This window comes from Bombus impatiens, unplaced genomic scaffold (assembly GCF_000188095.3).
Source record: "Bombus impatiens unplaced genomic scaffold, BIMP_2.2 scf_3007, whole genome shotgun sequence".
In the NCBI taxonomy this organism is placed as follows: domain Eukaryota; kingdom Metazoa; phylum Arthropoda; class Insecta; order Hymenoptera; family Apidae; genus Bombus; species Bombus impatiens.
Genome location: NT_179426.1, coordinates 349,099 through 475,247, shown reverse-complemented (window position 1 = coordinate 475,247; position 126,149 = coordinate 349,099). Strand labels below are relative to the sequence as shown.

The window sequence follows — 126,149 nt, the reverse complement described above, 5'->3', positions numbered from 1 at the left end:
CCGGTGCTCGATGCTCCGCGACGCGACGGCCCAGCCGTACGAGGACTCTTCAAATTTTATGCTACATTTAACCTCTGATCGATTTTCCTCGGCGAGATCGTGGAGAAAAGAAACCGCGAAGGGAGGGTTGGTTGGACGAGCGAGGCCGGAAAAACGATGTTAACACGTGACGCTGCTCACGGCCGAAAATGAAGTTCCAGTTTTTGCGCGCGGTTACGAGCGACGATCATTCTTCCATCTCGGTCTTATCTTGTCCCGACTGAATATTCAAAAGGCTGCAGCCAGGATAGCCATTATCGCCTGGCTTTCGAAGTTTCACGACGACGAAATGAAGTCCTCGATGATGGCCTACGAAGGATTAGTGTCTGCAGGGAAAACTAAGATCAGGGAAGTTAAAGTGGCAGATCTGTGAACTATTTCCTAAATCATTGTAATATCAAAATGGCTTTGTCAAGCTTTATAAACTTTCGTTTTTCTTAATTCAGGAAAATATATAGTTTAACGCGATAAGCTAAAGTTATTGAGTCAGAGGGATACTCGAGTTAATTTGCCTTGCAATTTGCTCAGTTCGGTTATGAACAATTCTTAGATGATCTACAAAACTGAAAACAGATTATTTAACTCTTCGTTATATAAAATTATTATATATATCGAAATTGGATATATTATGTACTTTCGTTAATTGCTCGACAGCGATGATTTTCTACGAAGATGCAACTTCTGTTCATCAAAATATAATTTGTTCGACTAATTTCAATATTCTCGTTCTTGATGTCAGATCAATGGTGCTTTATAACATACAAAAATTCAAGAGTAAATCTTAAAATGTTGAAACTTAGATGACTGAAATAAAAAGTCTAGCTCGCTATATGTATATTTTTACTCGTTTATTTTCATCATTTAAATATAATACCATACAGTTGCGCGTCTCATATTTCCTGGTGATGAGAAACATTAAATATGCAGATAAAATGTTCGGAATGTAGAACGAGTTGCGGTAAAAATTACAATAACGATATGAACTGCAACGATGAGAAATAGAACGAATCACGGTATTTTTTGTTAACTGAATGTGTGATACAGCCATAAAGCCAGCTGGGTAACAAGTAGCTCGTGATTAATGTTTTTGCAGGAGCTCGTTCATGGGGATGAGCCCATAGGGAGCTTTCACTGTTTTGTACTAGCTATTTGCCACTCGGTTCCATACCGTACATTGCGACAGGCAGGGTGTCCGCATCGGAATCCGTTGCTCTGGATATCAGGCTGATTTAACTGAAGTATCTTGGGTTAAATCGTATTTTTAACAGCTATCGTAAGAGAACCGAATTGGAATAAAAGAAAGACCCGAAATAGCCAGGATTTTAGCGTTTATCTTTCAAAGTATTAACTGCAGATTACTATCATTTCAATCAGTTAATGTAATGTAATACCGAAGGGAATTAACGCGTGAATGGGCTGTTCAGAAGGATTGAATTATTTTCTATTATATCAATTTCACCTAGATTTCTTTGGAAAAGTAGTACACTACAAAATTTGCGGCGTTCGTTTACATTCTGTTTTCTTAGTTATGTTCATAAAAATATCAATTTGCACGAATATCCGTAGTCCAGGTATAACGTAATATTACTTACATTTCTACGTGATATACTTCTTTCGTTTCATAGTCGGCAAAAGTATCTTTTTACCAGGAATATCATCGCGAAGGGAATATTTAACACGTATATTACGTGAACGGCAAGCTACACTTTGCCTAGCATTCTACAAAGTTTCAGCAATGAACAATCATAATGCACGCATACGAGACCGGTGTTAAACTGTTTTATCTGTTTCGATGTGCGAACATGAAACGCAACATCGGACTTGGTGTTTATTCGTAATCGTAAAGTTTCATTCGCGTTCATGGATCTACGACGTTGAAAGTTGTTGGCGATGCTAATTGGAAGTGGTTAGCTCGCCAGCCAGCCCTATTTCGCACTGTGCCACCCCCAAGTTTTCTGAGATTTATGGGTTCATGGTGAAACGGCACGAGTAAGCTTAAGTCGAGACCAGAGACAGAAGACACACAAGATTCTGAATTAAACGTCAACCACACGACAAGACACCAAACTAACGCCATGTACACAAACACCAGCATCCTTGACTTTGTTGATGATTTGCACCGCCCATCTGCATAATAATTCACAGAGAAATATTCTGTGCGTAACTTCTAAGATCGTTATATGCCTTTATCACTTTAACATCGTTCTTTAGTCGACCACACAGAGCGTCGTTTTACGTGAACTCGTATTCCTATGGAAATAAGCAATTTTGAATGTACGTGATACTAGGAATTATACGTTGCGAATAATTCAAAATTGTCGTCTCTTTCGAAAGATTGAATTATGTACGTTCGTGACTGCGTAAATGGAAAATAAAATATTGGTAATTGTTACTTACCTGAAATATAATACAAGAAACTAAATAGAGAAAAATACCACTGAATTTCGTTTAACGTAAAGTAGAACGAATTATTTAAAAAAGTTTTACGTTTTGTATTTACTTCACCTTGGCTAGAAATTTCATCAAATTATTGAATTTTTGGTATTTAGATTTATTTAAATAATTACACAAAAATAATTATACGGAATTCTAAAAGAGAGCTTGATGAAATAGATTTCTACCGCGAGGATTCTCAGAAGTTGCTAAGTATAGAGAAATTCTATCGATGCTAATGGTCCCTTCTTTATTGCGATAACGCCATATTATGTCTAAACCATAGGGGCTGTTGGGGATAAGTTGTAAGAACTCCATGAATGATCAATCACTCCATAATATTAGTCGTAATAAAGAATGATAGTCTTCTAGCAGTTGCTGGTCTTATTTTAATTGTAACAAATTCTAATTTTATGATCTTTGTATTATTAAATTGCAATTTACGAGCACATTATATTTCGTACACATAATACATACGTTGTCAAATCTTTACATAAACTCTAACGATTATCTTCATTTTGTTGGAGTCACATAACTAACTATTTATTCAACTGATATTACAAAATACGCGCAACAATAACAAGCTGTATTATAGTAGGAGACGATCGACTCGCTAACCACGAATAATACAACGTTATACAGGCAAAGAATCTTTTCTTCCAACCTTAACGTCGACGATGGAACCAGAATTACGATCTTTAAAATTCCGTTTCGCTAAGGTTAGAATTCATACTGCCGATCACAGCCATTGAAACGAAGAAAAATCAAACGTATACACGCAGAGACAGTAGATACAGAATCGTGCCATCACGTTGTGCAGAATCTCCGAAACAATGTCACCATAAAGCGGAGAAAAGAATTCGTTAGTGGGTGGGAGTTGGATAGTAGTCGTTGGACCACCGGCGGACCATCGCCGAGCAGAAATTCACGTTTCACCGGGCCGAATCTCTGCTCGGAGACAAAACCACTCACGTTCACCGTTGGACGTCAAGACGACGACGGGGGAAAGGGCCGATAATTTCGGCACAAAAAAAGGTAGCGCGGCACGGCAGTGCAGTTTTCACGTTTCTCGGTTCTCCGCGAAAAGCGACGAGACCGTTTTACAAATTCACGGCGGTGCATCGCATTTTTCGCCGGAGCTTTCACGCTCGAACGCGCTTCTAGTCCGCTGGGGTGCACATGCAAGCCCGTCGTCCCCGGGTTAAGCTGCGTCGGCCAAATATTTCGTGGAACGCGGAGGATAGAGAGAAGAGGGAAACCGGTCGGTCGGTCGGTCGGTGGATAGGTATGGGTATGGAAGAGCCTGTTAGGTTGTAACTGGTCTATTACTGGCTTTATTGAGATTGGGAATCAGCCGACGATTACCCTGGTAGAGGCAGCAGTCGGGATCGGAATCGGAATCGGCATCGGCATCGGCATCGGCGACCGAATATGCACTATACACCGAGCTATCGGTCCGACACGATTTCCATGGCCGGAAAAACAGCCGCGAAAGAGTCGTTATTACTCTGACACGAGGGCAATGTGTACCCATTAGAGAAGCGGCAAGCAATGCGTTCGCGTGGTCGTTAACGTAATAGCTGGTAACACCGAATTTTCCCATTTCTACAGTTAATACCGGGGCGGCTAGTGTCTGAGGGAAGAACTGAAATACAGGTGCGAACTGTCCGAGATTACAGATATCGATCATCGGCTTGCGTGGCTGGATCTCATGATGGACTGACTGTTGGTCCACCTCTTTCTCCGTTCCTCGAGAGACAGGGCAAACACTGGGGGCCAGGAAAAAGAAAAAAGACACGCGTAATAGCTTTGTCTGTCTGTCGTATGCTTGCTTCGCTATATTCCACGGATCTTTATCAATCGTAAAATACGACTGTTTTGTATTGTCTTCGAAATGAATTTTTGTATAACAGCGTCGTCGGAATGGTTACGGTGTAACTGTCGACTATATCAACCCGGAAAAAAGTAGAATAGCTTCCGTTCTATCTCCTGCTGGACTATCGCCAATAGCGAAATATCGTCCCGTGTATTATTTTCCTCTATGACTTTGCTTCCCACTTTCGTTTTTGTCCAACATATTCTTCCTCTTTTCCTTCCTCACGCCGAGATATTTCAATATTTGGCCGTTAATCGGTCGGCCGCGCGTCTGCCTTGTAAACGACGCATGATCGCGTTAAAACTGATCGTTCCGTACGGACACGGTAAATACTACGTGGTCAGATAAATGTGTTCGCTGCTGTGCTACGCAACGAGATTTACTGGTACTGTTAGCCTTGCTGTTAAAACGATAACAATCCTACACGGTGTACAGTGTATCCTCACTAATGCAATGGTACTTAGCAACGCTACATTACACCTCCAACCGCTATTGCCCTGGTAATTTAGCATCGACGCCGCTGCGTTAACAAACGAAAAGACACTTCTGTAACTGGTGTATGTTTTCAAGCAACGACATCCGCCCGTAAAATCCGCCCAAGCATCTCGTTCAACTTTTTACACCGCCCCGTTTTTCGCCTTGCTCTTCTTTGCTCTCCCTCTCTCTCTCTCTCTCTCTCTCTCTCTCTCTCCTTATCTCTCTTTCTCTTTCTCTCTCTCTCTCTCTCTCTCTGACTCTCAACACGAAGTAAGAGCCGTGCTTGAATATTCACAGTCGTTTGAATGTTAAATGAAAATTTTAGTGTATATAGGAAGAAGTTGGGTTTTATGAGTAGCATAAAAGAGAGGATGATAGAAAACAGCCAATTTTAGGTCGTTCTGCAGATGATAAAAATTCTTTTGAGTCGTGTGTCTAGTGGTTTTGAGAATTTTTAAAACTATAGTAGAGTATATTATCGATATTTGATGAGAAGACCTAGAAGCTCTGTGACGAGGCTTTTTCCTGACAAGAATAGGTTCCACCGTGGATAGTCTCTAGGTTTCTGCACATTATGTGCATTCTGTATATTATTTTAGATTTTATATAAACGCATAAACATCCGTGGTCTAACTATTAAAAATATTAACCTTAATTGACCCAGATGTGCCTATCATTTCTTTAGTAAATAATTGCAGATATCTAATTTTACTTTGCAGGTGAAAAGCTTTGCGATAATAACACCTATGGACCTGTAATATATGCTAGATGTATCGAGATATCGAATATATTTTCTAGTCAAATAGTTGATTACTATGAAATTTATGTTTATTTTATAAGCATAGAAAGAACAAAGCTTTAAATAGTTATTACAATTATGAATAAAAATATAGCTAATGTTACACAAAAATATAATCAAAGCTCCAAAATTTTTAAATTACCTAATTATTTTATCAATTTATTTACCGATTTGATGACTCATTTATGTAGCAGGAGATTTGTGGAGTTTGTTATTGGATATTTGAACCTTTTTGTCTTTATTACCGATTGAGTAGATTGGTATTTAAATAATTCTGTAAACTTACAATTTCCTGTTTCAGTGGAAACGTCGATATTTCAATAATTAATTACGCCGATATTTTCTTTTACTGCACATTTCGCTCTTTGTTTTCGTAGTTTACTTACGGCTAAATGCTAAAAAGCCGTATCATGTTTTCCACCATACCATTCAGTATCTTCAATTTTTGCACGTGGATTAAGTATCGTGTTTTCAGTCTTTTGGTTCACTTTGAGCAAACTGTAAAAATCCAATGAACTTTCGAGAATTTCAGATTTTTTAATAATAATATATGTGTCTGTTTGTCGCGTATTTTTTAAATTTAGCATATTATTGTTCGACATTTAAAATATTGTCCAGGTATCGTTGCTTATCGTGCAATTTATATTATTGCAATGTACTGTAATAATTTCATCGCAGTCTGTAGCATTTTTATAAAAAAGTCTCTCTGATTGCTTACATGTACAAAGCTTTAGATTATTAGTAGCCGTAACTTACATTTAAAGGTTAAGTGAGTGGTAATGGTGGATATATCTGTTCGTCCCTTCGTACAGATAACTTATGGTATAAGATATATTCGCCCCTTTAGTACCATTTAGTATTTCGTGGAGTGCTCTCCAATATTCGATCTCGTGAAATCGAGTATCTTGTTTCTGTTTATAGGAACATTCAAGTTTTGATTTGTTTCTTTGTATCCTACACAAATCGAAACATATTGTTTATCTTATTTTTATTCTTACTTTCCTGATGACAAAGTCTTTTTTAATATATTATTCTTGTGACATTAACACTTAGACTATTCTGGTTAAATCATTAGAATTATAACATTTCAAATTAATTTAATTTAAAGATTTTAACGAAGGCGGAATATCGATAATTCCACAAAAAGATTCTTTAGATAATTCAAATATTATTAACAACTATCACTTAGAGGCAAAATGTAAACTCTAAAGCACTGTGATTGTTACCACCTTTATCGGTACTTGTATCAGGTAAATTAAAAGCCAATAACGGGAAATGTGCAGACAGTTAGCTAAAAATCTATGATCTCATCTGAAAACTAATTTTTAACTTGCTCTTAATTGTCAGTTCCGTTGTTGTGACAGTCGATAAGAAGCATGCAACAACTCTATAAAAGCATTCTATTTTCCTCAACACAAGTCCACAAAAACCTAAAAAGTATCAAAATGCTAACAAAGACGATAACTATAATCCTGTTTAACCAATCGTACATAAAAGATTCTATTTCTTGAAGACTACGTTTTCAATTTGTAAAACCAAAATACGTGAAATGAGACAGAATTAGGATAGTGAAGTTCTATATTTAAGTGTTAAATTTAAAGACGAATTTCCCAATTGGTCACTCGTGTTCCCTCAAATGCTCTCATTCGCGTAATACTCGTTTTCTCGGACCGTTCGAAATCGGAATTTCCCACGTGTCGACCGTGCAGAAGGTTTCACGCGTTAAATGATATATTTTTATCTGGTTCCGATAGCGTCGGAACCGACGGTCTTTCCGATGTAATCCTGCGGTGTAACTTTTCACCCCTGACTGTTCGAACGACTGACACGCGCGCGGCACACTCTACGTGGAATACTTAATAAAACGCCCTGCAGAGAGATGTTTTTCCAGGAGATTGTGTACCATAAACTGAACAGCATACGGATAAACCTCTCCGGATACATATCGTGCATATTAATACAACAACACACGTTTCTTCCAATTCCCTTGCACGTGTTATCTTCGATCTCGATTATTTTCCAGCACATGATAAATCATCCTTGGCTGTACGATGTCTGGTTGTTTTTCTCCAGCCGTGCAGCAAAATTCTATTTCAATTTCTGTCACACGAAAGATTTTCCAAACGATGTTAATTATCCATGAGATCAAATTTGCCGCTGATTATATTAGGTCGTTCGAAAAGTTTCTTTCGTTTTATGAGGAAATAATGGATGCACAACATTTTCCGTTTTATATTATTTTATCGAATTACGTATGATCCATTTTGTTCTATCAAAGTAAAGATTACAACGTTCGACAGATTAGGTTTCACGTTTGTATAAAGATGCATCGTTGTAAAAGATGGATCTGTAAAAGAAAGACGCTTTTCGGACAACCTAATAAATATAGGTTTCATGTTAGGGTTGTAATTGGAGCTTAATTATGATTTCTAAGCAGCGATTTTATTAATATCGTAGAGGAAAGTTATTTAGGAATAAACCGATCGTATTAACGCGTTTTTCAAACTTGTTGAAATTTTCACCAATGGAGTGTACTTAACAAAATTCAATTAGCTATACTCATTGATGTTAATTCAAGATTTCTATAGTAAAAAGATATTTCTTTTGGATTTAGACATTTCTATTTTTGATCTTCGTTGTATTTTCATATATATACACATATACGAGCACATAATTTCACTGTTTAATCTTCAGATTTTAAATTTACTTCCTCAGGAAAAATGGCAAATATCTTTCTTTCTTCTTGAAATTAATATTTTCTGATGAATTGTATTACATTTTTTATAACTCTGTTCGCTACAATTGGCATTAAGCGCGACATTAAACGAAATCCTTATTGCCCTCCAAGGTAACAATTCATAATGGGCAGTTCTGCGAGTTTCTCTTCAACGGCCTTCATAAAATATTCACCCTAAGTCGCGTAGTTGATGGACACGCATATTTCACAAACTTAATACACCGTATTTATTTTATCGGATGTGTCGACTCAACAGATGGTGGAATCTCATAAAATACACAAGCCAGGATGACGTTCTAAAGTCCATCCCGATTAAACGTTGCCACATATTGTTCCCTAGGGGTGACCATTTTATAATACAAGAAAAGTGGCCGTTTTAGGTTTTCTTGTTCGATGCTTTCGCGCCACCAGAGCTCCGTTAGTTGGAGAAAGATTCAAAAACCTATGGTGAAAATAAGTATATATAGAAAAGCATAACGTTCAGAAGGGATATTTATGCCATAATGTATATCTTGTACGATAATTTCCTTTAGCTAATTGTTTACAGCCACAGCGATCACTATAATAGGTTATTAAAGACACAAGCAAAATCATAAAATTTTTATCATTTGTGGAAAAGAAAAACTTTAACGGTTGTAATGTTCGGTTAACATTTTTTCCTGAAATTTTCTTTTACAGACGAGAGCTTAATATTAAAATTTATCGCAATGTAGGATGAAGCGGTCCATAATAATTTTTGTTTAATATTGTGATATTTATGACAATTTTATTCTATGCAATTTACTGATTATTCGAAATCAAATTTATTGCAACAGGCAAACCATATTTTGGGCCGATCGTGTAGTCAATAATTCGGATATGAATCTTGGCATTAAACGTCAAATTTAATTATTGTCTTTACTGTTTAACGTGCTGTGACACAAATTTCACAAAATTTATTTATATGTATTATCAACTATTGGCATTGTTTCAATTTTGTGTATCTTTTACGATATCTTTCTTTCATCTTTCACGATTTAACTATCAATAAAATAAATACTTTAATTTTTCGTATAGTTTCAGTAAAATAAAAATTATATGTTCTTGTATAAAATAAAAAATTGAATGAATAACTTTAAAGTAACTTTATATTCAAAGAATTTTCGTAAAAGTTATTATTTCTTTTATATACATCTTTTATTTGCGTTTTTATATAGAACCATCTTCTTCGTGTTTGTATCACAATTCAGATAACGTTTTAAACAACATTCCGAATGAAAAATATTCTGCCAGCAGAAATATGTACATCCAGCGCGAAATTAAAAGTCGATATTCGATACACATTCTTTAATACATTTTTAAAGCAAGTATTGAACAAGGAAATATACACAACATATGTACAATTTTTAAAGTGAAGGATAATCACTTACCAACAAAAAACAAAGAAAATAATACCATTTTATAGTAATTTTTTACAAAATTTTTCAACGACTAACTAAAAGACATATACCACATGCTTGTAACACTTTTCCTGTATGTATTACCTATGTTATACTATGTTACACGTTGTATAACGAATTTTTCTAGAATTCTATCGATGAAGCTTGAAACAAATCCTATTTACATAAAACTATTTATACGGTCGATTATCTGCAATGTTAACACGTTTTAATATTATTTAATAGGAGCATCTTTGGTACTAATTATTATATTTGAGACAATTATTGATACTAATGCTGTGATAATACCTTAACAAGTATATGTTTACAATAAACATCTTGCAACTCTTACAGACACTTCGAGATTGGTTTCATATTCTACGAAATGAAATACGAAATACAGTGAAAATGTATAAAAATGAAAATGTTCGTACTTCCATAAAAAAAATCGTCTATTGTAAATTTTCCACAGTAAGTGTACAAAGATTTTCGTCTCGCGCTGTACATATTTATGTATAAACAAGTGAAAAAGAGGATCACCCTTCTCAAACTGAAATAACACTATTGTACTTTAAATTTGCTGGCAAAGGATATTAAACGATCAATCAGACGAGAAATAGATATCGTCCCACAATAGCAGTTAAGTGGTCGATCGAAAGGAGCTGAACGTTTAATAGAAAACACCCGTTGACGTTCTAAAACGCGGGGCGACGCGCGACGCGACATTAATCTCGGTGAGATCGAGGCGAAGGAATCGTGAATCACGAAGTTGTAGCTGGGAAACGTCGGAAGAAAGTCGTCGGGCCAATATCGAGCAGTCGATACCGCGGTGAGAGAGAGTCTGCAAAGAAAAGGGACAAGAGAGAGATTGCACGTCTAGATTTTGTCTTACAGCCGTTAGATATATCGAGGCAAGGCGCAAAAGAAGAGGGTAACGTCTCGTGCTACTATGCGGAGGATGCACGCGATCTAAATTCCAGGTTAAGTAGAAATTTATGTCTAACGCAAGACGAGAACCAAATAAATCGTCCGTATTTTAAGCTGGATACTGCAAGCGCGCAATAAATTTTGAATATATCGTAGATTCCGTAAAATTTTCAGGCCCGCGTTATCGCCCATTTTTGCGCATTCCCATGTTACACACGGTTTTTATTGCATCGGGGGATGTAACCGGCTGTTTTCTTTTTCTTCGTCATATATCACTGGCAATAGCGTTTCATTGATTTGATAACGTGGAATTCTCTCGTTAAAGGGTCTCGAAGAAATAAAACATAAGCAAAGACAATTTTTTAAATATCGATAAGAGAACTTTATGTTTCTGTTTTCTACTATATCGAAAATGGAAGACTAACAGAGAAGGTTTGTTAAGCTTGAAAGTTTTTTAAACGTGCTTATTAAAATAGCACGAATGTAGTAATTATATTACTACATATTAAACAAGTATTGGTTTTGCGTAACTTCAATCACTATTTTTCTTAATCAATAACTTTAACACATTATAGTGTGGCCTACTTTTCCTAAGAGAAAGAAAAGAATTACAAAAATATATTAATTAATGTATCAAAGAATATATTTTAGATTTTTTAATTTTACTTTAGGAATCTTTTTCTACCTTCAGTTCAAAGTTAAAATTTCAACGTTTTTCTGTGAAACATTTTACGGACATTAGAGCTTAATATGCTCATTTATTATCAGAAAGGAAAAATTTAATATAACAAAAATTGAAATAACGAGGTCGTGCATTATGGATATTCATTACGTTCAGAAGTGAACAGTAATGTAATCATAAAATTTTCGTTTTAATGAAACTTATGTGTCTAAAACGTTTTTAATGACTTTATAACGGTAATAAAAATACGCAACTTCCGTGCTTTATTATACCAAATATATTTGAAATTGTAATTTTCTTCTTTCTCTTTTTATTCTATTCCTATACGCGTGCATATTATAATTTTCTAAAAAGTTAAAAACTAATTCCTACATGACTAATAATACATTTCGAAGAGACGTTTTCACAACTTTGTAATGAAGTAAAGTAACAGAAGTGTAATAAAAAAAAAACTGTTGTTTATAATTGTATTTTACTATGGTTCAATGAAAACTTTAGCTGTCACAAAATAAAACTCACGAGGATTCGCAGTCGTATAGTCATTTATTTTCATACAGTTTCTTCTAATGGATCTAGACCAAAAATAAGCTGATCTATGTTTTTGTCAGTACTCGTTATTTGGAAAGATATTCGATACAATCGATCCACATTATGGAAACAATAGACTCCTATTAATTGTGAATTCATGGGACGGACGAAACAGACATTGCTTACTTTTAATAACATTTTTGAGGATGACGATAGATATTGTCAACAAAATGCTCATGTAACTAAGAGGAATTCTACTCCTTATCAAATACTTAACGAATGCTGCTAATGCATTAAAAATGCACGATTGTAACGCGAAGGTAGTTTTTTGCGAGTTTCACGGAAACTTTTATCGCGGTGAAAGTTGACAAATGCTTCTTACCGCGTACAAGGGGTGCGACAACAACGGTCGCAAGAAATAAATGAACGTTCCCACGAACGCGATTCGATGGTGGTGGTGTTACTTTTGAAGCCTCAAGGAGCACGATGCGATTACCGAACTAATCCAAAACAATCATTAATTCTCGAGAGAACAGAGAGGTCTTTCGATAGGAGCGACTCTTGGAGGGTCGGAAATCGTCATCCCCTTGGTAAGGAGAGACCCGTCATTATACCTGACTTTGGCAGTGCCAAGGAGATTGTTCTAACTAGCAAGCGTAATCTTCGGCGAGCTAATTCATCTGGCTCGTAATTCGGAGAAATCAGGCCTGTACCACCATTTCGAGAAATTAAGACAAATGCGAAAGGGCTGTCCCAGCAGCTGTCGCTTCGGGAGCCATCGGCCTTTACGGTCTCGAAAATACCTCGAAGAAGGACAGTAGAATGGATTCCATTTCCGCTAAACGTGCACGCGTGACCTGAAACCTGAATAATTTATGTCTGATTTGATCGATGCACCGCGCCAGCCAAAGCCGACCGAGCGAAAGGGGAGGATGAATTCGTCGATGCTCGTACTCTACAGGAAAACGTCATAAATTCCATGATGTTCGTATTGTTTTAAAATGTGAATTTTTAATCGAACGTTTTAAAGTCACGATCGATAACTCTGGTTACATTGTAGTTTAAATTTTCATGGCATTTCAAATCGGAATTTACGAAGATTCTGGTAACCGAGGTTTTTTTTAGCATACCGCAGATTGGTAATTCAGCACGAGGAGCAAATTAATCGCTTAAAAAATATATAAGCTTTCGAAAATAAAATTTTCTCACTATTTTACGTGTTTATAGAGTTATTAACAAAGTAAGAAATTTAGGATTTTCCTCGATTAGATGACTCATTAATTTACACCTTAATCTACACCTTTAATACCAAGTAATTTTGCCTTCTGTTTCTCTTAAATCGACAGAAATTACCGAAAAATTTCATCTTAAATCGATTAATCATAAGCTTTGGAAATTCCACTGAACCGCATAAGTCAGATATCGCAGATATTAAAAGTTATACCTATTACCAACATTAAAGTACGTTTTCTTGATACGCTAAAACTTGCGGCATTCGTTCAGAATACCGCGATACATTTATTAAACCGTTAACTCACAGCACTCATAAAATGCAATGAAATCTCTTGTATCGTCGACAATTTCTCAAACGCATATTTTTCATCTTGAATCCTAGCACCGTGTAAAATCTTATCCCGAAACTTATGCCGCTAAAACAATACTTTCTCGTCGATACGTAATACCTCCCACGATCGGCCGCCCCCATAACCATTCGTTATAGCTGTACCGCGCGAAGGTTACCTAACTGGGAGCCATATCGGCTACGTATCCGCGAATTCAAAGTTCCACGGAACGAAAAGAAGCCAGGCGGTTAGCTTTGTTCAGTCGGTTAGGACGTTGGAGCGGAATCGCGCTCGAGGCGGAACGTCTCGAAAAAAAGGCCACGTAGGAAGCGTGTAGGTGGGCTGCACGCGTGTTTGCCGAGTTCCGAGTGCGAACTTGGTACGGTCTGAAAACTCCGTCGTGCGGACTGGTTTCCTTGAGCCCTGGCGCGAGAGCACGTTTGCTCACTCCGGTCACGTACGTGAAGGCGGTTGTTTTGGGGAGGCTGGTCGCGTGGTATGGGTAGCCGTAAAATCCGTTTGGAAAGGGGACGAGCGAGCAGCGAAGGTGGGGAAGAAGGAAGCGTAGACGGGACGGTTTTGGGAAAATGGCAAAATACGAGATCCGAATTATTGGAGCGGTTCGAAGCAGCGCGATTTCCAAGTGCGACACGTATGAAAGAAGGATATATCGGGTAGACGAGAGAGTCTTTGCTATCCCGTCGCCGCTTCGAGGATCTTTGGTCGTTACGCGTGTCCTCGTGGTCGACCCTCCGAAACAGCTCGTCGAGAGGCGACCACGCCGCGCTGCCGGGGGGGAAATGCATGTCGAGGATGTAATCTTCCGGCTTTCCGAGGGTGGAAACTGAGACTCACGTCGAAACACGACGACGACTCGCGAAATGACGGATGCCGAGCGGAACGCACCTGCTACCCGCCGTCACCCGGAGGAAATCGAGGCGATCGAATTATTTTTCCAAACGTTCGATCGTTGAAAGATCGAGGGTCGGAGGGGATGAGGGAGCAAACGGAGGGAACGACGTCTTCACGAAGAGATTTGGGATTCTACTAGGGGCGAAAGGGCCTACGAAATAAAAGAAGAAACTCGCGTTACCCGGGAATCCCAGTTTAGGGCGCGGTATAAATCATTATGGATTTAACCTGCCCCTTTCTGCTTTCAACGAAGAACGCCGATTTCGGGAACTTGAAATTGCTAATCTTTATTCGAAACTAGTCCATTCTTCTAAACAGATTGTAAGGGAAACGGATTCTTTTTTATTCCTTTTGTATGACCACTGGTCGTGTTCTTTTCTCTTCGAGAACGCGGAATTTATTATATATTTAAATGTATAAATTCGGTTTGTAACTTCAGACCAGGAATTTCTTTCCAATCGTATCTTGAAAGAAACGTGGCGCTCGAGGAAATTGCAAGACTGCTTCGGAAAGTATCGGAGAATATCAGACAATTCGTATTCAATATCATAGATAAATATAACGCAAAAGTGATATCGAGATAACGATCCAAATAAGCGGTATAAAAATGGTCGTATCAATAGAATTGTTATTTAAATCATGCTCGATAAATACGCTCGATGTATACTTACAAATATAGTGGCTCACGAAGGCATTTGAACAATTAGCACAGAAAATTGTGCAACAACGCGTGATTAATACGATTAACGAGCTGTAACATACTTAGCACGGGCATGAACTTGGTAAAAAATTAGTATACAAGACGAACAGTTGTTTCAAATATATATATATAATTAGCACTTTGCTAAATATTGTAACTTGCTAATATAACGAATAATTTCCTGTCCAAATATTTCGATCTTTGCGAAATATATGTTTGTACCGAATATCTTGTAATTTTTCTAATCACAGTTCACGATAACGTTTCAAAATGTTTTCCGCAACACATGTAACATATTTGTAAAAGCTTTCCATTTATAAACGACTAAACATTCACCCAGGGTACGCTATATTCCGCGCCATTACAAATGAAGAGTCAATATTTAAAAAATTGTACATTTCGCTATATAAATAGATAAAAATCAATAAATATCTGCAAAAGAAGCATGCCAGAAAAAAATCGGTAAAACGATACGGCAATATCGTATATTAATAACTGAAAAGGAACAGGAAGCCGGCATCAATCAAAGGTAAAATTAATCGAAGCAGCAAAACCGGAATTTATTGCATCGAAAAATTCGCAAGCCTTTATATCGAAGAATCTCATCCGGTTCGTGATGCATTTAATAAAAAAACACTCGAGCCAGCGTGTTCAAAGGTGATCGATAATTTTCCAGCCGGCTGTTTTTTGCCGTGGCGTGCATCGGCAACAGCTGAAAAGTTGGCTAGGTCGTCTGTCTCTCCTATCATCGGGCCAAAAAGATCGGCTCCCCTGATCGAGGGGGTAATGCTTTTCGCGCGTAACCCAATTATCAGGCGAAACGGTGGTCCGCGCGCGGAAAGCACGCGATTCGGGGGTGCATTCTGGTGAACGCGCGCGCGCGAGCGCGTGGGAAACGAGGGGACGGAAGCTGTCAGCGAAGATACATCATTTCACACTTTAACGATAACGTATACATGCGCGTATAAATAAACTAGGCACGGGTGGTTTGAACGAGTAACACCCGAGCCAGTAAAGTATGTCCTGCTCGACGAACCACAATGAATGACATATCCACGTTTTGTGGACGAGCGAAAATTACGATGTCGACGTCGTTACGTCGACCAACGACGAAAATTCCGCGGTTTCGTTGCATTTTATTTTAATTTATGCACGAATGCGATGCTGTTTGCTAGCCTCTGAGCAGGCAGACGATAGATAGCCTGGTTAATCGGGATATAGACAGGATTTCGTCCGCGTGTCTCGAATATCTAACGGTTTGTTTTGCGTTCAGCGAGCTTTCTGTATTATTAAATTCTCTTAATGGTTAAATGAAATGTCTGTAAAAAGTATTGGCACGTATCCTTGTATTCCAAAAATCTTTGACAGTCATACGAAAGTATTACCAAACGATACGGTATATATACTCGAATCTAATTCATTATGGTATGTAAATGATATAATAAATTCAATGGTGTCCCAATAATTTTTTTAGCCACTGCATATTCGAAGATCAAAGTTTATAGTTAAATGTGATACTTTTAAGTACATGTTAAGAAAGTCCATGTGCAAAATTTTATGTTTAAATTCGACAATTAACGATGCTGTTAACCTGTTTGACGAATGCAGAGTGCGTGAAAGCGTGTTTGGATCTAATTCTCTCAAAACTGTTTTCTAAATTTCATGATATTTTCATCTCATCGAGATTAACTTCAGGTTTGATGTATAACTTCAGTTTCCTTATTTCTATATCAGAATTCGTTCAACCATCTTCGTTTTTCATTTTTTATCCGTAAAAAACACAAAAGGAAAAGAATAAGAATAATGGATAATTACACTTATAAGTATCGTCATATTCTTAATTATTATCTTCTATCTTCCATTCTGCTATCTACTATAGCGACACTTACGAAATACGTTCGAGAATTTATATTACCGAAACGTAGAAAAATATATCTGCAAGCTATCAATGACAAAACTCTTACTATAAATTTCTTTCATAAAAGAAACGAGACTGTAGAATAATGGTTAGCAATCGCGTATCATTATTTTCCTCATATTTATTTATCGCATCACGTTCTAGATTCGCGAGAATCGAGAACGAAAACGATTTACAAAGAATTCAGAAAGCGTACGATTAAATGTTAACAACGAAACGTTTGAAATACAGAACGTTTAAAATTGGCGCAACATCACGACTACTTCAATTTGCCGATCGTTTCGGCCGCATTACTTTAATTAAAAGAAAGAAGCGTCCATTCATTTGCATCAATAACATCAAAGCGACTTTTTCAAGCTCGGAGATGCGGCGACCGTGCAAATATTTTAACGATGCAGCCAGCTTCCAATCAATCGCGTTTTGCAAATCAACCGCCGGCACGCCGTGTTTCCCGTGCAAACAGACTCGATAAAATATCCTCGATAGGTCGCGCCGCTTCTGAAATAAAATTCAACTTCACTATGAGTTGAAAGCCGATCGGTCACGGTCTCGTGGATCGACGGAGGTCGTCAGGGTCGACGGGGTGGTATTGAAAATCGGCGTTTAATCTCGGATAAATCATGACGCGTGCCAATGATACGAGAGACCGAAGAGAATCGACCGACTCACAGTCTCGTGATCGTGGATGGAAAGAAGAAGAGGAACAAAACAGAGGAGTATAAAGTATCCAGTGTGTTCACCATTTCAAAAAGTCGCTAGAAGGAAGAACGATAAATTCACGGGGATGGAGCTCGACAAAATGCAAAAGCCGTGAGGCAAGTGCAATGAAAGTACCATTTGGTGCAGCACACGTGGTGCTCACCCTTAGGACTGGTGCGTGCCTCGAATATAATTTATTACTGTTAGAATTTTGTAGGGACCCGTGAACCCTCTTGGTGAGACAGAACGCGGCAACGCAACCCTTAAGTCCTGCATAGACCAACGATGTAACTTGCGCACTCTATACTCTGGTTACACGCTGTTCAACCCTTGCGTTAACACTTTACAAGCCCCTAATGGTTCGCATTTTATCGCGTTCCCGTAGGCATTCGCGCCAGGACAATGCGCTTTATTAGGCCTACCGATGGCATTTCATGGAAACGATGGCCACATCGATTCGGAAGCGAATGGTGCCAGTCGATATTTTCGTTTCAACAAACGGGGACGATGATCAATGAAATATATCGCGGCTCCTTTCGGTGCTGTGAAAAGCCAGATCGTTGGAGCGTTATTTTCATTTCATTTACTTGTACGATAATATCGCGCATGTTCTCGTTTCCTCGTCGATTTTGTGTAAACACCGTTCTTCGCGTTTCACCGAAATCGGCCAGATTCGTCAAAAAATAGAGCTTGTAGAAAATTTCCGAAATTTCACACGACACCGATATTTATAATTATTTGAAAGTCGCGCCGTGAAAAATTTGCAATTGTACTCTTCATGGAATATGCGTTTATTGACTTTCAATCGTTGATATTACATATTATATTCCATACTGTAAATCGAAAATAAATATCTACTTGTTGATTTGAATATAAATATTGTAAAAGTAGGCAGTTGTTTTACAAAAATTTAATAAAATGTCGAATGCACGCTGATAAATTTAACCAATGGGATAGATTAAAGTTTTATTAAAAATATCATATACATTATTTTTATTCCACTAAATTGAACATATACAATAAGTTTATTATCCAAAACTAGTGTATATTTATTCTGATTGGAATCTCATGACTTCGTAAAAAGCTTCGATTCTCTATCGCTCAAATAAATAAGGTCACAGAATTACACGTTCATCTGGAACAGAATCCCAATTTATTCGTCGGATTAATTTAATAAACGAGCATCATAAAAATCACTTACGTTAAGGATCGTCGTAGAGTTACGTTACGTATAAAATCATTGGCTTAACGGTTTCCTGTAATCATTATACATATATATGCACCCTGCACAAACTGGACCCTGAAACGCCTGTCACAAATAGCCATTGTAGCGTCTCCGAGGACCATGCTGGTACACCGAGGATAATCCGTATATACCGAGGGAAAAATAAATGTTTCCGAGATTCTCAGGACTGGGACACCATTACATGTCACTATTGTCGACACCACTGCGTGAGGCTGTCCTTTTATTATCGCGCAACGCTTCATAGACGACCCATTGGTCGTTGTGGTCGATTAACCCCCCGTGGCTCGCGTCATTTCAAGAAGAGCTGTACAAAGGTTTCAATAAATCACCGTTCGGGATTTTCCACGATGAACTATCGCTTTCCACGAGTCATTTCCACTCTGCTAACGAATCGATTATTTGGATCCTATTCGCTTCCTTCATCAGCGAACCATGTTGTCAAGTATCGGTAATTCGACCACATGGAATTCGTAGAAAATTGGTGAATGATTTTTGAATAGGATGTCTCTGGATCGCCATTGCCGTCATCGTGATTAATGTTCTTTTTATTGGAGGACTATGAAGTGGCTTAAAAGAGGGGCCAAGATTGTCGGGGGTGAACGTCTATTCTTCTAGCACAATGCTCCTCGAAGGATGGTTACTAGTTTCGTGCTCAAGGCAAATCATATATCATAGGTGTGTCGCCGTTAAGCCGCGAGTTTTAAGCACTCAGGGTGAAATTGAATTGTCGCGTCGGAAACTTTTTCACGTACCTGTTGCGATAAATATTTCGACCTTTCGAGAACGTGTCAATGGAACCTCCTCTTATACCGCTCTTTTGTACTTGAAACACGGTTCAACAAAAAATGCTCGTGAATCGTGTTGCTGCGGATTTCAGGTTATTCCATGATTTTTCCCCTAAAGTTATGAACGATTCCTCTCTATAAATTTTATGATGTTTTGACTTGACATTTTGGGAACGGAATTGTTCGGTTAGAAGTATTTATGATGCCTCTGAACATCAGTCGAAAAATACAGACAGCGGTATTTCCTTGATTTATGTATTTCTATTCTTAACAAACCACCGACCATCACTGAGTTTAAAATGGGAAAGATCGGTAAACTCGTGTTTTTATATCGAAGTTTAATATAGTTGTCAAATATTTCTATTGGAAAAAGTTACGTAATGTTTCGAGAGGTTTTAATTCTTGGCAATTAACAGCGCCAAAAAACATCGGCTTGTTCCGGTGAGTTCGCAATATCGTGCTCGACCAAGTTTTGCCGCAACGATTTTCACCCCCCTTCCCTCGCCTCTCTCAATTAATACCTTTTTAGTTTGTTTTCCGGCGCTCGATTTCCCGGTCGGTGCCGTTACGAATTAAACTTTCGGATCATTCCGGCTGAAAAACGAACAAAGAGATCGTTCCCTGAGCGAACGGTCCCTAATCGATTCTGCTAATCGTTCCGTCATCAGGAAAGAAAAACTCTACGGTAATCACAAACGAAAATAACAAACACACTATCTGATGGTGTGTACGGGTGTATAAAAGTTTCTCGCACTGGTAGTACCGGTGTTTGTGTGCGAATCATAAAAGGGCGGCTCGAAAATGAAATGTTTCCAGTTGGAAATCGTTGTACCTTGGCCCGAGGTTGTTGCAGATCCTTTATTTTATTCGACACGCAAACGTACCACTGTAAATCGACGTCTGGTTGGCTCGCCTCGGGTCACTATTTATTGCAAGCCGCGTACCTCAATTTTATGTCGTTGAATCGCGGTATAAACCACTATGGCCCCATCTCTCTATATCTCTCCCTATCTCTCTCTCTCTCTCTCTCTCTCTCCCATTCTTTTGTGGCAGTAAGGTAAATTCGTTGTTGGAGAAGCACTTACATTATTTTAAACCGCCCTTCGCAATACGGAACGTTTGAGTCGCGGCGAAGGAACGAGGTGGATTTTAATACCAATGTCCTGGAATCTTTTGTTTACGCCGCCATTGATCGATACTGTGATTAAATTAGTCTATCAGACCTGCTCTGACGCTTCATAACATTATGAAAATGATTTACCTTTAGTAAATTTAGTAGGATTTACATTTAGTAAAAGTAGTATATATATTTCTGACAATTAGACATTTAATCTCTTCCATTGTGATATTAAATCATATTTGGGACAGATTATGACCAGCTCATTACGAAGAAGAATCATGTTTCAGTTGAATCTTTGTCTCAATATCCCTTCCAGTTCCTAAGGTTGAAAATCATCGAATCAAATTAATTAAATATAAGTACTTTATATAAACAATGATTCTTGAAGAACGAATAGTCAAGTTCTGTGAGTTTCATTAGCTGCTAGTAACGTTATACGGATTAGCGTGATTGTATGTAATGTATATGAATGTAGTATAAACGAAGATTAAATGGTTGAGAGGACTTTCCAATTTTAAAACGAATTATCCGAACAGGAAGACAAGATTCGAAATGTTATCTCATTGATCGTAATTCGAAAATTTCTGACAATGTAGCCGATGAAATCTCGTAGATTCATGTCTGATCTTCCATAAGCAATTTGAGATATCCTGCGATGAATGAGATTGGAATTCGGTCAACTACAACTGCTATACTGGATTATGGTATATGTACACGTATGTAGTATATTTACGTTACCTGACGCTTTAATTAAATATTAGCATCTTATTGTCAATGTATAGACTTCAGTTTGTGCATTTTTGTAATTATACTTTCCTAACGTATTGACAAAGTTCGCTCGAAAAATTTAAAAATTTCCTACATATTTTATACGCACTCGGGAAATAGTAAATAACGTTCAAAATTTCAAGTGCTTTTATTCTTTGATTTAATATTTATAGACTCTTTTAAAATCATATTTGGATCGATGGTCTTTAAATATATAAACAAGCAATCATGGTTCCGCTAGAAAATTTTTGCACGACAACTTCGAATGACCCTGGAACACGAATCAAAGAGGAATTTCGAAGAACTTAACTCGACATAACTAATATTTTGATTGCCATATTTGTCTTACCTTCGAACGAGCGCCACTTTAAAAAGGTACCAGAAATATCGATTTCCTTTCGACAAAAATCTCGATGTCTCTCACAAATATACAAAAAAAATGTGTACTCCTTTTCAGCTGTAAAAATAAAAGCCAGGTTATCGTTGTTACAAGAAAAATGTTTTGAACAAAGCTGGGAACCGACTATTAATAGAGTGAAAAATACACTGGCAGCGTTTCAACCGGTCTGACAGAATTTGTTTTCCCCCCAAAAATGTATGCTGCACGGTTCTATCTACACATATATTCGTTACACATCCATCCAGCCTTTGTGACGTCAAGCAGAGAAACTCTCGATAGAATTCCCGGTCCTAATAAAATAACGATGCTAATGAACGCATAAAGTCGACCAGAAAGCAAACATACATTCGGCTTAAGATTCCTCAGCGACGAAGATTCCGTCGAACAACGAGGGGAGATCCACTTCGTCTGGCGAGAGAGAAACGGCTGTTTTTATTTTTCAAAAACGTGGCGCAAATCACCGAGACGTTGAAGTCAGGCTCGTTGATATACTTCTGCGGACTTTCCCGTTTCCACTATAGCAACTTCGCCTCCCGAAATCGTCTTAGAACAATCCGAACTCTTATCATATGTCCGTGCTCGAAACTTTTCCTTCGCGAGCACCGCGGTGAAATAAACGCCTGACGCACAAATAAACTTCATCCCCCGATGAAACTTTGGCGACGTTTCCAGCGACGACGTTTCGTATTGCGAGCGTCCCAATTCGCGAATATCACCTCGAACCAGCCAACGCAACCGTCGAACTGCCCAGTGGAAAAACAATTCCCGCGTGAATAACTTTTCTGTCATCGCGTCGTCGAAAAAGTATGGACGCGAGGATTCTCAGACCGTTTTCGGTATCTTCGAGTCGCGAATGAAAATTAACGTCTGGAACGAGCCTGGTAACGTGCTGCAAGGGACAGATTAAGAATTCTAAAGGCGCGACAGCATCTTCGCTTTAACGTGTGTTCATTTTCACAGGTTCTGGTTTAGTCAGCCAACCAGAAAATGCAGCTGGCTCACCGAAGGGATCGAACCATAGCCACGGGGATCGGATCGACGATCTCGAGGAATCTCATCTGGCGTGAATGATCGTGCAGAAGGGAATCGCGTTCACGTGCAGACCGGTGAATAAAGCACAGGGTTCCTTATTAACGACGTGGACTCACCGAGTGAGTCCGAATAATCTGTGGAAACGATCTTCATGACAACCTATAGATTGTATCTTCGGTGGTATATGTGCCAGCACCTACGTTGAACACTTAGAGTCCTAATTATACGAGGAGGCACAGAATCCGGGCTTAAAAGCTTTATATATAGAGCGGCTTGATATATCGCGGGAACGTTTAGTGGCAACCGCGTTTACAAACACTGGTCGAACCGACGCGTCGCCGAAGATAATCGCACCACATTTAGCTTCGCCAAGAATTATAGAAATCTTGAAGAATAGGTGGTGCATTTTCAGAAGGTAAATGCGAATTTGGGAATTATTTCAGCTGAAAATTATAGATTTTTAATGATTGTTTCGTGTCAATTTTTGTTGACAATATATAAATCATATTTGAAGGAACTTCAATATTCCGAACGTTTTAAAAAGTATAAAATGATATTCTTTGGTCGAATGAAATTATTTTTCTTTCAGGCATTTTTATCCGAATAATTCTAACGAGAAACATAAATGCACTAAGAAAATGCGTAAAGTATAATACTTTACCAAACTTAAAAAATTCACCGTTAAATAACGTTATTGTCGACAAAATACTTTCTTTTGTTTCTTGAAGCATCTTCTAATAGAACGCAATCACGTTTGAAAAAATGAAATCATTAAATTACATACATTTTCATGAAACACAAGTAGGTCCTTTAAGATACAATAATATTCTTAAGAAATCAAATATTCCATTATCGATTATATGTTCAAGTTAGATAGAATATATTACTTTAAATTTCAACAATGATACTAACAACAAATTGGATTATGCACTAAATGCATTTATTCTTTCAATGCATCTAGCTACAAAAAGATACCCGAAGGAAAAATAATTTTAATCAATCGATAAAAATTATTTTCTTGCTTTTGAGATAGCTATATAAATTAACGTTAATGGCACCCGTAATAGTAATAGAAAATTACAGCATCTTTTAACTTGAAAAAGATGCAAATACGAAAACTATGACAAATGTACGTACGTAGAGACATAACGAAGAAAATTAGAGAAGTCAGGATATTTAGAAAAGCCTGTAAATAATAAGCATGTAATAAATCTTGCAATTTGGCAGTAGCTAAAATATTAGTTGAATTATGATGCTGCATAGTTTCTTGTAAGCGCTTAATTTTAGAGATATATTTATTCTCATCACTCAGCCGTTCCAGCTAGTGGCATATGCTTCTATGCATCTTCGGTTTGGCATTCGTACAAAACTGCAGGGTAAGATATTAGTGGTTAGTTGTAAACCGAACGATCCATATATAACTTTGCAGTAACACGAACCTTATGCATGTAAAACATTTATTAACAGAGGATAGCGAATAATCATGAAGACTGCTATGAAAATGTATACTTATACATATGGAAAAGAAAAGGTAACTCTATTTCTATATTTACCATTTCCATGATTTTATATTATATTTCAGATAGAAAGATTAAGCTGTGGAAATTCAGTAAAATTTTTATGCTTGTAAGTTATATTAAAGCTTTTAACAGCGTTACATCTTTTAAATTGTATTTAAAATTCGTAATTTAATTTCTATCCGCCTATTTTCCATTCTCTGTGAAATCACTTCATTCTAATATTAAAGTTAGTTATTTCCTCATAACTTTAAACAAGTTAGCCAACTCGCTGCCACATTTATTTACGTAGCCTACAACATGATTTTTATACCACTAACGATACTAAAGTTTCAGGAATATTGTTTACCAGTAGCACGCAAAGTCTGATATTTTTATATGTGACCTACGTTATAAATTTAAAATTTATATACACGCAGACGAAAGAATATTAAAATTTAGTATTTTCTATACATATATGTGAAAGCAACATATTTGTTGGACATTTGTTAGTATATCGGTAAGTGCTATCTATCGTATTTTAGATTGCACGTACACTATATCTATTCATTGCTCTTTTCAAATATAACTTTGTTTTATAAAATTAAATTTCGTACCACCGTATAAATAAAACAGTTTGTCCTACTAATCTTGATTCCTTAAATATTCGCGATATTTTTTCCAACGTATAATCTTGGAGAATTTGAAAAATCTGTCAGGTATATGTCTTATAATGTAATCGTATTTGTGTCAGCCAGAGTCAACTATCAATTACATAATATCAAGCAAGATCGTCGCAATTTCACATAGCGTGTAATCCCACTCTCGTTCGTTCGTGATTCGTCCGACTATAGCAACAAGCGTTGGAACGTAGGAAAATTTCAAGCGACATTCTCTAAACCGGCTAATTGTGAAGTCGTCGGAACAGGTGCAATGCGATAACTCCCAGCGCAGAAGGATAATCGCAAGGGGACGCGATATCGTGAGGTTTGCTTGGTCGTTCAGACTCATACCAGGACCTGGGACTCCTATCGGACAGACGAGAGAGAAAGGGTATAACTGGATTCAAACTTGGATGAAACTTCCAGGAAAACTGCTCCTGCGGGACGCGTGAGTCGGGCTAATACACTCCAAGGATGTCACAAACGAAACTCGTGACAGGAGCAATCTCGAAAGGCGCCATTGTACTCGTTAATTCGGGCTAAACAAGCACAGTAAATTTCGGAAAAGATATCTCTCGACACGACGGAACACTCTTCCACCGACGGAGTTGTTGTATGAAATTTGTAGATCTTATCTCGTCCTGCCCCTCTCTGTCTCGACTGGGACGCTTTTCATTTCGGTTGATAGTGCAGCCAACGCACTAGCACGCATCTGTAATTTTTGTTTTACCAACGCCAACGTCGCATAGAATCTTTTTGTCCAACTTCTTTATATATCTGGCTGACTCTTGTATTCGTGAAATGGAACGGCGCAAGATTGTCACTGAAAATTTACCCGGACGGGGTAAAATGCGGTACAAGAGTGCAAATTAGAAAGATCGGGCTTGATTTGATAGTAGCTTCTTCTTCGTAATTGGATAAATTTACATGGCTCGTAAGATTAATACAAAACGAGGTGAAACTGTTCAGATGTAATTAGTCCGTAGTTTTTGATTCTAGAAACATCGCAGAATTTTTAATAATTAAATTGAAAGCTTCGATTATTTAATCATAATTATTTTGTAGTACTGAAGAGACGTTAAAATAATTAAGCGAGAATATCGTTATATTATGTTACTAAAATTGTATAAAAATTTCCAGAAATTTGATTGAAAAATAGGAAAGATCGTTGACACGTTGAAAGTACAAATTATAGAATTTATAAAAAAAAGAATTAGGAGTAAAAGATATTTTTTTTAACAAAAAATATTATTAGAAGCATAAAAATTATTCAAATGCCAATCTACGATATCTTATCGTATATTGCACACATCTCTGACATCAAAAGGAACTACCTCTCTCCGAGCGGTCAGATCCTAAAGGTGAGAAGATAACGCTTAATCGTGGAGAATAAGGGGAAACGAATCACTCTTAGGAGGCAGCGGAATCAATAAACGAACTTCCCTTGAATAGCAACACCAGGATGTTTTTACCGGTCGCTTATCTATTAAACGTTCAAGAGGAAAGAAATGAAGTTCCCTGTATAAGGCGTGACAGGAACATAAGGCACAATAAAACTCGGCTAATTTATAACAGCCCCAAGAAAGGTTCTGGACGTTGGCCGAGGAACATGGCTGGCTCGCTTGTCTCCGTTACAATAAGAAAGCCGGCTTAGACGGATTCCTTCGCCTTTGATCGGCGTCATAAAGAGATACACCTGATCAAAGACAGAATTCCACTAGAGATCGCGCCACGAAGAATTAATTCGATTCTTTTGACGTTTCGATCGCGGTACACGCAGCGTACGTTCGACGAACTTCGATTACGTCGCTGAGAACATCGCCACGAACATCACGACATATGTACATTTATCCGGGACGTCGAACAGTTCAGGGAACATGCGGGGATAGTGAAGGAGGCAAGAGGAAACAAAAAAAAAAAAAAAGAAAAAAAACATACTACCGAAGGTAGAATGCTATCTGATTTGTAATACCCGCGGGACCGGTATTTATCACACGTCCGAGTGCGCACGTACTTTCAAAGTGGTGAAAAACAGCCGCGATAGCGGACTCGTTGACGAAACAGGTAATTTGACACTGGTTTTAGTCATTGAAAAATTTTCTGGATCACCTATTTTCATCGTTACCAGTCCGCTCACTTCATTCTTCGAGCATTTGTTGTAGCAAGTAACGCATCTCTGAAATCCATCGGTTCTACGATGACTCAAAAGATACTTCCCTTGTCTTGGGACAATACACGAGTACGTTTGGTCGTTTCTCGAAGAGAGGGAAGGGCAGACACTCGAGAAAACGATACAACCGTGGATATCTCTTGGAGGAAAGTAAATTTGATGTGGCGTAACGGTTGGACCGGGATACCGAGGTCCTTGGAAACGACGATGCTCCAGTCGATGCGATTATCTGAAAAAGTATCTATTGCGTAATTGTTCGCAAAGTGGCAACAGGAGAGGGGCAGTGACGGTAGCGGGAAACGCATCGTACGATGAGCATGTTATCCGATTCACGGTGGGTCAAAGAACATCTTGTTGGTCCAGACGCGGGGAGTCTGATCGAGAATACACTTAGTGCACTCGGTCAAAATAAGAAAGCTGGCTGTAGATGCTTTCCTGTGTTGCTTTGATCGGGAACGTAAAAAGAGGAGCACCTGACCAAAGAGCTGTCTCACGGGAAGAAAAGCATCGTCGTAACGGAGTCTGCGTGTTACAACGACGACACTCAGGGAAACGGCGAGGGACGAAGAAGAGGATGGAGCCACGGCCTGGTGGGGGTAGATCAGAGGGAGAGGATGGTGGAAGCGAAATCTGGCCTCAGTCGTGCGCGACGCGCCATATGCGGTGGACCATTTGTCAAGGCGCTCACAAAGGCCAATAATCTCGCGTGACACGTGTGATTCCCCGATAAAAAGTGTCACGTGCTGGCTGCACACCCCTCTACGACCGGAGGCGAGTAAGCCCCCACCATCATCACCCCGCGAAACTTCACGGAAAAACTTTTTCCCTCGAAGCCGCTCGACAATTTCGTTCCAGTGTCGAACAGAGAGCGGTGTGTCTCGAAGCTCAGCCGTATTTTTTTCTCGCGATTGAATCGTCCGTAGAAAACTAATCTTTCCTCGGAGGAAACCGAAGAGCAAAAAAAGGAAACAGAACGAAGGGTGAAAGAGAGGTGAAATACCTTTGGTGCGGTGGAACAACGCTACACTTATTCGACCAGGGCCCTTTCCGAACGAACGCCGATCGAACTTCCAGAGAAAAGTTTGGACCCTTGGTGCCGGACGCAATGTCGCTGCCAAACGTAAAAGCTTAGCACTCGGACAAGATTGAAAAAGTGGCACGAGACGATCGCGTAGGACGAACAAGGGTAGGCGCCTTTTTTCCCTTCCGACATACGCGAAGTTCGATTAAACGAAAATCTATACTGGCAGTCTATCAAAGCGAAAGTGAAACGAAGATTTACGTTCGATATAATCGAAGCTCGTTCACGATGGAATCGGTGTGATCGAGCGTAACACAACACATCAGGTTGACGTTTAATGCAAATCGCTCTTTTTTTCCACGGTATCTGCTGCTACACGTTGATCGTGTGTGTAACGCGTTCCGACGCGCGATCCCTGATGGACAATCGACGAGGATCTCGTTAAGGACGACCGGTGGAAAGAAGCGAAGAAATTTATGGTGCGACGATCAGAGAAGGTAAGCCGCAAAACACCGAATATAGTTGGTAATTTTATGCTCGAAAAAACTTTATCGCGTGCTCGGTAGGCGGGCCGAGAAATTTATTCAAATTGAGTTGTCGAATTTTTCTACTCTTACGCCGGACAGGTGAAGCCAATGCAATTTCAATGCTAAAAAGACACGATCATTGATGCACTTAACTAGCGCGTATTAAGAAGCACGTGCCCCGTCGACCGGGGATATCGAGTCAGAATATCGGACTTCGGTCCAACAAGTAGATTATCCGGAATCAAGGTCGGCTTGTTGACGATTCGTTGTTATTGTCACGGGATCTAAATTTACGGGGGCAATTTATTTTCTGCCTCTCCTTTTTTTTCCCTCCTTTCTATCCCGATGCTCCTTAACGAGCCCGTGTTAGGAAACAATTGAATATATTTCCCCTCCAAGAACGCGAGATACCTCGTTGCGCATAAAAGAATAATAGGGACGGAAAAATTTCGCCGGGCTTTCATAAAAGTTTGGCGCTACACCATTGTGCAAGCTCTGGTATTAGCCCTCTACCCCTGACAATGTGCAGGCTACAATAGAACGCGGGCTTATTTAACCTAACATAGCCGTAACACGTGTAGCTAGGATGCACAAGAAAAATATACAAAGTGCGTTCCGAGAAATTCGCACACCTGTTGGTACGAGTGGTAAGAAAGACGCGATTCTTCGCGGAGCACCCATAATCCGCTTCCATGTAGCGTTGTGCTCGATGCTTTTGTGTAGATACAGCCAATGATAGTATACCGGATAAACGCGACGAAAAAGGAAAAAAGAATCTGCTCGTTCGATTCTCCATTCGATGCGCGAAATAACATTGAGGTATAAATTTGATAAAAAATAAAAAGCAAAAGGAAAACAGAGACACGAAGGATGTAACAGAGACAACGATAGAGATAACAGATAGAAAAGAGAGAAGAGGGTGGAATCTAATCGAGACACCGCGCGTTATTCATATTCACGCGATCCATCGATCACACGGATTTATCATGCGGACGGTATTTCGCATGTACATGCGCGTTTTATATTTAGCGCGGCTCATTGGCACGGCGCGTTATCGCGCTGCCTCGTATTAAGGCAGGGAATAATTAATTCGAGCTGTGCGATTCACAGATTACAGCTGGTGTTCGTTGATATTTAGAGGAGGAAGGAATTGAATCCCAATACCCATGGACTAGGTTGTTTCTCATTAAACGGACCTCCGGTGCAATTAACCATGACTAACATATTTGTAACACTCGATGAATGGGCCGAAAGCTCACGGGCCGTGACTACGCGACTCTGATTCTCTCCGTCAGGGTAAACATTGGTCCGCATATGCGAGCAGTTTAAACGTTCATACGTTATCATGACGACCGGGCCGAAACTGTACGGCCAGCGCTTCGTTCCTGGAATCGATAAATCGTGTTTTTCGTATCGGTTCTACCCAAACGGGCTCAATGGCCTAGAAAATGCCCAGTGTCGGTCTTTTCGTTCGCTCGCGAACCATCTCTGTCCGGGGCTCTTTTAACCGGGGTTAACGATCTGGAGAGTTTGGCCAGTGGCTCCGGACAACCGTTCGGGAAACTCGTAACACCACGGCTGACACGTCGCGCGATGAAATTGTAAATGGCCCCGTGAGACGACTCGTGAGACTCCGCACTTTAAGCACCAGCCGATATAGTTACCTACGAGGGAATGTTGCTCATGGTCGTGCGGCGTAGATCGAGGTAAAAATACATTCTTTAAAGCGAGTACGTCTGTGTTTCGCGGTGAAATTTTACGGGGGAAGATCGCTTGAGGACTTTTTAGGTAGAACGAATGAAACCGTTCATAATGTTTGATATGAGTTTGATACCGTGTTTTAATTGTAGTTGTAGCAGATTTGGCAACTTTATTGCGAAAGTAGCTAGCGAAAAATTTGGCGTTACTTACTCGATGGAAAGCGTACTTGAATTTTTTGATGGAGAAAGTATGAATAAATGTTCGAGTGTATATATACTTTAAATTAGTATATTCAACCGCAGTAAAACAATCGGATTATGATTATTATTTAAAGTATTTTGGCGATTCCAGCTTTTTTATGAGATACTATTATTTCTTTATGTTTGCGTTTTATTTCATATAGCTAAAAAATATAAGTATTATAGATATAGCTAATTATTCAGTGAGAATTTATTTAAATCTATAGTGAAAAGTAATTTCAAATTGGAAACTGCTATAATTCGTTAAATCTCTCGTTCTTAATAATATACAGATTCATAAATTGACGTATCAATGATTCCAAACTTTCTAACAAACGCGTAGGTACGAATCAATAATTCTATTATATGAAGATTTATAAGAGAGAGAGAGAGAGAGAGAGAAAAGTTATAAACGCAGATATATTGAAACGATCATATGATAATGTGACAACATATGTTAAAAGTATTTTAGTATTGTTTACGTACAGAGTTTGAAAAATTATTTATATGAATCGAATGTCAGATTATCTTTTATACCACGATAGTCTTCGATATAAAGTTGCGTAATGTTATGAATCTGTGCGACGAAATTATGTATGGGTCAGTTTATGTCGTACACTGTTTACGTTGGAACTATAAAACTGCGTAAGTACATATATAGAATAGCATGGGAAAGTTTTATAGTCAGAATATTTTTTATTGCCATCATCTAGCTTTATATATATCCAGAAATACTTTTAATTAAAAATTACTCACTTCGTTTGGCAATAAGCCTAATTTAACCCATTAAATAATATCCGGTTGATTAATCTTGAAATCTGCAAGTTCAATAATACATCGTCGCCGATTTCATTTAAGAGAATAGACTTTGATTTATTAAATGGATCTAATTGACCTGATCTGTAGTTTACGAATCGTTGATTTCCACTGATTTTAAATGGACAGCGCTACAAATAATAATTCACAAATGTTGTTGCGGTTAATATTTTTCGAAATTCGTGTAACATATAATGGAATTGGCAATCTGTATTTGTTTGCAAAATTGAATTTAATGTAATGTATGTATATTGCGACGTAGTTAACGTTACATGTCTAAAATGTATTAAAATCTTCGAAGCCGTTCAATAAATGGCATTAATCTGCATGTAAAATAATGCTTTAAATACCGTTTTAATATATGCATTAATCCTTCGGCTATATTCGATTATTGATTCTGACTATTGGAAATAATAAGTATAAATAATGTAATCTTACCGATACGTGTGTTAATTGCATCATTTTCAACTATAGACAGATGCTTATCAATTTTAAAGATAAAATATGTATCATTTAAACATTCAATTAAACAACTCCATCACGATATATCGAAGAATTAAACTTGTTACAAGACGTTCAAAGTTCAAAACCAATCATATCACATTAGAATACATTAAAATGTTCCACATTACGTAATAAAAGCACGCTCGTAATGCAGTACTCAATCTGAACAGAGATATAAAGAAGTTCAATTCTATGAGAAATCTTGCATACATGTTACTAAATTTTCATAAAATTACTAAAGTACTACCTTTAAAAATCGATTCTTACTTATATTGATAACTTTTACGATGGACGAAGATTATATTGATGGAAGTAATTTTTTAAAAATATTAGATAAATTATTATGCACTTAAAATTTTGCACGGGTTGGTGCGACACGACGTCGAAAAGTACATCTGAAATGAAATAGTACAGATAATTAGAAGTTACGCAAGAGGATAATTTTCAATCGAATAAAAATCTTCACAAAATTTCCTGAAGCAAGCTGTTTCAGTAAACGACTTGTTGGTAGGATACGTCAAAAGCCGTGGCCAACTAATTAGCCAATCAAACAGCTTATTAATTAGCGACCATACGTCCCATATGATGACTGAGTAGTTATTAGCAGAAGTTCGTGTTACTAATACCCGCGGGGAACACGAAATTCGACGTATTGCCGGGCTCGGATCGATTTTCTATGGATTGATGTGCGCCGAAACAGATTACTAGATTCCCTGTCAAAATACATTAGTCAGATCGATTGAAATTAACGTTTAATACTTTTATTGTGATAAATTCATTACATGAAAAGAGAATGATGTATTATCTCGCGTGTCGGGGATTAAAATAAAGTTAAATATCGTCTGTGTCATATATCGATGTACATAGTATACCTATCGCCTGTGCGTATTATTCATAATAATAATCCATAAAATAACGCGGATAGGGTGATCGATGAAATTTTCGATAAAAGGATATAAATTAACAAGAAAGCCGTCGAATTCTCTGCCTCGTTCGATAGTATATAGCCGTAACCAGCGTTTCACTGTGAAAAAAAGAGAGGAAAGAGAAGAAAAGTTCGCTCTTTCCATTCATTGTATCGGCGTTCTTTTCAACTTAAATGAAAATACTTTCAAGCTTTGTTGTATGCTTCTATCATTTTTTGCTTTTCCCTTTTTTCTTTAGTTTTTTTGATTTGTTTAAATTCAATTAATCGCAATTGAATGGCTCTTACATATTTATCGCACAGACGAGTTTCATTCGATTTAAAAAGCCATTAGCCGATGTATATTATGGAGAATAAATTCTGCTTTCTAAATTCGCAATTTAGGTCGCATTAGGTTGGAAACAGCGCTTAACACCGTGCGTCTGTTACGGTCGAACTGAAATACTTAACTTACAATTAGAAGCCTAATTACGTGCTATTAAGTAAACGAAACGTGGCTCATTTACGTATTAATGCTAATCCGATATAGACAAAAAAGCGGAACTTCTTCAACATTCTAAAGAAAGAGACAGAAATATTTAAAGTAAAACGAAGAACAAATTAATATTACTTTTACGTGAAAGTGACGATTACTGTATTTAATGAACTCATTATATTCAATGCTTAAAAACTATCTCGTATTTAACGCTATGATAGAATTACGACTCTCGGTATTTGAAAAATTGTATTAGAAAAGTTAGTGGTTGCTTAGAAGAGTTAACATATTTGATTGAACAGTTTAAAAAGTCGCATCTATAATTTATTGAATTTACGTCAATAGTTCTTCGATCTAACGAATAAAATTTAGTTTTTAGAACAAATAACGAAGAAAAATTATAGTATAGAATAAGCGTTTAACATTAAAACTATCAAATCCGCGAAAGTAACAGGTTTCAGTCTCGTGTTTGTATAATTACTAAAGATATATAGATAATTTGGATGAAATCAATGTTAGCTTTTATCGAGATCAAAATACAATTATCTTACATATACGGTATTCCTATTTCGTGTTCGACGTACAATTGCTTAAATGCACGTTAAATATTTAGACTCTTCCAAGATCCTACTACTTAGAAGCAGAAATTGATATACTCCACATAGTACAATTTAATACAAAAATAGTATTCATTACGTATGAAACAATAAGCAACGAACTTCACTAATCCTTCGATATACCAGAAACGTATAGTGACAACTATTCCTGTACGAACATTCTTCTCAGTTGACCAAAATCCCTCTGATCGATCCATTCAAAACCATATCGTATCACATTGAAAAACACATTACGTAAGAGTAAACTATCAAAGACGCGACATAGCTACGTTGCACCAGTTCTTGGCCTCGTCTGTAACGAACCGTTCTATGACGGTCTAATATAAAATTCGTTCACACGAGCCAGAAACCAGCGACAAAGGTGCAAGGTCTTGGTATCTGAGATGGCTCGTCGAGGGTGTCGCGCCGGCTCGCCAAGGGTAGCTCGTCGAGAAAGACGCGAGGAGAACGAGGGGAAGAGCTGGAAAAGGGCTATGTAGGGGTCAGAACGCGCGAAATAATCTCTCCTTTCCGCGAATAAAGTGGATGCGAAGGTGGGCCCTCGTTAGTTTCCGCTTGCCGTAACTCTTCGTGGCAAGATGCACGAGCCGGTATTATTCTTGGCCGGAATAGTGGATCGTTAGGTTTAATCGTGCGGGCGTTTTCGTCGCGACGAACGGCACAATCAGCCGCGAGTAATCCCGCGCTCGACCGAACCTTGCCCTCTCACCCTCGTTTTCTCTTTTTTACCTAGACGGTAAGAGGGGAAAAAAGTGATCAACGCGGTGGGGATAAAAGCGAGGAAAAATGCTTCTCGCCGCCATTCGCGTCTAATATACAAAGAGGCTGATACAACGGACCACTTTTCTGCAATTTCGGGGGCCAAGGAGATTGCAACCGGCTGGCACACAATACAATCTTCGCGTCTTCTTTCTACATCCTACTGCTCCACATAATTTGCCGCACTCTCTATCATGTCAAGACGAACGTTCTATCACGAAGCGAGGGGATGATCCGGTCTGTGAACGTTTTTCGTATCGCGTGATGGTATTGATATACAGGGCGATTCCGAAATTGAGATATAAAAAAGTAGGTCGGAAATACAACATTGAGATCCTTTTTTGTCTCGTTTGACTATCTAATGGTATGGTAGACAATCTGGTTTGTCGTATCTACTTTTGTTCGCGTGTATAAATTTATAAAGACGGTGGACGCTCAACAGTCTACGGTATAATTATATGCAATGTGCGGTAAGTTTCAGTAATTGATTTATGTTAATAATATTGTAACTATCGTCGTTGATTTCACAAATACGTTCTTGCTTTACGGAACTGAGTAACCGCAACCTGGTAACGATTGATGTTTGAGATCTTCGTCTTTTCGAACTTGGTATTGTCTATTAATTAACAGTTATTTTTAGTGTGGACTGTTTCTATGATGTAAGAGTAACACCAAGAGCAATAAAACCGACCAACATCATAAACTATAGTATTATTGAGATCATTTTCAGTATTCTGTGAATTGTTACAATAATTCAATTATTGAATTTATTATGTCGTTTAGAATCATATTAAATAGCGACGTTTTTTGCAAACACAAATAGGAATATCTGTAATTGGTCAGATCGAATGAACGTGTTATTTTTAACAATAAATATTACAGGTAAACGGAAAGAAATTTTCGAACTCGATTTTCTAAAAAACGAACGCACGTATAAAACAGTTTTGTTCGATATTTTTAGCTCACCTTTACGTTATGAAATCAACTATTTTTTGAATATATCGCGATTTCAGAATCACCCTGTATGAATTGGCCGTTACGTTCGCTTGCGATCGTCGTTAAAACAAGGTACACGGACGATGTGGCTCGATGATAAATCTAGAGTTTCTCGTGTTTTCATTAGACGCGATAAGTCGCGGTAAAAGTGCACTACGCCTGCAACCCTTGTGTTTATGCGGATTAACGATAATGGAACGTCGCGTTCTACGGTTTCGTGAGAAATACACTGAAAATTGTAACTTAAACTTTTACGCGTTGTTCGTTGCTGGAGTTACAGGTCTGTGCGCCGCTTTTCCCTTTGACTGCTTCGTTTTTCCGGCGTGGAAAACGTTCTGGAAATGTTGAAACAACTGACCGCTTTTCCTTTTTTCCCACTTTTCGTTCGAGACATCGTTGGGACATGGAACCAACTGACTTTTTTTTCTATTTAATACAATAGCAAGTTACATTGCAATTATTTCTCATTAATTTCCTTCAAACTTTTAAGGCTATTCAATAAATCGGACGGAAAAGTGTGTGACGTATTTACTTATGGATATTAAATACAAAATTTACTAAATAAATGAATAAATTTTACTAGATTTTCGCAAACATTTAAGATATACTTCCTCAGCGTTAAAGATCATAATATTTAACAAGTAATATCATATTTATATTCAATTTTTTTAGTTGAAATTAGTTGAAACTATTTTTCTTTAGCAGTACTCCAAAATATTAAAATGTAAAAGAAATTGGTATTACCTTTTTTTTAATATTACCACGATCGTAGAAAAAGTAAGAATTATAAAACAAAAATTACAATTACGAAAATATCGAAAGTGGAGAATTCGTTTCTGTATGAAACATTTTATTCGATACAATCTCCTAAGTAATGTCTGAAATTCTCGCTTGCGCTTGTTCTGAAACGCATGTTATGAATAATAAATATTTTGTGAAACACGAGGAGAACGGTGTTCGTCCATTTAGAATAATAGATTGCATTTGTTACGAGCAATTGTGATAGAATGTCTGTAGATTTCTTTATTAAACTTTAAAGCACCTTTAGTGGATGGAATTACACCTCTTCAACTTGCTTCCTTCGATCAAGTTTCCTTCTCGCGTAGGAAGTCTCGTAAAGTTAAAAGTTGTATAACTCGTCTTCCTTGCCGTGAATACTATTTTAAACATCATCTGAATTATTTAACATTATTTTTCTCATGCATGGATTAACCTCATTACGACGTATCGGAGAAGAACCCGTTTCCCATAAAATGCGACAAAATCGCAGTTAATTATTGACACTTCCCCTATTAAGTACTAAAAAAGGGAATCTCCATGAACTCATTAAACTTTTATGATCATCGGATAGAGTTACACTTTTCTAACACGATTCTTCATACAAGTTTCCTTCTTCGCATAGGAAACTTTCGTAAAGAAGTTCAACCATCTCTCTCAATAGTAATTGAACGTTATTTTTAAGCACTGCATAAATGCTAGGTTCTCTCTCTTTATTGCTAGTAATTACAGTATGCTTTTCTCCTATATCCTTTTTACATTATTCGATCGAACGATACCTCTTCAAGCTGATATCGATATCGATTTTAATCTCAGAATATTTATTACTATATAAAATTCAATCATCCATGTTTTACGTCTTAGTAAGAAATCTTTTAAAATTCAGTTAAATCTAGTTTTTAATTTGTTAAAAGGTGTGTCGTTTATTAAACATATCTTATACGATACATCTACCTTATCAACACTTCGCAATCGAATTGACAATTTAATTAAATACCATTACAGTTTTTCAATTTTAATCACGTATTTCTTTCAAACTTTGCTTCCATCTTCTTTCTTTTATTCAAAAAAAAAAAAAAACTAAAGATTCGATAATTAAATTCGATAATATGTTTCACATCAGAGAAGACAATTTTCCTGTATTTAAAGTAATGGAACAAACTGGTTACCAATATTAATATTAAAACTCATACCCTTTTCTATCTTCATCCTTAATTGTCTTTCAATTTTTCCAATTATCCTCTTTCGACATCGAAAATTAAGGGACGCTGTTATTGTAAGATTACACCTAACGAAATTCAAAATTCTACGAAAATGATATCATGTCACGTGTTAAAAGAAGAAATTTTCTTTCACTTAAAATAACAAATTACATTTTGAGTGTCAAATGGAAAACTACATTTCTGCAATTTGATCCATCGTTTGCCCGCAATCTTCTCTTTCTCCTCGTGTTATTTGAAATAAAAAATAACTCGATAGTTTTCAATTGGACGATCAAATCGTGTCAGAGTTACTGGTATGCTGTTTTCAGACACTGTTCCGAATCGAGCACATCATGATACTGCACGTCCCACAGATCGGTTTTTCCTCTATCGGGGCCGACGTATTGCGGTTAAAAAATGATCTGCCTGTTATCAGCAATTGACGCGCACCCTTTGATTCGCTCGCAGACGATGAAACTATTGTTCGTTCTTTGCACTTTGTGGAGAGCAAACGTGGCACGAGATACAGAATCGTATCGCATCCGTTCAGTCGTGTGTCCCAATTCGTGAATCGTCAAACGTATTTTAGCGGAATTTGATGGAGCCTGGCTTCGCTCGGTCAATACGTTTTCGCCGCGTAATTAAAAGTTACTCCGTTTTATAAAAGTATCCCGCTGTAGGACTGTGTAAATTAAATCGCGCGGAGATACAACATCGAGGACGAACAGACACGCGGCGCGCAACAATTTTACATTTAAATTCTGGAAACAATTCTTTTTCTTTTTCGTCCTCATTTCCTGGAACATCGTTGGCCAGGAACAAATTGAAAGAACGAAATTTTACAAAACGCGATCTCTTCGCTTGAGAAAGTGGAGGGTAAATTTCGTCGCGGCTGGAAATTTTTAAGCTGCCGACCGACTTTGTAAAATATACACGCAGGCTGCAATTTTTGTAATTTGAGAAACGGCGAAGGGTAATTTCGTTTGCAATTTCCTGTCGAAAATGTGGGGTGCGATGTTCCTCGGCTACGTAGTTTTTCCACAGAGTTGATGTTGAACATTTTGAACACGTTCGTGTTTAGCAATTGCAATATTATGTAGTAACGCTAATATTTAGACGCTACTATTTGAACTTAATGAATTGATGAATATATAATTGCGTACTTGGTAATTCAGGAAGCCACGAATTCAAATATTCTCTATAATATTCTATATAACAATTATAATAATATAAAAGTAACGATATGTATATAAATATAATAAAAAACGTAATAAATATTTGTTTCCTCTATAGTTTCATATTACTCTGTTTGATGCATGTATAAATTATTCAACAACGATTTCTGCGTACTAGCGATTTATTGATTAGCAATTATACGTACACGTTCCTAAACCTTTGAAATCTTTACCTATGTTAGGTCAATAGAAAGAAAAATGTAATGGGCCTAATAAGGTCAATGACCTATCCCGATTGTAGTTACCGTCAAATCCCCTCCAAAAAAAGCATAATTACATTTAAACCATTAAAGTTATAATTACAATTACAATCAATTGTTCTTTCATAACATTAACAGAATTGATTTAAGAATTCGCCATTATAAACATTTTGCCCAAGTATGTATTAAAAAGTTATAATATTCTTGACATATATATATATATGGAATGTATATACGTACGTGTAATATCCATAAATAAGTATAAAATATAAAATACTTGTATTACATGCAAATTGTTCTTCGTGTTGGAAGATTCTCGTGTTAAAAGGTAACTTTGATCAAAGTATAGATTTTATGCGTCACTAAATCCCCACGAGGCGTACGGTAAAAAAAAAAAGAAAAAAAACACTTTACGACTCGACTGCATTTCCGTATCTCGGCGACTCTGTCTAAAAAAGTTTCGTAACAAAATTTCTAACGGGCCAGGAAGTTTATCGCGACGAGCGTCGTCAGCGTCAGTTCATTTCGATTATCAGCCGGACCTTTTTTCTATTAAACCTTAACTTCTTATCGAGTTACGCAAATGGACCATAACAGAATATATTAAATCGTTATTATAAGAAAAGGCAGGACGTCTCGGTTATTCAATTAAATATCGTACAGTTTCCCAGGGAAAGTTTAAATTGACGCGTGCCACGTTCGACGATTAACATCGTGGATTAAATGAAGAGGTTTAATAGAAGAGATATTTTTAAAACGAAACCTTTAACGCGGAGAAAAAAGATTCATCGTGATATTCGGCACGATGAGTTACGCAATAAATGTGTCTCAATATTTTGATAATAAACTATGCATCAGGTGTAGGAGAAGAGTCCGTGCTTCTAGTTTTATACCTTTTGTATTTTCATTCTTAGAAATTGAAATATTCTTCGCAATCATTTATAACCGAATCACGTATAACTGGATCATTTATCGGGACGTGGAATGGTTGGAAAATGGAACGTTAATTGTAGATATCTGGAGAATGAAATTGAAAAGTCTAGGAACGGCTGAATTGCTTAATTTATCTTTCGAGAGATGCGTATAAATAAATAAAAGAATAATAATATAATATCAGGCATTGCATAATATTTAAGTTATCGGTCCGTAGTTGAACTCTTGAATATAAAGAAAGCATCGTATCATCTTCAAGGAAGACTTGTCATACAGATATAGTAATCGTATAAAATAAAAGATAAGTGGAAATGGCTTTATGCGTTCAATATTAGAAAATATACAGTCTCGGGATTTCCTCTTCGGCAACAAATTATCGAATTATTACAAGAAGATCCAATTAATTTAAGAAACTATTACGTGATATCGAACGTATAAAGAATCATCCGCGATTACAATTTAACAAAGCCATGAAAAATGAGTAACTGTTACTTTCAATACTCGGCAAAAATGTGAACAAAAGTGTTTCAAGAACAAATGGAACATACGTTTCCGATCCTAAACGCATCAAAAGTTACGCAATCGTTCAAGAGTCCATCGGTTTATCACCAGCCAACCCCAAACGTATCAACAAAACAGCCACCCAACCCTAGTCTCTCTTCTCTTCTCGCATTCATTCATCCCCGAAAGGTTTCCGCGAAGGCTATAAAACGATCGATCGAGTAGAGGCGAGACTGCGTTTATACGTGCGAGAAACAAGCCTGCCAATAAATATCCCGAAATCCAAGTTAACGACCGTTCGCGCGCGCTACAAACAGGGCAAAATTCCTGGAGGACCCGTGTCACCGTTGCCACTATCGTAGACGCTTCGTGGCAAAAACGGGGAGGAAAAGGACGACAGGGAGCAGGTTTCGCGTGGACTACAGCCGGGCCACGTCTAATTACGCCCGTTGATTTATCTGCCGCGAAGTGGTCCCGAACTTGAACGTAAGGGTGAGCTGCCAAAACGCGCGATAAACGACAACGAGGAGACAAACGGGCAACGATGGCGTAAGCCGAGCAGGAGCGACGAAGAGGGCGAGAAAAGATCCACCGGTCGGTACCGTGCAAACCATCACTGAATCATGGGTGTTTGAGACGGGAGTATGTAAACGCGTCTTCGTGGTAGCCGGCACGGCACTTAACAATTGCTTAAAATAACCAGAACTGCACGGACCGTTCGGTGGAAATCGTTTTGCGTCTCGTTTTCTCGAGCCGTGGCCGCGGATTGTCGTCGGATCGAGAGGAAGGAAGGGAGAAGATAAAGAAAGAAGGGAAGTCCGGAATGGATGGAATCGCGTTTTAAAGGGAGGAGAAAAAAGAAAGGAGGAGGGCGAGGGGCTGGAGGAGGATAAATAAACGCGAAACACAGACCGATACCGAAAGAGAAATGAGCTGAGAGCTAGAGGGAGGGTTCCGAGGCGAACCAGGGTAAATGACGGAGGGAAATCGAGAGGGAAGAAAGAGGAATGGATAGGAGAGCATAGTGAGTAGTGGTGGCGCATAACGTAGGACCCGCAGCTGCGGGAGGTCTGCGCTCATTTTAGGCAGCCCCTTACGAGAAGGAAAACAGTGTTACACGATATCACGTGAATATATTATTTCGACGCCGGTCCGTGTGTCTTCTTCTCTTCGACTCTGCAGCCCATCCGGCTGTAATATATTAAAAGAAAACAGGCGTATTTAGTTTCGGGATAGTTGTAGTGGGCGAACGGCATTGTTTTGCTTTCTAACGCGTGCCGCTAAAAGCCGATGTTGCGTGCAACGACTAGAAAGTCCATCGTTTTTTTAACGTAGCCACAAAAAAGAAAAAGGGAGAAAGAAATAACAGAGAAAGAGAAAGAGTGAGAGAGAGGCAAAAAGAAATTTGAGTTCGTTTTTGGAACTGGATGTACAGATATAACGTAGCATTTGTTCGTAAAGCAAATACTTAACTAAAAATAAACGAGTGTTATGAAATACCTTTGAGGTAGTAAGAGCATTGTATAAAAAAAAAAAAAAAGAAAAATAGGAGGAACAGCTCGAACAACGATCTTATGGATGCTACTCTCATTCTCTGGCAACTGTATCGTGTCTGCGTTGCTCCTCTGAAATTGCATTAATTTATTTCTTCCGTCCGCTTTTTCTCTTTCGCCAACCGGTAAAATATTAGCCACACGACAACCTGACAATGCAACTTACCTGATAATATTTCTCGCCTTGCCTCACAACGAGATACCGTGTAATATCACGAAATTGCTGTGTCGAATGGACGAATCAATCACGAGAATTAATTACATTCAGTTGGTCGGTGTTGTTCGCCGTTGATTACTCCAAGGTTAATGACGCTTCTGTGTATGCGTGAGTATGCGCTATCACGATAGATACGCCAAGTTATTGTTGTTTGCCATAACAACTATGTCCATTTAATTATTCTAATTTAATTATCATCACTCGGTTAGGAATATTCCTTCCCTTCACCACCCCCCACCTCATCCACCTCTTCATCCTTTGAGTAGAAGGGTAGGGCAATGTCATGCGATCCTGTAGGATTACATTGCACAGAGCGGGTAGTACTGGCTTGCATTTTCATGGAAACAGGATTACAGCTGAAAGTTATTTAACTTTTCAGTAGCGACAGGAAATTTAACTTGCTTCGAAGTGCCCCCTTAATATAGTCGCTGTGTTCTGGCGAGGTATAGCGACGATGATGAACCACATTTTACGAGCGAAATCAATTCGAGAAAGGAATTAAAACGGTGAATTGGGCAAGTAACGGGAGAAGAAATAATTTTATGAATTTCTAATTTCTGCTTATTTAGTACAAGCGCTTTTCCATCACATACTCATTCGTATAGTTATTTGATAGATTCATTCATCGCTTATTATACTTATTGGGTAAGACTTAAAATATAACGAGAGTTCAAAGATGTGTTCGTATCGTCAAATTCCACAAAATGAGAAATCTGGAGCACGTGCAAAATTTTTAACCCTAACACTATCGACGACTAAATTATAGAACTAGTACCAGGAGAATCAAAATGAAATATGAACGCCGTAGAAGAGAAACGTGATAAGCCACATTTATCAAATGTTAAATAAAGCAGTTTCAAAATCCAATCCTATATTACTAAATATTGTTCGAAATCAAATATGTATTTTCGTCACCCTTCTAAGTATTTCAAAACGTTATTTGCTACGTAATAAAATATACAGTGTTTTTACAATATTTCGTGTATTCATATAACAGATTAATGCTATTTTGATTTCATACTAAAATAATTTTCTTCAACCACCAATTGATATAAATTGATACAAATACCAATTGATATTAATAAAGATCAGAAAATTAGGAAAAATAGACTTATCTTCCCCACCTAGTTTTTATATAACGTAAAAAGGATCAAGATTTCATCTATAAGCTTTACAAAAACTCACTGAAATCCCTCGAAATGTACCTCAAAAATTATAAATCCATAAAACTGCTCTAAGAAGAAAAGTACGAATTGTTCGTCGAAACCTCCGTGGAAACACGGGAATCGTAATTTATCGGCAGCGATACTTTACGGTCACAGCGTAAAGTAGCTGGTGACGCGCCATAGATCGTTACGCACTTTCTCTAGCATGACTAAACTACGTTGCGTAGCCAAACTGGCAAACCTGAAGCACTATTTACGTCGGGAATGCACGAAAGTACTGTTTTCCGGTGACTTCGTTTCGGATCATTATTTTTATACCGCGTTTTCGTCAGTTCCTCGCGTCCTGCTGCTTTTCTCTCTTCTTCGTCCAGTATTATGGGATCTCCGCGGGGAATCACTCGACCCGTTTCTCTTGTTCGTCGTGCATATTAAACGTCCGTTAAAGAATTGGTTACGCGACAGTATAACGAGGATTTCAGTAACCCCCGCGACTATTACTGGTTTCTTGCGGCTCTGTGGGCTTTTTAGCCGCTTTAAAGTGTCCCCCGTGAGAGGCAAAGCCGCCCTACACGATAGTACAGGATTACGCGGCACAAAAGCGAACGCCTCGCCATGCATTTTCATGAAAACAGGATTACAGGCGAACTTATTTAACTTTTCAGTAATCGCGCGCCCGCTAGCTCCGGCAAGCCTCTCCTTTAAGGGAGTATTCTCTTGTTTGGACGGTTAAAGAAATTGATTTGTTTTTCGCGAAGCTCTTTTTTCTACAGCTTAACGTTAGAAGGACGTGATTTTAAATTTATACGTAGCAAGTCGGATGAAAGGAAAGAATTAAAGTTGTTTAAGAGAAAGGAAAATGTCGCTAGATGTTCCGGGATTTGGATAAGTCGGCGCCTTTCGTGTAATATATGTTTCGTATAATATATGAGAGAAGAGGAGGAAGAAAAAAACTTAACGCCTGAAATTGGAACGTTAGGTGGAAAGATTTAATATTGCGCGAAGATATTCGAGCACGTTCTTCTTGGAAACGTATCGTGCGAATTCGCTCCCCCGCTATGTCGATGTCTGCAATAATTTTTCCTAATTGCTTATAAAAGACGACGAGAAAGAAACGAAATCAATGTATTTCTCTTACAAAGGTATATCTCGTATCAAAATTTACTACTCTGTTTTTTATTTTCATATTAGTATCAAAACACCAGGATAGCAATTTTTGAAATAATTTATTAGTTGATAAACTACATTTCGTTCTGATTCATCGAAATATAATTAAAGCTTCATTTCGATTTAAAAGAATAAGATTACTTTACGATTTTTGTATTGTAAATTACAGTCAAAATAAAAAGATATACAGAAATATACTCTACATAGTAAAGATTCGATAGTGAGAGTGAAAGTAATTTTTCAAAACTTTCTACAAATATATCGAAAACAATCTTTTCAAAATTTAAAACAATCTAATCCTTAATTCAGTCTGAAACATAGACATTGTGTAGAAAGTGACACTGGAAATAAAAGTATCGATTTTAGCAATCAACTGCTGGAAACTGGAATGCGAGCTATGGAATTGCATAGCACTTTAGTCGAAGCTACGACTATTTTTCGGCGTATTTTCAGATAAACAGTTATCGGGGCTCAGGATCGCGTGATAAACCAACGACGCGGGCTATTTACGATGAAAGTATAATTGGAAAAAGAGATGTTTAATCTGGTTAGTGGTGGCTTATGGGGAAGGGTAATAGGGCAGGCTAATTCGGACTAATATTTTGTCAAACTCTATTGTGAACTCTATTGTTGCAGAGAGCGCGGTTTCGAGTAACTGGAGCAAACGATGTTGCTCGAGTAACGAGATTTTTTTAAGACACTTTTCTTTTTTCTTGTAACACGGGCAAAGTTTAAGTAGCTTGTAATGGGTGAAAGGAAGAAAACAGAAGAGCCATGTAGATGTTTCCGTAGTTGAATCGGAGTTTCCTTGGAATTTTCTGAAAAGTAGAGCATAAAAGAGAAGAATGATATTCATTTGTTACTTTGTGGAATTTTCTCGAATGTTTTTCGTAGATAATAGTAAGGTTAAGGCGAGGGATTTAAATTTACACAGTAAAAAAAAAAAAAAAATTGGAACTTTCACGTAAATTACACGCGTGTACCTACTAAATATTATTTATTATTATTTCTTAAAAATATTTATCCAATAAAGAGGATTGGTACATATATATATGCGTAGAGAGAAAACAATTTATCTATATAAAATACAAATTTAAGTGATTTGCGTAAACTTTTTGATTATAGATATTATAGAGAAGGATTCAGAATGTTTTTTTTAATTCAATAAATTAAGTAATATTCGTAAAACGAAATTCAACGTTGGAAAGAGAAATTAAGTATTAAAATCTATGAATTTAAATCTTTTCGCGACTTGCTTAAAAACATTCATTTTAGTAATCAAGGAAAACTTGACTAGCTATCCAAATTTTTCAATGTACTGTAAGCATAGAAAGTTTGCTTGACGCGTAACGAAGGAAGGAAGGGAAATGCAAGAAGTAGGTTCGTCGAAAGTTTCATCAAACTCCTTCGTAACTTTTGAAGTTTGCTCGAGTGATTGAAAGAAATTCTACTTGTTAATTAATCAGTATTTTTAAGCGTCTTTTAAAAATCACCCAGATCAACTCTACCGTTTTAAATCGATCCATTTAACAGGATTCTCGACTCTTTCGTTAAAATGAACGTAGCACATAAAACGCCCTTAGTAAAACCAATCTCCATAACAAAGATATAATAATTTCTACTTTCATTTGTTACATCACAATTAGTGAGAAACTCAATCTGCTATAAAAGAAATTATAAATAAAAGAACTTTCTCTCTCTCTCTCTCTCAATTTCTTTGATCTCTTTGTACAACTCTGTACGAGTTTGTATAACTTTTTATATCAGTATTTTATCCACGCCTTAATAACGCTCAGAACCCTTTTTTTAAAAAAAAGGAACAAATATTGGCGGTAATGTTGGTGACCGGCTTAAAAATAAGAAATCATCGAATAGTTTCCATTTCGACTATTTTACTCATCCAACACAAAAAAAGCTAAATATGTTCTTAATTAAAATGAGCGTCTAGAACAGGTAGCAGAATAAGAGAACGAAGTCAATAATTAATCGATTTACCTTATCATTTTCTCTATGTACTTTTAGTTAATTAAAACAATAAAAATATATATATTGAATTACTTTTGCCAAAGGTTATGAAACTAAATGAACCTAATATTTAAGGTCAATTAAATTAGGATATTATAGAAACAATGAGAAAAATAGTTTCCAAAAACGATTGTTTTTGGAAAATTGCATTCAAACGTCCTTTTTATAGCTTCGTTAATTACAGAAATTTAGACGTAGAACTTTGTGCATATTTCCATATATCTTAATTTATATCCTTTACAAAAATACAAAGAGAAACATAGATACGCAGAAGGCAAAGCTATGTCTGTATACTAATATTGTAGGAATACTGTCAATTCCAAGGATATTAATGAGAAAGAGTAAAAAATTTACAAAGAAGAATTCTCTAGCGAGACCACTGTCGCAAAAAATACTTGTATGCAAACGTCTCATAAATTCATGAAATATTTACATGCAAGTCATAAATGGTTTTGTGATGCTCAATGCTCATTCAGATGTTACAAGTTGCAAAAGAGTCCGCCAACGCGTATGTATGTCATAAAAGTATCTTTGTCGTCTCATTGCCATTTTTATGCTTACGAATCGTGCCAAAGTGTCGCGATAAAGCTAAAAAATACAAATGAGATTCGCAACGTCTCGGTACATAAGAACGTTGCCTTCTTCATTGTACCGTGGCAGTAACAGCTTTCGGCCCAACGACACCGCCTCCGATGAAACCTTCTTCCTTCAATCTGCAGTGACGATTTCATCTTATACTCCTTCTATTCAAGTTTTATCACGACTATGGTAGAAAAGTCATCTGCGGTAGAATCGAGTGCAAGTAGATTCTCGGGCAAATAGAATGTCGTAGACATGTAACGACTAAGATCTTTGAGATCCGTGGGCACACGGTTCTGAACTTGCAAGCATAACTTTAAGAAGTTGTATAATTCAAAAAGAATCGACTGATTTCTCCATTCTATCGTTTAACACAGGTATATTTTTTAGATAATGATAGGAAATAATACATCTCAAAAATTATAGAAATTTTTAAACTGAAAATATACCATAAAAGCTCTTTTACCTAGAAAACTATTATTTGAGACAGCAAACAAAATTACAATAACGTGCAAGAGTATCTTTTAAATTTTATATCCAATTTAATAGAGATCAGCAATTAGAAGATTATAGTAATAACATACATAGGATGAATTACTACGAAGAAATAATTCTTCGGTTATGTAAAATTAAACGATAAACTAGATAATTATAATACGCTTATCAATTACGTTCTCCGATGCACATATCCCGTGTCACGGAAAAGAGAAAAAATCAGAGTATCCCAATCATTTGAAAACATAAGCCATCAATAATACCAATGTAATTCGATTACGATCTCTTCTCCGCCCTTCCCTCCATTTTCGTCTCGTCGAAAAGGGAACATCAATCTTGACCGTTCAATTTTCCCTCCCATTGTCACATTAGAATCGATAATTCATTTCAAAGCTTCCGATATTCCAATGATATCACACGACCATCGTTCGCGTCGAACGATATTAGACCGCAAGTTGACGACACTCGATGAATAAAAGAGAAAGAAACAACGCGGAAAAGAGGAAAGCAGGAAAGGAAGAAGGAAAGAGTGCGTACATGTAAGAAGAAAGAGAAAGGTAGAGAAGAAGGAAGGAAAAAGACTCGATGATCGAAATGTTGGAGGAGAAAAGTTATTGCCGTGGCGGTAATGAAGCCAGAGGCACGGAAGACAAGCGGTCGGTGTCTGTTTGGAAAGAAAACACTTATTAGCAGGGTGGATCGTGGTTCTGGCGAGGGCTGAATTTAAATCGGTACACGTGGCACGGTGACGGTAGCAAAACGTAGAAAAGGAAACGAGCGACAGCGCGCGACAAACGTTGGAGAAAACCGGTGAGGAAACGACAGACAACGCGAATCTTGCGTTCAGCAGCGCAAATCCAAGCGGGCCCAGGGGATCTATTTTAATTATGCCCGGAGAAAATTTGCAAGAAAAATATATATCGTGGCCCCGTGTGCGTATTTGCTCCACGCAGGGAAATAAACGGATGACTCATAATGTTAATAAAGACGACGGAAGAGGGAACTTTGAAAATCGAGCCGTCTGCCCGGGCACTCGATGTACTCGCGATACTCTTCCGTTTTAGTATTTCGTTCCTTAAATGACAATCGAGTTAAACGTTAACTCGATCATGTTCGTGCTGCAGAGAATCTATTTGAACTGTGCGGGACAGATAGAGAAAGAAAAAGGGGAAGAGAGAGTTCGACGGAAAATATCGTTATCCTTCTTGTTCGTGTCAGAGAGAACGTGAGACTGTTCTTTTTCGTTTTGGTTCTAGAACGATGAATTTCTGTATGCAGAACTGTCTGTTTTCTTTAAAGGGTTGTCTTGCTTCTATCGATGTCGGTATTAGAGGCATATGCGGATGAAATTGTTAGTATAAGGGGGAAAGTTTGACGTCGAGGAATACTCTTTGTAACGTTACGTGTTTTATGTAAATCCGAAATGAAGATTTGCAAACATTATTAAAAATATCTTTGAAATATATGAAGATCGTGTTCAAAACATGACAAGATATCAGGAATGATCTGGTAAACATGTTTTGCATATGTTTTATTGACTACAGATGTTTTAGGCTGAAGTATGCAAGAGATAATAAAAATTTTTCTCTTTTATTTGGATGAATTTTACAATCAATTCTCATTGAGAATTATAAGTAAATTTTTTTGGCGTTGTACAATGTCGTATTTAATAAGTGTTTATCGTGTGTTTAATTCTAATTGAATCTAGTGCTTAAATCTAAAGGGCAATGTCAGATAATAGAAATGTAACAATATATATTTCGAAAAAAGTTATCGTTTTTAAATAGTGCCAAATAGATCTTTTCCTACACCAGAGACAGGAACAGAAATAAAACACGTTCACAAGCAATGTTATTCAGAAAATCATTTGGTAAATCAAGGCATATCGAAGAAACGAACTAGAATTCTAGGTTGATCTTCAGTGAAAAATACTTCAATTTTGGGTTTAAATATTGCGTACCAGCATGATACAAATATAATTAATAAATATATAAACGTGATTGTTCGAATTCTTTATTTCTATCAATATATTCATTGGCTCTAGCTTCGATGTAATATATTTCCTTTTTATTGTTATGAACATAATTGAGATGATTGTAGTTCCTGTTGTGTAAGTTTTACGTGCATACCAGGTCGATGAAATTCAATACGATGCTGAAATCAATATTATATTTGCTGTAGAACAGAGTAATGTTGGCATACCGTAGTAATGACGTGCCATGCCGATACGAATTTCAGAGCTGAAATTTTTCAGCTGTTGTAAATTCTGTTCCGGATTAAATTCCCTTGTTACCGTTAGCAAATCTTAACAAACGCGTTATAGTAAAAATATTCCGTTTTAAATTGTTATGTCTTTTGACAGGTTCCAATTAACGTGAAAATAATGTTGTTTTATTCCAATCTCGTTTGTTTCTACAATCATTTCTGCTTTATTTTAAATCGACGAAATAGAAAAAGAAGCATGCGAATTTTTTAAGAAAGGATACAATTAATCTTTTGAAATGTTGAATCGTTGTATAAGTTTAATTTAATATACCTTCGTTTAAATCTAAAGTAAAGACAATATTGCTCATTCGCATAACCGTAACTTGTTCTTTACATACACTATATTTCTATATTCGTTAATATAGAATTCACTAGATATGACAAAACGTAATCTCGCTATTAGAATAAAAGTCACATTTCTTACAAAAAATTTCGTTTCTATAAGGAAAGAAAAACAATTTCTTTGTAAATGTGCCGAGAGTTCGTTTCGTTGACATTTCCAGCATACACGTATGAAAATACATACAAAACAACTGCTACAAATTCTACGAACAGAGCCGTGGGTTGCATGTTTAGCATAAACATGATGAATGCGAGACAAATGGATGAGAAACAAGATATCCGTTTCAGTTTGAAGGAGCAGAAAGAGTTCGGCATTATCCATTAATCAAGGGCAGATAATTAAATTGGGATAGCTTAAGATTTCGGTGCTTCTAAAGGATTCCCATAGGAGCAACCAGAACTGGCTTGGAGAATTCGATAAGAGGAGCCCACAGGATTTCGGAGAGGGTGCACAATAGTGAAGGACGCTCTCGACTGTAAAATAATTAAGCTTCACGAAGCCCCAAATCGTTCCTGATCTTCTTCCGACGAGTCGATTGCCGTTCATTCGATTAATTGTGAAGAATTCAATTGTCCAGGCTGAAACTTTTCTGCTTAGGTACGGGCTATACGCGCTCATGACGCGACTAGGCTTACACAGTTTTAAGGATTCCTGATTAAAACATTTCTGTTGGACCGATGGACATCAAAGTGAAATCTGCATATTATATAAATCCTCTGATTTTTGACAAAAATTTATACGCTTGATGAATAGCTATGTTACTCGAGTCTCGTTCGAGTATAAATTTCCAGAGATATTCAGTATCGTTGATATATTTGAATTATGTGATGCTGTCTGTTTCAACAGACTTGAGCAATATTTTTAATTTTTTTTTTCGCGCGGTTTAGATTTATAGTTTGGACGTGACTATCCGTTACTTCTGAAACGGAAAATCTGCTTTTTTGCATTTCTGTCCGTACCATCTTTGAGTTTAGTTATGTATGAACAGCAGAGCTTTAAATTACACCCAGGACTTTGGAGAATTTATGATTAAAGGTGAAAAACGGAATTTTCTCTCTTTCTGTCGAGATTTATACGATATAGTAAAATATATAATGGAAATTATAATAAAAAATATAATAAGAAAATTTATTAAAGATTGTAATGGGAAACATAAAATATAAACGTTTCTGCTATCAACGTTGAAAGTATCGATCGATATTTTTCATGCTATCGGAAAAATGATGTTCGCGAGAAAATTATTTCCTTGGTAACAGTCCACCGTGAAATAATAACATCAATGCACAAGAGTCGTGACACTCATAGCGCGACAGCTTTCGGTAATTAAAGTTCATTACAGGCTCTCCTGGTCGAAAGACAATCTGTCATAACGGTTAACGTGGCAAACGTCAAAAGGGAAGTTTCGATCCTCTACCCTTCCCCTTCCCCTTCTGGCTTGGCTCCGCTCGCGCAGCCCTCCATCTCCGAGAACACGTTAAGCCCGCGAACTCGAAGGTTTTTGCGAGACACTCTTCAATTTATTATTACCCAGCAGAGAGCCATGCCACCTTCTTTCCCGGGGACTACTTTCGAGATCCTCCTCGGCTTCTCCTCAGCTTCCCGGATACACTACCGACTCCCTTGTTACTTCCATTTTATCGTTATTCCCTGTTCGCAAGCTGCGCCGACCCGATGCCAGATGATGCGAGGGTGGAGAGTAATTCCTCGCGGAATCGACCGAAGGGTGATTCTTTCTACAAACTTTGCGCAAATACAGTCATGAAATAAATTTTTTAAACCGACGATTTGATGTTTTTCCATCGTGCGTCAACTTGATTTAGGAGTTTTAAGGTAAAGATAAATATCGCTTGGATTTCGTAGAACGTTCAGGATGTCCGAGACGTACGAAATGTTCATATACACAAAACAAAATATATGAAAGATATTCAAATAAGCGAAGGTAATTGCACCTTTATCTGTATTTGTACGAACGAATACGAATTAGTACAAAGTACTTGTGTCTGTATAATAAAAATTCATTTTATCATATTTTAACTTGCAAACATGCTGAATGTGCAAGAAGACATCGTGCCGTTACGTTGTAAGGATATAGATGATTAGAATAAAGTGGACTTTTATTCTATCGGTAAATACAGATAAAGGTACATGTTTTATTTCGTTGACAGCCAAAATAGAATCGAAAAGTGGGCGTCTCAATAATGAAACAATATCACATGTCGATCGAATAAAGTCATGAAAACTTTCTTACTTTTCGATAGCTAGATTTTTGTAGTCATAGATCCAAAAGTAGAGATAAATCTCGGTACACGTGAAACGCTCTATAAGTTAAATCAATTTCCTGTTTAAATACAAAATCTTATTCCAATGAAACGAAGGTTCGAAAATTTTCCATCAATTTATTATTCCCATCTTACTTACTAAGATTCACATAAATAGACTGAAATTATATTTAATATTTATGATCTACAGCCAATTTATTTACATACTTCACAACGAGACTCGTTTTAGTCTTCATTTCCGGCTTATCTTTGTACGCGAAATAATTCATTTCTCGTTCTTACCATCGAGTCGTGTTCCATTCTATACACCTGCAGGATTTCCAGAGCTTCCGTTCTCGTTTATGTGCCACCCTTTATCCACTTTGTTCTCCAGACTGGTACGGGCACATCGTTTCCTCGTCGGTTCCCTTCAATCCGATTTCTCCTCCTTCCGTGGACAATTTTTCGGCGTGATCAAGAGAGATTCTCCACCCACTGGTTCGAAGGATTTTTTCCTGCACGAATTAGCAAAGATTCGCTGCTCGAATTCCTGGACATCCGGCCAGGCCTCTTCCGGTCCCGTTGTTGCCACATTGTTTGATCGTCCTTCTTTATGCTCTTTTGTGCCCTGGTACGATACAAAAGACCGCGTTTAGATGGTCGGAGAAGAGAGAAAAATGTCCCTCGATTCGTTTAATTGTGACGTCTAGCGAGATAAGGAACCCGATAATGGTGATTGATGCCGCGCCACGATTCTCCAAGCCCTTTTCTCTCTTTCCAACAGGAGAGAGCTTGCGAAACGCTACCGGCTCTCCACTCACTCGTACAATTTTCTCCGTCTGTATATATTTTTTTTCCTCCCCCACCTCAGCCTTCCGTTTCTCTGCTCTTTATTCCCTTTTTCACCCGTTTTACGAAACGTCGAATCGAAATATTTTCGAACGATAGGGGTTGGAACGACCGTGCGAGAACTACGCGCCCCGACGGACGATATATTTTCTTGCGCGCCAACGTTTCTAAATAAATATACGCGAGGAGACTATGCAAATACAAATATCGGCGAAGCGATAAATTCAGCGTAAAGCTTTGGCCGGCGTTTCGACGGGGTGCCGTTCGATCCTCGCCAATCGCGAAAATATTGTCCGAGCGAATTCTCCATCGAGTTCCTTCGGAATCGGTCAGCCGAACCGTAAGAACGTAACGTTTCTATCTTTTTCGCCGGGCTTTCTCTTCCTCTGTCTATCGGCCCATTCTATTCGTCGTTTAATTGATTCCATTATTTTCGATCGGACGTCGAATGAATTTTACAAAAGCCACCACCAGCTGTATCACGTCACAATCGAAAGCAAGAGTTCTTTGGCCGTGCGTTTACCGCGATTCGATTAATTGATTTGCCCAGCCTGCGATACACTTGACTTTCAAAGCAGCCTTAATATTCATTCCTCGTTAGAATGCGGGCGAAATCCGATAACAATGGGGCCAACAAAGAATATTGTTTAATAGATTCGATTGAAACTACTTTCCCTCTCAGGGAAACGTACTTCTCGATATTTTTGCAACAATAGAGATTTGTTCGCGTAATTGGGAAGAGTCGTACGTTTCTTTCTTTTGCTTTCTTCTTATTTTTCTATCTTTTTTTTTCTTTCTTTTCAACGAAACTGTAATTCGTCCTTTGTCGAATCGAACGGGAAAAGAAAGGCTTCCTGCAATATAGATAATTACAGATTTTTTCCGGCATAACGAGCATCGCTTTTCGCATGGTTTGCTCGCATTCATTAAAAATATTAATTATTTCGGTTATAATACCTTCTCTAATAGGCAAAGAAAGTTCGTAGATATATTTTTTTATAGCAAGACTGAAAATGCAAATTCTGTAGCAAATTTTGTTCTCTGTTATAACGCCCGATATATGGTTCATCCTTTGCGGAATTTCCTATTTCTGCGAGTAATAAATCGTCGATACAGCTCTATTATGAATTTTCCTGAAGCTTAATCATAGTTCGGATTAGATTTAATAGCAATCTCAGCTTGTAATTTGCCGCCAGCTATCGCTAACATACAATTTAATTAATCGATAATTTCGTACATTATACAGTTATGCATGTTCTACTGCGATAAACATATAGTAATAATAACGATTAATACGATGATGAAAGTTACGCTTCTACCGTTTGCTCAGAATTATTCAACAATTTTCAGGAATTTCTTACGTTAATATCAGCGAACGATATCGCTGCAAAGAAATTCGTCAGTAAGTTAACAAATTCCGGGAAAGCAGACCTAGCTTAGCTGACAGGCGAATTGCCTGTACTCTCTCAAAGCGTTCTCTCCGTTTAAAGAACAGCGCTAGCAGTCACGCTACACGTGTCACGTAAAGCCAAACAAAACGCGTTCAAAATCGAGGCGCGTATTCATTCATTCCGAGAACAGAATGGAGAGAACCTCTTAGCTCGATGCTTTCATATCCATAAGTGAATGGAAATGATTCCGGTGTCGAACGGAGAACCGAAATAACAGAACTGCACGGAAAGGAGAACCAGGTAGGGAAGTGTCGCGTCAGTAAATCGCGAGACAATATAATCGACTCTCGTTGTGTAGCACCGTTGGGAGGCTAAGAGCAACAAAAGATCCCGGACAAAGGGAGACAACGGAAAGGTGACGTCGACTCCGGAGAGGCAGAGCAAGAAGTCGGCGTGAACGTATAAAGGCAAGGAACGTTGGCGGACGACGTGAAGGAATCGCGAGGGATACGAAATTGGACAAACTGCTGGATATAAAGAGGGCCCGCATATCTGCTCGAGTCATCGAAGAATTTGGCTTGGCTGCAGCCAGTTCCATGGTCGACAAACAGCCAGTTTGGCGAACGCTTTACTTGCCGTTCCGGATATTCGTTCGTTATTTACGGGATACGGTTAAATTGTCGAGCCAAGGAACTCGCGGCAATTTCCCCTTCCCGGCTCGAACAGCTCTTCGTTACGCTTGTTCTATTTCGATAAATCGTCGGAGAACGAGCTTTTCCAGCGAGCTCCGAGGGGTATCCGGGCTAATTCGAAATAACGACGGACGTCCACCGTCGCGTCCCGTGCAAGAATACGCAATCAACCGTGATTGGAGCGACGAGGAGATCTCTGGACACGAACCGGTGCCGGTGCATCGTGGAAAGGTCGACAGGAAATCCTAGTACGTCGTTGTCGATGGGAAATTATAATACTTGTAGGTTGCGTCGAACGTGGATCAGTTACGAGGTTACACGATACATCGACGGTATACGAGGTCGTAAAAATGTATATTTTAACGCGGATAGTTGAGAAATCGAAGGTATTCTATAGACATAAAGCGAGGTTGGAAAGTTGCAGTTCCAATGTAATATAATGGATTTTCGCCCGACTAAACCGGAAATTCGCGGCACAGATTAGGTCAGATCGAACGCAATCTCGTCGCAATCAGATCAGGTGGCTCATCAGGATCAGTGGAATTCGATTCTCCGGGACGATTTAACGTTTTTCACATTAAATTGATAAATCGGCGAGACAACGAACTCGATTTTCCTTCGGTTAAATACAGCGGCAAGCGGAAAAACATTGGATTAAAACAGGTAGACCCGGGGTGCCACTTTAACGAAGCGGAATTTCCGCCCGGTCATGGCTATATTAACAGAATTCTGTCGTTCATTACGCTAATGAATACAAAATCGATTGATACGTGTATATCCATAATTTACCGAAACCAACTCAATTTCGAAGTTGGTCCGTCGCGGGGACGGACTCATTCAATTATCGACAGGCCATAAATTCGCGCGAACCCTATCGGTGTGTGCACACCGTAATTCTATAAATTTGATAATTACAAAGTACTGCTGATACGGCAAATCACGCGACCAGGATCGAAACAAGCAGTGCCGCGTATTACGAAAACGCGAGAAAACGCGTGGTGGAATTGAGAAGAAGAGAAACTCAGCACTGACGATCGAAGGCGCGAAAGAAAAGAAACGAAGAAAGTGGCGCGTCGTGTGTTTACATGACTGATAACGAAACTAACGAGCCTAATCCAATTTGAAGGGGACCCTCCATGACTTGGCCCTGGGTTAGATAAAAGGAAGAAAGCTCGCTTTTGGCCCCAACATTTTCTCACTGCAGTCGAATTTCATTCGGTAGCTTTTCTAATTCACAGGGAACGGCCCTTGTTTTCCAGCGAGCGTGTCGTCTCTTTTACGACGTCTAAGGTCGTTTTCGTCTATTCAACTTCCAATTGGATGCGGTAATTGCCGCTAAAATTATCCTCTAGCCCGTCTCTGACTCGTTCGCCTTCGCCGTTCCTTCGGCTAGTTCCTCGAACAGATCGATTCCGCACCTGAAATCTGCTTTCCCTCTCTCTCTCTCTCTTTTTCTATATATATACATGTGTGTCTCTTGGTTCTCTATTTTTAATCGACTCTCGCTTCTCTAGGTTAGGCTATTCGAAAATGCGTATTTCAATCTCGGTTTAACAGAGAAAGTTCATCGCTTCAATAGAATTAACAGATTGAGTGCAGTGCCTTATTTCTTGTTAACCTCGTTCCAGACCTTGTACCACGAATCTAACAAGTTTCGTCCAAGTTTATTAAATGAAATCGTGTTATACGGAGTTGAAATTTTGCTTTAGTGAATTAGGAAATTGAAGATGTTTATAAAGTATTACTAAAATACTGTGTTATCATAAATGTAATTTATACTACAAGTTTTATATCGTGCGATTTCTTTGTCATACGGAAATATTGTTTAAAACTTCCGTGTCATGCGTCGTTGTTAATAAATTTTCGCTATACAAAGCCCAGTGTCTTGGTGATGTAATAAATGAGATGCAATACGACATTAAACGTTCGCTATGCGATTATTTGTAGAATGCAGAAACAAGATTCGTTAAACACGTAGTATCGATGACGCTTAAAATCGACATTAATATTTTCAAAAGTCAACTTTTCTTTCTCGTAGTCGATTTATTTTAACAAAAACGAAAGTGTCTCTATATTAACCTGTAAATACATAATTTTCATCAAATTTCTATACTACAACACAATAGAAAGAAAAATATAACTTTTAAATTCAATAGAATCAAATGACCTGTATTTTATAAAATTTATTTACGAAATTTCTCTAATTATATATTAGTTCAGCTGCGTAAGAGTAGCAAGATGAATACATTCAAATATATCACATAATATTAGGTCGTCCGAAAAGTTGCTTTCGTTTTATAAGGAAATAATGGATGCAGAATATTTTCCGTTTTATCTTATTCTATCGAATTACGTATGATCCATTTTGTTCTATCAAGATAAAGATCACAACGTTCGATAGATTAGGTTTCATGTTCGTATAAAGATGCGTCGTTGTAAAAGACGTGTCTGTAAAAGAAAGACACTTTTCGGACAACCTAATAATTTGTCTGTCCCGCTACAAAATACAAGTATCTTGTTCCAAATAGAATTATGATATGCGTTTAAAACATCGAGAGATTAAAATAGCCATAACATAAATTTCATCTCTTCTTTATCATTTCTTCGATCGTGACTCGATATTCTCGCTACGATTGCTTCGTCAAGTTCTCCAGCCTTCCCTAGATTTAATTCTACCTTGGAACTCGAAGTCGGCCACGGAAGAAATCAAGCGAACGAACGGTCGAACGAAGAACGAGGAAAGTTAGGCCAAGTCGATCAAACGTGGCTGCAATTAGAAACAGCTAATTGTAAGTAAGCGACGAAAAGCAGCGTGGCCGAACGACTTCGATCCTTCCCGTTGGCCGGCAACCGTGTACACAGGCAATAAAGTAGTTAAACTAAGTAACTTGTTGGACCGAGGCCGGGAGTATCTCAAACTATCCAATTACCGTTCAAAGATTCAAATTACGCGCACTTGTACGGAAACGGAAATTTGTTCAACTGGGCGAGCTTCGTTTCGTCCCCGGCGCGGTTCGGTCAGATGGAGTGTGCTCTTCTATTTGTTAGGCCCCTATTGACTCGAAAGTATGTACACGTCGGGAAGTTCAAGGGTAGACAGGAATCCGTATACGTGTGATTGAAACAAATACCATAATGAATATTAGGTATACGTGGTTGTTAAATATGTGGGAAATAGTATAAATTAAATTAAATATACAGGGTGGTTGGTAACTGGTGGTACAAGCGGAAAGGGGGTGATTCTACGCGAAAAAAGAAGTAGAAAATATAGAATAAAAATTTTTCGTTTGAAGCTTTGTTTTCGAGAAAATCGACTTTGAATTTTCGCTCGGTACGCGTGCACTTTATATAACGAATCTCACTGTAGATCGTTGTCTCGATTGACGTTATTTTTTTAATTTTTTAAATTTTTAAATTTTTAAATTTTTAAATTTTCAAATTTTTAAATTTTCAAATTTTTAAATTTTCAAATTTTTAAATTTTCAAATTTTTAAATTTTCAAATTTTTAAATTTTCAAATTTTTAAATTTTCAAATTTTTAAATTTTCAAATTTTTAAATTTTCAAATTTTTAAATTTTCAAATTTTTAAATTTTCAAATTTTTAAATTTTCAAATTTTTAAATTTTCAAATTTTTAAATTTTCAAATTTTTAAATTTTCAAATTTTTAAATTTTCAAATTTTTAAATTTTCAAATTTTTAAATTTTCAAATTTTTAAATTTTCAAATTTTTAAATTTTCAAATTTTTAAATTTTCAAATTTTTAAATTTTCAAATTTTTAAATTTTCAAATTTTTAAATTTTCAAATTTTTAAATTTTCAAATTTTTAAATTTTCAAATTTTTAAATTTTCAAATTTTTAAATTTTCAAATTTTTAAATTTTCAAATTTTCAAATTTTTAAATTTTTTAATTTTCAAATTTTTAAATTTTTAAATTTTTATTCTATATTTTCGACTTCTTTTTTCGCGTAGAATCACCCCCTTTCCGCTTGTACCACCAGTTACCAACCACCCTGTATATCGAGGGTTTTTTGACATTCGCGTTAGCATCGAACATGAAAGAGATAGAGGTTTCTGATATTTTGAATATTTTCACTAATTCCCGTACAATGTGCAGTAGATCGTGCGCTAATAAAATTGCGTTGATGGTTTAATTTTGTTATCATTGATAGAGAATGGCTCTTAACATTTTATCGATGGGCTTTTACTGCAGAATCGATAGAAGAATAATCCGTTACTGAAGATATTTTCAAAAAATTGGCAAGACAGATTGATCGTTTTTTGTGAAATTGTTTCTCGAGAATCGAAGTGTGCTCAATATATACGCATGAAAGTATAGTTACGATTGAAAATACGAATTATCGCCCATTTATAAAAAAAATCTTTCGAATGATCGAACGACAAAAATGATTGCATAAATGAATTTTGTAAATTACAATTAATGACATTGTAACGATTGAAAATCTACAACCTACAATTTTACGCAAGAAGATTTTTTTATCTAAATAATATACTTTATCTTGTATCACACAATACGTACTTTGAAAGTTAAATAATTTCATTTCATATATGATCTTTTGATAATGTTCGCCTTGAACGATAGATGCTTCAAAAGCTTTATTTGTATACCATCTACAATTTTCACAGAAGACACTATGTCGTTTATTTTTAGGCAATTAAACGTATCGTATGGAGTAATTGAAACATAAATCGGAATGGGGATATAAAATTGTACGTAAGGTTGTAAATGTAGATGGTGAAATGGCAAATTAATATCTTGGTCCATAAATTAAATTGTATTTAATGTACTAGCAGTAGACGATGTAGCGGTTAATAAATATAATGGGCGCAATCAACAAACTGTCAGCAGTGCATTATTAAGTGCACACGTGCGTTTAATTGTTTTTGCAGTCACGGAATTTAATAAAGAAGTAATCAGAATGAATAAACAGTCGGAACAATTTTCACCCGTAGATTGATCAAAAAGTTTCAACTAACATTCTTCGTTAATAACCTGATCAAATGAAAGCTAGATATTGGAAATGTTTCCATGTTGAATATGTACCTAATTTCTGGTAAATCAATAATACATGATACGAGGTGACATCATCGAGATGGGCAAACCAGACCACGTTTCCAACAATCAAACATTAAATGAATCGCTTCGTCTTATAATTTGAAAACCCAGCTATCGCATTAACATATGTTTTCTCTATCTTTGCTGCTTTGTTTATTCTTTCGATTCCCTCGGTAGCTAAAAGCTACAATTCTCTTTCAATAAAAATCTTTTTATCGAGCAATTCCAATCTAACTTGTGTGTCTATTGGATAAGGATATTACATAGAAAAGTATAGAAAAGTCAATGTTCAGTTTTCAAGTCCATCTTTGTTACAAACGTTTATCGGTTCCCATCGAATCAGACCCTCTTCCATTGATATTGTTTTCGGAGTTTATACGATTATTGGCGCGTGTGAGAGAAATCTTACCAACCAAACGGCATGAAACCGCTGGTCGTAACACTGACCGTTCCAACTTCTACCGTGGTGGATTCGATCGCAAGTTCGATCATTACGGTTGAAGTGATCTCGAGCTCGAAGTTCGAGATCCGATCGTCATTAAGGAGCGGAACTTTCGAAGCGGCTACTTACTTAGGCTACGATAACATCGTGTATAGGTATTGGCATTGTTTCTGGATACGCGCGTCGCTGGTTTCCTTCTTCGGGAACATAAATTTCACGGCAGACGAAACAGCTCCTTCGGAATAGAACGGGCGAGAATATGACGTTGCACGAAAATAACTTATGGAGGAATTCTATATCGGGTTAGATAAACTAGGAATTTTTTATAAACTCTGGGATTTTTATCGTTGTGCTTTAAAATTAAAAATTACCATCAGGTGAGGATTATAAAAATATTTTGGTATTTATCATGAAAATGTCTAATCGCATATTACTAATACCATATCGGACGAAATAAAAGAATATAATTGACTTGTCGATTCTTTAAACTTGACATGGATAGATTTTCATCTGTTCTATTGTTTTATGACGGTAATGTGCCGCTGAAAATTGGAAAAAGTAATAGATGTCGAATTGGTATAGAGAAATGTTGCGAGCAAATATTCTGTTTTCTATTTTTAACAATTTTACGGAAGAGGAATTAGAAAATTGCAAAAAAATATAGTTCTAAGAAACAATGGATAATAAATTTGTTTATTAATAAATTTCATAGATCTCATTTTTAGGCATTTTATATCAAAATTATATATCGTCAGATTTTTCTTCTTTTGTAGAAAACCAGCTTCCTGATTTTTTAAGTAAATCAATTTTCTGAAAAAGCTACTTTTCTCATTTTAGGAAATAGTTCGTGTTCAAAATTAATTCCCGCGTGTATCTCAAAATTAAAGAATGTTTCATCTCTTCTAGTAAATTGGCAAAATGAGGCGCAAAAAAACCAAACTAATCCACGTCATTCAGATTAATCGTTTAATTTCTGAAGAATTAAACACTGTTTTGAGTAACTTTCAGGATATAAAGTTGATCAGCTTGGTTTATCAGTGATTTACATGTATATAAACATGATATTACCTGAGCAATGATTACTACAAGCTAAATACTACTAACTAAATACTAACATATAACTACTAAATACTAAATACTACAAGCAATGATACGTAATATGGGAAGAAGATAAAGCGATACTATGTAGGTTAGTAAATAGGAAAACTATTGAAAGTTGTAAGAGAATAGAAAGTTTTCTCTTGTAAATTGATATTTAAACACGTAGACATTCAAGAATTATAAAAAATTAAAGCTTTCTGTTCTTTTATGAACGAAACTGTTCTCACTGTTATATTCAGAACACGGTCTTACGGCACGATGTCGAGAATTTGCCGAATAGTTGAACTGTTAAGGTCGCGTGCTGAATATAGGAGTGTAAAAAGCTTCTGTTAAAGGTGTGCTTACGTCCGTTAATAACGTGTCCTGAATACAAAATACCCAGTCCTTGTTCTTAGCATTTCCTTTGTGCGTGAAACTTTCCTTTAAAATCGCGAGATGTGAATACGACAATTACGTTGTACGAACGAACAGTAATAGCAAGATTCTCATCGGTGTTTCCATCGAGAACACGTTCTAATCGTTAAAAACCCACTAAAAAGATTAGAAAGCTAGAGATGAAAGTGAATATAATTCGAAAGAAAGGTATGCCACAATTTTTTATTATTTCTATCTCTTTATAGAGATAGAAATCTTCGTTTTTTTTTCTTTCTTTTTCTCTTCTTTCTTTTCTTTTTCTTTTTTTTTTTTGACATATCGACTTGCAAATTTTTGTTTCGTTATTATCTTTTTCATGGCTGTAGTTTTTCGTTTAATGAGACATATTAAACGATCGAAGTCATCTTTTTTCTGTGACATTATTTTCTAGAATAATTTTGTAGTTCTCTGATACGAAAATTAATTAAACGTTTTACAAACTCTCTCAATATCGTGCAATATCACTGTGATTCTTGATGGAAGAATTTCTCGTTGCAATAACTTATCTTATCTTCATGAATGAATTAATGATGGACATTTTAGTTCAAACAGAGTCGATAACGCATAGCTGTGTATATTTTCTGCGACTATCGGAAAGTTTCGATAAAACTGAGTCATTTAACATCCACGAAGCAAAAATATGAATGATTTGAATCGAATAGCATTGTCCACTAATTAATAATAAATTATATCTTCCATGCATAAATGCTCAGAATTGAAATAATTTTAAGGTTTTATTTTCATACCGCGAGAATGTATGATTCATTAATAGAATAGAAAAAAAAGAATCTAATTAAGTCAGTAATATATGTCTATCATAATATTTCAACTAATTACAGAATACGATTTTGAAATTAGAACATGTTCGAAACATGAGCGTTTTGTGTACCATAGAAACTGATACCTGAATCGTAAACTAAATTTCAAATTAACAATTATGAAGGTTTCATGAAATATCACGTTTATAATCGATCATGATACCTACCATAACTGTCAGAAACTGTAATATCAAATAACCATATACGGGTAATGAAAATCATCGAAATTATCCAGTTATGCTAAATAACAGCTCGCATACTGAAAATTAGTACGAACAAAATGAACGTCTTTAAAACGTACGAAGAAAATAATTTGCGTTACAAGCCAATAATGAAGCAAAAAGTTTCTATCACATACACACTCTAAATCAATATTGTTTATTTGAAGTATAACGACGATAACCGAGCAATTAGTAATTGCCAAACCAAATAACCATCCGCGACACTCAATATATGAGAAGTTGAAGTGGTTTTGATTTTGGAACGAACGCGTGGAATGGAACAAGTGGAAAAGAATAAAAAGGACTTTACCAGTGGAAAGAGATGTAGATTCTGAAAAAAGTTATAAGTGGTAGATTAATTTATTTTAATTATTAAATTATTTATTAATAATTTATCGAAAAACACAATGATCATACGTAGGAAATAAATTGTAATTGAAAAAAATCGATACAATTAATCTCATATAATTTTTACTATTTATTCTCCGTTTGAATCTGCAAAGGCGACACACGATAAAAGTATAGATCGTTTAAAACATAAATGATATAAATGACAGAATTAACTGAAATGTCTTTTTGTTTCTACTGCAAATCTTCGCTTCTGGCATTTACATCGTTTACCATTTCAATTGCTCTATTCGCTATTATCAGTAAATACAACGTCAAAAACCACCTAGCAAACCGCTACAACTACCAAACGCAGCAAACAACAGCGTACGAAGTTAAAGGGTAGCAACCGCAGGATGCATCGAAAAACCATAAGCGAGGCTCGTCACGTCGTAATCCAATTTCGTCGATGAACGAGAAGTGGTCTGTTTAAGGCGAAAGACGGATGCGTTAACGAAGACGTCTCGTGACAGGGAGGGAGAAGAAGCGCGATACCTCTCTGGCTGTTGGGTTGCCGCAGGCCCGAAGCGAAGGCCAGGCATCGAAGGATTAACGTAGCCTAATTCGAGCAGCTTAGAAGTGGCGAAGACAGGAAAAGAAGGGTCGGAAGCCGGTAATTCCAGAGGCAGCTTCGCAACTACCCGACAGAACCCGTCCAGGGAATAAAAAGCGACCTGATTATCCTTTGTTTTATCCCCGGGGAATCCGAGCGGCATCCCAGCGCCGGATTCGCCGCAATGGAGCTAGGAAAAACTTTTTAAAGACCGCCACCGTTCCTCCACGACGGCTCTTTCGTTCCGTGACCTGTTTCACTGAGCAGGAACTTTCGGAATTTCGTTCCAACTCCTTAACCGAGACTCTCTCCAGCTCTTTTCCTCCCTTTTTCTCTTTTTCTATTCGTTTCCATTTCTTTTCCCTTCCTTTTCTTTTCTCGACGACGAACACCGCCTCGCCGGATCGGCGAAGCCACCTGAAGAAGATCGAAAAGAACTCCCATCCAGTCATCCCTTCTCGATCCACGTCGAGGATTTAGCATAAGGAGCAAGGCAAACACGAGGGCGGTCGTGCACGTAGACGCGTCGGCGAATCCCATGGATCGCGCCGCGAGGATCACGGAATCGAAATAAGTTCACCGTGGTTCGGATAAAGAGGCACTTTTATCGCTGCAAAAACGGCCCATCCGCGACTGGTCGCCGCGCCACGACGTTACGCCCGCGATGAAATTGAAGAAAGATTCTATTATACCTGTATCTTTATGGTCGTTATCGTTTAATGGATCACCGAACGATATCCTCGAGCTGAGACACACTAGGGATTCTGCTCGCTCACGGGATACTATGGGAACTCACGGATGCTTTACGATGCGGAATACCGGGTACTTTTGATTGCGCAATTCCGCACCGTGACGAATGCCTTTGTTCCAAGAGATCTTAGAAAAGTTGTTCGCGCGCGATGGTAGCAGCGATCGATCTTGTGACTTACGCGAGTATTCTGACCTGTAATTAGAGAGATGTGAGATTGAAATTCAAGATCGATGATATACGTAGGGATTGATAAGTTTTCGATTGGCTTAATTAGTTTACATTCATTAAAAAGTTACGTAACATTAAAATATTAAAAAATGAACAAACAAAAAAAAATTGAATTAAAAAACAGCGTAAAATATTTTGAAATTACTAATTGGTGTGCCGCAGGAATATACAAATATAGATAAAAATTATTTGTAGAGTATAGTATAAACATGGAATAAAGTAACTGTTTTGAAAATATAGTAAGTTGCTAATCTTGTTGGTTGTATAGCACAACTTCTAAGATATTTTATGGTAAGAATATTCTGGATATTATAAATTCCATTCCTGCTTATAAAACCCTTATCATCGCGAGGTCTAACGTTTTGAATTCAGCCCTAAAAAAATTATACCGTTTACTTATCGGATGACCTAATATAAAATTCTGATGGTAGGCCCATAGTACCACATATGAGAATTCTACTGATTAAGATAGACAACAGTTTTGTTATTCTTCCCACTTATCTAACTACGTCTATCATATAAGTACCTATATTTACAAATGTGATAAAGCGTAGTATATTTTTAACCAAACACGGTGCTTACCTCACAAATTTGACTATAGAATTGTCTTCTTCTAAATAGAATTAGTATTTCCAATTTTATCAGCCAACTAGAGAAGAATTTTACATATTCAATCTCATAAGTATCTTTATTATACGAAATACAAAATTTATTGTATAAATTTTACTATATTAATTTATCAATTTATTTATGAAACGTAACTGAACCTTTGAATAAGCAACTGAACCTTTGAATACGCAAATTAAATCACCCCCTCTTATACAAAGCAACAAACAGATACTGTTGCGTCCGAATATTAGCATGTATAACACATTATACTTATTTCAAAGTTCGTGTCCAATTCGTTCTTTCCACACGTCTGTAAGTTTCCTGTTTTCAGTTTTGTTCGAGCGCGAGGGTAACTTTCCCGCTCGGAATCGTAAAAAGGAAGGGACAGAGGATCCCCACGGTATGTTTCCCTTAATCCACGACCCACTAAATATCTCCACTCATATTTCCCTTTTATTTTCCTCGCAAACTAATTTCACGACGCTTCATAGAAGCGGCGAGCAGGTAACCACCGCGAGCACCGCTTCCCATAGATACATCCAAGAACGAATCCGCAGAAATGAATTCCGCATGCGAGAGAGAGAAAGAGAGAGAGAGAGAGGATCCGGTTAAATCAGCCGCTTTATGCGCGGAAACCGTGGACTCGTTCGTCCGCTTTTATTTCAATTTCGCAGTACGTACGAGACTCGTTAAGAGCGCTAAAGAAAAGCTGGAGAAAAAAGCGAGGAGAACGAGAAACAGAAAAATAGAAGCGTAAAACAACTATGTATGTATGTAGGATGCTTACGCTCCAACCTATAAACTACGAGACATTTAGTAGATTTGAGATGGGGACGAGTTTATGACATAAAAAATCAGAATTATGAAACAAAAGTTTCCTACTGTGGTGAAACGTGAATCATAGAACTCCTGAGAAGTTAACTTTTTGGTATTATTCAATTCGTGTATTATCATATGGTTTTATTTGAATATACGAGAAAAGAGGGATGATGGATACATAGTTTGATTCTCTTTATTTCTTAGCTAACTACCTTATAACATAATAATGACTACCAGTAGTTTCAGCAGACTTAGGAAACTTTTCTGCAAACATAGATATTAGGGCAATTTCATGTTTGTAAATTCTTAAGAAATACTTCTCTTTCAATTATAAATGGAGTTCTTTTTATTGACTTATCGACGTCAGATTTAAATTAACAAAATCATATCACAAGACAAATTATTACAACTACTCGGTAAAATCATATTTCCAACTTAAAGAGAAATTTGAATGAGCCCTAGCCTCTGGAAAACAATTTGTCCGAGTATATTGACGCTAGAACTACCAGAATTTTTTTATTACAAATGATCGATCGACAATTTTTCAGGTGTTTTATAAATTTATTATTCCAGCTATCGTATGTATAAAACATTTCCTCCTAGGTATTTTTCATTTTAATTTCGTTGGCATAAGCTCGCGCTTTGTTCAGTAATAATTCTAGCGTTAATAACACAGTCAGCAGGAGATCCGATAATAAATAAAAGTGAGAAATATTCCAAATTTCTGGCTGGTTATATATACATATAAGATAGAGGAGGAGCAGAGAACAAATTCCTCACTACCTTGGAATTACCAGCAGGTTAATTACACGAGAAAACGTAGCCTCTGTTTACTACAGTGGCTATTTGTTTTGCAGGTGTTATCAGCCAGGTGATAAGCACCCTTGCACCGACTGTGAAGCCGAGCACGCTGACACGAGCGTTCTTCTCGCTCTTTTTTCACCGTTTCCCCGCATCCTTGTATTCCACGGCTTGGTGTCGACTCGGAGGGTGGCCTGTGCTGTGCGGTCCTCGAGCCGGAACACGGAAGCCTTCGCGGCGTGCACCGTTGAAAACGCGCCGGGGGATGATAGAAGATGAGCGCGACCGGTGAAGGAGGGGCGAGAGAAGAGTGAAGGCAGCCACCGAGAAAGCTATCCGGAACAACGAAGATGAGATGGGATGCCGCGCTCTACCTACTTTCTCTGCTGCTCTTCTCCTTGGCCAATCTTTGCTGGGCTCTCGTCGAAACTCGAGGTACGTGCGAATTTTCGGACTCGATGCTTCCGTCTCACACCCCCTGACGGCTCCGAGATTAATTCATCCGATCGAGACTATACTTCATCTTACTAGACGTTGCCCGATAAAAACCTTGGCGAACATCGTCGAAACCAATTTCCACGTGAATACTGTTTTTGTGCTCTTGATATATTGCACGGTTAGAGGATATCGTAGAAGATATTGAAATGAATTTCTGGGCACGGATTTCGGAACAAATATTTCGTTATGTTCTACTGTCTTTTTTTTTTTTTTAGGTATTTTTAGATAGGAAGAATACCCTTCTTTTTTGCCACTCCATTTTTTCCTAGTTTTTTCAAGGGAAATATGGAAACCTGCGGACCGCCTAGAGGGATGAGTTTTTCATCTTTCGGTTAATGGGGAAAAGGTTTCTTTGAAACGCGGAGAATAATTATGCGAATTCGTAGAATTAGTAAAGATAGTTTAATGATTATTAAATTTCTCCGTTAGAATTATTCTACTTTTATTCGGTGAATAAATTACGGAAGAAAGTAAATTCCGAAAAATAGACTTGTTGGCCGTTAAAATGATTTTATTTCAACAAGTATGAAGATTTATTTTAAAAGAGATAGGCAGACAGACAGAAAGAGAGAATTAATAATCTAGCTAAAATTAGAATAACGTAATATTCAAATATAGAATAAATTAAATTAAACAAGAAGCAAACTCGATAAACAAATATAAATAACATTTTATTCGTACCAAAAATTAAAGTAACGTATTTCTCTTTCATTTCATCTCTATTTATTTATATTCGAGAAAAAATCAAAAGCATACAATCGAATAACACGATCAATGTATAAAATTTTCTAACGAGAGCAAATGGAAAAAGGCTTTGTCTAGACAACGGAATAAAGTAGCAATGCTAAATCAATGCAAACATGTTTCCGATCTCTACTATCTCTACAATTTCATCGCAAAAAGGAACGCTGGTATTTGCCTCGGTTTCCAGCGTTGATTCAATAACGAACGAGGAGGTAAGAGGAGGAAGTTTTTTCCCCCCGAGGATAAAAAATTCCCTAGCATTGTTTGAAATTCCGCGCGCGATACTCAGCGGGAGAGGTGTTACCCAAAATAAAGAGCGGCTGAATTAAGGATCATCCGGTTATCAGATACGTGCCGACGCATACGATTAATTATATAGAGCATTCGTGGGCCGCTCTGTCGGTTGCTTAGGAATTTTTCGCGAAGGGGTGAAACGCTATGAATATTCATACGGCATCGAGCTCGAAGTCGAACATAATCCAACGGTTCGACAACGTGACAATCATTTCTGATTTTCCCTTAATTCGACTCGCCACCACCGGTCACCGGTATTCAAATCGTGCGGGTGTAAAGCGGCGAACATTTAAATTCCACGTACTCACGACGATTCAAATTAAACAATTCGTCGGTCGCAATTATTCGAGCCGCACGCTGTACCGTAGCCCTGCTATTTTAATTAACCGGAGAAATAATAACGTCAATAATTGCGTGACTCGATTCTGCGTTCTTCTTTTTCGTTTTTCTCTCTTTTTTTCCTATATTAAATTGTAGTTGCACGAATGAATAAAAGAGCGAATGGACGCGAATAAAAGTTGTTAAATATTTCTATTGTTTGATTGGAAAAATGTTCGGACGATAGGAAATTGATTCTTCGAATTGTTTGAATTGTAGGAGATAAATTTTGTTACTGCAGATTATGCGTTGAGGAAGTTTGTAAAATTCGTAAGTTCAGGCTGGCTTTTAGTTAAAATAACGATTGCAAACTTTTATATTTATTTATTATTTTATATAATTTTTTAGGATTACTTGATACATAACTTAGTAGTAATAAATATTCGCGGATATTTTTGTCGTATTTTCCGATTTATTTAACAAAATCGTTGCGATTACTAGATTTGAATACTTTCCTTTTTGAATTCAACTTTGCCTATATTGATCTTAAAAAATCTGAAATATAGGAGTTCTTATTTAACCGTCAGGCGTGTATAACCCGTTTTTTGCATTTTCACTCTACTACACCATTCTCCACTCTGCCACGAATATTTCTACTCAACAAAAAGGGAAATTTCTATCTGCTTGGAACATAATATTAACAAAACCATCTACGACCAGCACCGTAGCGAATGAAAACAAAGTTGTTCATCCAATCTTACATCCTAATAAATACAAAAATTCCACAAAGCTAGCGACAACTAAATTCATTTATTTACTTTTATTTTTACTAGATAAATAATATGAAAAGTTACAAATTTGTATTTACTGTAGAACTATTGACAATTGAAGCATGAAGCTTGTAGGAAAGAAATTCAAATGAAATTCGTATGGAAAAATACGCAGTGCAAAAAAATAACAAACATTTCTCTATATATTTTATGAAAAATCAATCTGAAATCCCCAGAAGTACGCTATTTCCAATCTATAAAATTATTATGAAGAATTGTGAACTGGTTACTTTTACCTCCTCTAGTAACAAACGGGGAAAATCCCTGATCTATATGCAAAGTTTACTAAAAATCACTTATATCCCCAGAAATACAGCTACTACGAGAAATTATAACTTGTTCATCTTACAATTAGTTGTTCCAGTAACAAAGGAAAGAATAACTTCATACCCATATGCATACAATATACCTACGTACTTCACCAAAAACCATTCAAATCCCCGTAAATGCTCCATTGTAAATCAGATATAAAACTACTATGAAAAATTATGAACCGATCAGGTTGACTACTTCGGTAGTTTCAACGTTAAACCAGCTTAATCGATCCTCGATGCGTAAAATTTGACAGAGGTGGAGAATGGAAAAAGAAGTACACGTGGCTCCGCGCCGCATCGGACGAACAACGCGTCCTACGTAACGTTATTCGAGCGACGTAATGGCTGTTTACCATACAAGGCAGACCAGGGGAACTTAACGATTCGACACTGGCAAAAAACTCGGCAATTATACGCAGCCGCCGACTAATTTGCAATTGACTCGCGTGCGAATCCACCAGTAATTATTAGTATCGGCCCCGCCATTATTGCTGGTCTAGAGGTCCTCACGTTCGAAAGGGCTCGCGCGATATTGTATATTGCCGTGGTCGTTGAATTATGGAAATTGGTCAGCTCGCTTGGCCGACAGGCTCGCTAATTAATTATTAATGCAAGCGCTACTTATTAGTCGTTACGCGGCTCCGCGTCGATGGACCGCAAATGCCTCCGATTTTTAGCCGTTCAAAGGCGCCCTTATAATTGGCTCGTGACTTATGGTAGCCGAGCAGAGGATGTCTCCTGAAGAACTGACACGGCGTGCAGTCACGACTCGTTCGTTGTTCTAACTGATCGTAGCAGAATGTTTTCATTTTTAATTAATTATAAGATTCTTCCCAGTCGATTTACATCAACGAATTCTATTCTTTTAACATCTTGACGATGAAATAGGTCCCCTGAATTTTTTTCTTTCGTTGCTACTTCTTTATGAAATTTGAAGAAGTTAAAGTATTTATAACATTATGATAGATTATTGCTGAGAACTTAATGGGTTAAGTAAATTACGAAGGTAATCGAGTATTTATCTATTATTATTGTTATCTATTGTGAAATTTCTTTGTTTATTTTGTTTTATTTGATACAGGGCAATACTGTAACCTTATAAAAAGATGTTCATTTGATAGAAAATAATTAGGAAATTTGCTGACAAAAGTTAAGGGACTGAAATATTATTTTTTTGTTAGATGTTTATCATATTATTCATTTGTTATTACATTATTTTATTTTATTGATCACATCATGAAACATGCATTTGGTTTTTTATAATTCACGTGTTTTTTTTTTAGAATTAATTTCAGTTGCGTATTAATTTTTATTTATTCTTTGTGCATAAACGAGGTAATATTATTATTTAAAATACGAAAGACAAATAAAAATTAACTTACAGTTCTCAAATATCGCGTTGAATAAACATAGATAAAATGTTCATTAGTATAATAATTAACGATCAGAATCAACAATTAATAACACAATTAATAACGATTTTTTTAGCAATTCCATGCAAAGCGTATAAATATATCGCGCAAACATACGTGAAAATTCCAAAAATATATAATAATATCTCTTTGTTTTGGAAAAAAAATATTTCCAATTATTTATATGTAATATACAGTTTTGTATTAATTTATACATTGAAGCCGTTATTACATTTTCTAAAACCTACCTATATAAAATGCCTAAAGTATTATAGAAATAGGTTCGTAAAATTGTTCGAAAATTAGAGTGAAATAATCAGGAAGGAAATTACTTTGCATATTCCCTTCACTATTAATTATTTCAGAGAATCATATAGATTTATCTCAAATAATTATAGTTCGACTCCGAAATTTCAAAAGTTATTAATTTTTGTTCGGTCCCTCATTCATTCTCAGTGATTTAAGGGGCGAACGAGAAGGGTTTCGAGATAAATGAAGACGATGGGAAACAGGTCACGCAATTTGACCGAATTCCGTATAAAATTTCGAATTATGAAGATTGCAGGCTTCGTTCCTTAAAGCGTGCAAATTAATTACTAATAATGCCTCACTTACTACTAATTATACGGCTTAGTAATGTCGTTTGTGTTGCCGACAACAATATTCGATGCTGTTCTTCGACTTTCCGCCGAGTAGATTTTCATTAATGATCCGTCAAAGGTGTAATCATTTCTCATTCACCTTTTTTTTTAACCCTCCAGCAGCCACCATTAATTATCGCTCTACAATGTCGTTACGTTATTAAACAGGAGCGCGTTGTGGGAACATTAGCTCGAAAACTGGATCTTAGAGAGATGGGAAATGATGGCAACTTACTTTTGTTCCAGTTATATTCAAATAATATTAGACTGTAGTGTATACGAATTGTTTAATTAAAAATCAAGTTGCGCATGACTTAGAAATTTTATTTGAAGCAGTTCTAATCAAAGCAATTTAAATTTCATTTTTATCATGTTTGAGTTTAGGACAAAAATAGTTAGTTAAATAGTCGGTGATAAATATAAGGAATTTAAAAGTTATATAAAAGTTAACTACATAGAAAATTGATTAAATTAATCAGTGGTAAAAGATTGGAATTATTCTTATTCTTATTCTAAGATATTCTCTTAATATACATTATGCATTATACATTTAGCGTAGGAAAGAAGATATATTGTATTAAATATAAAAAATTGATATCGATAAAATATAAGTAGAGGGAATTATATAGCTCGAACTTCATAAAGGTTATTGACTAGAATTTTTAAAACACGTCTGAATTTTGAATGCCACTTTCTCACTATCAAATAAATGATAGATGAGAATCAATAAATTATTCTCTGATTCTTCATGCACTGTTTGCTAATAGAATTTCTATTCTAAATTTACTAAATCTAAATTTACTGTCAATTTATTTTCATCAATTCTTTACATTTATTTATTATTCCACGTGATCTAAAATTCATATCAATTTTTTGTCAACCCTGTTTAAAAAAAACGTAGCGAAGTACACCAAAGTGTATAGCAAGCTTTGCACGGATATTAACCCCTTAACCTACAACTACGGGCATAGCCCGTAGTACGATGATCGGGCCAAATATAATATATAATATAATATATAATAGCTTGTTTACGTTTTCGGCCCAAAATTCTCGAACGTAAATCGTAGGTTAAGGGGTTAAGGAAAGTTTGGAGAGGAGAAAAATGTTGATACACGTATAAGAACACGTAAATGAAACTTTTGTTTAAAACAAAACGCCTGCACACGAACTAAGCATAGATCTCGAGAACTGCCAGTTATAAATGTACATTAAAACATCAAAGAATGCACAAGGTAACCAGACACTCGGGTAACATCCAAATTAAACAAAACAGAAAACCTCGAAAGGTAGATACCGTGAGTTAGACTAACATGTTAGTACGAAGTATGCGGTTCGAGATGCTTCTGTTATATTTGTCCCTTTTGTTTAGGCAGAAATAGATGCACTTTAACGTGCATACTTCGTGCTTCTATTTCTATTTAAAATTACAACCCCATAAAAGATAAGACACGCGTGTACTTAGCTACTAGGTGATTACTAAAATAGAATAGAAAATGCTTAAACGTTCAGGATGACAAAACTATATTTTACGCCCCTTCGATACATAGAGTTAAAAATATCTTCAAAATTACAACCCCAGAAACAGAAGAAAACTGTCGCACTTAAATTCCATATGATTTTACCAGACAATTACTACAATAAAATAGAATATAAAATGGTCATTTAAAATCATCGGCTTCTATTTTTTACTTCATATAATATATACATAGAACTGGAAATTTCTTGATTTTTTATAGACACGTCGTTGAGCCGTTTTGTGTCTTCCTCGAAATTTTGGATTTTAGCGTTCACCAGCTAGGGTATAAATAACTAACCTTTACTCAATTCTCGGCATAAGCCTTTGAAGCTTAGTGGGTTATACTGCGACCCACTTAATGTAATAACGATAATGCATAGCGGATCAATTTTGATCCCACCTTCCCCAAAGCACTGTGTCTTTAAAGCACATGGATCCAATACCTGCTATTATCTACCGGTGATGGATGGTGCGCACAATTCATGCACGTACGTCGCGTGCTACAGGTGGACAATTTAATCGTGATTCATACTTATAATTATGCATGAATTGAAATCTCTATTCGGTTTTGATGTATTCTACAACACCATTAACAGAATTTGTAATTTTACCTCCAATCTCTAGTCTATTTCGATCTATTGTATTAATATTATTTACCTTAAATAATCGTAAAATTGGAACGCTTTTCTATTCATTAACGTTACGCGAGTATTCTTTGTGTATATGTGTAAATTGCATGACGGAGAAGATTATTTTTTCATCAAATATTCTGAAATTATCGTGGCTTTCAAACGAGATATTTTATATACTATTTTTAAATAGTATGAGAATTAACGTAAAATATTTTTCCTATTACGTATCGACTTCAGCTGTTACGTTTTAGATAAAGGTAATTTTTGTTGTGCCGCAGATAAAATTATAAATGTGGAATACGTAATATCGTAGTGGAAAATATCATGAAAATCAGAGATTGTAATAATCTCTGTACTTCAAGTCGAAAATTCTGACTGTGCTTTCTAAATTATACGAAACTCCGTCGTTTTCCTCTATCAAATTCATTTTCGGGTACAAGGGAAACAAACACAATAAGGAACGATTCACTTAAGTAGCGAAAATTCTTCGTAAATAGGTAGATTATGGTAATTGGCTGTTCCCTTCTCTGCTACGATCGAATTAATTATTACCCTCAATGTAACATAATGGTAACAGTATCATCCGACTATATTTTTGCATGATAGCAGTATTATCGTAAAAAATGTGGCATTTTATTAGGTGTTTTTTAATTATCAATTAATGTTCGATTGTCTAGAATCCCTGATAATAAGACATATAATGCATTTCTGGAAAAACCTAATATGTTTACAGAAATATTAATAGTTTATAATTTGTCTTACATCACTTTGAATAAATTTTATTTTTCGCTATGCTATTTTTGTCTACAACGTATCAATTATATTGATCACGTCATATATCAGTTACTCATAACAAAATCTCTCTCAAATAACATTTTCTCTTAATATATTTCTTACACGATATTGCAAAATTTCTGTCAACGCATAATTTTCCACTTTCTTGTTCTCTAACGAACCACTTCCGATATTCTACGGGAAACATTTATTTTCAAGGAACGCAGCGTTGTATGCAATAGTATTTGCCGAGACGTAACAGTTTGCGCGGAAATTCATTAACTATATCAATAAACAGTTGTTGCTTAAGCACTTGCAAACTGCACCCTAATTTTCGATTATACGGTTAGCAAGCGTAAGGCTTTCATCGAAAGCAACGTGTTCTACCAGGAAACTGCTTGGTAATTGGCTATTAACGCGAGCATTTACCTTTGACTCGTATGCCCTTATTACGTATTCCTTTATGTCGTTAGTCAGTGTTTTAAACCTTCGTGTTTTTCTCGATTGACACAGGTTTTTCGCTTGTTCCGGTACGCTAATTGCACGCCCAACTTCCCGAACCAATTTCCTCCAAACGATGATTAAAAGGAGATTCTTACAAATGGAAAAAAAATATCTCGCTGCCGAGGGAAAGTTAAACAGATTAAAAATCTATGATATTTATAATTACGCCCTACCATCTACGCTACATTAACTTTTTATTTGAACTTTGATAAACTCGGCTAGCTCGTCGTGTTATTATTAATTAAAAGTTCCGAGCACGTTTCTTATAATTATTTTTCTCCGGTTTTGTTTCTGTGAATTATCGGATATATATCATAAATATTTGTCTTTTTGTGTGCTATCTTAGCATATAAGTTATAATTTGTAATTTTGCTTTCTTTATCCTCTGAATTTTTATTGACGAATTTCTTATTTTAATTTCATACAATAATTTCAACATTTACGTTTATTTCATTCCACGTAAAAATAGGAAAAGAAAACAGTGTCTAACCAAAAATGTCAACCCTCTTCACGCGTGTCCTATGTGTTTCCTCTTCCACGATACTTACAAAGTTTATACCAATTAAATTCGTTACAATTTGTCTTACAGTCTTTCTCAAATTATATTTCATGTTCAAAATATTCGCGTCAAGCAACGATAGATTTTAATTCATTCGAAGAATAACTTTCAATGTGCCAAACATTTCATTTGGTTTGGTGATTTATGCTTCACTGAATGTTGGAAAGGATGCGATTATATGTAGATATATGTAAATGTCAGCAAAATAGAATTTTCATCTTTAACTTTGTCGCGTTATGTTGTTTATCTTGTATTGTTCTGATATTAAAAAATATTTGAAATTTCAGCAAAATAGAACAAAATTGTTCGTGTGCATGACTTCTCGTTTGTATCAAACATTTTCTTAAAACGTTACAGATTTTTTTTTTTTTTTTTTGCTAAAATTAGTGCGGTCGAAATATAGAAATTCAAAAATCACAGGACAATTAAAGGAGATATAATAAAGTAGATATACAACGATTCATTTACAAAGATAAAAATATTTATCAAAAAGGGAAAGATTTAAAGAATTAATGCAACAAAATCCAACATTTCATACATTACCATCTGAACAATATATTAAGTTTGGAATTAAGGTACAAATGCACAATCTCTTGCATTTAACGCTTAGCAACATATTCCGAAGAGGACAGTATCGATTCAGGACACTTGCACAGTGTCTCACGGGGGTTGCATTTAATTTTACACGATTGTATCCTTAGAGTTTCTGAAAATTAGTTGAACTCCGACTCCCAATAGCGTCGCAACACCATCAGATGTTGTTATTATATTCTACGTATGATTTATGCAAGCTAATTTCTCGCCAGTTTATCGCGTGGCCCGATCGTATTCAAAGGCCAGGCGACGCATATGGAAATATACGGCTGTTTCATGTCGTCCGGATTCAATTCGTGATATGTTGCCATATGCTTTGCTCGGTCTACGGTGAAAATTATGCAAGGAGCTTCCAGTCATTCCGTTAACGACGTTTTACTTTAATCTAATTTGTAAGAGATTCCACGTTTCTGCATGTCTGCTTGTACAGCCCCACAGATTAACAGATTAATTCAATCTGTTTGTTGCGAGTTCCTTCGTGTACAGGCTACTTAATTTCTTCCTCGAACTCGATTGCGAGTTCGCTTTTTCCTCCCGTGGTCGTTCAGTTGACGTCATAAAGTACGAGCTGAAATTTCATCAACAATTTCTGGCTTCCTTTTGATATCTAATCTTGACGCGTGTAAAATAAGAAATTTTTATGAAAATACTAGAAGCTTGTTTATTAAAATTCGCAGAGGGGATTTTTTCTTTTAATTTAAAAGATTAATCACGGTATTTGAATTTGATACGCGTAAAATAAGGAATTTTTATGAAAAAATTTTATTCATAGATACTTTCAGGGAATTATCTGACTCATTAAAATAATTAAATACATACCAGACATTTTTTTGAAGTCAAATAGTTTCTTTTTATCAAATACTATCCCGTTAGAATTAAAGAAACAAATTTATTCAAGTGAAATCGTATATAAACTTTCGTAAAATGCTACCTTAACTAAGATCTTCCTTCAAAATATGTACAAAATACATATTTTCATCCAGTACCTTCTACCAGTATTTTCTATCGGTTACTTCAAATAAACAACCGTAGTAATTTGAATTTATCGAATAATTACCTTCTCAAATACAGCTTCCATCAAGAGCATATTTCCGTTTATCTACCACTGTTATAAATATTCGAATCGCAGACAATTCGAAGAAAATTAATGAAATACACTGTCGTATTGATGAAATAAAATTTTCATCTGTTTTATTTCCATCTCGAAATTATACAACATTCTTTCCAGCAAAACAATTTACGAGTAAATAAATCGTTAATCCTTTTACGCTCGATGTACACCCAATATTGTGTTACATTTTATGATACGTTATTAATTATTAATTAACTATACATAAATATATTTATGTTTTCAGCAAAACCAATCTCAAATTTTAGCGCGTTATACCTTCTTTACAGGATCACCCCAAAAAGGTCTCTATTATTAATAATTAATACAAAACAATTCCAGGCTCGTATCAAACTCTTTCACTTCAGATATTAGCCAGAAGCTAGACTCACGATATAGTGTTAGTAACATTATAAAAAGTGATTCATATCTTGACTTATTATCGAATGAAAATTCTATAAAAACCCTGATTCATGACTTAATTAGATATAGCTCTTGCATGATATAAATTACAGATACACTCATAAAAATTATGTAATATAATGATCATTTTATTTTAAAAGATTAATATATATTGGACAAAGATTAAAGATGCTATAACGAAACAGGATAAAAAAAAATTGATGATTGAATCGAAAGGGTTAAAAACTGTTCACTCGTCCTCGTGTTCAGTTCTAATTGAACTAGCTTCGTTTCACGATAACACAGACCCAAGCACTTTCGTACAATCGAACTAGTATCATTAGCGAAGTTTTACAAGTCGCAAATTACAAATACTAAATTACTGATATTAATAAATTCGCTTGCATTAGCAAATTTACCTATCAACCAAACGATATCTTAAAAGTAGATAAATTTTGTAAATTACGAGTCATTTCATTATCCGTCCCATTTGACGTAAGAATCGTAAAATTGTAAAATAGAAAGTTTAATTAATTAACGTTAAATAATTTACAATTTGCAACTTGTCGATTCGCTGATGTTACATCGTTACTCGGTAAATTATGGCGCAAAGGGGTCCTATAGACACGCGCTAGCTGATCTTAAGGCGTATTGCTAGGCGGAAAATGAATCTTTAATAGGGAGTCCACGTTATTCTCCGCATAATCGGCGAATTTCAGTCCGGCAGAGTATTGTCGCGGTCTTTCACGGAGGTCCTAACAATCTCGGCTAATTAAGTTGTCCTTCAATCTACGCGGATATTATTATAAAAGGGATTAACGTCGTTTTAACAGGGCGGAATCTCAGCTCGACTACTTCGACGATTTCGTTTGCCGCCTCGCCGAGGGACAAGGGTGTGCAATCTTCCCCGCGGGACATGCACCTATGGGAATATCTCGTTAAGAACGAATTTACATTTACTCTTTTGTCCTCGATTTTTCTCCTTTTTCTCGCAGCACACGCAACACGCGACTAAATTATCCCCGCAAACGACCGCGATTGTTGCCAAGTAGTACGACCAGACCGCGTTAAAATCGAGCCTCGAGGTGGATGCAAGTTCTGTTAAGAAAAAAAAACGCTTCAATGTTTTTTCATTAGGTCCCCTTTGTTGAAGGGAGATTCAAGGATTTTTTTAACGGTGTCGTCGCTTACGCATCGAGTTTGTTAGGGTGGATTTTTGTATGCTTTTAGACGCGGAAATGCGTCGTATTCATGGAAATAAGAGAATATTTGTAAGTAAAAGATGGGGTGAATGTGGAAGAGCGGAATTATAAAAAATCAGAGTATTTTTAGATTGCAGGTACGTGGAGAAATGAAAATTATTTTAACTGAAATGCCAGAGATAAAGTATTCCTCTGGAAGATTTTATCTTGCAAAAAATTTTTATCCTAGATTATAAAAATATCGCTATGTACGTATTGCGTTATCGTGGGCGATATTTCTTTTATCGAACTATCATGCAAATTACGTCGAAAGGTATAAAACTTGTTTTCGTTTAGAAATCTAATCAACGTGTGACAAATATTTTATTAATCATAGTACGGATTCAAAACTGTATATGAAATGCGTTACTATACAAATTTTTGTGAAATTTTGGTGATATCATAAAAGATCGTTCTTTTTTTTTTTACATATTAGTGGAACGTTTCCTACTAAAAATAACAATTCGATGGTATCTGTAAAAAGTAGTGTTTCTTGTCAAATTTTAAATTGTAGATTTCATCCTGTTACTGCACACTAGTACATACAGTGCGCTCTAACCATATGCAAAACCCGAGCAGAATCGATGAGTCGAACATTGTACGTTCCCCTCGTAAATCACTTGCAGTAGCCAAACAGGAAATAGCATTTTACTTGACAGGGATTGACTTTTGGACTTACGTGTACGTAGCATTTTTCACGCGCGTTGCTGAATTCTACAATACTCAAAAATTCTAGAACAATATTTTTTAGCGGGTCCATTCAATTTGCCTTCCATACTACGTTTAATTCCATTTCGTTCCATTCCCAATTTACTGAATGCTTCTCAGTTCAGGTCATTTAAATAACGCGGAGCTGGTTCGATCGGAATAGTCGATTTCACGGCGTACCTACGTATTTTTCAATATCATAATTTAATGAATACCATACACGACGCAATTCACCTTCCAACGCGTCCAAATAGCCGTACAGCTTTGGACACGATCTGAATCGAACGAATTACAAAGCCAGTGCGATTAACAGAGTGTAGAAATTTTGTTTAACAACGGTCTCCCCTTGCCTCTGGTCATTTTCATACGTAAAATTGTTGATTAAGGAAAGAAAGGAAAGAGAACATCGTGTGGAGAGGGAACACGAAACGAAAAGACTAAAAACAGGCGCGTAAAAACTGGCGCACGCTGGGCGTGTATTAACCAGCGACGGTGAGAATGATAAAAATATAAAGCCGCGTGCCGGCAGGCTGCTCGACTACTAAAACCCCACGGGGCGCGCGGTAATTTTGCCGTTAAAAAATCGAGACAATTACCTGGCGAAAAAAATTAAACTGGATCAAGTGCATCACGGTTTGAAAGCGCCATTAAGTTAGTATGGCCGCATTTTACCCGTAGAAATTCAATCGGTGCACTGATGGACAAAGCGGGGGAGAGAAAAATAGGGTGGAGGAAGCGATGACGAGGACGGAGAAACGAGAGGAAAAAGGAAGCTTGAAACGAGAAGAGAGACGAGAAATCACGGTGGAGGACGACGAAGTCACGCTGTACCGAGTACAGGATGGAACGACGAGAAAGGAGGGGGTTTAGAGAAGAAAAAGAAATATAAGAAGAAAGCTAGGCGGATGGAGGGGATGAAAAGGAAGGAAACGGCGAAAACGGTTGAAAAGGCCGCGTCCGTATCATAGATTCCTGACGATAAGACGAGGACGGCTAACGACAGGATGCAAAGGAGACTGATCAAGAGAGATAAAGATCAACGATTTGACGGAGACAGAGTGGAGAAAGAGTGGGAGAGAAGGGAAGGGAGAAATAACATGGGGTTGGGGGAGAACATAAGAGTCGCAAAGAGGAAATAGCATCAACGAGCGGCGCTTCATTTCAATGGAATTGGCTGCATCAATGCCAATTAATTAGCTGGTAAACTCCTGTCGGTCGTCGGCCTCTGAGTAATTTCATTAGTCCCCGGAGCAGAGAGCCGTTGAATAAATAAGGTCCTGTTTTCACCATGAATACCGTCGTCCGGCGTTTCGGGAACGATTCCTCACGTGGGTCAGCCCCTAATCGGTCGATCTACCTCGAAGATGCCCGCACGCCGCTGAGCGATTCGAATCGCTCGTGCAGACCAGCGCCGCGATCCTTAATCACTCTTTTTCCAACCAACCGGAAGGACACACGGAACTGTTTGTGCTTCCTGACAAACAGTATCTCGTCGTCGCTCACGGTACCAACGCAAGAAACTAACTCGTTTACGTCGAATAATCTTTTTCTCTTCTTTTTTTTTTTACTTCTTCATTTTTTTCTTTCTTCCCCCCACTTTTCCTTTCTCTCATACCTCTTTTCCACGTTTCGTCGGCAGAAATTGATGAGGTTTCGTAAACGAAATTTCGTGAGAAGAACGCGGTAGGTGATTTATCGAGACGCGACGAAATAAATGATTTGAGCTGATGAGTCTGATGAGAAAATGGTGGAGATAAGAATCGTAAACTTCGAAGTTTCGATGTATCTGTTTCGATAGTATTTTTCTCTTCTCGCTTACATCGATGAAAATTTCTGTGAACATTTCATTTCTGCTTCTATCTTTTCGGAACATCAATCATACAATGCAATGCAATGCATACCTTTCGCTCCTTGCGTCTAGAAAGATGGTTTTTAATATCAAGTTGCGCGTATTTCATCATCGTGAAATATAATATAAACACCGTTTCCTGTTATTATATCGCGTTTAATTCATTTTTGAATTTCAGTTTCCCAGCAAAGTGCTTGTTTATCCTGCATTTAATCCACGCTTTCTGTTCCATGCGCATCGCAAATAACGCTTCTGAATTTTCTATAGCCGCCAGTTATAGCTTCAGTTATTTTATGAAATTTTCAATTATTATTATATAGAGATGGTAGTATAAAATGAATTTTGATTATATAAAATGAAAATCTGCACGGTCGTGTGAAATTAAATTATTTTATGAAAATTATTTCCTCGTAAATTAATCGATTTGATATTATCGAGGAGATTTTTAATGGAAAATTGCTTGCAACCGAATTGAAGAACTTAACGACGAATTTTACTTTGCTCGACGAACGAAGTCATACGGTATTTCGCGGAGAAAGTAAGTATCAGGAAAAGCTTTTAATATTTTAATGCATTATACTCTTGTTCGTTTATTCGAGGCGAGAATAATATCTCGAGATACGATTCGTTTTTGAAAGATAGTTGAATTAACTCGTTTCGTCTTCCTTTTATCTGCGCATAAGTGCATTCAGGTTTGAAAACATCGCTAGAAACTCTCATCACAAGAAATCGTTATTCCCTCGTTTTTCAAGTCATTTAATACGCGCATAAGTTTTGCTTGACTTTAATTGTTTTCAATTTATCCCGGCCAGAAGTTCTCCTAAAAAAATTTTTTCATAAGCAATTTTACATTGGAATTCGCTTCAGAATTTTTTAATCAATTTTTTAGAATCGTATGGAGTGTTATATGTGAAGTGAATTATACGAATAATGAAGCTTCAGATTATTAGTAAAGAAACTAACATATTAAAAGCACGTTTTAAATCAGATTTTCCTATTTGCCGTGATGGACGTCCAAAATGAGCTGTCGGGTAACTGATTATCTTTCTTTTGTTGCAAAAGTTAAAATAAAAATACACATTTTCCTGCAATAACGATGATTGAAATTTTTAAAATGCATATTTGATAAATTTTTCGGAAGAATAAAAGCTACGATTGGAGATAATAACTTTATCACTAAATTAAATCACCATCAAATGTGGTATTTACCTATTTACTCATAATATATGTATGTGGAATTAAACAAATGATAAAAACACCAAAGGAAACAGCGCATTACGAATACACATAAACGATACGAATTTAATTAATTACCCTCTCGTTATCCGTTCTGACGTTATATTCCACTGGTATCTCCATGGTCATTCATTTTTTGTTATTACCTACCATACTTCATTCCACTCATTCATCATTTAAGATACACAATTAACTCTTTCAATCCTCATATATCTAACTTATGTTTGTAACAAGTATAATTATTTATTTATTTATTTATCATTCTTAAATCTATGAAAACAAGTTCTCAACCGTCTACCTTAGCTTTACAATGTTCAATTACGCTTGTAACACAGATTCCAATTCATTAAAGATGGTTTCTATTTGTGACACTTTATAATATTAATTTGAAGTAAACTACATATGTACATTGTAATTCAATTTTTTGAAATTACTATATTATAATTTCTAATTTTAATTTCAATTTTAATCTCATCGCTATATGACTAATATTAAATTATGTATAATGTAACAGTATTACGACACTGAGTAGCTAACGTTAACTGAAATTGCTTACCAAATAAGCGGAATATCACAATCGAAAATCACAAAAGATTATTATTGCACAACAGAAAATTATGAATTATTATTTTTCTGCAATCGAAAATTACGGCATACAATCTTTCGTCTGAATAAAAAATCGTGAATGGTTATATGTATACAAATCTCGTCTGAATGAAATTCTATTGGAAATTATAAAAAATATCCCTTCACAGTAAAAAAAATCATAAAAAACAATTTCTCTATAATCCAGAATCCTGCAAGGATTTTCCTTCGCGACAAAAATATCACAACAGATCATATAGAGATTTTCGTCCAAATCGAGTTCTACCGAAAACCAACGAAAAAATTTTACTCCAAAATAAAAGACCGTAGATTCATCCAAACGCAATTCTTTTCCACGATGAAAAATCATAAAAGCTCGTATAAAAATCTCGTCCAAAATGCTATCCTCGGCTAGCAAGTTCCCCAGTTCGTATTTCGCTAAAATCATCGAACGATCCATATTTTGTCCGGATCCCTAACAACGGCGTGCAGAATGGTTGGAGATGAGGACGCTTTGCAAGTTTTTAGCCGGGGCTCGATCGTTTGTCCGACGGGGAATCTCATTAACGAGGGGCCATACTATAATTGCGTATCAGGATCGAACGACATTCGCGAATATTAGGGGCTCGTTCGCGGAGCTCTGTCGCCGGAAAATAGTCGGATTAGTCCGGCAAGCAGAAATATAGCAGGCGCGTGATCACCGGCTACGATTAAGGCTCGTGTACAGAACGAACCGGGGTAGGAGAAATCGTTTAATTAACGAGCCGTTCAAGTGACGATATTAGCAGTTATGCGTGAAAACAGTTCGCCGTTATTTTGGTTACGATAATGAGATCGGATCGCGAGCAAATCCTGCTTATCGGGTGCTGTAAATTATGTTTATTTAACGACATTCAAGATGATATATTGACCGCTAATGACAGTCGTTAAATGATAAAATATTTATTATTCTTCTTACTTTAATCTCCGACAAAATTAATAACGCTGATGTGGTATGGATTCGTTTTGCATGTATTTTGGAATTACGATATCGATGAATGTGTATTTTGGGATGTCACTATCGTCATCGATGAATTTATTTATTGACATTTACTTATAATTCGTGATATAATTATGCATTTATATAACCATAATTTAAGGAAAGAACGAGATGTATCTCATTAAATAAAACTTTAGCGGTTATGCTTTGATCAGAAGTTTAGTCACTTGCTCATACGAAAAGCTTCGTTGGTACATATTCGACCTATTTGTAGATCCACTTACGATTGATATTTATTAAGTTATAAGAAGATTTATAAAGGATATTTAAACGAATCACCTACTATATTTACATATATCGATAAGAGCAACGGATCTCAGGATTCCGCTTTCCTTAAAATAAGCCATCAAGAGCTCGAGAACACTTCGGACGAACATCAAGCAAAGAATACATCCGCGTTTCAGTTTGTTCAAGTCGCGTGTACTGTCATTTCCGTTTTGAAACGCGCACTTATTTTTAATGTGCAGTCTCGATTCGGCGGGCCTCTATACAGTACAATCTTCGTACAATATACAACGTACGAGCGACGGGCGAAACGTTAAGTCCCCTGTTTGCGCGATTGTCCTAACAATATTCGTGGCGCGGATGCGATACGGCCGGTATTATTTGCACGATACAATGGAAGCGTTGTGCGAGTAACGATATAAGCGTGAATTACGCCCGTCTGCCACCGGCCGATACAGTGGCTTTTCGCGCTCTAACGATTTGCTTCTTTGACTTTATGTCGCTTGGAACGCGCCCGGATTAGTGGCCATTGCGTTGGACTAACGGGGAAAGATTCTCGGACACTGACGATTAAAAGGACCGTATAACTTTTGGAATTACTTGCCACGCAGCTTTCCCGGTAACGTATACCCTTGTGAAGGGGTGAAGTTCACCCTCTCGAAGATAGGGTTGCTAGCCAGTTTTGGATTGTTTCTTGTGAAAATGGTAGGAAGGAATGTTGTCTATAGTCCGTGGATGTTCGTGCAGATGCATATTTTTGCTGAAAATGTAACGGAAATGGAAATAAGATAGAAATTTGTTATGCTACTAGTAGGTTAAACGTGTACATTATTTTGCATCGTTTGGTTAACGTGTATCATTGTATTTGTTATAACATTTACATATTGGTTAATCGGGTACAATTATATTAAATTTCATATCCTTTAGTAGTACCTTCGTATGAATACAAATATTTGATACTATGAAAATGAACTTATGAAATCGGATGGAAAGACACTTCGTCAAAAAAATAAGGATATGTGGCATACTTTTTGTAGGCACTGTATATCTTTTGGATATTTATTATTATTTTTATAAGCGAAATTATAAAAATGAAAATTAAATAGAGTTGCTTTAAATGTTGTGTCCAGTACTTTATTTTGAATATTATATATATTTTTATATATTGTTTGCATTCTATATATTTTTATAGACTTAAATTAGTTATAAATGTATAAATATCGGCAGTCCAGTAATCAGTCTCAATTTAAAGTATATACTTATACTTTTGAGTCATTGGTCAAGCGTTGGATATATGCAGGGTGGTTGGTAACTGGTGGTACAAGCAGGAAGGGGGTGATTCTCAATATTCGTGGCGCGGATGCGATACGGCCGGTATTATTTGCACGATACAATGGAAGCGTTGTGCGAGTAACGATATAAGCGTGAATTACGCCCGTCTGCCACCGGCCGATACAGTGGCTTTTCGCGCTCTAACGATTTGCTTCTTTGACTTTATGTCGCTTGGAACGCGCCCGGATTAGTGGCCATTGCGTTGGACTAACGGGGAAAGATTCTCGGACACTGACGATTAAAAGGACCGTATAACTTTTGGAATTACTTGCCACGCAGCTTTCCCGGTAACGTATACCCTTGTGAAGGGGTGAAGTTCACCCTCTCGAAGATAGGGTTGCTAGCCAGTTTTGGATTGTTTCTTGTGAAAATGGTAGGAAGGAATGTTGTCTATAGTCCGTGGATGTTCGTGCAGATGCATATTTTTGCTGAAAATGTAACGGAAATGGAAATAAGATAGAAATTTGTTATGCTACTAGTAGGTTAAACGTGTACATTATTTTGCATCGTTTGGTTAACGTGTATCATTGTATTTGTTATAACATTTACATATTGGTTAATCGGGTACAATTATATTAAATTTCATATCCTTTAGTAGTACCTTCGTATGAATACAAATATTTGATACTATGAAAATGAACTTATGAAATCGGATGGAAAGACACTTCGTCAAAAAAATAAGGATATGTGGCATACTTTTTGTAGGCACTGTATATCTTTTGGATATTTATTATTATTTTTATAAGCGAAATTATAAAAATGAAAATTAAATAGAGTTGCTTTAAATGTTGTGTCCAGTACTTTATTTTGAATATTATATATATTTTTATATATTGTTTGCATTCTATATATTTTTATAGACTTAAATTAGTTATAAATGTATAAATATCGGCAGTCCAGTAATCAGTCTCAATTTAAAGTATATACTTATACTTTTGAGTCATTGGTCAAGCGTTGGATATATGCAGGGTGGTTGGTAACTGGTGGTACAAGCAGGAAGGGGGTGATTCTGAAGTTGAAAATATAGAATAAAAATTTTTCGTTTGAAGCTTTGTTTTCGAGAAAATCGACTTCGAATTTTCGCTCGGTACGCGTGCACTTTATCACGTCTTGTTATAACGGATCTCACTGTAGATCGTTGTCTCGATTGATGTTATTTTTTTAATTTTTTAAATTTTTAAATTTTTAAATTTTTAAATTTTTATTCTATATTTTCGACTTCCTTTTTCACGTAGAATCACCCCCTTTCCGCTTGTAATAGAACAAATTAACAAAATAATCGTAAGAAGGATTTTAACACCTTGTTTTACCACAATTTAAGTGCGATATTTCCTTATTTTTCGACACTTTTATATTTTCACAATTGAATTGTTCAGTAGCCTCGTTATTCAATAAATTATTCCTTTTTTATGCTTTGAGCAGATTTTTTCGTTATTATACACGTACGTTAAAAACTTACTATATTACGAAATTATATCATAAGAGAATTATAAATGTCCTGCTATTACCCTCGAAATAGTCGACAAGCCGTTTCATGTTTCTTTGTATTATTATTACGCTAATGAGATATTACAGAGAAATTAACGAAGAAAAACTACTTAACATTCGCTGTGCTACGAATACCCCTTTCGTTTGACTTTAATCCACTTAACTGCTACTCTGTAGTACCTTTTGTAGAATCAAGTATATTTGCATCCTTTTGTTTCCTGAACGATTTTAATAACGAGTTGTATTCAAACAGTAATGGCAACAATCTCTATAATTTCATGAAAAATATAAAAGAACGTGTAGAAATTTATGTAAACTATAGGAGTGAAATGTTCTTTCACCTGTTATGGGTTAAATTGTTCGTATAAACTATAAGATATGTCGTTAATTTGATCGTATATTCTATATAATGTTATCACAGAATATAAAAGAAAGAAGGAAAATTAATTCAATTTAGAAAAATTAAAATAATGACAAGAGAATTTTTACGGATTTTGTTAATTTAAATTATTAATTAATACTGGAATCTTATTATTACAAATAAAATATAGTCAATGACGTTGGTTCAATTATGCAGGAAGAGTTAATAACATTTTTTAAGTAATACAAATATATAGGAATGAACATCGAATCAACTCAAGCAATATTTCTATAATTTAATATCAAATTTAATAAATTATGAAATCGTAAGTTTGTCAGGAAAGCTATTGTAAAAATTGAAGATTTCTTTCTTTCCTATCGAATTAAAAATATTAATTCTGATATTACTGCAACGAATAAAGTTAGATTTTATTTGATTGGAAAAAATTGGATACTCGTGGGCGTAACACGAATGTTCATGACTGTAGGACTTTGTATAATTAAATATTATTTGCGTTCGTCGGAAATGTTCTCAAATTGAAAACAACGAAACTGTTTTTACATTTGGATTTCATACAGATATACAATGGACAGTTGTTTTTTCAAATTCATATCCTGTTACACCTTTCTGCCGTAACAATTTACGTCTAATTAAACGCGGCTCTTGTTATACGAAGGATTAAAATCACGTGTTTGTTTTTCACAGGATGCAATCGCACTGTCAGGAATTCCGTTGGATGGATACGATGGACGGGACGAATGGGACGATGTATTATTCGCATCAGAGCGCCTCCTAGAGATCCTCAGGTAAATAAAAATTCTCTTATGAACAATTGTGAATTAAATATTTTGCATTTATTATATTTTTTCTTGCATTCTGTAAATCAAATTTTCGCTCTGTATAAAGAATAAGTAAATCGAATAAAAATCACGATAAACGAAGCAAAATTCGTTAGTTTCATCAAAACGAGAAGATTAGTCAAATTTCTGGTAATGAAATCTCATAGAAACGCTATACACAATCTTCACCGACATTTTTTCTAGTCGAAGCATATTAATAAAATTTAATATTCCTTCCTAGAAAAATCTAACAGCTCTTTAGAAAATGAAAATCCACGCTATTAGGCATCGAATACTTAAATATCTTTTTATACAGAATTTCATTTCGTAATAATGTTCTGAAAACGCTATAAAGATGTCCTGTAACAAAATTTGGCCCGACGCAGGTGATCGAGTTAAAAGTTAGGAGGTTGCAAGTTGGTTTCCTGAAAGAAACCAGATGCGAAGGCGCTTACGTTCAATTCTCTGATGGCAGCGAGGATCTTGAGGATGAAACAGGACGTTACTGCGGCTATGTGAGTGGCAACACAACCAGGTAGAATATATTTCAATTTCATATTAGCTATTGTATAGTTACTGTCAATTATATTACTATTGCAAAGAATTTTATATATAGATATGTCATAAACAAAAATATCGGCACAGGCCAGATTTTCCTATAAAATTCTATATAAATCTGCAAAACACACGAGTTTTCAACCAATTTTTTTGTAAAATATCTATAACTTTCGAATTCTGAAGTTTAAGTACTTCATGACTTATTGTCGTTGGACTCTATGACGAAAGTACAGAATAGAACAGTAGAATAAAACATAAGATTTTATCTCAATTACTGTTGAATTGACCTAAGAGTCGATTCTGGGACATTTTTTGGGCCGTGGGTAAAAAAAGAAAGGTAACGGTTCTATAAATTTTAATAGAATTATATTCATTTTGTAATAAAGGTTATCGTAACTGTTTTCAGTTCTTTCTTACGATGCACTTTGATTTTAAATTCAGTTATTATATTTTATGAAGACAACTGATTGCACAAATACCTTTGTTCATCACTCTACATTATACAGATCATTATAAAATCGTTATGCAAAGAGTTTCTCTTATATCGTCAATCGGTTATTATATTTCACATAATTATACTGACAGATTTACGTAATTGCTTTATCGATAGGTATACTTTGCATACATAATTTCCTATGAATTTTATTCCATTTTTTATCCTATTGTACCTATTCAAATCTGAATAATCAGATATCAAAGAAATTTGCATTCGTAAATATACAGAACTTAGCAATTACTACAATAAATCATTATCAGAGTACGAAATGTTTGTACGATAAAATACGAGTGTACTAAATATGGAGATAAAAGGGAGGAGTGATTGGTAGGATCGTTAATGAAAAATAATTAACCGGTTGGAATAGTATTCACAGCAAGTTGTAAACCAAATGTGTGTAAGTACCTCTGGTAGATAATGGATTAAACAGATGCCTGTTGGTTGAAATGTAGCGATTCCAAGCCGCTTATAAACGCGGCATTTAATGTTTGTAAATATACCCCATTTCGATATATTCGATAATTTTGGTTTGCTTTAATTTCAATTTTCTGGCTTCCGAGTCTCTTTTGTAATCCTTATTAACACGTTTCTGCGTTACGAATCATTTTAATACAGTTATTTAATCATTCTCTAATTTATCGAATGTACAAGCGAAATATGTTATTTAGTTTGAAAGATAATTTGCCATAATAATAACAACGCATCATTAAATTTTACTTCGATATTCAATTACGATAATTAGGAAAATGGAGAGTTACATTTGTTATATTTATAATGTATTCTAGAATTTAATTGATTACCAATTGACCCATTACCAGACAGATAGTTCCTACTTTGATGTACGAGTCTACCGATCTTGAAAACTCATATTTTACCGCATTACGTATCTTATTGACCTTCTTATTCCAGCTACATTTTATGCTAATTATAATAGCAGAGAAATTAACATTGTTACTAACTTGTGGTTGTAACTATTGCGTGTATTATATATAGTAACGTTTCATAGATAGCGACAGCTCCAATAGCGATAAATTATATTTATTTATACTACAAAAGTGTTGAATGAAAAATTAGATCTTTCGGTTTCAATATATCGTTACAAACGTAAACCAATTGACTGAATACGTAACACAATATTCTTGAACGATTTATCAATAATTACTCATATGTATTGAAAATCTTCCCAAAATCTTGGAATACATAATAAAATTGAAAGATACATACACGCGGCAGACATTAAAATCAACAAAGGAGCTACTATCCACTTTTCAAATTCCCAACATTTTTAACATTACAACGAGTTCTTGGATATGTTAAACGAAAGTTTCGAACCTCTATATTTCATCCACTTCGTATTAGATACCGTTAAACGTAGAAATACCAGCGAATCCATTACGTTTTAGTTCGTTATGTCGCAAAAACGTAATCTAGCCAGACCTTACCTATTCGGCTATACCCTTTTAATTATCCCGCAGGCTGTTCCTGCGAAAGGGACCGAATTTAACGATCATAATGGACTCGGACGTAAAGTTCGCCGCCGAAAATCCGGTGATCTTCTCCGCCCAGTTTTCCATACTACCTGCCCAGCTGGCCGCCGAACGGCATCGTGGATTCTCCCCGTCCTCTTCGACAGAATGCCCATTGGAGTGCGCCGTGAGGAATGATCGAAGGTCCTGCAGGCTCGCATCCCCGGGTTATCCGGGCGTGTATCCACGTGGTATCAAATGTAGGATTGCTCTGGAGTCGAGCGCGGGTCGCTTTAAAATCGGCGGACAACCGGACGACCTTTTCGACCTGATGAACCGTACGTCGCAGGACGGTTGCCAGACGGAGAACTGCGAACAGCACGTTGAGATCGTGGCGGAAGTGACGAAGACGAGGGTCGCCAGATCGAAAGACGGACGATCTCTAACGGAAGAGGTTCCGGTTGAAAGGCGAGCGAGAAGGAGCCCGGATCACGACGAGGAGGTGGAATTTATCATTGGGCAAACGTCGCACAAGACCAGGAGAGGCAGAAATAATCGAAGAAGACTTAAGAAAGCCAAAAAGGAAGCGGACGGATCAAAGGGTCCGCGCGGCAATTCCCATGGAAAAGCAGCGAACGGGGATATCCGGAGAAATATCGGCCGTCCAAAAGAGATCACTGAACAGTCTTCAGCAGACGCGTTCCACGGCTCGAGGAGCAGCTTCAGGCATTCCGGTGGCTATCGCGATCAAGGAATCCGGCTAGAATCTATCCAGAAGAGACTTCGTCACCCGCAGCGCGTCCATAAGAAGTCCATGGATTCGATAAGCTCAAAAAAGAATTTCGATCATGATCTAAGAGATATATCGGATGCGAGGATTCTACCCGACGGGTTGGGACACGAGATTGCAAGGAAAGGCTTGAGCCAGGAAAAGATCACCGCGTTACAGGTGAGTTATCCCCGGAAATTTATTTCGGACGACACCTTCGGACGCTATCTCGATCGTTTCGATCAGGTTGCCTAGCGTTTGATTGATTGCCGTGTTATTCGACAACGATAACGGGGGAAAAAAAAATCTCGTGTAAATACTAATAAGCAAGTAAAGATGCGTAGGTATGTATTGATCGCGGTGTATATTGTCGTTCTATTCTATGATACATATAGAGGTTATCTGATTTTAGTTGAACTTATAAGGTTTACCGCTTGGCAATCTGATAACCGAACTTACAAGGTGCTTCAGTTAGCAATCGGATAGACGAGTTGAACTTATAAGGAGTTCCGTTTACCATAACATGTTCAAAGTGTGAATCGATATATTTGAACGAATAAATTGCTTAACTTATAAGGAACGAATATTATGGTTATAAAAATCGCTCTTAAAATTTAAAAATTATTCATTCTTTTCTCACCGAGACATAATAGAGAAACAATAAAACGAAACAATAAATTTTTATTTGAATTAAAATGATTATTAATAAAACGAGTATTACTTTTCATTTTTTAGATAACGTATTAAGCAACATGTTTATTTTACAAACTCTATTTACAAGCATCACGTATAAATTACAAATACACGATTTAATTATATTGAGAAGAGAATTGAATTTGATCGGTTTACTCAAAATTAAGCAATCGACGTATCTACTGTCTCTTTTTAAATAACTTTCATTTTCAAGCATTTCCCGATTCTTTCAATAATTATTGCTCACGTAATTTTCGTCTTCCCCCGACTATTCTCATTCACTGGAAACCAACAACGATAAATATCCCTCGAACCCCGATAAATACTTATCGATCATTCTGTTGGTGTGAAATAGAGGTTGCAATTGGAGAAATTATTTTGCAAGTAGATACCGGTGCGCTTTAATTTCGCTGCAAGGATACAACAGTAACTACCAAACTCTTGCTAAACAGTTCGCGCGAAGTTTCCTTTTGCGGACCAAGTTGATTAAACGTTTCGCTTCGCGTCTAGCGCAAGGAATAGATACAACGCGTGAATCTAGTTAGACGATCTAACGTAACGTAGAGATGAAACGAAATAATCGAATTACATTTCTTCACCCAATAAGGTTCCCGACTACAGATACGCAAAGAAGAGTCGAATACCAGAAAAATTAGCAAGCACCAGTTGCGTGGGCGATTATCTGGCGTTGCTGGAGAACGTGGACGGAAAGATCTTTGAAATTTTCAAGTTCTGCGGAGAGGGTCACGTTCCACGGATCCTTTCGAAAGGAAGGAGCATTATCGTGGAGTTCTTTGCGGAACAGGACGGCACTATAATGCACGACGGGTTCCAGTTGTCGTTTCAGGAAACGGAAGAGGCGCCCGGCGTGAAACACGATCGAAATTGCGAGTTCGTTTACAAAAGTACGGAACGAACCAGGGAAAATATCAAGTCGTTGCAGAGCTGGTATCCGCCGAATACTTTGTGCAGTTACAAATTTATGGGCAGATCGTCGGAAAAGATCTCCGTTCATATGAAGATAATCAGGAACGAGCCGGACCAGGAATACGCTTCGCAGAAACGGAACTTCAGCCTGAATTACTGCTCCGGAAACGAGATTGCGGTTTACAATGGGATCGAGGTGAGTAACCGTCGAGCCAACGTAAGAAATTAACGGCTTGTGTGGTAAACATAATAGCTTCCCTGTTGCTTGTCTTATTGTGCTATTCGAAATTGTTCTTAAATGGTCTTCGTTCTTTTAAAAAAGTCAATAAATTACGTAAGTACAGGGTCTAGTTGCACCTACCGTAAGAAATTTTTCATTTACTTTCGATTCAAATTGAATTTAAACATTGTGAACATATTACGTTCTTTTTTAAATTTTATTATATCGTTTTAATGTTCATATTTATCGTATTTTCTATTCTATGAGTGTAAGAATTGCTTCTTATAATTCAAACAAACAATCGGAGGGTTGGGGTAAAAATGGGAAAAATTTTCCATTTTATAACACAGTTTGTTTACGAGAATTGAGATAGCATAAATTGTAACGATTATAATGTTCGAAAAATCATCTTCATAAGATAACATTGAAGATTTAATATGCTGATTAATAAGGGTATGTATAGGGTATGACCATTCTATTACTGGAACAAACACGGATAAAAATGATTAATATTTTATTAATCGCTCCTTTTTATGATGTCTAAGTAAGATATAAATTTTATGAACACTGCCTTTATGAACAATTTAATTGAAAGTTCCTTCCTTAGTGGACTAAAACTCAATTAAAACTCAATTTTTTCAATAAAGCTATTTTGTAACATTCACTGTTTTCTCCTTTTGCTCTTCAATCTAGATAGTCGAAGTTATCGAGATAGTCGAATCATAAAGAGTTATTATAATTGTTAAAAATAACCACAAGTTTTCATATATTTAAGTGAAACTAATCCCTAAAAATGTTTTGGAAAACTATGAAATAAACTGCGAACATTTTTTGTGTATTTTAACATGCTGACTGCAGATGAATATTGCATCTTTTACTTATAACGTTAACGTGTTGTGGTTTGCTTAAAAGTTTCAACGCTCGAGTGCTTCTATATAGAATATTTAATACTTTAATATTATCACCGCAATATTAAAAGCGTTGAAAATTTTACAGATATGTAGTTATTTATTTAATTACAACGATTCAATTACGTTCGTCGTCCTTAGAGCTTCACTAACTTATCTAATAGAGTGACCCGCATATTAATCAACGTGTTAAACAACGTATGACTATCATTAACAAGAGTTGCATATATAAATTTTTTAATATTACTTTTATGCTATCGTCTGACTTTTTTCAACAACAAAACCACTACATCTGTTTCTATTACCTCGCATTAATTTGATTCGCGTCTTTTACAAAGATATTTTATTAAATTTACTCAAACTTTTGTATTGCAAGGAACATTTGCATCTTTCGAGAATGTTCTCTTCCTCGTTTCGTTTATACTATTTCATTTCCATCCTACAGCGAACTTTTTCATCCTGCAATTCCTGTTATGCTAATTATAAATCTCTTCGTCATGATAAAAAAAACATGAATATATTGAACTTCCAGGTGAACAACAGCGTCTTGATGTGGTCTTACTGCGATGTGTCCCACCAGGATATTAATAACATTCAAGTTCCTCTCACCTCCAGCGGAAATGAATTGTTAATACAATATTATAGCGCGAAGGGCTCGTACGATGGGCAAGAATTCACTTACACGATATCCTACAGGTTCATAAAGAAATCGCAGAATTCTACCACTAGACGTCAAGTCCAGGACGATTTCAAGCTGATCTCTCTCAGGCCGGTAAACTTTTCAGCGTTGAACTTCAACGAAAGTGAGAATTGCAACTGCGATTTCGGCGACAGAATCGGCAGCTTTAAAAACTGGTTTATGGTACTCGTTGTCTTAGGAATAGTCTCGTTTCTCGGTGCCATCCTCACTATAATAGCTCTCCTTGCCAAATGCATCAAAATGCGATCGATGGAGAAGAAACTGCTGCAGACTCCGAAACTATAAGCCCGATCAAATTTTGTACGATTTTCTATCTGTTCGAATAAAACGATTTTTTTTACAAGCGAAAATAGATTTAGATCTACGCATGTGCTCACTTGATCCACATTTGGACATCTACATTTATTTATCGATTGTTGCAATGTGATTAAAATTTGGCCGGATGTAATGATCTTCAAATCTTTACAACTCGAATCAAAATTGAATTTGGAATTGAAGAATTTGGAATTGAAATAGATATCGCAGATATTTCTCTTGATATAACTTAATCTATACGTTGCATTATTTTTGTCGGAGGAGTTTCTTCTTAAGTTACTATTTTTTAATAAAAATATTTCTATCTTGATTTATATTCAAATTATATCTAACGACAGTTCTTGATATTCACGTTTCTCGTTCTTTTCCTGCGATTTTAGTCAACTTTGCATTCACCGAACAAATTTTCATTCAAGATAGGTTTTATTAAAAATAGATGAAAATGTATATACAACAATCCATGGAAAGGAAGAAATATAATGGCAGCACAAGATACAAAAACAACTACTACTTTTGTAACTTTGTTCTATACTTGTCACATTCTCATTTTCGTTCGTTAATTTTTCCTTTAATTTCCACTTTCGATATCAAGAGAAATTATGTCTCAAAAAATATAATTTTATTTCATGCTCTATAATTAAACCTGAAAATATAACTAGTCGTACAATTAAGAACAAATCGTATGATGCTAAAGCAATCGAGCATCTTGTTCGAATCAAAAAATATCGCCTAAAAGGTCAAGGTCTCACCGAGATTTGAACTCGGATCGCTGGATTCAGAGTCCAGAGTGCTAGCCGTTACACCATGAGACCTTGAGAATTTTTTTACAGAAATTAGAATAGTATGCATGTGTAAGTAAGTGCATACTTTACACGTTTTTATAATGAATTAACATCGAGAAATATAAATGACAATTGTGATCGACGCAATGGCCAAGTCGATCAAGCATAAAATTCCATCAAACTGCGAACATGTAAATACGGATGATCCTCGACATACATATCTAATTAGAAAAACATAAGAAAATCAAATTGTTGACGTGGAAATGAGAGAAAACGAACGAAAGAGCGTGCGAAGTAGATATAAATACATACGATAAAAATTATTATACTTTGATAGGAGATCTAAGGAAATATCATCGCTTGAGGAGAAAGCTTTAAAAAATTTTTTTTACCGATAACAATAAGGACTAATTGTACGGTCGTTGCGGACGCTAATATATACCGTTATAAATGTTATTTTGCATAAAAGAATAAACGTCGCTTCTGTACAATATGATAATTAATCAAGGGGAAAGTCCATGTAATATAAAGCATTCTTCGTTGAATAAATTGCTGTATTATAAACACTTCCTATATCATCAAATGCTATTGATTCTCATTGTTGGATCTGAAGTCAAAGATAGAGGTTTCTTCGTGCATAAATTACGATTATTCGGTGCTCGAGTCAAACCTTGAATATTCAGATCTCAGTTGAATGAATGAAAATTGCTTAGGATGTATTAGTAAATTGTCCTAAGCAATTAGCAAACATGAAAGAATTAGCGTCAATTGTACATAATAATTTACCATAATGGAATGAGAGGACAGACATATTTCTGTGTTGCAATGAAAGTTGAAGCTGTAGAAAGATATTGTTATATAAGCAAATCTTAAAGCAAAAATACACAAAGAAAGAAAAAATGCAAAAATTAACAAATCGTACAGACTAGTAAAATCAGAACATTGAATCCTAATTCTACTCTCAGCGGCATACCAGAATCAAAGATATCAAAGAGTACGTTTTTATTGTTGCGATCGTGAGCAATTCAAGTAATTTCGCGAGCAAACTTTAACGATATAATGTGGACAGAATGGAGGTTCAAATCAAAATATTTAATTATAATTATATTTCAAGCGACAAAGAGTTATGAGAAAATCATAAGTAGATGTGCTTGGAAACGGGATGAAATACGTGCGAACGAAACACTTGGGGGTGTAATATCGTCCGACATAAACTATCGCCCTGCTTATTGCATCTTGTGATGAAATTGCAATGTTACATATAAAGAGGAAAGATAATCACAAAACAATATCACATAAGAGATTAGCTAAGTAACCACTTGAGAGGAGTAATCTCTTAAGTTATCTGTATTCATAATTTTTGCAATTCACAATTTATAATACATAAAATAAACGAGCTACATCGTTAACAAATATGAAAATTAAAAAATTTCTTAGGCAGACTTAAGATTTAAGAAGACAAAAATGATCGCTAATCATATGTAAAATGTTTTGCTAAATGTAAAACAAGATTTCCTCGTTGTTCTTAACATAGATTATATTTCATTTTTTATCACTTACGAATTATTTAAATTAATTAACTAATGCAATAGTACGGCTATTGTTAAAAGCGATAGCAGAAAGATTAAAATATTATCGCTGAATAACTAAGATTTTAGTATTATAGTTATAACCGCTATTAAAAAATTGTACAACATTTCAACAAAATTGGATTAAACGAGATGCCGTTAACGAGATATTTTTTCTTTAAATTCAAATGATGATTTAAAAGATGTAATAACAAAATGTTTGTTTTTTAATTTGTTTATATATAGAATAAACTCTTTCTGGCATCACACTTCGAGGTATTATAATGTCGTTTTAAAAATCTCCATTTTAATTTATACAGGTGCTTCGTTTATGAAAATGGTAACTTTTCCATTAAACCGCAATCTACCTACATTAATTTAAGAGCAGTTTCGGTGAACGCATAATGCGGGACACAATGAAGCATTCGCACTGACAGTAATTGGACGTTGCGCAAGCAATGATTTACCGGAAATATATTACATTGGCTAAGTCAAGGCATGAATCAGCACTTATTCGTGTATTTTGCCCATGTTTCATAAAGCAACGAGCAAAAAAAGTGAACAAGCGACACAGCTGCGGTGCCAAACAATAATTTGTTAAAATGTTCCTACTCGTTTCGTACACGAAATATCGCGAGAATGTTATCGAATGTAGATCTCTAAGTATTAATTTTTATTATCCTCGCATATTCACGTATCTCCGTCGAATACTAAATTGATCTACATTTATAACAATGGAACGTATTTTTGTAAAAAAAGAGAAAAGAAAAATAAAAAATAATAATGAGAAAAGCAACTTGTAAATGTGATAAATATTTAATCGAATTGTAAGCCCACTAACAGTAAGCGATCTACAATATGTAATAGCATCAAAATGTTCGAACGATGTGTAACTGTATCAAGTGAAATGAAAACACTTCATAATAAAAACAAAAGTATTGCTAATTGTATACGATTGCATAATTCTTCTTATTCTGGCATGACCTAATTTTTTATTTGTTTTATATAATATTGATCGTTACTCTACCAAACGAAAAATTAGTTTGGTGGATACATCGCTAGTTTCGTTTTAATTACAAGAGTTTCATGATAAATGACATGATAGAGGTTTGTAACTCTATTAATTAAGTTTCTTTTCATGTTAATAATAGAACGATTAAAAATATTAGTTATTAAATGTATTAGAAACATAATTGATAATTATAGATACACTTATATATATCTCTGTGATGAGATATTTATTTATTATGGAATAATATTTATTTATATCTAAATAAATCTTACTTGCGATTTATTCATTATTACATGTACTTCATGATCAATACATCAATCTTTATATTATAAAATATTGACAAATAGTAGTCAAAAATATGTATACATTTAAATTTGTTCTGCTCTTAATGGTTCTCCTATTTTACCAATAGATGTCGCATTTGAAGTCCTGATATTCCTTTCTATGAGGTCGTTTGTCAACGGTATCGATTCGATACATGTAAAGTTAGTAGTGAGCTTGCAAATTCGCGGACGGAGTGTCGTTTCTAACTGTAACTTTGTGTATCGAAAATTCGAACAGAATGGCAAGAATAGCAGCCATAAAACAATCTTTGGAAAAAGCGTTACACGATGAAAGCAAAACATGGGCAAAGTATCTAGGCAAAGTTGAAAAAAAGACAGGAGTCGATCGACTTTATGTTTTTTTAAGTATGGACGTTAGAATCATATACTTTGTAAGCTTTTTGTGGCAGTTTTTGTCTTGCTTGATAAACCAATTAATTATCACTTTACGTAACGAGAACCTAGTACAAATTTCTCTTGGAAACAATAATTTAATCGTAATTTTAAATTTAATTCTGAAAGTTTTCAAATTACGCACATTTCACTCGCATTTGACTATACTACAACGATATCGTATAGATTGTAGAATATAAAAGAACCTTGACAACGCGGTTATTTTATAGCATAAGATTCTACAAAAAGCATTCGATGACAATTGAATATTCATAGGTATAATAATAATAAAGGGAATGATCGAGTTTTTCCGCATTTATGTAACATACACATTTTACTGTATCACAATAAGATTCTTGCAATTTGCTTAGAAATTTTGCTTACAATAATTAATTTCACTGGATTTTTTTATAATGTTGTTTAATATTTTTTAGGTTTTGTTGGATTTACAGCATTATATTTGGTGTTTGGTATTGGTCAGCAGTTAGTTTGTAATATCTTTGGATTTATATATCCTGCTTATTGTTCTATGAAAGCCTTGGAAAGTCCAAAGAAAGAGGATGATACAAAGTGGCTGACCTATTGGGTGGTTTTTGCAATTTTTACAATCGTTGAATTTTTCGCAGATTATATTTTATGCTGGTTTCCAGTCTATTGGCTGTTCAAGGTACTTTGTTATATTTTAATTACATAAATATAAAATGTAAACCATATACTTATTATATTGTTGGTTTTTACAGTGTCTCTTTTACATTTGGCTAATGGCACCTATTGAACGTAATGGTTCCTTAATATTATACAACTGTATTATTAGACCAAACTTTTTAAGATATCATCACAAAGTTGACGCATTGATATCGTCTGCTCAGGATGCTGGTATATTTTTTATGACAAGATATATATATGTACATAGTTAATACTTTAATACTTATTACAATCTACTAATGAAAATACTTTTATTTCAGCTGTTAAAGCTGCAGCAAATGCTTTGCTGACAGAAAAGCAGGAGTAATATTTATAACTTTGAATTCCTGGAGGCTTAAAAAATATGCCTTAAAAATTTTTACTGTTTTCTCGTCTCGCCCATTTTTAATAAAAAGGAAACTGCAATATATTTGACAGTTTTAATTTCCTATATATAATGTTTATATAGTAGTATAAATTTTATAATCAATTGTGCCTATTATCAAGATGTTATAAAATCCAATTACACATGTTATTGTGTATCTTACAAATTTCTATAGTTTGTCAGCAATGTAGTTCATCAGATCACAAAATTTTGAATGAATGTAATAAATACATAATACTGTCATAAATGCAAATAAAAATTGTATGAATACATAAAGTTTATAAATACAAGTCTTACAAAAATGGCTGTGTAATGTTACATTCTGTAGCAAGATTTTTACATAAGCCAAGCCAATTTAGTAATATTGAACAAATAATTCTTACAATATCATTTGTGATTGGATATTGATGATATTTTAGGCAGTTATAAGCACTATTTGAGCAAATGTTTTCTATCGTAGTATAATTGTCTGTATAAAGATATTTTTATGCCATGATATTACAGTTATAAACAAGGTGAATATTTTTAGTGTTGGAAATGAGTGTATAATGGTTTGTAAAATCACCAAACAAACGACTTCTGTAAAAAATACGTAACACGAATGACGAGATTTATATTTGCAATTTTGTAAGTGAGGGTAGGATTAGGTAATATAAAGATTGAGAATATGTCATAAATCATGATACATGTGTATGATGTATGGATACTAAAAATTAATGAATTGTAGGTAAGCGCAAAATTTTTGAAATGATAAATTAGATATTAATCTTGCACAAGTATAAAGACAAGCTTTTATATGAGCTTTAAGCATATTTGTAGCGCCAAACTTATATTTGAGCAGACGTTATTATCTTATAAGAGGTTGAAGAAATATGTGGCATTTTGCGACTGACCAGTCGTATCTTAACAATCGGGAGACAATGTCAGGTCATTGTTGATCCATGCCAAATTCGCGTATTCAGACCTTATAAAATAAAGTGTAAGAGGTTCCATTATTCTTAAAATAAATTCTATACATTTGAAATATTTACGGTTTATTTTCAAAACTAGAAAATTTTCAATACAAATGGAAACGTAAACATCGAGTGAGCGAGACGGAATAAAAACAAATACATTTTTGTTCTCAAGCCAATAAATCGACAATATACCTTGTGACAAGGTCAGTGCACTTTTTACAACACAACTCAGGTCCGAATTGACCATGTACCGTCGGTGAACTAATACATTTTACGGTAATAAGTGAAAAATAATCTGTTTTTTTTATATTGTTCCTGCTTATACAAGTCGACTGGTCAGTCGCGTTTTAAACATCTTCGCACTGAAGAGTTTCGCTGACTCCTCGTTATTGTTTCTGTTGAAAATCTTAGTCCAACGTTAATATTACAAGCCAATAGGTATGCTGAGTCTCCTATTCACTAATAATTTATTATTCCATTACATTTTATTCAATTAAGAAGACATAATTATATTTAAGTATACAGATTTATTATTGGTTGATAAAATCTCAATAAATGTGTTTTAGGTCAATTCAATAAAGATGATATCTTTTATTTCATATTCTTTAAATGAGCACTTGATTTTTGTACAGTATTTGCAGCGCTGATATGTTACAAATGATAATCTGTTTCTTCTAGTGTACTTCTACAATTTAATAACGGTAAAATTAATTAAATAATACATACATATAAAACAATTGAAATAACAAAAATACGTACATCTCTTTGAAGTGTAATTTTTCTGCTGTTAGTGCAAGTTTCCTAATATTTCTAATAGTGCAGGCGGCGGCGATTTGCACTTCCGGGTCATCTGATCCCACCAAACGTAGCACATGCTGTAAATTTTTAATATGAACACATCAACAATTGTAGAACACGTAGAAATTATAGGATAAATGGCTTTAGGCCGTTTTAAATAAAAACCTTGTATAAGTCTGTTGAAGAATTTTGACGAAACATTATTATTAACTTATATTTGTTAATATCGCACGGTTTTCATCTTAATAATTTCTTTATTAAAAAATAATGTAGAAATGGCGTAGTCGAAATACTTTTTATGTGGAAAACATTACTGTACATACTACATACCTTTATAACACCGGCAGAGTGCATGGTGATGCAGTTCATGGGCTCTTTACTTAAATGATACGCGGCTATGCAAACTCCCCTAAGAACATTTGTATTTTTGCTAGTCATGTAGTCAACTAATGGTGCAACCGCGTGCAATCGACCAAATTTAGCATTATTCTCCCCCCATTCGCAACAATGAGCTATGGCTAAGGTCAAATTTGCACGCAAATCTTCATTTTCCTAAAAGAGAATAAAATGTTAAATTGAAATAAAGCATTAATATATTGATTATTAAATTAAATAGTTCTAAATATTCAGGGGTTTAGTAAAATGTCGTTATTTCTATGTGTTAAGAATTACTAGAATAAGAAATTTGAATCAGTTCATTTTCGGACAAAAAGAATAATAAAATATGTTAATAAACTTGAAATTATAGATAAAAGCATGCAAAAATGTTAGGAAATTTATTTACTGTTTGGGCTTACTGGATTCTCTCTCTCTCTCTCTCTCTCTCTCTCTCTCTCTCTCTCTCTCTCTCTCTCTCTCTCTCTCTCTCTCTCTCTCTCTCTCTCTCTCTCTCTCTCTCTCTCTCTCTCTCTCTCTCTCTCTCTCTCTCTCTCTCTCTCTCTCTCTCTCTCTCTCTCTCTCTCTCTCTCTCTCTCTCTCTCTCTCTCTCTCTCTCTCTCTCTCTCTCTCTCTCTCTCTCTCTCTCTCTCTCTCTCTCTCTCTCTCTCTCTCTCTCTCTCTCTCTCTCTCTCTCTCTCTCTCTCTCTCTCTCTCTCTCTCTCTCTCTCTCTCTCTCTCTCTCTCTCTCTCTCTCTCTCTCTCTCTCTCTCTCTCTCTCTCTCTCTCTCTCTCTCTCTCTCTCTCTCTCTCTCTCTCTCTCTCTCTCTCTCTCTCTCTCTCTCTCTCTCTCTCTCTCTCTCTCTCTCTCTCTCTCTCTCTCTCTCTCTCTCTCTCTCTCTCTCTCTCTCTCTCTCTCTCTCTCTCTTTCTATTTTACATAACAATAAAAACGCGATGATATACATTATGCATTAAAAATATACTTTTATCATAAATATCATGAGAGGGATATTTTAAATTTCTGTGGAAATTATTTAAATTAAATCATTCGAACAAAAATGATTTGAAACAAAATTAAGAAAAAAGAAACGTAATAAGAAAATATCATTCCCAATCTCAAAATATTTTAACGAAATACTTCCATTAGTACAACACATAAATTCTAACTGTCACTTGATATCTGATCTGTAATATGTTAACATGCTTCCTTCTTCTTAAACTAGAAAGATTGACCCTCTGAAAGAATCTCAAAAAATGCCGAAAGAATTGTTAAAATTCTTTGGATATCCTGCAGGAAAGAAGAAAGAAAAGGTGTAGCGCCGAATAAAGATCGCAAAAATTACCGTGGACACAAGATTCGCCAGTTTCTCCACTACTCCATGATCGCTGAGAATACCCAAATTTTCCGGGTCCGGAGCGATTCCGGCAATAGTGGCACATACTGCGCTCAGTACTTCGGTATTGCTACTTTCAAGAAGACTGACTGTAAGCTCCAATCCACCTACAAATGCCCGTACCATTTCTGGAGAGTCTTTGGCATATTTGATACAGGATACCAATGCGAGGCAGGAGTTTCTTTTGATTATGTCACTAGGATGTTTCAGCAATGACCAGACCAGTCGAACACCATCATTGATGTGCTCTGGATCGTTGATGATGTCCATGCATTGTTCATTTTGCGCGCACTCCTTTATCACCAATGGTATGTTCTCCAATAAAGGCTCGTACGTAGAGCTTAATAATTTGATCTACACAGTGATTTAGATCTTATTAATATTTTTACTGCCATATGTTGACGATGATCATACTTGTTGGACCACGAATGATTTTTCAAATATATTACAGGAGAATTGAATGACATTTTTCTTTTCCTTTAACGTGTATTTCATACTATATCTCATTCTACTTTTGTATAGATTATATACAGTTCAAAACTGAATTTTCTAGCTCATATTTAACTTCAAGTTAAATATCTCAAAAGTAAAGACTTTTTAAAAGAATTCTAAAGAAATTCTAAAACAATAGTCAAATTAAAATGAATGCCATGAATTTTGCGTTTACTTTGTTATGTATCTATTACGTTGCTTCACCGCTTCTTTCTAATACTTTTTCAGCTACTGTAACTCAAATCTACAGAGTACGTGCGAGAAAACTTTATGGGATAATTTAAGGAACAAAGACGAAATCGGCCTTAAAATATTGAATCAGAGGATTAAAACGAAGATAATGGCCACTTTAAAGTAGCAAATAGAGATTAGAGATACTCATAAGTACCGAAGGGTATTAAGAGCCAAGATTAGGAAAATAATGATAATACCTCTCATCACAGATAAAGAAACAACTATAAACAACTAAAACCCGTAATCCATATTTTGATTTAACATATTAAATTCAGTAGAGCGACGAGATAAAAATATTTCCATAAAGAGAAATAAACGTAGAATCACCAGATTTGGCAAACCATCGTTGATCCTCAGAACATCTCTGTTAGCAGGATCTTTACAACATTCCGCCAGTGCTCCTACAACATTCGCCTGCACGTCGTCATCCTCGTGTTCTTCTAAAAATGGCACTAAAGCAGCGACCAAACCATTTTGATTGAATCTTATTACGTTCTCTGGACTTATGGCACATTTCCATATTCCGCCTGTGACTGCAGCTAACAATTGTTTATTAGCCCGGACTTCTTCGCATTGTAAAAGCTTGCACAATATATCCAGACCAGATGTCTGGCGAACCATGTCCCTGGCAATTTTGTTCGTTCCACATTTGAATATCGCCAGAGCGCAATTTTCTTTCAACTTAATATTGTCACTTTGCAGGTGTCGTACAACGTCACAGATAATATCTGTGGTCTCGAACGCTTTGCGAAATACGTTCTGTAATTGCGAAGGAATTATCAATGGCATATGTAAGTTGATAAATGTTTTATAAATTTTTAGATAAGGATTTGCTTATTATCTCGTTTATCGCAAATATATAAACAGCATTTATGCAATAGTATCAATCTTGATAATAGATAATATGTTGAACATTGATAAGAAATATTGGTATTATTGAATATTGATGAGAAACAAAAGATAATTGTTATATAATAATTCTGTTTATACTGAGAAAGTTATACTAGAAAATAAGATACATTATATCATATAAAATATACCACCCATGTAAACATCATATAAAACATGCATCAAAATTCGTGAATTAAAACACTTAAGTAAAAATATAATAAAATCGAGTTAAAAGAATTAAAGATCCAAAATATTTTAAATTTTAAATATTACCTGAAATTCTCAAATATCCACGTTTGAAATAACAGTTTAACATTTAAATCTCATTTACCTTAATTGCACATTGTTGAACAGCTCCCATCATCGGTACTACAAGAGAAGTGTGATGTGATTTCAGGAAACGTTCCATGAGCTTTACCACACCAAACTTGTGAAGTACGTCTCTCACTTTCGGACTACTGCTCAGAGAATCTAAAACTTTAGCACAGCCTATGGCAACCGCAACTAATTCCTTGTTAGTTTCGTTCAACTCATTGTACGATGTTCGAAGAATAGAATCTGGCACGTCCATCACATCTAACTATTAAAGGTTACAATTTTTTTATGATATAAAATCTTCGTTATACGATTATTTCGTTGATGATATGCTAAGAATTCCAAAAAATTTGTCAGAGGCTTCATAAAAAATTTCGCAAATAATTTCATTGATCACAAAATCAAAAAGTTAAATAAATATTTAAGAAATTATAAACTGATTAAGAAAGCTTACAATGAGAGGTATGCCTCCTCGAATTCGTATTTGTTTCCTTGCTTTCCTAATTCGTGCAACAATAGCCATAGTTTCTGCAGCTAAAACCTTCGCAGCAATAGAATAGAACGTCAATATAAAAATTATTCTCATTATTTCTATGGCATTCATAGTATCTTTAAATTAATGTAACTTATTTTGTATTGAGCTTTATTGGAAACGAATCTTATTACTTTATTTTGTGAATGAATTTTTCATTAGATTTGTTCAAAAAGGTGTACTATCATTATTATTGTACAAGAGGAATAAAATTGTAAATGTTCTTGTGCAAATGAACGATCAGTGAAGTATAAGAAAGTATACTGAACGAGCGAAAAACTAACTTGAATGTCTCTAGCTGGATGCTTTAACATTTGAATCAACGGTGTTACAATACCAAGATCGATTAGGTGCCGTCGCATTTCTGTAGATGACACGATCTGGAGTAAAACCGACAGGGAGCCATTCTGGCATTTTAAATCTCTCGTTTCGAGTAGATTCACCAGAATCTCCAGACCTCCCATCTCTCGAATCGCCTTTTGTATAATCTGTTATCGTAGAAAATTAAAGGTGCATTTTATTTGTCCTGTTTTATTAACTCTAATTATGGAGTATATTTTTGGAAAATTTGAATTTCTAATTGTCTTTAATTAATACATTAAGAATTTCTATGAAAAAGTTCTCCCCCTATTTCTTTCTCCATTATTTCATTCTAGATTATTTAATAAAAGTAATAATAAAAAATTACATTATTTAATATAAAATAAATGAAATAAATTTAATGTAAATATAATCGATAGTCAAAGTAGATTCTTAGTTTTCTAGTCGTTGGCACCCGGCATTACGATATACGATTAATTTTCATTTTCGTATGCAATACAAGTAACAATGATTAAATATCGTATAATTTTTCGAGAATATTTCACGCGAATGAATCGAATGTTGTAGAATTAATTCTAAATTCTTCGACATGTGAATTCATCGAATCTTCGCTTAGAAATTTTGTGCTTAATAATTAAAATTATAATTATATGGAATAAAAACTAAGTGAATTACCCTATTGGTCAGATCATAATCTTTTAAAAGACAGACAGCCACCATAGTTGCGGTTTGATTACCCGCTTTCATGTATCTGATAAGCTTCTGTATGTGCCAAAACTCTGATGGCACTTCCGGAGCTTCATCCTGCACGTATCTTAATTCATCGTCACTTTCTGATTCAGGTTCGTCATCTGTACTTTCTTCCTCCTGTTTTTCGCTGATGTAACGGACACGAGGACCGAATGGTTGTCCAGTGACTGCTGATATTAGTGGCTTCGATGGTTCTTCCGGTTCGATTACTTCCAGCATATCCGGCTCGATTCTTTATTCGAAAAAAAAAGAAAAATAGAGAAGATCAAAATGAAATGTCATAATTGTAGATCGTTGAAATAAAATCATAGGTTTCTTTAATTAAGCGATTAAACGCATAATGCAGTTATTTAATTACAAAATATCGTGATATTACAAATACTTACATATGTTAAATATTAAGGCTGTGAGACAAAAAATATTAAAAAACAAATAACTCTGTGAAATGACGGCTCTGGAACAAAAGGTATTAAAAAATAAGTAGAAGCATGAGTGTTGCAAACGTTATATAAAATTTGTTTTAGCACTTTGATGCGTTACAAAATGAAAATGAAATATTTATGAGATGATTGAGATTATAAGACGTATCGTTTTTTATTTACTCGGAAACTTATTTCATTTTTCAATTATTAATTTATCAAGTTTGACAATAAATAAATAATCAATCGTCATTTACCACCAAGTATTTCTATAGACACGTTAATATAGTACAATACTATATAATTAAATACTATAATTTATGTTTGAAGTACAGTGATTCTAAACTTACGTTGGTGGCGGTTCGATGGATATTTTCTTGGCATCTTTTTTCCGTTTCGGTGGCATAATCTTCTATTTCCAACTACAAGGAACGATGAGAACGTTGAAAACCTTGTTTCGTGTGGATAGGATAAAGTACCCTCTTTGTTTTGGACGCTTGGATTAAGAAATTTGTTAAGCTCCTTGTGCACGCAGCTATCGATCAAACAATTCATTACCATGTACAGCCCATGTAGGCATCTGTTCTGCGAATGATATAAAATTAATTTTATTTAATTTTCTTTCTTATGATACTTATTTACACGTCTAAATACTTATGTTTATATATATCGTAAATGTGCTTTAGTTAGCAACTTCTTCTATAATCTCTATCAAAAGATGTATTTTCTTCTTAAATATCTTCGACGCGCATTTTTAATTTCGTTTAGTTAAATTACATACTTGGTATTACAATACAAAAAATTGATCACTCGCTCGATCGATCAAATCGTTGTTTACTGACCTGAATAAATCGATTAATCGGACATATTTTTGTTTTATATACGTACATACTACGAGGGACAAACAAAGCAAAAATAAAATCGGAAAATTTAAAGCTATGTACATTTCTACAGCGCGTATACAGAAATGGACGATATATTAAAGTATAAACTCACATGGCAGATATATGACGCTGAAATTATTCAGTGTAAAATATTCTGAACGTAGCAGTACTTTGCCATACGATATTTATTTTTCGTTTAAATGACAGTTTCGTTTCGATTCTTCGCGTTCAGTCGATAACGTTCCAGGTTAATCGTGTCAATTGAGATTTACAAATGACAGAGTGAACATAAAAGCATTGATCGTTCGTCATTCTAAATTCTAGGTTAAAATTCTACAAAATTCCGGTCCATGTGTTCATTAATATCGAAACAAATATTTTCAGAACACATATATTCAAGCACAATAATGTATAATCATAATTGATGCATGGGAAAAGGAATTTACTGACCAAATATCGTTTTACGCAACTAATTAGATCGATGTAAAAGCATACGATGCACGTGACGTAAGCGTAAGGTAAGCGTAATAAATAAAATTAAGGGTGTTTTACTGTTTGATCTTTGGGAAACTCAATTTTGTTGTATTTTTTAAACTCTTATAGCTTCAAAATAAAAACCCTGGAGAATGTGGCAAGTAGTGGCTAAGATTTACATTTTTGAATTATTAGTTTTTTTATTTCAATCTATTTACTGTTGCAGCCAAACTCATCGTAACTAAGAATCTTCGGATTCTTTTATCTTGTAATGTGTATCGTATCGTATCGTGTATGTAAGTCGTAAGTCATTTTTCTTATCTAAGAGAGCGCGTTCTACGGTATATAATACTGTCAATTTGTCTATTTCTTTTTAGCAAAATTTACAGACGTTACTGAAACATAGATAAATACAGTTTTTGCAAAATATAAAATGCTAATGAAAAGGATTGTATAGATCATTAGTAAAAAAAATGTAAAAAAGAATCTAATAATACGAGTCACTTTAAATGTTACAGAATGAAGAACTTTATGGAAAAAGGTGGAAGTACGGAAAATCTAAAAGCGGTTTGTAAAATTGCTAAGAAAATCAAATGTTCCGTATACACATATATGCTACTCCATTTTCAGTGGTGTTGCTTTTAATATCCTTGTCAATATGGCTTTGTATATGCCGCTGGGGATTTCGGTATAATTTGAAAGACCGAGAAGTAATTAATTACTTATATAAAATTCTAATGCTGTTAAAGTATCTTTAATCATCATAATTGTGTTTTATACTTTTTAAATTAAATAAATGAATGGACACAGATTAATGACACTTATATAAACAACTTACACGTACAGATTTTATCCTGTTTAATTTTATACTTCATCGTCATTACTATGTTGAACATGCTTTTTTTGGGTCATATGCGATTTTATTGCGAACGTCCACGAGGAATTAAGAATTAAGAACCACATACTGTAACAGGTAAAAGCAATAATATTTATAAATATATATTGTTCATACTCTTTTTAGTTGATCTTTATTGAAAGGATAAAAAATGAAGAAATCGATTAATATTTTAATATACGTAAGAGAATATATTACACATTAAAGTTTTTACAAAATGTATTATTACTTTATAGCCACAGCATCGATTATCACAGTACTTTTATTATCTTAATTCGTTAATCGATCAAGAAATATTTTCTTTATATTGTTATGAAAATCAAGGAATATTTAAATTGAAAGTAATTTATCTAATAATGTAAATAAATAGAGCATTCAAATGAACCGCGCTTAGAAACTGAATATGTCGATCTATCGGAACGGTATACTTACATAGGTTATATTCACAATAGGTGATCGTACGCTTATTTTAATTTTTTCTGAATAACTATACGTGTTTAATCAAAATTCAAGGTATTGTATCAAATGATCTACTAGATTAATATTGAAATTAATTTAAATAATAAACGTAAACAGTACTTTTAACATTTTTGATACATTACTAACCTATAAGTGTAGTGTTATTTAAATTCAACATAATTATTGAGATAAAATATATTATTAAAGAAATTATATTAGAATCAATCCTATTTTATCTCTTATTAAAGAAATTATATTAGAATAAGTTAATGTCATGTTTATTACTTACTGTTGTTTTATGATATCCATTTTATGTTAGTGAATACTTTTATATTATATGTATTAATATATTTTAATCTCATTGTAAAAGGTAATTAAAATGCATATGCAAATACAACGATTGATATAATAAACAAGGAAAATATTAATAAAGGTCTAATTCTGGATATCCTTTTCAGATGGGAATGCGTAAACATGCTCAATTTCTTGCTCGGACAGTTATGGTTCAAGATAATAATATAGAAAAAGCTTCTCGTTTGTTAAATAGCATATTGTCAAAAGAAGGTATTTTTGAACAATATAGACGTACTAGATACTATGAAAAACCTACCCAAACAAGAAGGAGGATTAATTTTGAAAAATGTAAAGCTATTTATACCGAGGACATGACTAGAAAAATTCAGTTTATTTTAAGAAAAAATAGAGAAAATCCATATCCTGGCTCTGACTAAACTGTACTTATGTTTTCATTAAGTGTCTTGTATAATTTTAAAGTCATCTGTAAGTTTGTATGCATATGATATAGTGGTAAATATCCTTACTTTATGTATATTCTGTATAACTGGTTAAAAGACGTTAAATAAATTACAAACGTATGCCGTCGGTATGTCAGAAGCTGATACACAGAATTCCATTTAATGTCACGTCTATCTTATCATTAGCCAGTTATATCATTACATCTGTACCTCGTTTATGGTCATATGTCATATATTATTTCATGCTGAATCGGTAACGTCAGAAATTACACAAAAAATTACGGAAAAATAGAAATTCAGAAGACGCGGAATAAGATGGTACGTTGGATATTAGATCAACTTGTAGTTTTTGTATTAAACTACAGTTTCAAATAAATTGTATCTGAAAAGGAATACATATGCATATAATTCAAAGTATGATTTGTATCGTGGCGCCATCCTATGAACTACTTGAACCACTGATTTCTTTAAAACTTGATGGATAAGGGTCAGTTTTCTGTTTGTACAATTTTTTAAACAATTTTCATCTCTGGTATAATAGATATCATTTTCATTTTAAAATTAATTATAAAGAATTTTTCAATGTATTAATGGAAAAACAAAATATCGTTAAGATACACTGTAATTTCATAATTATCGATTTAAAAGGATATGAGATAAGGGTTCATTATTCAACATTTAGCTTTATTTTTATGTATTGTTTCTTATCCAAAGTTACGAAATGAGAAATTTATGAAAATTAAATCAAATATAATACCAAAAATATCGTAAGCTACGATGCAACTAATTTTATAAAGTATTTGAAGTATATCGAATAAATATTATCAAAGGTGCCAGAGTAAACAGCATGTTTTTGACAGATATTTTCAACGTTGTTTTCAACGTTGTAACTTCATTGACTGTTCTAATTTCAAAAAAACCTTTTACCGTAGTATTCTACGCATGTGAAACCAAACAATATATATATATATATATATATATATATATATATCCAATTTCTCACATTTACAAGGTGCTACACTGTATTACTTCTGTGACGTGTAACTGGAAATGACGAGTTTTGTCGCTTTTTAAATTTACATTTGTTTACAATAGTCAAGAAGATGACGTGTATATTACAATGGTAAGCGTTAACAATAAGGGTAATCTAGTTCTCATGGAAAATTACTTCTGGTTATTTTTAATAACGCTGTATTGTTCTTTAACGAGAATAGTTGAGCTAGTTATCGTTAGTTGCAATTGAAGCGATCTTGATATAATTTACAAATTGATTAGCAAGTTGCAGCTTCGTATCGAAAGTGAAACGTAATGAAGCAGAAAGTTATCTTTCTCAGTATTATTTAGAGTTACAATATAAGTTCCAAATTTTTTATTAAATCTTAAAAATAGATCAAATATGTTTGGATATGACCTTTAAAATTAAATCAGTATTTTCTTAATAATCTTAAAACAACGTAATCGTACGAAACGTACACACATACGCAAACATAGGAAAGTAACAGTCGTATTAAATTTCTTAACGTTATTTCTCTCTTATTATTAAGATTAAATGCTTGTAAAATTAAAAATAAAGTTTGTTTACCTAATCAATACATTATTTATAGTGAGTGATATGAATCGGAATAAATTGTGCGATCCGTATTAATTAAAATAAAGAAAATAATAATACACAGTATATAAAATATAATCAGTAATTACGCATAATATTTAGTGTGTGATGTGTAATGATACAATAACAGATGTATGTACAGGGTGGTTGGTAACTGGTGGTACAAGCGGAAAGGGGGTGATTCTACGCGAAAAAAGAAGTCGAAAATATAGAATAAAAATTTAAAAATTTAAAAATTTGAAAATTTAAAAATTTAAAAATTCGAAAATTTGAAAATTTAAAAATTTGAAAATTTGAAAATTTAAAAATTTGAAAATTTGAAAATTTAAAAATTTGAAAATTTAAAAATTTGAAAATTTAAAAATTTGAAAATTTAAAAATTTGAAAATTTAAAAATTTGAAAATTTAAAAATTTGAAAATTTAAAAATTTGAAAATTTAAAAATTTGAAAATTTAAAAATTTGAAAATTTAAAAATTTGAAAATTTAAAAATTTGAAAATTTAAAAATTTGAAAATTTAAAAATTTGAAAATTTAAAAATTTGAAAATTTAAAAATTTGAAAATTTAAAAATTTGAAAATTTAAAAATTTGAAAATTTAAAAATTTGAAAATTTAAAAATTTGAAAATTTAAAAATTTGAAAATTTAAAAATTTGAAAATTTAAAAATTTGAAAATTTAAAAATTTGAAAATTTAAAAATTTGAAAATTTAAAAATTTGAAAATTTAAAAATTTGAAAATTTAAAAATTTGAAAATTTAAAAATTTGAAAATTTAAAAATTTGAAAATTTAAAAATTTGAAAATTTAAAAATTTGAAAATTTAAAAATTTAAAAATTTAAAAATTTAGAAAATTAAAAAAATAACGTCAATCGAGACAACGATCTACAGTGAGATTCGTTATATAAAGTGCACGCGTACCGAGCGAAAATTCAAAGTCGATTTTCTCGAAAACAAAGCTTCAAACGAAAAATTTTTATTCTATATTTTCGACTTCTTTTTTCGCGTAGAATCACCCCCTTTCCGCTTGTACCAACAGTTACCAACCACCCTGTATATACGGAAGGAGATACGAATGAAGTAATAATGTTTATCAGTTTATAAGTAGACCGCAATTATAGTTTGATTTGTTTATGAGGAGTGTTCGCTTGCTTGCGTCTTACACGTATATTGGCAAAATAGTTTATTATTCAAGAGTAATAAGACTACGTGTATATGTCTGCTATCTTGAAATATACTTTCTTCAGTAGTCTGTATATTTTCTCCTAGGGCTGAGATCTACATTTAGAACGTTGGTAATAAGAACGTAAACGTACTCGTGACGCGCATGATGGAATTATGAATCGTCTTAAATTTTAAATTTTCTGGTAACCTGTTATTAAAAATCCGATTATATGAATTAAACAGAGGGGAATTCTAAAATATAATCTTTTAAATAATTCAGTAAATCTATCGTGATATTTTATGGTTCTAAAATCTATACGTTTCTGTCAATATGTATAAGGTTTACGTTTTTCAAAAAGCAATTTGTTTAATTTTTCTAAGGAAATGTTTAGAAAAAAAAATAGAAAATAAGCCATTTTACGATGTAAGATATCAAGTAATATTTTCACGTTAATATAAGAAGTTACGGTCAGTTTATTAAAAAGGAGAAATGTCGTTCGTGTGTTATGTATCTATATCGGTCTTCTGCAAAAACATAGTCCGGGATGGTAAAACTTTTTCCAAGTAGCGCACCATTTTTCCTAAGTAATTTTCGTTATCTTTACTTTGGAAAGAACTTTAATCTAGTTTTTGCAATCATCTTACCAACTTCAGGTTCTCGACTAAAAAGATTATGAAATACAAAATTTTATTTCGTTTATTTTGGTTTTATGTTTAATTGATTCTTTGCTTCCACTGTATAAATATCTTCACATATCCAATAATTAACTTCTGATACGATAAGTACGTAAATAATGTTGCAGTTTACAAGACAAAAAATTCACCATAGTAGAAAGAGGACGAAACTCTCATTGCAATATGATGAACGCAATAAGAAAAAATGATTAGGAGATTTTTATGCAATCGAAAGATACATGAAATTATTCGATTAAAATAAACTGAATAATGATTTTAATAAACTGAATAATAATTTTTTGTCCTGTCTACGCTGGTATTCCTGTTTTTCCTTCTTGCTAGGGAACTTGGCACCACTATCCATTCATTTTTGCTATCTATTCAATTTTCGCCAAGTTGGCGAATTCATTGCCAAGAAAACCGACAAAACGTTTTGTCTTTGCTCTGGTTTCAGCACGCGAGGTAGAAAACACGGAGAATGAAGTCAGAGTTTGTAAAAAACAATTCAACGAGATTTGTCTTCTTGGATGACAAGCGCAGATTAGGAAAGCAAGACGTGAAACGACGAATACTTTTATTAAAATTGGAAAGTTTTAAGAAAGAAAGTTAGAAATTGAAAGGTAAAATTACGATTCCATACATTACATATTTCTTTTTCTTCTAACCGGTTTATTTATTTGCATTTTTTTATAGATTATCTTCTGACCGTCTACAGACTGTCAGAACTAGAACTTACAAGTCGTTCTAAGAAAAACAATTTTGCGCACACATTTTACGATCAGACGTTTGTCAAAGTGGCGCACTAACTGTTTACAATCTGTAATTTCCTCGATAGAATCGTTCATTCAGATACGAATTTCGTTTATGATGATTGCATTATACAGGCTGGTAAAATATCGTAACTATATTATACAGGGTGGTTGGTAATTGGTGGTACAAGCGGAAAGGGGATGATTCTACGCGAAAAAAGAAGTCGAAAATATAGAATAAAAATTTAAAAATTTAAAAATTTAAAATTTAAAAATTCAAAAATTCAAAAATTTAAAAATTCAAAAATTTAAAAATTTAAAAATTTAAAAATTTAAAAATTCAAAAATTCAAAAATTTAAAAATTCGAAAATTCAAAAATTTAAAAATTTAAAAATTTAAAAATTATAAAATTTAAAAAATAACGTCAATCGAGAGAACAATCTACAGTGAGATCCGTTATATCGAGACGCGATAAAGTGCACGCGTACCGAGCGAAAATTCAAAGTCGCTTTTCTCGACAACAAAGCTTCAAACGAAAAATTCTTATTCTATATTTTCGACTTCTTTTTTCGCGTAGAATCATCCCCTTTCCGCTTGTACCACCAATTACCAACCACCCTGTATAATATAGTTACGATATTTTGCTTCGATCTTTCTATCTTTCGTCGCGTTTTCAAAAATATGAATTTGCATTTTGGTACAATCAGTAATAAATTATTATTAAGAAGGGATCGATCGATGACAACGAGATTCAAATGCAGTAACGAGGAAAGAACTATAATAGATTCTGTATAGGAGCAGACGAGAAAAAGAGTGAATTGCGCGGACAAGGGGAAGAAACGACGAAACAAACAATTTATAGAAGAATACAGAGAGGTTGAACGAGAAAAATAGTTAACTAAACTAACTAGTAATTAATTGGAATTTAATAAAAATTAATTAAAATTGATAAGATTCTCGAGTATTTCGAGTATCTCGAAATACCGAAATTACCTTTAAATTTTTGTATTTATGAATAGATATATCGATTGGTACACATTGTACGGTACTGCACTGTATTGAGCAATCCGGGAAGTTAGTTTCGATTTACATTTCGATGCTCAGGTTTTTCGGTGAGAAACTTTTCAATATAATATTTCATGTCGACAAAATTCCATAGAAAACGAAACGAATTTTCCAGGCAACCCAATATTTATATATTGATTTTATTGGCTATGCCAATAAATGATCAAAATATAGAAAGAAAAAGGCAGATTTATCTATCGTCGTGTTTCATAAAAAGTCGGTCACATTGCATGGTATAACGATGTCAACTGACAATTGGTGAGTCAGAGCGTGAGCGTGAAAATTGGCAAGTCGAGGATTTGAAGATGGATAAGGGAGAAGCGGAGGGTAGTGTGCAAACGGACCGATATAGAGAGTACGAAGAAATGGATAGTTTCCCAAGAGAGAGACAGAAAGAGAGAGAGAGAGAGAGAATTCCAGTTCCAGGCAAACTGTCTTGCCAGCAGTTCGAAGATAGTTTCGGTCCAGATTCCTCGGAGTTAGGCCAAACCGCGTTTCCAACCAAAACGTCCACTGTTTTCAACGGAGTCGCTTCTCCACGTTGACTTCGAAACGAGCTTCTTCCGAATGCTGAGTGTTGGATTTCCTGCGTAATCAATTCAACGAATACGATGGTTCCTCTTCTTTTCTAATTGTTGTTTGTATTAGACGTTTGTATCGGTAGACTTTATTCGATTACACGACAATTTTTCGCTAATGTTCGTGTCAATGATAGAAATTGCTTTTTCCTTCTAAAAAGTAAGTTGAATCTAGATACAAGATTTTAGAAATACCATGGTTTCCATGTGTAATGAACAAACGATATTAGTAAATTAAGAGATCTTTATTATTTAGCAATCGCAGTTTGTAGAATTCCTTTGGACAAACTGTTTTCGCAATTTTGCAAGTTAAAGTAAGAAAATACTACAAATTGACAGAATGAGCGAACATTATCCATAATCCATAGTCAGCAACGAAAATTATTAATCTATCGAAATTTGTGAAAATTTTGCAAATAATCTTTTACAACTCGCGTCGCTGTTGTACAATGAACGCTTAAGAAAAAGGGAATGAAGTATTAGTCAATAATTTTTAAATTGTTTACGGCTGTCGTGTTGGCTTGCATGCAATTAACTAATTCGCAATGTATAAAATCTACTGGAAATGCTTTATTTGCTTTACTATTACATAAGAGAATTTATTAGAATTATTAGAAAGACGTTTTTATAAATTATGGTATTTTATTAATATTAACAAGTTAATTATGCAAGAGCCCTATGTGGTTATCTTAAATAGTAAAGATAGGATTCCAAACTTTGGATATAGGTACAGGATACCACGTGCTGTTGTATAATATACATTACTGTTTCCCTTTCATTTGATTCCTGCAAATGTTTTCGAATGGAAATTTATTCTTCTGTGTGTTTATATATGCACATGTCATATGTATATGTATACGTCCATAAATGTTCATCTTTCTAACGGGATGTTTGTTGTTCATAAATATTTTCATAGATTAATTCCAAATGGATTTCAATGTTTGAGTTGCAAAAGTGTCAACTTTGACGTAAGAGAATGGCAAACATATTTTTAAGAACTTACACAGAATATCATAACTTAAATTTATTCTGAAGATACTTAGTGACCTTAGAAACTTTTATCTATCTTAGAAATAACGACGAAGTATATTTTTCATACTTTACCTTGTATATTCTTCTGTTCCAAGATTTTTTCACTTCCTATTGAATATTCATGATTGTGCCTGATTTGAAGACATGAGTAGATATATAACACCAGTCCCATAATTTATACATACATCCGTGACATATATATGGTTAATGATCCTACTCATTCGCGTTATGAAATACTGGCAAATTGATAGGCTCTCATACATTGTGTATGTCAATTCGTAATATCGTTGGCAGAATATTCGATTCTGTTTATTTCTCAATTGCTTCTTTTATTTGTAAAACTAAACCTCTTTGTTATTCGTTAAGGTAACAGAACACAATGAAAAGATCGTAACTTGCGATAAGACTACGAAGGAAATACGCTTTACATATTTCTTCAAAGTACAATCCTCAGATCCTTCGTTTTCTATCAATCGAGGCAAAAACCAATAGAATTTCCTATATTGCTGGAATTTCCTAAATTATTGCTTTCGAATTTCAGCCACTCTAAACATTTGAATAGATAAAAATTACTGCAAGATTTATCGCCGTGAGCTTCATTTGATTAAAGAGCCTAGTCAAAAGTGTCAGAAACAAGATTTCCGGGAAGGAAGACCGTGAGACAGATTTTCAACCGAGGCGGCAATCCCAACGCTCTTCTAACTTTTAGAGCGCTTCGTTGTGAAGCGATTACTCTAGTCCGTCAGCTCATGAATACCACTCGTTAGGCGTACGTGATGAGAGCAAAAGGAATCGTCGCGTATATCGTAAGGGGAAGGTTGAAAATTGCTTCGAAGCGCACGATTAACGTGGCAAGATCCGCCTTTAAATATGCCAATTCGATGGAGAACTTCGTTTATGATTGAAATACCGGCGGATCGCGAGCGTGTTTCTTGAAACTGGGACCTGACCCCGCTATAACGAGGCCGAACTTGAAGCAACAATCTCGTTTTGCAACTTGTTGCAGCTGTTCGTTTCGTACAAAGGGAATTAGAATTGGAAGAATCCGATATCTTTTATTCGGGTTTCCAAATAATAAGGAATAGAGGATTATAAGAGTTTGAAGTAGAACTCGTTCTTTGCGTTAGGGACGAAGAGATGCTGGGGGAATTAGAATAGAAAAGTAAAAAGATCTGATCTTATCGGAGTTTCTAAATAACGAAGAAATAATTATGAGGCTTTAAAATAGGAACATCTTTCTTTACATAGAAGATATGGGGTTGTTAAGAGAGTTGAAATCGAAGAATGAAGTAAATCTGATTTCTACTATGAAAATTGTATCGATACGGCGTATAGTATGTAGTATCGTATGAATTGACTTTTAGAATAGAAAATTCTAAGGTTGTCGAATAGAATCCACTTTTTGTGTATGCGAAATGTTGGGGTAATTGAAACTGTAGGAGAAAGTAAATCTCATTTCTTCCATCGAAATATCCAAATACATCGTGATTTTTCAATTTTCAGAGTAGAAAATCATAAGAGGTTCGAATAGAATTCTTATTCGATACATAGGAAATGTTGAAAGGATTGGGATTAAAAAATAAAATAAAACGAAGTACATAGTGTCAAAGTAATAGATTATGTTAGTTATTATAAATTGGTTTCTTCGAAGATTATAAAAATGGAGTACTAGCACACTAAAATATAATAAATGGTTATGGAGATGTCGTCTTCTGTATATGTAATAATAATAATAGCGATCATTGATAAATTTCTCTTAATCGATTATACGAGGAAATAGGTGAAAATTGATGTTTAAAATTGTGTTAATTATAGTCACTACAGCTCGAAACGGACTCTCGGGATAGAAATTTCAAAAATATTTTTTTAACGTTTAACGATTCACAGTTAACGATTGATTAAACATTAATAGGTTCAGCATTTTCAGTATTACATTTTTAACAGCATCTTTGGACTCGGTAAATGATTTTATACAAGTTTAGAATTAGATAACATTTAGGGCGCAATTTTAAAATAACGACGATTCGATGATCAGAATTTATAAATGAATCACATTTTAAAACGAAAGCTTCGGCTATTCGTAATTTCCAATCCTCGGATACTAATTTCAATCAGCTCTCAGGAAATTGAAAGACAAAAATATCGTGTAATCTTCCGCTACTAAAAAGAGCGCAATTGAGAAATGACAATCCCTGTCTGGGAAGAATGCAGAGCAGAGAACGGAACGATTTCACCAAACAGAAGTTCGATTAAACGAACGATAGAGGAAGGAATTGGGGAAAAAACCAATCTGCAAAGCGTTAGATTTCAGCTTCCTGAAATGTATTCTGCTGAAAGATCAAAGAGTCCTCTTGCAAATATCAGTTGGTTCCGCTAGAACAACCGCACTTTCAATCATTAAACCTGCCAGGCGATATCGTCGATTACTACACGTAGAAACTCATCATTAAACGTGTAGAAAAGATCCTTTATTCTGCACAATTTGCTTGTAATCTGTGAACGATTGCTGGTATCAAAGGCGCTCTTTACAAAGCGTAACTGATGTTAATTTTATTCGTTTTCTCTGTTTGGGTTATATCATTGGCAACACCGTTACAAAAATTGATTGATTTTAAAATTACCAAAAAATAAGAATTTAAATTTCAATCTTAGTTTAAAACTTGTACTTCTGTGTTGATTATTAAATTCGAATTATCAACGATATTTTAATGGTTTTCGTGTAAATTATAAATTATCTTTCTCGAGTTTGTTTTACTTCTATCTATGCTAAAATTACGTGTCTTTAAAATCGAACGTGGTTAATTAAATATCATATTCATGAATTTATTAGTTTCGTATATTGGTCTTCTCCTTTTAGAGGATATTTTTAGTGCAGTTCTTCTAATATTATTTCAAAATAAACACTACTCATTATACTTATAGACTTATACTATTTTAATGTAACTACAGGACAGCAAATAATAGTAAATAAAATACATTTGTCAACGTAACAATGTAACGAATGAACAGCTTATGGATGCTTCTTCTAAATTGAAGAAGATTTCCATCGTCGATTTAACGATACAAGATTCGAACCAGATAGAAACCTAATAAGAAATTATAATACACGTAGTGAATAGAAAATAGGTATTTTTAGAATTAAAAATTACCGAATACACTGAGCGAGAATTGTTTAAAACGAGAGCACCGTGCCTCTAAAAGTGAAATTTTTCAAGTTGTTTTCGGGGCCCATGACGAAAAGTTGTACGCTGTTTGTGACGCTTGAAATGATTTAACGGGAGCTGGGCCGGATAGAAAGAAGCTTCCACCGCGCTAGACAGGCAGGATATCAAAAAACTTTCAGGACAATATCTTTATCTCGGACGAGATATTCGCGTAGTTCTTTAAAAAAGTTCACAAGTTGGAATTAACCGGTACTTTATGACTGACTCTCTTTACACGACAAACACACTCGCAGTTCGTAAATCACTGGGAATTTAATGCGGCTGTTTTCACATCATGATACTGCACGAAGTTTGACTTTAACACGGAGTAGACACTATTTAATCAATTTAATCGACAGTTACTTTGGAACGCGCTATTTGCCATCTTGATATTTCTGTGAAATTCTTAACGAAATTCTGATGAAATTGCTCTTTAAGCTTCAAATTATTTAGTATACTTACTTTAATATAGAAGAGTGACACGTATCGAGGATCGTCAGTATCAAGATATCCGCGAAAATTGATGGGAAATTCGGTTCCTATTTAGTCAAATTATATTATTTAAAAAGAAGAATGTTACGATTAAAGAAACTGTTTTATTGGTAAAGAATAAAAGGCTCGTAGAATTCAGAGACCATTGACTGAATTGCAAAAGAATGATGTAACACTTTGTTATCGCTAAATAATTATTATAAGACAGACCGCTGCGATGCATTTCAGAAAAAATTCACGTGCTCTAGTTGTAATCTGGCTTTCCCTAATGTTATCATTTGCGGATAATTCCTTTGTACAACACTTATCAAACGTTGTTCTTTTTTTCGTAATATGTTTGCTAGTGGTAGAATAATAATGTCACGTATTAATGGCAGGTTAGATATAACCTTTATCATAAAATTAATCATACAATATCATCACCATTAATGACGAAATGTTCTTTTATCGGTAAGTATGTGTCATTAAAAAGCTATTAACGAGAGAGTAATTCTTTCACTGTTCTTATTTCTAATATTCTGTTTCAGGCCAGTGAAAAGTAGAGTACTATGTTATTCAGAAATATCGCGTAGCAAGTAAAATTTCACATGATCACTCTTTTATATCCAACTGTTATATCATTTGTACAGAAACAACATGACCCTACACTTGTTTATTATTTATTTATTTGTTTATTATGTACAATTTTCAATCGTACATATAAATAAAAAATCTGGTATTATATCTGTAAGACAGTTGATACGATTTAAATAATAGAACAACAATAATATACAGAAAAAATATTCAATCCTATATAAAAGTGAAAAAAATTTCATTTATCATTCAACTTATAGCCTTATTTTTATTTTCAAATAATCATAGCAAAATAATGCAACTGCAATAGTATTAATTTTAATTATTTATTCAACATTTAAATTATCACATCAGATTCGGTATTTCGTTTAAATCTATCTAATCAATTTAGTATTTATTAAGATACGAATTATGTGTGGGTAGAAGTTATATAGAGACAGTTGTGTATCAGTAAAGCAATGCACAGAAAGAATTTTTCAGTCTTAAAAGTGGCCATTTAAGACTGAAGAAAAAAAAAGATTCAAAGACTCGAAAAAGGATTCAATGTTTCTGCTTATATTATAGTCTATTTTTAATTCGCAAAATGAAAATTATTTTTCAATTTTCAAGAAAATATTAGTTTAGATTAATTAAATTAAAAAAATGAATTGTTCAATGTAAACATTTTTTATTAAATTAAACTGCATCTGCCACGTTAAAAATGTAAAAAGAAACTTGATTCGACCATTACTTTTAGAAATAAAAATTCAAAGTTTCGTATTTTCTAAATATATTCTAAATTGAAAAAATAATAGCTTGAAATGCACTTAGTTTACATCATATTTCCATTGAAAAAAATTTCTAACATCGATGTTGTAAAGCTGTCGATGTAATGTGCAGAAATTCTATTAACTAAACGTAATATGAAATTAAAGTTCAAGAATTTATTTCTTTTGTTCAATCGAAAATAAAATAATTAAAAAATAAAATAAAATTGTCTTGTTGAAGGGCTATGCTCGGTAAATTAAAAATTCATAAATGTTGACTTATGAATAAATAAATTGTTATTTTGAAATGAAACAGATTGGAAAAGAGGAGTAGTAGTTTATAAAGCGAGACATTTGAATAAAACTTTTCATGTTTAAAACGTTTATATCTGACAAAAAGCATTACATCCCTGATGATCAGAAATTTTTTTATGCAGATACTATATTCTATTGTATAACTGGTCGTTGTTAATTTTCCGAATAATTTCTAGCACATTATTTTTGTCTATTTTATTTTGCAAATGACGAGGCATGCGATAAAGTTCGACTCGATTTTTTGTACGTATTGATATATAAATATCAATATTTTATTTACAAATCCATTCTCGCGTCATTTTATATTTTTATTAATGGAATTTTTAAATAAGTGTCGTACGTTTGCAAGAATGTAAAATGAGTTTTTCATTAATAACAAGAACATTCCAGAAATGATAACTATTATCGATAAGATTTATAGAACATCGCAGTTTCAAGAATAGTATGACTGGCTTTTTTGAAAGTGAATGAACGAAAGCCACTCCTGTGCCTCCCTCCACCGATGTCATTTATTATTTACGTAATACATCGTATGATCCTAACGTGATTGGTTCGCTACAACTTCGCCTCACCTAATGATTTCGTTAGGAAAGATATCATGCAATGTCATGTACATACATTTGAATGAGATGGAATTACAAGAAATATATATATGTATCTTTTTTGATAATTAGATAGTTGAACTGATAGCTACTGATTACACATCAATATACATGCCATGAAACAGG

At 35.1% G+C, this 126,149-nt stretch overlaps 4 protein-coding genes and 1 non-coding gene across 8 annotated transcripts; 3 read left to right on the top strand and 2 right to left on the bottom strand.

Annotated features, from left to right (window-relative positions):
* Positions 1–27,533: 27,533 nt before the first annotated feature.
* LOC100747867 lies at positions 27,534–100,427 on the top strand. The gene is made up of 7 exons (XM_003494617.4): positions 27,534–28,904; positions 68,089–68,467; positions 89,942–90,042; positions 90,462–90,610; positions 92,605–93,544; positions 94,665–95,180; positions 96,645–100,427. Exons 2-7 carry the CDS (start codon positions 68,383–68,385, stop codon positions 97,095–97,097), a joined length of 2,244 nt encoding a protein of 747 aa, XP_003494665.1. The 5' UTR covers positions 27,534–28,904; positions 68,089–68,382; the 3' UTR covers positions 97,098–100,427.
* TRNAQ-CUG lies at positions 97,868–97,939 on the bottom strand. Its single transcript has one exon. It is a non-coding gene; the product is annotated as a tRNA-Gln (tRNA).
* A 516-nt stretch (positions 100,428–100,943) lies between the features above and the next one.
* Positions 100,944–103,300, top strand: LOC100747746 (receptor expression-enhancing protein 5). Its single transcript, XM_012393424.2, has 4 exons — positions 100,944–101,178; positions 101,640–101,872; positions 101,946–102,081; positions 102,171–103,300. The coding sequence occupies exons 1-4, from the start codon at positions 101,052–101,054 to the stop codon at positions 102,215–102,217; spliced, it is 543 nt and encodes a 180-aa protein (XP_012248847.1). The 5' UTR covers positions 100,944–101,051; the 3' UTR covers positions 102,218–103,300.
* Positions 103,301–103,505: 205 nt separating this feature from the next.
* On the bottom strand, positions 103,506–112,925 carry LOC100748113 (armadillo repeat-containing protein gudu). 4 transcript variants are annotated; one of them, XM_033324476.1, is made up of 12 exons: positions 112,755–112,925; positions 110,104–112,075; positions 109,721–109,738; positions 109,260–109,566; positions 108,548–108,751; positions 108,186–108,272; positions 107,748–107,996; positions 106,853–107,284; positions 105,749–106,153; positions 104,359–104,580; positions 103,990–104,105; positions 103,506–103,915 (listed from the first exon to the last, which is right to left on the bottom strand). In XM_033324476.1, the coding sequence occupies exons 4-12, from the start codon at positions 109,551–109,553 to the stop codon at positions 103,882–103,884; spliced, it is 2,043 nt and encodes a 680-aa protein (XP_033180367.1). In that variant the 5' UTR covers positions 109,554–109,566; positions 109,721–109,738; positions 110,104–112,075; positions 112,755–112,925; the 3' UTR covers positions 103,506–103,881. The 4 variants fall into 4 exon arrangements, with proteins under 4 accessions (XP_033180367.1, XP_033180366.1, XP_033180365.1 ...); XM_033324475.1 differs by having other exon boundaries at positions 109,721–112,075; XM_033324474.1 differs by having other exon boundaries at positions 109,260–109,788.
* On the top strand, positions 112,924–113,502 carry LOC100747624 (28S ribosomal protein S21, mitochondrial). Its single transcript, XM_024372101.2, has one exon. It carries the CDS (start codon positions 112,924–112,926, stop codon positions 113,194–113,196), a length of 273 nt encoding a protein of 90 aa, XP_024227869.1. The 3' UTR covers positions 113,197–113,502.
* The last annotated feature ends 12,647 nt before the right edge of the window (positions 113,503–126,149 follow it).

Excerpts from the sequence above, each read along its gene's own strand:
- LOC100747867 (XM_003494617.4), top strand. The coding sequence starts at position 68,383 with ATGAGATGGGATGCCGCGCTCTACCTACTTTCTCTGCTGCTCTTCTCC. Across the intron at positions 68,468-89,941 it reads GGCTCTCGTCGAAACTCGAG|GATGCAATCGCACTGTCAGG; the intron begins GTACGTGCGAAT and ends TGTTTTTCACAG. Across the intron at positions 95,181-96,644 it reads CGGTTTACAATGGGATCGAG|GTGAACAACAGCGTCTTGAT; the intron begins GTGAGTAACCGT and ends TTGAACTTCCAG.
- LOC100747746 (XM_012393424.2), top strand. The coding sequence starts at position 101,052 with ATGGCAAGAATAGCAGCCATAAAACAATCTTTGGAAAAAGCGTTACAC. Across the intron at positions 101,873-101,945 it reads CAGTCTATTGGCTGTTCAAG|TGTCTCTTTTACATTTGGCT; the intron begins GTACTTTGTTAT and ends TGGTTTTTACAG. Across the intron at positions 102,082-102,170 it reads ATCGTCTGCTCAGGATGCTG|CTGTTAAAGCTGCAGCAAAT; the intron begins GTATATTTTTTA and ends CTTTTATTTCAG.
- LOC100748113 (XM_033324473.1), bottom strand. The coding sequence starts at position 110,159 with ATGCCACCGAAACGGAAAAAAGATGCCAAGAAAATATCCATCGAACCG. Across the intron at positions 108,752-109,259 it reads ATTATGATCTGACCAATAGG|ATTATACAAAAGGCGATTCG; the intron begins GTAATTCACTTA and ends CTACGATAACAG. Across the intron at positions 108,273-108,547 it reads ATCCAGCTAGAGACATTCAA|GTTTTAGCTGCAGAAACTAT; the intron begins GTTAGTTTTTCG and ends ATTGCTGCGAAG.
- LOC100747624 (XM_024372101.2), top strand. The coding sequence starts at position 112,924 with ATGGGAATGCGTAAACATGCTCAATTTCTTGCTCGGACAGTTATGGTT.